At 36.1% G+C, this 144179-nt stretch overlaps 4 protein-coding genes and 1 pseudogene across 4 annotated transcripts; 3 read left to right on the top strand and 2 right to left on the bottom strand.

Annotated features, from left to right (window-relative positions):
* Nucleotides 1-52398: 52398 nt before the first annotated feature.
* On the bottom strand, nucleotides 52399-53573 carry LOC145036655 (uncharacterized). The gene is made up of 3 exons (XM_078985124.1): nucleotides 53441-53573; nucleotides 52696-53041; nucleotides 52399-52614 (listed from the first exon to the last, which is right to left on the bottom strand). The coding sequence occupies exons 1-3, from the start codon at nucleotides 53487-53489 to the stop codon at nucleotides 52527-52529; spliced, it is 483 nt and encodes a 160-aa protein (XP_078841250.1). The 5' UTR covers nucleotides 53490-53573; the 3' UTR covers nucleotides 52399-52526.
* A 2060-nt stretch (nucleotides 53574-55633) lies between these two features.
* LOC145036646 (cell division cycle protein 48 homolog) lies at nucleotides 55634-60225 on the bottom strand. The gene is made up of 9 exons (XM_078985112.1): nucleotides 60069-60225; nucleotides 59765-59939; nucleotides 59138-59366; nucleotides 58285-59051; nucleotides 57971-58192; nucleotides 57801-57872; nucleotides 57418-57699; nucleotides 56226-56585; nucleotides 55634-56076 (listed from the first exon to the last, which is right to left on the bottom strand). The coding sequence occupies exons 1-9, from the start codon at nucleotides 60101-60103 to the stop codon at nucleotides 55780-55782; spliced, it is 2439 nt and encodes an 812-aa protein (XP_078841238.1). The 5' UTR covers nucleotides 60104-60225; the 3' UTR covers nucleotides 55634-55779.
* A 26650-nt stretch (nucleotides 60226-86875) lies between these two features.
* LOC145006665 (uncharacterized) lies at nucleotides 86876-87748 on the top strand. The gene has a single exon (XM_078965741.1). The coding sequence runs from the start codon at nucleotides 86876-86878 to the stop codon at nucleotides 87746-87748; it is 873 nt and encodes a 290-aa protein (XP_078821867.1).
* A 12308-nt stretch (nucleotides 87749-100056) lies between these two features.
* On the top strand, nucleotides 100057-105661 carry ABCG3 (ABC-2 type transporter family protein). Its single transcript, XM_078985101.1, has 11 exons — nucleotides 100057-100125; nucleotides 100757-101257; nucleotides 101338-101417; nucleotides 101515-101801; nucleotides 102346-102631; nucleotides 102734-102862; nucleotides 102974-103165; nucleotides 103296-103382; nucleotides 103921-104193; nucleotides 104286-104393; nucleotides 105360-105661. The coding sequence occupies exons 2-11, from the start codon at nucleotides 100774-100776 to the stop codon at nucleotides 105615-105617; spliced, it is 2184 nt and encodes a 727-aa protein (XP_078841227.1). The 5' UTR covers nucleotides 100057-100125; nucleotides 100757-100773; the 3' UTR covers nucleotides 105618-105661.
* A 29395-nt stretch (nucleotides 105662-135056) lies between these two features.
* On the top strand, nucleotides 135057-136110 carry LOC144998368 (putative carboxylesterase 2 pseudogene; annotated as a pseudogene).
* Nucleotides 136111-144179: the final 8069 nt, after the last annotated feature.

The raw sequence follows: 144179 nt of genomic DNA, 5'->3' as shown, positions 1-144179 counted from the left end.
TTAAGACTCGTCATTATTTTGATGATACATTTTTGGTGTCATTTAAACCTTACTAAAGAACACACGTATATTTAACTATTCTATTAATGCAATGGATGTTGTTGCTTGTTTTACTATTATGCATTGTTATGATACTGTACATGACGTCCTCCACCCCTGAATGTTTACGCCAATTCGGTTTGGGGTGTGACACCATAGTTTTCTGAACTAGACATCTGCAAGGGAGAAATTCAAGTTAAGTTGATTTAAGTCCTTAATATAACACCCAAATGAAATATTAATGCTAGGACCCAACACAATAACTCATTATTCGGAAGAGGGATGTCGTAATCCAATTGCAAACTACTTGTTGGTAGGTAAATGACGATTACCAATTTTCAACATGAAAAACAAAATTGATTATTACGTTTTAAATGAATTAAAATTCCTAGATATTTTGAGATTCATTGAACTTTTCAATGGCATGTTTAAATCTCGATTGTTCCCTTCAAGTTTGTGACTGGGATGCCGAGGATCACAAACAAGGTGTGAATAACCATGCAAATTAGCATGGTACACTTAATGTTACAGATCACCTAATCAATGTGTCGGTTAACCACACACGCTCCATTGATCTATGATTAACATCAAGCTACCCTTTGCCACACATTTTCAGTCCCAGATTAGTGTGTCGGTTAACCACACACGTTCCACTAATGACTTAACAAGGTGCAAAGTGCAATTTAATGGGTTAGCACCAAATTCACATTTTTCCTAAGTAACTAAGATTGGGAATTTATAAATGTTTTGTTGCTTGGTATTTTCATTATACTTTTAATGAGATTTAATGTCCTATCATAACCATTCATCTAACATCTCTCCACCAGTCAAGGAAGTGGTGGGTGAGAGTGGACACCCATTAAATTGCTATTTTATAGGTTGTAACCTTACACCCCCCTTATAGACCGGCTTCGTGAATGAGGCCTACTAACGGTAAGACCGATTTTTTACTTATACATATAATATGTTAACCTTTTAATATTATAATAGTATAAGGGTGTATTTTAAAATTTAAAAATACTAAGTGGTTTAATCTATTAATTAAATTATACTCTTAATTTGATTAAACTTAAACCATGTCATTATGAAATTCTTAATTCTCTTTTAATTAAAAACTTTAATTAACGGTTAAGAAAGTCCATAAAGATGTAATATGAATTATTCAAAATATCAAGATGCTAAAACATATTAAAACTATTTAATTTATTATTAAGTTATGAACCTATGAGTTACACTTTTGAAAACTTTTCAAATAACTTTAGTTTTAGAATTCAATGTCTCATAAAAAAACTTTTCAAAATCCAAAACTTGAGGGCAAGTTTTGTAACTCTTGAAAACTTTTAGAATTACATAAAAGAGACTTTTCACATCCATAACTTATGGAAGTTTCAAAACTCTTAGAATCATAACTTTTAAAAAAGACTTTTGAGTTCCAAAATTTTATGAAAAAAGTTGTAACTCTTTAGAAACATTTAGATCAAACTTTAAAAAAAATTAAAATAATCATATCATTCTATCTTTTAATAAATTGACCTAATTCAACTCTTGTAGTAAAACGATTCAAATTCTACAAATAATTAGTTTTTCATAAAATCAAGTAATTATCTTAACATTTGACAAACATCGTGTTTTTTTTTTCAACTTGGAAAATCAAACATTTACATCAATATAAAAGAATACAACAAATGGCTCTGATACCATTGTTGGATTTTAGTATACTACAACATTCTATAGTGCACATACAACCCTAAATGCGTTGGATCTATGTTTTCTCTAATTATACATGCAATATTGTTTACAAAACATTAAGCCTACAACTAGCATACAATTAACATAAACAACATAAAATACTAGTTAAGAGTTTACCTCTTTATGTAGCTTGTAGAACGTGTTGAATTTGGGCTTTAAGAAGTTAGCACCCGAAGTGTGATGCCTCAAACGGTTCACATCACACCTAGGAAGAAGGCAAACTTGTGAGAGATGTTGCTAGCTCCAAAATCAGCTCTAATGAACTCCAAGAACTCTAGTCCCCAATTTTGGGTGCTAAGGGAATCCTTTTATAATGTGGCAAAGTCTAGGGTTACATCCATGCAAACCCTAATGCCCATGACCTTTCATATTACTTAGGCTCCATGTGTTAAACATCCATGGACTATCCATGGACTACCATATTGGTTTAGCCCATCCTAAATAACAATTGGACCACACTATAAGAATCATTGATTTACCAATTCAATCCCCATATATTTAATTAGTCTCTTTTGATCACATAATTAATTCCAAATTAATTCTTGATGATTACTGATTAAATAATATGATTTCATATTAATATATTAGAACTTATAATATATTAATAAATCATAAGTGACCTCTTACTCAAGCATCCATCCTATCAAGTTTTCCTGGTGATATGCAACCCGTAATGGACCATGCTACTCTAGGGTCACGTACATACCAATTATAGTTATGGGCTTAAACACCTAATCCAACACATACAACTGTTGCGCATTAGCTCTACCGGTTTATCTAAAACCAATTGGTGTTTGAAAGGGCACAACCTTATCTATATAGAGCATTCAACCCTCCAGGACTAGGCATTCGATTGCGGCACTCCAAGCCATCATGCGAGTACTTGGTCGATGCCATTTCTGACCCCCCAATAATCCCCCCTCGGAAATTGCTCCCTGATAGAATCGAACCCTCTCCACTGGCTCTGATACCACTTATTGAGCACTAGTGCTACCAATTGATCTAAAACCAATTGGTGTTAGAAAGGGCACAACATTACCCATATAGAGCATTCAACCCTCCAGGACCAACCATTATATTGCGGCACTCCAGGTTACCGTGCGAGTAATTTGTCGATGCCATTTCTGCCCCGAACAACAACCTGTCCTTTTTCACGGTGTCTGTACCACCATGTTTGTCGTACAATCCTCGAAGGATTATATGCATCAGTACACTCCAAAGGCTAGGAATAAAAGACTTCTTGAACTCATTTTCCTTGAATTCCCCATTAAACCTAATTCAATTAAGAAATGACTGAAACTCTTTAGTCGTGAGTTCTTGAAAATGAAAACCTTTGGGGTTTTCTGTAATGTCGATCTCCTTATTGAAGGTGTTCTTGTGGGGAGGAATGATTTAATCATCAGCAAACTTCACCTCCAGTACATCATCTTCAATCTTGATACGTTCAAAAGCCTTGTAAAGAATGCGAAGAGAAAGTTTAGGGTTGGGAATTTTGGTGAGAGGAACTGCTATAGGGTGGTAGAAGATGAACTCGATCATGATGTAGATGGATTCATCATAATCCATGGGATCAACTAAGAACGGTTGAGTAGATTCTGTGAGGATGATCTCAGTGGATGAAGATGAGGAAGAACCCTTTGAAGATTTCATCTTTGATGATGATTTGGAAACTTGAGGAGTAGTTTGAGAAGATTCCATTGATGAATGTTTGAGAGCTTGAAGTACAAAGTACATAGAGAAAGGGTCTAGGAAGCCGATAGCAAAAAGTGAAAAGTAGGAACAATGAGGATTCAAAATCCTTTTATAGGTTGGAAATTATGGTTCGGGTCGAAGAAAGGAATGATGACACCCGAACATGAAATGAGTTGCATTAAATGCATTTCCTAAAAAGGTTTCTTGAATGACTATAGCACACAAAAGATAGGATGTTTGTTTGTTCAAAAGAAAAAACTGTCGTTTTCTGATTTGACTCAATTGCTTTATTGGAACGTGTTCCAAAGCACGTTTAAATATAATTAAATGGATAATCATGAAGAAAAATTATCGTTAATATATTAATGAGAAAACATTTCGAAATAAAAACTTAAATGATAACCTTCAAATTCTTTTATTGCTGAGCATCTAAGAAAAATCAGATTCCAGGATGAGATGTCAAAAGATACTTTGGAAAGAATATAAACATATCATTTAGTATGTAATATAGAGTTCGAGATGGCACAGACTCAAAATGAATATCAGAGGTAAAAATGCATGAAGATCTTAGAGGACTAGTTTCAAAACATTTGAGATTTCGAGAAACGAAGGAACATAGCTTGGAAGAAGATAAGAGATGAAGTCACATTACCATTTCAGATTTAATTTTGATATGAGCTTCATAACATATGCTTGTAGTTTACACATACTCTAGAAATGGAATTTTTCAAGTAATCGGATGTAACAATATTGGTCAAAACTTCAATTGATTAGGAAGGCTGAAACAACTTAAAACTAAAAGAAGCGGTTAGATAAAAAAAATACATATAATGATCCTATATTTTTCGAAAGGAAACAATTCGGAAGAGAAAATAATTTGACTTAGGAATTGCTTTACATTCTAATGTTTCTATTAGAGAGTACAAGCCTCTTGGAAGAATTGTGGATCAGGCATCATCAATAACATTTTGTTTATAAATCCATTAAATTTAGTTTCGTCTAATGCCTTAGTAAAGACATCATCAATTTTATCCATAGATGTAACAAAAATGAGCTTAATATTACCTTTTAAAACATGCTCTTTAATAAAATGGTACTAAATGTCAATGTGCTTCGTCATGGAGTGCTAAATTGGATTGTGAGAGATCGTAATTTCACTTTGAGAGTCACAATACACTGGGATATTTTGAAATCGGTAACCATAGTCCATACGCTGAAATTTCATCTTGCGGAGTGCATCTTGCAGCAACAATGTATTCTACTTCGGCCGTTGAAAGAGTAGTACAGTTCTGTTTCTTGAATGACTAGCTAACCAATCTTCCACCCAAAATTTGACAACCTCCAGATGTGCTTTTTCTATCCAGTTGAAGTCCTCTATAGTTTGAGGCAGAAGAGGCTTAAAGAAGGAAACTTTTCTTTTCCGGATACCAAATTACGAGGTTCTTTGTTCCTTTGAGATATCAGAATATTTTCTTGACAGACAGAAGATGAGACATCTTCAAATTAACCTAAAATCTAGCACACATATATGTAGAGATCAAAATGTCCGGAAAACTTCCGGTGAGGTAGAGTAGCAATCCAATCATTCCTCTATACTTTTTTTGATCAACAGCAACACCTGATGGGTCCGAGAATATCTTGTGTCCAAAACCCATTGGAACCTTTGTAGAGGCACAGTTGTGTACTGAATACTTTTTCAGAAGTTCGGAAATATATTTCTCTTGATGAATAAAGACTCATATGTTGTTCTTCTTGACTTGAAGTCCGAGGAAGAAACTTAATTCACGATTCATGCACATTTGGAATCGACTAACCATTAACTTTGCAAAATCAACAACCATCGTTGAATCAGTATATCTAAAGATGATGTCGTCAACATATATTTGGACTAACATGAGATGGTTTCCATTCGATCTTCAGAATAGTGTAGGATCAATAATTCTTCTTTGAAAATTGGAACACTTTAGAAAATTAGTGAGAGTCTCATACCAGGCACGTGGATCTTGATTGAGGCCATAAACAGTTTTTTGAAGTTTGTAACACTAATTTGGATATAAAAGATTTACAAATCTAGGGGTTGTTACTGATACACTTCGGTATCAAGTTCACTGTTGAGGAAGGTGCTTTTGACGTCCATTTGGTAAACTTTGAAGCCTTTTGGGAGCAGCATAACCGAGAAAGATTCAGATGGCTTCAAGATGACCAACGAGAGCAAAGGTCTCATCGTAGTCGAGTCCTTCGATCTGAGTAAAGCCTTTGGCCACCAATCTCACTTTGTTTCTAATTATAAATTCGGTGTCGTCGAGTTTGTTTCAGAAGAACCACCTTTTACCAATAATAGGGTGATCTTGAGGAGGAGGGACAAGAGTCCACACTTGATTTTTGTCAAAATTTGCTAGCTCTTCTTGCAAGGCTATAATCCAATCAGCATGTTCTAACGCTTCCTTGATGGATTTTGGTTTAACCGTTGACATGGATGCTGAGAAGTGACACTCATTTTGAACATTGGTATCAGAGCGAGTTTGAACAACAGTATTGATATTTCCAATGACTTGATTTGGAAGATGATCATTTGTTTAGATATAGAATCTCAGAAGTTCTTATGTAGCGGATGATCCGTTATCAACAATGGGGTTGTGTTGCTCCCCATGAATAGTTTGAATTTGAGGATGATGCTCCCCTTGAAATTCTAAACTAGATATGTCGGCGTCGTCATTGTTCGAAAAGTCAAAGAAGTTGGCATCATCTTCATTGTTGTTCAAAATGGGATCAAATTCAGGAAATTGATCTAATGCATCTTGAAATCCATCAACATTTGATTCGAGGGTTGGATGACTATTCTCCCGCTCGACTTGAGAAGGTAGAAATAGATCGGAATTAAATTGAGGAAAGGTTAAGTTCGAACCAGAGACATTGTGAGAAATCGGAGCTTCAATCGATGAGGATGGTCTTAATCAAGATTTTGAATCCAGAGTAGTTTCAATTGGTATGAGCAAGCGATCAAAGTCTACTTCATGAATAATTTGAGGATCCGAAGAACCAGAAGGCGGGCAACAGACTCCATGATATGAATTGTAACATGAGCAGGGTCTAAATTCCAAATAAAATTATCATCAAATATTTCTTCAAGTACACAAGTTCTACGATTAGAACTTTGTAAGCTTTAGACTTGGTTGAGTGTCCTAGAAAGATGGCTTCATCGACTTTTTGTTGAAACTTGGTGAGTTGATACTTGATACCAAGCTCACGATGTAAGACTCCTATCTCATGATGTGAGTTGAGGAGGGAGTTTCTTGCACGATACAGATTAATATGCGGAAGCCAGAATCCTTGCATGATACAGATTAATACCAAGCTCACGACGTAAGACTCCTATCTCATGATGTGAGCCACAATTTTGTGAAAACTATATATATATATATATATATATATATATATATATATATATATATATATATATATATATATATATCCCTTTGCATTATCACTTGAAAAAGCTTTTAGAGAGAGGATATTATGAGATACTCGAATTTTAAGGTCAAAAACCTGCAAAAAAAACATACCTTAAAAGGAGAGATCAATTGAAGATTAAGAATTTGAAGATTTAACTCTACATTTGGTTTGTATTAATTTAGTCATGTCAATTTCTTATGAACATGTGTGTTTGATTTCAGTTATGAGTAGCTAAACTAGTTTACTTTCGTTTAGCTAGATGAAACCTTAGAACTATGGTTTAATTTATTATTTTATAGATTTTATAAAGTTGGATTTATGCTTGTGTTTGATTATCATTACTTAGCATGTTAAAGTTTGTAACTTTGTTGCTTAAATTCAAGTTTAGTGTAGCTTAGTGACCATTAAATTACATGAACTTGTTTACCTAGTAGTATAGTGACCATTAAATTTCTAGAGCTAGGATTCAGCACATCTTAGATAAGTGATATAAGTAACAAACTTAGTTGTGTTGGAGAACATAATTTTGATCATAATTGTGTTTGCTTAATTGCCTTAGATAAATCTTACATAGCTCAATTATAATTAATAACTAATTATGTGTTTGCTTATGTATGACCATACATAGTAGTACATGAATTGGTGAAAAATATTAGTATATTGGACCAACATTGCTAATTACATAATAATTGGTAACCAACTTTATTAATCCACTAGTTTATAACCCGTGAAAACCACGGTTATAAAATTAATTAAACTTTCATATAAAAAGTCAAAATTATTAATTAATTATTTAAATAAATTATTATTTAAGATATATTTTTTTAGTTATATAAAATTATAATCGTTGATTTTAAATAAATACATGAAGTTATATCATCTTATAATATGTATTTATTTTATTTTATTTTATTTTTCAATCTAATGTTATTAATTTAATATAATTAGAGTGGGAAAATTTAAATTTTAAAATTTAAATAAAAGAATCAATTATTAGTTTAATGTAATTAGAGTGAAAAAATTTAAAATTTGAAATTTAAATAAAAGAATCAATTATTAGTTTAATGTAATTAGAGTGAAAAAATTTGAAATTTGAAATTTGAAATGAATAATTAATAGGTTGACAAGTGGCATGATAAGAAATGTATAACATTAATGAGGTGTTCTAATTATATGACACTTGTCAATAGGAGATTAAACCTATTCTTTTATTAGAATATGAATATAAATAGTAACTAACCATAAGAAAATGTGGATTAGAAACTAAATGAAAGTGTTTTTAATATATTGAGTAAACCGTTTTAGTTGAGTGCTTAAGTTTTTCAGAACTTGAAAAATCAGATAAAAACAACTTTTTAGCGATGGATAGCATTGAATAGTTGAAGAAGATGATGATATTGTTCTTCATAGATGACAAGATCTAACTAAGTAGATGCATTTTGAAACGTTGATTTACGTTCATCCTTTTTTGTCTTTGTGAATTTGAAGTTGGATGGAAAGCCAATTAATCGATAATAATTTGATTTTGTGTGTCCAATTTTCTTGCAGTGATTGCAAACAAAATGCTTCTTGTTTGATTGATTTTCAGAAGAAACATTCATAACAATCGAATCGATATTGATCTGAGAGTTATTAGTTATACAACTTTGTTGTTCTTATCGAATGATCATAGAATATACAATGGAAACACTTGGAAGACGTTTCATCATCAAGATCTTTCCACGAAGGATCTTGTAGCTATCATTCAATCCCATTAACAACTGAATAAGATGTTGTTCTTGGATGAATTTGTGAATAACAGTTGCCGACTCACATGAACACGGAGGAAAATTGTGAATAATGCGAAGTTCATCCCAAGCTTTTGTTAACTTTGTGAAATAGGATAAAAAAATTCAGATCCTTGAGATAATGAATAGATTTGTTGTTGAATTTGATACAAAAGAGCTTCGTTTGATTGTTCATAACATTGGTTGAGTTCATTCCAAATCTCAAAAGCAGTTTAAAGAAAAAGGACACTTTCCGATATGTTTTTCGATAGTGAATTAAGAATCGAACTAATTACCATAGAATTACCAATCAGGGTAAGTAGAAGAAGTAGGAAGAGGTTTTGAGATTGATCATACGAACCCTAACTTGTTCTTCTCAGATAGTGAAATGATCATGAATCTCTTCCATGAATTGATGCCATTACCATCAAAAGGTGAATTGAAGAGCAAAGAACTTGGACTATTAGATAAACTTACAAAGTAAGGACTTGAATGATCAACGGCCGATGAAGACAAACCAGAAAATTTTGATTCAGCCATTGAAAGAAAAACGAAGAACATACCAAGTAATGAATCACATCCAACCTGATACTATGTTGGTTTGACTGAACAAAGCAAGAGAGAATGGAATTGAGAATCTTACTTAATTCAATTATTTAATACCAGCTAAACAATTACATATACATGAAGAAGAAACAAGCTCTAACTAACTACCGAACTGTTAGACTAATTAACTAACTACCTCAGATAGGATAAATTATAGAAATAACCTTAGTTAGTTCTATAATAATTTACGACTATAAGAGGTTACCATGATTATTTTGAACAAATATAACACTAACTTAACTTTTGCTAACATTTTTTCAATTCATTGATGTGTTTTGAACAATTTGAATAGTTTATTAATAATATTGACCCTTATATTATTGCTCCTTTTTATCAAATTGGAAAAAGACAATTTATCTCCACCTATTAGTGTAGTGTGTGTGTTTTTGTTTTTGTTTTTTAAAGGATGAAATTTATTGGGTTTTGAATCCAAGAAACTCATTTTATGACAATATTTATGGTTTCTGTTTACATACTAATTGTAAAACAATTGTCTAATTATAGAATCGTAAATTATCTCTATATTCCTATGTTGCTTGTCACTCCATAGACAACTGAATTTCTAAATCATCAAAAAAAAACTACCAAGTAGTCATAGCAATTGATTCCACGTATTAGTTTCTATGAAAAAGAGAATAGAGAAATTGAGAGTTTTTTTTTTTTTTTTTTTTTTGGAAAATGAAAGGAAGTTTAGGTGTGTTTGATTGTGGAAAAATTTTAAGTTTTCTAGTAAAATTTTCCAAAAAAAATGGAAATTTTGAAAACGTTTGGTTCGTTCAATTTTCCAAAATTTTCCAAAAAATGAAAATTTTCAGTTTTCCAAATTGTATGTAAATTAGAAATGTCATTTTTACAGTTTTCAAAGTTTTTCAAATTTCTAAGATAGAAAATGAAAACCCTCTCGGTTTCAACCAAACGCGTTTTCTAAAAATTTTATTGAAAATTGAAAGCGTAAACTCAATTCTATTTTCTGAAAACATTTTCTTGGAAAATAAAAACTGTTTTCTACCACCAAATACACCATTATTCGTCATCTTCGTGAAGAACCCATAGCCTAAAAACGTCATTGTTATATTTTCTTTATACAAATACACATATGGCTTGTTTTATATAGGCTGTCATAAATTGAATTTTGGTAAAAACGTTTTATAGAGATCTTTTAAATTTGGTTTATAGACTCGGATTAATAGACTTTTGAGTTCATAAACTTATATGTTTAGATTCTCCAAGAGTTTATACTTTATATTGATTTAAATTGGTGAGTTTAATTTTCAGAATAATATGTAACACAAGTTTCATAAAATCAAATGTATGATTTATTGATAACACAATACCAGAAATTAGACGATAAACACTTGTATTTAATCACAAAACCTAATATCATAAAATAATCTTTGCTATGTTTTGTTTTGGTATATCACCTTAAATATCATATTAGTAATTAGAATATGGGCGATCGTCATCGATCTAGATTGAGTTGTTTTTTTCAAAGTAAAATTAGTTTATAATAGGAAAAGAAACGTCATATCAAATCTAAGTTGACAATTTGATAATTTATGGAAAATTTTGAACGGACTAAATGTATAAATTTTAATATTGAGGGGTTGAAATAATATATTTTAAAAAGTATTGCGACATGTCATGTTATTTAAAGTTCCTCGAATAATCCAAAGCATCTTACGTAATCAAAGTCAAAAGTCTGTACTAGTTCCAACAACTACACCGTACAGGAAAACATGTAAATTTGCCCCTAAACTTAATGTTAAAGAATTTTGAATCCTCCATTTTTTTTCTTTTTCAATCTTGGAAGTATTAAAAAAAGAGAAATTAAATAATCCAACTATTTTTTGGTGTATTTATAAAAAAAAAAAAAAAATTAACCCTTATAAAAATTATTCTTCAAAATAATTTCGAATGGGCCATTCGAAGTCTATTTCGATTGCATGTCTAGGCCGACCCATCAAATACTTTCTGAAAGGGAATATGACTTATCAAGGTAATTAACTTTTCGGTATGTTCACATTTGGGTAACTATCTTTTTTTTGTACATATGTAGGTAACAAACTTTTTGGGAGTGTTCACATATGACCATTATGACCTGCTATAGCAGGTTAAATCCTAAATGTGAACGCTTTCAACAAGTTTGTTACCTAGATGTGTACAAAAAAAATAGTTACCCAAATATGAACAAAACGAAAAGTAAAAATTAAATTACATGAATGGTCCGTGTAGTTTGGGGGAAATTTGTGGTTTTGGTCTCTAAGTTATTTTTTTAAACTTAAATGGTTCCTATTGTTTATTTTTGCTGCGCGTTTGGTCCCCATCTTACTTAAAAATATTATTGTGCCCTTATTAATTTATTTTTGTTAATTAATTTTCTTATCTATGTTTATTTTTTACATATTTATAAAAATTAATATACCACACATATTTGTATCTCCTCGGATGATCCATACTATTTATTTTTTAATTAATTTAATTTTTTAACTCGGATGGTCCCTACTATTTAATTTTGTTACGAACTTGGTCTCTATCTTACCTAAAAAGACTATTGTGCCCTTATTAATTTTTTTAATTAATTTTCTTGTTTATGTACTTATGCTTTATATGTTTAAGAAAAATTAGTAGACCTCACATATCTGTATCTCCTCACCATCCCATCTTTCATCATTCTCAACTTCTATTTATTTTTCATCTTTAGTGATATCGACGTCTTCATCATCACTTCTTTTTTCGGTCCTTCAACTCCGTCGAAACAACACCACAACCCACTAAATATGAAGAGACAGTAGGTTATGGTGTTGGTTCTCCAGAGTTGAAGTACCAAAAAAAGAAGGACGGTGAAGACGTTGATGTTACTAAAGATGGAAAAGAAATAGAAGATGGGGAGGATCAGAGATGCGATGGTGAATGGTAAGACTCAAATTAAAATTTTCAAATGTGGTTTCAGGTTTATGGTGATAAGATACATATATGTGGGGTATATTAATTTTTTTATAAAAAATAAATACATAAATAAGAAAATTAATTTAAAAAATTAATAAGGGAAAAATAGTATTTTTAGATAAGACAGAGACCAAACGCTGAAACGCGTAACAAAAATAAACAGTAAAGATCATCCAAGTTAAAAAAAAATAATTAAAAATAAACAGTAGAGATCATTTGAGGAGATACAAATATGTGTGGTCTATTAATTTTTTTTAAATATGTATAAAATAAATACATAGATAAGAAAATTAATTAAAAAAATAAATTAATAAGGGCACAATAGTATTTTTAGGTAAGACGGGGACCAAACGCGCAACAAAAATAAATAGTAGGGACCATTTAAGTTAAAAAAATAAATTATGGACCAAAACCACAAATTCCCCCAAACCACAGGGACCATTCATGTAATTTAATTTTTAATGTTCATTTTGTATTTTTTTTTACACATCTAGGTAACAAACTTGTTGAAAAATTTCACATCTATGATTTAACCTGCTATAGCAGGTCATAATGGTCATATGTGAACACTTCCAAAAAGTTTGTTACCTACATATGTACAAAAAAAAAGATAATTACCCAGATGTGAACATACCGAAAAGTTAATTACCTTGATAAGTCATATTCCCTTTCTGAAATGCCTATTCCGAACTAATACAACTTATTCCGGATTTCGAATTACAAAACCATTTTTTGGATTTTATTCCGACACATTCCGGATTTTGATTTACAAACCCAATCCGATACATTCTGGGCACGACTACACATTTCAGAGTTAAGATATGGAAGACGATCATGATGACTTGGTTGTTTTACGGATAAGTCTTTTACTCTTATACTTTTAGTAGTCTAATTTTAAGATTTTTGTTATAACTAACATTTTCCGGAATACGAAGAACATGTTCGAAATGTGTAGAACATGTTTTGGACTTGCAATACACGTTAAGATTACATGCAGACCAATGCAAGCGGTTTCTAATATTTAATGACATATGATTACTTCTATAATTTTTAATTTTCATATATATATATATATATATATATATATATATATATATATATATATATATATGATTTTATAATTTTGTTAGCAGGATAATAGACTTATACAGAAGTTGGAGTCAACAACAGATGAGAGTCGTACTAAATGTTGGACTTTTATCTTGACATGGATTGAGTCTTGATTTAGTTACCACATATGTTCACATGGCACCTTCCGTAACACCATTACCCCAACACTCGCTTAACCAAAAGCCTCGACAAAAGAACTCATGAACAGATGTTGCGAAAGGCTCAAATGCATTTGACCCACCGACACAAGTGTGTAAACTAGAATATAGACGTATTTGGAATACAGGTGAAGATAAGATGGGCCCCATATTGATACGAATATATACATCATTACTTATATGTTATACAAGGACCAGCCATGTATAATTTGTTCATTACCTCATATATTTTTCATCTCTTCATCTTCGTTTCAATCTGTTTGTGTGAGAGGAATAAATTAGGTTTTGTAAGAGTTAGTTTATATACGTGCTCTATTTCTTTAATCTCTAGGATGAAATCAAGTTATGTTTCTGCTCATATTTTACCATAAACCTTTTACGAAGCATGTATGATACTTTCCAAATAGTTATTAGCCATAGAATTTGTTACATTTGTGATTTTAGAAATAATATATTCACTACTAGAAAATCAGGTATCAACGACGGAAAATATCCCTAGTTAATTAGTGACGAATTTGCTAGGGATCAACGACGGAAATTATGAAGCTCTCCATAAGCCCTAAATACTACCCAGTAAAGAGATAGGCTTGTCACTAATTTTCAATTCCCTCCTTTGTTTTGGCTAATTTAGTAATGAGATAGGCTCGTCGCTAATTTTCAATTCCCTCCTTTATTTTGGCTAATTTCCAAGTTCCCTCCCAATATTTTCGTTCCTCCATACCTCCCTCTCAAATTCTCCTACAGAAAACATATTACCCTAATTCCAAGCCACCGATCACTTACCCTAATTTCAACCTGACGGCTCCACCCATACTCCTAACATCACCGATTTTGGCCACCCCCATCTGTAACATCGACTACTTTCGCCGCCGTCACCCCCAAAATCGACGATTACAGCTGCCACCCCTGCAATTACAAATACAATTTGATGTGATTTCAGGAGAAAGTTCATTGCAAAACCCGCAGCCCAACTATGGAAGGGGGGAAACCTAATCCTTGAAATAGTGATGCCCTTGGTGAAGCGTTCAGTTCTATCATCTCGAAATTTGTCCCTGTGCAGACACCTCAATCCATCTACCCCCTCCGCCTTCCGCCTTCCACATGTCGATGTCACCTACCGACGACTTGATTACGTCTCAACAAGACAACTAACGTCGTCTTCACTGGTTGTTCCTTCTCCCATCGATGGATTAGGCATTGAGCCACATGCAACAAGAGCCCATTTGAACCGCTAAAACGTCGTCTTTAGCTAAGCCACATCCCACATACCTCCGACATTGAAGATTCATTCGACACTCTCATTAGACCATCTCCAACCCACTTCCATTTCCCCCCCAAAAAATGGAGTAAAAAATGGGGTAAATTGTGGTTCATCTCGAACCCAACTCCATTTTCTACCCTATTTTTACCCCCAAAAAGTATATTTCATTCTTATAACTTATATAAATTGTCAAACACACCCCTTCTATTAATTTGTTTTTAACAAATATATAATCTTCATTTTTTTTCATTATCATAATATTAAATAAATAAGATTATATTTATAATACGTAATTATAAGTTTTTGTAAAATACGTTGTGTTTTAAAATTTTAATATGTATTTAAATTTTAATATGAATTTGATAAACAAAAAACAAACTTTATATTTATAATTAATTAATATAATTTAATATACAACACAATATTATAAGTATTAAATATTATATTATATTTAAATAATAATTAGTAGATAAAAAACCAGAAATGTATATATATATATATATATATATATATATATATATATATATATATATATATATATATAACGAGGGACTAAAACCGACAACTCAAAGTTCATCCTCATTTGGGTGGAAATGAATAGTATAACACCGTATGATTCATTTCCCCCAAAATGGGGGAATAACTGGGGTAGGGTTGGAGAGGAATGTGGGAAGAAATTTGAGAAAAATTGGAGAATGAGAGTGGGTTGGAGATGCTCTTAGTAACAATCTCCATTTCGATACGGGTAATTTTGACATTCTTAATCCGTTATCTTTATCAATCACATATGTATTCTCTAAGAAGTTCATTTGAACTATTCTAAATGGTTTCTACTTACTCATTCATGTAAGTACTTACACTTTGTTGATTCATGGAATCTGTAACTTGATTCTGTAAATTGAAACGCCAACAGTTATTTCAACCTGTTTAGGAATTCACTTTTAGTCATTCAAAATCTATTTGTGAATTTTGTGTATCAAATTTTTCAAATTTTCAGTGGATTTCTCACTTATTAATGAACTTTCTTTTGTTGTTAAGAATAATGTTTTATGATTCTCACTTATTTTTCAAATTTTCAATGGATTTCTCACTTGTTAATAAATATAATATATTTATTAAATAAACATACTTCCTGTAAGTTTATTTAATAAATATATTATATTTATATACCTTCACTTATGTTCTCATATTTAATAGAAATAAACCATTGTAAAAGAGTCTAAATTTTATACTTTCTTTCAGCATTTTTGGGTTACTATCTCCATGGTTTTCTTCCTAGTTGCCATAATCTTCACCCTATTAAAGTTATTGGTAATATTTTGTTTGAATATATTAAGGTATTGATATATGAATTCTCCTACCATTTTTACAATACACATTCTACCTAATTGCATTACAAAAGAGAGAGCTTACATCCAATCATGATTGTTTATAAAGTTATTGGATCCAGTTGAAAGTCAATGCAAAGATGGAATTGCTAGAAAAAAAAGCAACAACAACCCTATCAACTTGTATTAAAGAAAATTGATACGCCGCTACTCTAATGTCCTTCGTCCTATAAAGGAGGTATAATATTGTCCTATTGATTGGAATTTACTATAGATGCCATGTTTGTTACACAAGAGTAATATTTTCTATGAGAAATGGATGAGAGTTTACTTCTTTTGCATAAAAAAGGGATTAAGAGTGGTGGGGAAAATTGCAATTCTTTGTCTTAATGACATTAGTTTTGATTGAGTGGTATGACAAAAATTGCAAGAGTGGTATGACAAAAATTGCAGGTGTGTATATATTTGTGTATAATCTTTTATTTTGCAGCCATTGTAGTATAACATCCTATGTAGCCACAAATAGATCATATTGCATTTGTCCACAATTACTATTTGAGTAAGTGACACCCAATTCTCTAAAGTTATTGAATATCAAATTTTATTTTGATGGCAAGTAAATGCTTCATGTTATATATGCTTATGAAGTTCCATTTTGAAAAACAACCAAGTCTGCATCTTTATGAATTAACGGCTGAGTTTTAATTTTAGTTTAATATATACATTGAATTTCATTTTGTAAGCTTTGGTTATAGATTTAGAACAATAAAACTAATTATATAAATGTCATCAGTGATGGGAATACAATTAAATCCACTGGTTTTCTAAGATTTAAGGACAAGTTATTTCGTACCTAAATAACTCATCAGTGACGGATTACCGACAGATATTAGCTACAGATTAGCGACGGAATCCAAAAGGCCCCTTAAGCAATTTGTGTCATCGCTAATCCGTCATACATTAAGATAACAAACTTACATTGTTTACATATTGTATTTGTTCTTCGAGTTACATAAAAGGTATATAAATGGAAAAGAATCCAAACTACAGCTAAATATTCCAGCATCCGCGTCCCTTGTTACCTGCTTACTAGATCCCTAAGAATACAAGTCGTTTTGAAAAGCGTCAACTAAAAAGTTGGTGAGTTTATAAGAATTTTTGTATAATATCGTTTACACTTGATTAGAATCGTTCTCATTGTACTTTCATAAAATCCGATATTTTCTATGAAATCGTTTGAAGTCTTCCCTTAAAAATCATGGATATATGTGTGTATGTTATTTGTTTTGTTCATCCTTATAAGGAGTGATCTTTGAAAAGTATTGTAGTGAAATCGAGTTGTGTCCGAGAATAATTCTTTTGAATAGTAATAATCAACCGCTTCACGAAAAACCCCTTATTTTCAAAAAGGAATTATGGATAAAAATCTTGTTCCTATATTTTCTGCTATAAACTATTCGTAAGTTCTAGTTTATCGTTATCCAAAATCGTTTACAAACGTTTCCCATAGAGTCCTATGCTTTTTAATTTGTAAAATAGTAGTATTTCAACTCTATACTTGTTAGGAGAAAGAGTCAACATGGCAATTGTGGACATTCTACGCAATGAAAAAGCACGATCAGCACAACAAATGCGGACCGTCACCTATATCATGTAGGACAATCAACACAACATGCCAAAAGTTATTTATGAGTTTTTCCTTGCATAAATTTCTAGTTAATAAAACATATTCTAGTGAGTCGTTATAACCATACTAATCATAGTTGTATCGAACAGCGAAGGTGTGGGATGTCAACCCCGTATAGATCTATACACAAATTCCCGCTCTCCCTCCAGGAGACTCTGGCTATAACTCCTTACAGGACTTAAACGTACACTAATATTTTCATATTTAGGTACTTTTGAGATTTGTCTGACTAGAATATAAACAACCTTTCGAGCAATTTTTAGAGATACATTATTTGTTAGATAAATAATGAAATTCGTACTCATTGAATAAAAATATCGTTCTTGTTCCATATCGTTGATTGTGCTCGTTAACTGGGTGCTCGTGCTTGTTCCTTTTCATTTATTGAAAAATGAGTCAATTTAGTCAAGAGAAAAGTGTCAAGTTATAATTTGTATAAATTTATAACAGTCGGTTATGACACGCATTTTATGTTTATGACATATAGAACATTACTTATGTTCTTGGAGGTTTTATGACAGCAGCTTATGACATGTAAATATTTTTGTCATAAAGGCTCTTTTTGTATATTTTCTTGACGCAAACTTTTATATTGAATATTTATAAAATACTCCGTGATAGTTTGCAAATAGTCACAAAGTTTCCATTTCGAAAGTTACTAAAAATGGTGTCCACTTATCAAGGTCCCTTTTTATAACTTATAACTCTAGACATGAAAACATAGATAAAGGGGTTAAGTTGGACACACCCAATAATTGGGAGGCTATTTTGTACACAAAGTATCCCCTGTTTTTGATGAAGTTGTGAAATCTTACGTTCATGAGTAAATTACTAAAATAATCATTTAACAATATTTCATATACACATACAAACATACGTATACATGCAATTATTCAAGTATTTAGGCATGATTTTGACTTGTACTCTCCCCCAAAACATTATAAACTTGGAAAAAGTGGGGTATGAAGCTCACCTTGAGTTAGTTGAGGAGTTGTCTGGAGTTATGGAGTGAAGATCTCAAGCTTAAACTCTTGGTTGAGATGAGGATCTTCCCTGGGAGGAAGGTTATCTTTAAGGTGTTCATCACATATTATTATGAATAAAATGATATGGATTCATCTTGGAATATTATAAAATATTAGATGAGTGGAGGATATTACCACTCCAGGGAGAAATTTAAAATTTTGTTTTCAGTAAGATCTTGTTCTTGTTCTTGCTCTTGAAATGAATCTTTGAGAGAAAATGAGAGGGAAATGTGAAAAGTCCAAATTTCCTTCTACTGTCGTACTTAAGAGTAAGAAAAGGGAGGGAATCTGTGGTGCATGGGGATCTGGTGGTCCATGCATGGATATTTGGTGGGTAAAATATAAGATACTGTGATTTGCATGGGAAATGAGAATTTCATCAAATCACAAAGTCAACCTCTTTGTCCTTATCTTAATTTAGGATAAGGTTTTCCTCAATCCAAAACATTTATTTTTATGAAAAAATATGCTTAGAATAATTAATTTTAGCATTAAATAGGGGTTTTAGGGGTCTTAGTTAAGAAAAAGACGAGTTTGGTGGGATTCCTAACGTCAAAATACCTTAAAATGATAAAAAGGTCCAAAAAATTACGAAATCCGGAGTTAAGAGGGTTCGGGAGCAAGAGGTTCAGTTGCAAGAGATTCAGGCGCAAGAGGTTCATGAGCAAGAGGTTCAGGAGCAAGAGGTTCCGGAGCAAGAGGGTTCCTTTTGGGATTTCCTCTTCCGGTTTTGAGTTGTTTTCGACTGAGGAAGGTACTTAGGGAGATTTGAGATATGTGGAGAGATTTGGGAGAGATTTCTCATATTTGGAGAGATTTGGGAGATATTTCACATACTTGGAGAGATTTGGGAGACATTCACTATACTTGGAGAGATTTAGGAGAGATTTCTCCTACTTGGAGAGATTTGGGAGAGATTCACTATACTTGGAGAGATTTCGCATACTAACACTTCATGGTTCATTAGGACCTCATATTGTACACTTACGTATGCTAGCACAAGTCTCACAATAGTCCTTGCTTACTTGAGGACAGAATTTTCCTAGTAAAAAAGGTTACGAATGCGGAAAGAGGTGAGGATACTTTTGAGTTATTTGGTCTTTGTGTTCCCCAGTGAATACCGGCTCACGCCTAGTGTTCCCTTGAACCTTCACCATCGGGATGCGGATTTGTTTTGTGTGCTTAACCTTTCTATCCTTAGTCTCGATAGACTGATCAACTACTAGGAGGTTCTAATTCGCTTAATCTTGTCCAATGAAACTGGGAGGGTTTTGTCTGACTGACACGTCCTAGGTTCGACACATACAACAACGGATGATCTACATTTACGGCCACGCGGGGCCTCGAAGGATACAATTCCCATGCTCGAGTGGCAGTTGCTGGTATAGGAGTACTTGATTAGGGATTTGTCTAGTGTTAACCGAAGCTTCGAGTGCGTGATTTAGGGATAGGTGGGTCTCCCAAGCCTTGCCAATGTCTATTACACATGTTTCTCTTTGGGGTGCGGATTCTTGTTTACTTCATTTTTGTCAAGTGGGATTTCTAGAGCTTCGATGGTCCGACATGGAATGTAAAATGTCTAAACTGAGCTCTTGGGTTAATCGGAGACTATGGGTTATCGGACCTTTCTCTACGAGGCCTTTGGAATGGTCTTCTAGGAATCGGAATCTTGGTGTCCTAGTAGTAGAGTTCTTTGGGCCTTAAGAGTTGGTACTATGGTCACCAAGGTTGCGTTTGCATGATGTATGTGTCAACAGATGACATTAGACTCCTTGTTATTACATCGATTTGAGGAGTATAGATTATTAGGAATGACTGGGTGTTTTATGTTCATGTTCTTGTCATTACTAGTTTTTTTTCATTGTTACCATTGGTTCTATCTCGTTTCTGCTTGTTAGGTTTTTCAATGTTCGTATCCTTATCGTTTCTAGTTTCGTTTTCGTTGTTACCATTGGGTCTATCTTATTTCTACCTGTTAGGTGTTCTTGGCTACACGAGGGTACTTGTTATAAGGCAAGGGGATTCGTAATCTGAATTTTGCCAGGTCCTTCCACTATAGATGGATGTGACCTAACCACACATACTTAGGATTGTAAAAGGTAGTTGACTGTGGGGTTCTGTCCCAATCAACATTCAGACCAGGGACATGAAAATGATGCGGGATCGTACGCACTTAGTTTATGGAATCCAAACTATATAAGATACTAACGTTCACATGAAACCATCATGGTCCATTAGTGAGGATCCCTAGCTTCTCGTAATCACAGTATTGACTCTAACGAGAAAATAGTTTTTGGATTATATTTTTAATTGACAAAAACTTTTGTGATAGTTCGATGCTTAAGTTTATCGTGGAACATACCAAAAGTTGCGGGAGGGTTTCTTGTTGCCTCTTCCTGTCTGGTTGTCGACTCTTCCGTTATTTGTCTCTCTTGGACAATCTCTCTTGAAATGTCCTGTTGCACCGCACTTGTGACAAAGTGGACTTACTTTTGGGTTAAGGGTTGGGGTGGTGTATAGGGCCAGAACCCTAGAGTAGCTGGAGGTGTGCCCCATCTTGTTGCATCTTCTGCAAAGAAATTTACGATAGGCTCCCCAATTATGGTATTTGCACTTGTTGTAAGGTGGATTGCTCCCAAGGTATAATTGTCTTGATGTGGGAGGAGTAGAGTTACTGTGGGTAGGGACCGATCCTACTTGTTGTCTTTTAGCCAGCCTCTGAGTCGAACTGCCTCCTTTTTCGTTCCCGATCTTTCGTTTCTTGTTTTTAGATTTAGTTTTTTTAGTGCATTTGTGAGTTGTTCTTCGTTGGTTTCCTTCGTTGTTGTTATGGGTGAAGTTACCAACACCACTTCCAACTTCGTTTGTGATGTTGGTATTGAAGTATGTCATGGAGGCTATCACAACTGTTGTTACAGTGGCTTGGAAAGTGGTGGAATCTATTCGTAGGACCGGTGCATAGTCGGGGTACTGGTTGTCTTTACGAGAAGACATTACTCTGTTGCACACGAAAGGTAAGCTCATAAGTACTCGCAGTTAGTTTCAAATAAGTTTACTCGTATAATCTTAACATACTGGTGTTAATTGTGTCAACCTACATCCCCATGATGCAGTTATGGTATTGAGTGAAAATGTACATTGCATGGCGTTAAGTCCGCCAAAATAGCACATAGTTAGTGGTATAGTTAATGGATTTGGTTGTATGGATTCTTTGAGGATGTACTCCTCTTGTTTTACTCCTACTGGTTGCGATTAAGGGCATTACGAACCTAAGGCGAGTAGTGGGGTGACTCTTTTGGCGTACAAAGTGCTTGGCCATTCCACTTATATTCAAGATACCCTTTTTGTGTTCCTTACGTTGCTAAGGCTGCCCTAGCCTTGATTGCTATGAGTTGTGGTCTCCAAATGACCATTTCCTCTTTTATAGAGTGTACATGGTCTACATAGTTTTCTGGTCCTACTGGTGGGTTTCATAAGGCATTTGGAATGGTGTTCTTGTTACTTGTGGGGGATACGGATTTACACTGTTGCACATTGGGCTTTACTTATAGTCTCCATTACCTCATGACGGAGGGTTGGAAACTGGGAGTCAATTTAGGTTACTTGTGGTCTAGACAGAGATGATACCTGATTTGTGAGTGTGTTGGCTATCGGAGTTCGGTGCATGTTGATTGTGGATCGGATTGTCTTTTGTGGAGATGCGCCCTGAACCGGGTAGGAGTCAATTCCTAAGCTCATCTTTGCATGGGTATTGTTTTTTTTCTAGGTATGTCTATTCCAAGAGTACCTATATGGGGTGTTCATGTATCTGGGAAGGGAAAGGTGAAAGGGTCTCTGATCTAATATCAATTGGGTGGAGCTTCGTCAAGGGTTTCCTTGGTGCTTTTATCCTTGTTGGGTTCTTAGTCGGAATTCTCCCTTTCACAATTCATCCTTAGGTATCCCTTAGGATCCACTTATGGATTTTTCCCCTTGGGCTTCTCTCGGTCTCTCCTTGCTCCATCCGTAAATCACGTGATAGGGTAGTAAAAGTCTTGGCGAGGAATTTCAACTACGTCGTTGGTGCAAGAGTCGCAGTATGAGATATCCGGGGATAGTTTAGGTGTGGGAGGGATTTATAGTATCGTAAAATACTCTTATAGTATTTTTAACTTGATGTTCGATTTCTAGTATTCTCTTGTGTGCATAGTTGGTAGGTTTTAGGTATGTTGCAACACCATCATCACTCCTAAGCACATGTTGGTCATATCTCAAATAAATATAGTTGACCAGGCTATATTTACCCCAGATATGATTACATAACTGCCCAGGTTTGAGTGTAGTGCTCAACCGTTAGTTACTTTTGGTTTCTTCTAGCTATGATATTGGGTTAGTAATTATGTATACTTTTATAAAATACTTATCTTCTTAAAGTATACTTTTAGGCAGAGTTCGTTTTAGTCCCATTGTATTTATAGTTGTATATCTTGTATGGCTAGATATACCAATTCACTATAAACAATGCTTTGATACCAATCTGTCACACCCCCGGACCAGACGGCGGAAACGTTCGGAGGCTGGTGACTTCATTGTGCAGTATCATAACAATTGAGTATAAATGAAATAGAGCAATCCAAACGTCATACATTGAGATAACAAACCTACGTGGTTTACATATTGTATTTGTTCTTCGAGTTACATAAAAGGTACATAAATGGAAAAGAATCCAAACTACAGCTAAATAGTCCAGCATCCGCATCCCTTGTAAACTCCTTACTAGATCCCTGAGAATACAAGTCGTTTTGAAAAGCATCAACTAAAAGGTTTGTGAGTTCATAAGCATTTTTGTATAAGATCGTTTACACTTGATTAGAATCGTTCTCATTGTATTTTCAGAAAATCCGACATTTTCTATGAAATCGTTTGAAGTCTTGACTTAAAAATCATGGATATATGTGTGTATGTCATTTCTTTTGTTCATCCTTATAAGGAGTGATCTTTGAAAAGTATTGTAATTTGTGAAAGTGAGTTGTGTCCGAGAATACTTATTTTTAATAGTAATAATCAACCGCTTCACGAAAACTCCCTTATTTTCAAAAAGGAATTATGGATAAAAATCTTGTTCTCCTTATCGAGTAAAATTGAGTGTGCGTTCAAGTTTATCGTTATCAAAATTGTGGAAAAATCGTTTTCTTCAAAAAATCCTATATATTCTGCTATAAAATATTCGTAAGTTCTAGTTTATCGTTATCCAAAATCGTTTACAAACGTTTCCCATAGAGTCCTATGCTTTTTAATTTGTAAAATAGCAGTATTTCAACTCTATACTTGTAAGGAGAAGTAGTCAACATGGCAATTGTGGACATTCTACGCGATGAAAAAGGACAGTCAACACAACAAATGCGGACCATCACCTATCTCATGTAGGACAGTCAACACAACGTGCCAAAAGTTATTTATGAGATTTTCCTTGCATAAATTTCTAGTTAATAAAACATATTCTAGTGAGTCGTTATAACCATACTAACCATGACGGAGGCCTGAGTTAGCGTTACTCAAGCGCCCTCGGTTTGATAAATACATTTGTCACCCTACACTGGCATGTCTAGCTATAGCGAACAGCGAAGGTGTGGGATGTCAACCCCGTATAGATCTATACACAAATTCCCGCTCTCCCTCCAGGAGAGTCTGGCTATAACTCCTTACAGGACTTAAACGTACACTAATATTTTCATATTTAGGTACTTTTGAGATTTTTCTGACTAGAATATAAACAACCTTTCGAGCAATTTTTAGAGATCCATTATTTGTTAGATAAATAATGAAATTTGTACTCATTGAATAGAAATATCGTTCTCGTTCCATATCGTTGACTGTGCTTGTTAACTGGGTGCTCGTGCTTGTTCCTTTTCGTTTATTGAAAAATGAATCAATTTAGTCAAGAGAAAAGTGTCAAGTTATAATTTGTATAAATTTATAACAGCCGGTTATGACACGTATTTTTGTTTATGACATATAGAACATTACTTATGTTCTTGGAGGTTTTACGACAACAACTTATGACATGCAAATATTTTTTTCATAAGGGCTCTTTTTGTATATTTTCTTGACGCAAACTTGTACATTGAATATTTTTAAAATACTCCCTAATAGTTTGCAAATAGTCACAAAGTTTCCATTTTCGAAAGTTACTAAAAATGGTGTCCACTTATCAAGGTCCCTTTTAATAACTTATAACTCTAGACATGAAAACATAGATAAAGGGGTTAAGTTGGACACACCCAATAATTGGGAGGCTATTTTGTACACAAAGTATCCCCTGTTTTTGATGAAGTTGTGAAATCTTACGTTCATGAGTATATTACTAAAATAATCATTTGACAATATTTCGTATACACCTACACACATACGTATACATGCAATTATTCAAGTATTTAGGCATGATTTTGACTTGTACTCTCCCCCAAAACATTAAAACTTGGAAAAAGTGGGGTATGAAGCTCACCATGAGTTAGTTGAGGAGTTGTCTGGAGTTATGGAGTGAAGATCTCAAGCTTAAACTCTTGGCTGAGATGAGGATCTTCCCTGGGAGGAAGGTTATCTTTAAGGTGTTCATCACATATTATTATGAATAAAATGATATGGATTCATCTTGGAATATTATAAAATATTAGATGAGTGGAGGATATTACCACTCCAGGGAGAAATTTAGAATTTTGTTTTCAGTAAGATCTTGTTCTTGTTCTTGCTCTTGAAATTAATCTTTGAGAGAAAATGAGAGGGAAATGTGAGAAGTCCAAATTTCCTTCTACTGTCGTGCTTAAGAGTAAGAAAAGGGAGGGAATCTGTGGTGCATGGGGATCTGGTGGTCCATGCATGTATATTTGGTGGGTAAAATATAAGATATTGTGATTTGCATGGGAAATGAGAATTTCATCAAATCACAAAGTCAACCTCTTTGTCCTTATCTTGATTTAGGATAAGGTTTTCCTAAATCCAAAACATTTATTTTTATGAAAAAATATGCTTAGAATAATTAATTTTAGCATTAAATAGGGGTTTTAGGGGTCTTAGTTAAGAAAAAGACGAGTTTGGTGGGATTCCTAACGTCAAAATACCTTAAAATGATAAAAAGGTCCAAAAAATTACGAAATCCGGAGTTAAGAGGGTTCAGGAGCAAGAGGTTCAGTTGCAAGAGGATCAGGCGCAAGAGGTTCATGAGCAAGAGGTTCAGGAGCAAGAGGTTCCGGAGCAAGAGGGTTCCTTTTGGGATTTCCTCTTCCGGTTTTGAGTTGTTTTCGACTGAGGAAGGTACTTAGGGAGATTTGAGAGAGATTTGAGATATGTGGAGAGATTTGGGAGAGATTTCTCATATTTGGAGAGATTTGGGAGAGATTTCACATACTTGGAGAGATTTGGGAGACATTCACTATACTTGGAGAGATTTAGGAGAGATTTCACCTACTTGGAGAGATTTGGGAGAGATTCACTATACTTGGAGAGATTTCGCATACTAACACTTCATGGTTCATTAGGAACTCATATTGTACAATTACGTATGCTAGCACAAGTCTCACAATAGTCCTTGCTTACTTGAGGACGGAATTTTCCTAGTCAAAAAGGCTAGTTGTGACAAAAAGAAAGTCAATAGAGAAAAGAAGAGAAATGAAATGAAAACAAAATTCTATTTTTTGTTCCCGAGTTGTAGATAAATGGAAGGAAAATTAATCATTTTGTTTTTTTTTTTCAAATCGGAAGGAAACTTAGGAGGGAAAGTGATCATTCCGTTTCCCTCCACTTCCTACCACTTTCTTACCTTAATGAAACTCAGAAACACCAATTTCTTTTATTTTCCTCTCATTTCCACTCATTTTCTTTCTTTTCTCTCATTAAATTGAACTTGGGAACGGGGTGTAAGTTTTACGCACAAGAACATAGAGCACGTTTATGACAACTATATTAGTTGTGAATTTTCATGAGAGTTCCAAAGTAGGTAATATATATATATATATATATATATATATATATATATATATATATATATATATATATCCTCTATCCGAAAATGAGATAAATAAAATGAAATTTATGGATTCTGCACTTGACAACATTTCTCCGACAACCATATAGATAATTGTCGCAGGTAGCTTGGGTTATTAGCGACTTCAGTTGTCACACAATATGAGTTTTCCCCAATCAAACCTAAAACTTGTTTAATTCTTCTAAGTTCCTTATTATGATAATGTCTTCTCAGTGCATTGCATATCCACCTCAAAGGGTACTTCCTCTTGGACCGTGCAAGGGTGTGGCCCTCTGACCTGTTTTTCGTTGTATGCGAGATAAAACTCTCATTTATAATGTGATTTTTTATCACTTAACTTGTATTATATATTAATCCTCATTTTAGTACTTGTGTTAATTCAAATTAAATGAAATGGCCATTAACATTAAAATCACCAACAACTCTATTAAGATTTATAATAGTTATTTGTTACAGCAAGTCCACTTCAAAGGGTACTTCCTCTTGGACCGTTGTAACACCGTAAATTTCAAAACAAAATTTTCAAATTTTATAAAACATAATTCACTTAATATTCATAAAACAACCATATTTGAACATTCAATCCAAGTAATACAAAAATCCCAAGATCTAAAAATCATAAATCCCGTGCGTGTGTACGGATCAAGTCGGCGCCTTCCCACGGTCGTCACTAGTACCTGAAACAAATAACACCAAACAGTGTAAGCACAAATCTTAGTGAGTTCCCCAAAATATCACATATAACACATATTAGCCACTCGAAGCAATAACTATGTGGGTCTGTGCACCCAAACTCTGTGAACCCTCAGGTTCTAACTCTGTAAACATGCACAGCATAAATCACAAAGAATAATGCAGCGCAACACATAACATATAAATATAGCATACAAGCATTGTATCACATAACTGTATTTACCCACTCAAGGTAAAGTATAGTGAGAAGACTCACCTCGCGTGTCTCGGTAATTCGTAAATCCCTAAAATCACTAGTGCTCGATCTCTCGAGCTATAGTCCTCCTATAACACAATACATCTCTAATTAACACTTTCCCAACTAAGGTTGACTATCCCTTAACAAGTCAACATAGGTCAACATTGGTCAATGGTCAACGGTCAACTTTGACCGGACTCGGCGAGTGCACTATAGCGACTCGGCGAGTCTAACGCATACACTGATTTCCCTGGGATCCTCACTTGACACGTCGAGTGTTCTCCTAACTCGACGAGTTCCACCTGGCATGAGTTGTGGGGCCTCCACGACTCAACTCGCCGAGTCTCAAGAACAACTCGGCGAGTCCCAGCTTGACTCAGTCCACCTGTCAACCCACTCTGACTCTCCCTGACTCACCGAGTCAATCCTTTAACTCAGCAAGACCACTCGCTGAGTGGTGCTGGGCAATCTTCATGCTACTCGCCGAGTCTGTTCTTGGACTCGGCGAGTCCATGCCATGCAACGACTCAAACTCACTCCTGAGGTCAGATCTATTCCACGAACTCATAGATCCAGTCCTTCCAAGCTTATTTATCACGTAAAGTTGCTATCTTGATGTACATACAACATCTATATGACCATATATGATGATTTAGCCCCAAATACCACAACTCAAGGTCATAACCTCCATTACTCTTCATAAAGCTTGATGAGTGAGGCTCTCTGGACCTCTATGGATCCAGATCCAAAGCCTCATCACTAGAAAGGGACTATTTGGGCATCAAATCAACCCAACAAAGGCCAAAAGAAACCCTAAATCCAAATATACTTCATAAAACAGAAGATGAGCTGAAATGATACCTCAAGTTCGATGATCTAAGCTTCAAATCCACAGTATAGCAACCTCCTTTGCTTCCTCTTGGCTAGGACCTCCTTCTTCTTGCTAATCAACACCACAAAGGTCAAGAATGGCTTCCTTTCTCTCTCAAAACGCTCAAGCACTCTAGGGTTTCTCTCTCTATGGATTGGTGAGCACAAATGACGGCCATAAAGCCCTTTAAATAGGTCTCAAACCCTGGGAATTAGGGTTTCATTACACAGCACGGACTCGCCGAGTCCACTCTTGGACTCGCCGAGTCCAGACGCGAACCCGTGTCCAAAATTGCGATCCTACTCGGCGAGTTCGAGCTACAACTCGCCGAGTCCACTCACAAATCTCAAAAAAAAAAAGCACCAATAATAAATACCTGGAAATTTCGGGCTGTTACAATTCTCCCCCACTAGAACTAGACTTCACCCTCGAAGTCTCGCTCTGCAAATAACTCCGGATGCTGCTCGCGCATCTCACGCTCCGGTTCCCAAGTCATGTCGGACCCCTTCCGATGCTGCCACTGAACCAAAACCAAAGGTACCTCCTTGTTCCTCAGAACTTTGATTTTCCGATCTCTGATTGCCACTGGTCTCTCAGCATAATTCAGGCTCGCATCCACCTGAATATCCTCTAATGGAACCACTGCCGACTCATCGGCTATACATTTCCGCAATTGCGACACATGGAAAGTGTCGTGAATCTGCCCCAACTCTGCTGGCAAATCCAAACGATAGGCTACCCTGCCTACCCTCGCGATTACCCGAAATGGTCCGATATATCAGGGCCCCAACTTGCCCCTGTTCCTGAATCGGATCACTCCTTTCCAAGGAGAGACCTTCAGGAGCACAAAGTCGCTGACCTGGAACTCAAGTTCGGATCGGCGTCTTTCCGCATAACTCTTCTGTCGACTCTGAGCAGTCAGTAACCTCTGTCTGACCTGTTGTATCTACTCTGTCGTCTGAAGTACAATCTCAGTGTTGCCCATAACGCGTTGTCCTACTTCTCCCCAGCAAATGGGGGTCCGACACCTCCTCCCATACAACAGCTCAAAGGGTGGCATACCGATGCTCGAATGATGGTTGTTGTTGTAAGAAAACTCGGTCAAGGGAAAATACATATCCCAACTTCCCCCGAAATCCAATACACATGCTCAGACCATGTCCTCGAGCGTCTGAATCGTCCGCTCACTCCGTCTGTCTGTCTGGGGGTGATATGCGGTACTAAAGTGCAGCCTAGTACCCAGCTCCTCATGAAACTTCTTCCAGAATCTGGAAGTGAAACGTACATCCCGGTCTGAGACAATCGAGATTGGCACCCCATGCCAAGATACCACTTCCCTCACATACATCTCTGCTAACTTCTTTGCGGAAGAACAATCGCTGATAGCAAGGAAATAAGCGATCTTTGTCAACCTGTCCACAATCACCCAAATTGCATCAACTCCCCGAGCAGTCCTTGGCAATTTGGTGATGAAATCCATGGTGATATGTTCCCACTTCCATTCAGAAACTTCCAACGGCTGCAACTTACCATGCGGTCTCTGGTGTTCGGCCTTAACCCTACGGCAGGTTAAGCACCTCTCAACGAACCACGCAACATCCCTCTTCATACAGGGCCACCAATACTCCCTCCTCAAATCCAAATACATCTTAGTGGCCCCAGGATGGATCGAGAATTTCGACCGATGAGCCTCTTCCATCAAAATGGTATGCGTTCCTCCCACAAATGGTACCCAAATACACCCTTGAAAAGTCATAAGCCCCCGACCATCAGTAATGAACTCCGATACCAACCCAACAACTCGCTCTCTCTTCTGGTTTTCCGACCTCACTGCCTCAGCCTGTGCTCCTCGAATGGTGTCCAACACCGGAGTAATCACGGTCAATCGCAAACATACATCTCGCAACGGGGCGCTCTCCGCCCTGCGACTCAGGGCGTCGGCTACCACATTAGCCTTGCCCGGATGGTACAGGATTTCACAATCGTAATCCTTAACCACATCCAACCACCTCCTATGCCGCATATTTAGGTTAGGCTGATCCATTAAATACTTCAGACTCTTATGGTCTGTGTATATCGTACACCGAACTCCATACAAATAGTGGCGCCAAATCTTAAGGGCGAACACCACTGCCCCCAACTCTAGGTCATGGGTGGGATACCTCGTCTCATGAGGCTTCAACTGCCTCGATGCATATGTTATCACATGCCCTCTCTGCATCAGCACCGCTCCTAACCCCAAGATCGATGCATCACAGTATACTATAAAGTCCTCCATTCCCTCCGGGAGGGCTAACACTGGGGCCTCGCATAACCTTTGGCGAAGCGTCTCGAAGGAGGCCTGCTGCTCGGGGGCCCATGAAAAAGCAACACCCTTCCGGGTCAACCTAGTGAGTGGCACTGCGATCTTAGAGAAATCCCTGATAAATCTCCGATAATAACCGGCCAGCCCTAGAAAACTCCTGATCTCGGAGGGTGACCTCGGCACCTCCCAACTCATCACCGCCTCAACTTTGGCCGGATCAACCAATATCCCTTCCTGGTTAACAAGATGTCCTAGGAACTGGACCTCTCGCAACCAGAAATCACACTTGGAGAATTTGGCATAAAGCCTCTCCGATCTCAGAACTCCGAGGATCTCCCTTAAATGCTCCTCATGCTGCTCTCTAGATCTCGAATATACCAAAATGTCATCAATGAATACAATCACCGACCGATCCAACATCGGCCTGCACACCCGGTTCATGAGATCCATGAACACTGCCGGGGCATTAGTGAGTCCGAAAGGCATCACCACAAACTCATAATGCCCATAACGCGTCCTAAATGTTGTCTTCTGAACGTCCTCATCTCGCACCCTTACCTGATGGTATCCAGACCTCAAATCGATCTTGGAGAACCAAGATGCTCCCTGCAACTGGTCGAACAAATCGTCGATCCTCGGTAACAGGTAACGGTTCTTGACCGTCAGCTTGTTCAACTCCCGGTAATCAATGCACATCCGGTGTGAACCATCCTTCTTCTTGACAAATAGAATAGGCGCTCCCCACGACGAGCTGCTCGGCCGAATAAACCCTTTCCCCAGCAGCTCCTGAAGCTGCGAGGATAACTCTTGCATCTCTGGAGGTACAAGACGATAAGGCAACTTAGCGATAGGTGCGGCCCCCGGGACCAAATCAATACCGAACTCTACTTGCCTCACGGGAGGCACACCGGCAACTCCTCTGGAAAGACATTCGGGAACTCACGCACTATAGGAACCTCCTCCACCGACCTCGGCCTCTTGGAATCAACCCGCGTATCCGACACGTACGCCACAAAACCCTTACAGCCCTGCTGTAGACACTGCCTCACCCTAGCGGCCGAACAAAATGCTGATCCAGAACGGGTACCCTCGTCGTACACTGGAAGAACTCCCCCACTAGGGTCTCGTATGGTCACTAGCTGTCGCTCGCAGTCAATAACCGCACCGAACCTGCTCAACCATTCCATGCCCACAATGACACAGACATCCCCCATGGCAATAGGAACCAAATCAATCGGGAACTCAACACTGAAAATCTCGAGTACGCACCCATGGATAACCTCCGTGGCATATATCACCTTCTCGTCAGCTGTGGAAACTCTCAGAGGCCGAATCAGCGCCTCGCGACTAACACTGATGTGCTGACTAAAAGCCAAAGATACAAAAGACCGACTCGCACCCGAGTCAAATAATACCAAGGCAGGCACAGAATTCACAAGAAAAGTACCTACGCATAACATAATATAAGCATAATATCTCAACATTACAATAAATACACGAAAGAATACATACCAGCCACGATATCGGGCGCTGCACGGACCTCCTCCGCGGTCAACTGAAACGCTCTCCCACGTGCCCTCGGCGCCTCGGCCTTCACTGGCCGACTCTCGGTAGCTCTGATGGCGGTAGGGGCAGATCCCTGAAGTGCTCCCTGAGCGGATCCTCGCAACTGCGGACACTCCGCCTTCCGGTGTCCGGTCTGGTTACAGTGGAAAAACACTGCAAACCCCTTGGGGCAGTCCTTGGCCATATGCCCCTCCTTGCCACATTTGTAGCAAGATCCAGCTCTACATACTCCATCATGACCCTTGCCACACTTTCCACAAGTGCGGCCCTTCTGGCTCCTTGATTTGGGATCAGCGGGCTTGGCCCGCTTGGCTACAGGCTGGAATTATGCCGGTCGTCGATCCCTACCCTGAGACTCAGCCTCCTCCCTAGCCTAAGTCTCCAGCTCGATCTCCCTCTTTCAGGCATTTGCCTGAAGCTCAGTAAATGTCCGGTATGAGGAGTTCGCCACGAACTCCCGAATGTCTCGCCTCAAGATACTCAAATACCGGCTCATACGTGCCTACTCAGTGGACACGTGCTCAGGGCAGAACATCGCCCTCTCGTGAAACATCATGGTAATCACCATAACAGACTCAGTACCCTGCTTGAGGGTCAGAAACTCCTGGGCCAAATGCTCCCTCTCCACCTGGGGAACGTACTCATCTCAGAACATGGCAGTGAACCTCTCCCAGGTCACTGCTGCAAGCTCAGCAGGCGAAAAGTGTGCTGTGACAAACTTCCACCAGTCCTTCGCTCCCAAGCGAAGCTGGTTCAGTGCGAACCGTACTCTCAAATGCTCAGGAGATGAGCAAGTGAAGAAACACCCCTCTATGTCAGAAATACATCTCATAGCCGCCACCGGGTCCTGGGTCCCATCAAACTCTGGTGATTTCGTGTTGCTGAACTCCCGGAATAGCAACGCATCACCACCCTACGGCCTCGCAGCAGCAACAGCTGCGGAGGCTGCCGCAACAGCAGCCTCAGAAAGAGCAGCATAACGCTTGTCGAAAGTCTCAATCAGCGCGATCTTAATAGACCCGAACATCTCTGGTATCCCTGCCCTGATGACCGCAGCCACCTCCTCATGAATGATCTGACGGATCTCCTCATCACTAGCCCCGACGCCCTCCGGTATATGACGTGTTCTCACCATGATCAACCTCTGAAATACAACATATGATAAATTAGAATCCACTCTAGCATACTCACACTTGACAACGCATCCCTCCTTGATCCTTGGCATACCGAAGATTCTTACTTGGACCGTATACCGCCCCGGTGCTTTCAATAGTACGGGCCCGATACTATTGTCCACACCATTTCAGTATACACCCCAAATCCTCCTCTTCGGATCCCAATTTCCAAGTACTCTATCACTCTCTAACAGATCTCTCATAAGCTCCTCGCTGCTACCTATTCACTCTCAAGCATCTCATAGCAGCTCACCTCTCCCTAGGCTAAGGCATCACAAATCAGGGCACCCTAGTCCTAATAGAAATACCTAGCCTACTCTAGCAAGAGAATACATCATATCAATTTTCATAAACATATAATATAAGGGTATTTTGGGAAATCACCGTTCGGGCGCTGACTGATTGTACACACGTTTCTCCTCTGAATTTCTCTAGAATTCTTTTACTTTTAGAAAATTTGGTTTTATTTTTTGAAAATATTTTCCAAATCCTCAGTTTGAGTTCAAATACTCCCGAAGGTGTACCCGAATCCCTCAAACCAAGGCTCTGATACCAACTTGTAACACCGTAAACTTCAAAACAAAATTTTCAAATTTTATAAAACATAATTCACTTAATATTCATAAAACAACCATATCTGAACATTCAATCCAAGTAATAAAAAAATCCCAAGATCTAAAAATCATAAATCCTGTGCGTGTGTACGGATCAAGTCGGCACCTTCCCACGGTCGTCACTAGTACCTGAAACAAATAACATCAAACACTGTAAGCACAAAGCTTAGTGAGTTCCCCAAAATACCACATATAACACATATTAGCCACTCGAGGCTATAACTCTGTGGGTCCGTGCACCCAAACTCTGTGAACCCTCAGGTTCTAACTCTATAAACATGCACAGCATAAATCACAAAGAATAATGCAGCGCAACACATAACATATAAATATAGCATACAAGCATTGTATCACATAACTCTATTTACCTACTCAAGGTAAAGTATAGTGAGAAGACTCACCTCGCGTGTCTCGGTAATTCGTAAATCCCTGAAATCACTAGTGCTCGATCTCTCGAGCTATAGTCCTCCTATAACACAATACATCTCTAATTAACACTTTCCCAACTAAGGTTGACTATCCCTTAACAATTCAACATAGGTCAGCACTGGTCAATGGTCAACGGTCAACTTTGACCGGACTCGGCGAGTCTAAGCGCATACACTGATTTCCCTGGGATCCTCACTTGACACGTCGAGTATTCTCCTAACTCGACGAGTTCCACCTGGCATGAGTTGTTGGGCCTCCACAACTCAACTCGCCGAGTCTCAAGAACAACTCGGCGAGTCCCAGCTTGACTCAGTCCACCTGTCAACCCACTCTGACTCTCCCTGACTCATTGAGTCAATCCCTCAACTCGGTAAGACCACTCGCTGAGTGGTGCTAGGCAATCTTCATGCTACTCGTCGAGTCTGTTTTTGGACTCTGCGAGTCCATGCCATGCAACGACTCAAACTCACTCCTGTGGTCAGATCTATTCCACTAACTCATAGATCCAGTCCTTCCAAGCTTATTTATCACGTAAAGTTGCTATCTTGATGTACATACAACATCTATATGACCATATATGATGATTTAGCCCCAAATACCACAACTCAAGGTCATAACCTCCATTTCTCTTCACAAAGCTTGATGAGTGAGGCTCTCTGGACCTCTATGGATCCAGATCCAAAGCCTCATCACTAGAAAGGGACTATTTGGGCATCAAATCAACCCAACAAAGGCCAAAAGAAACCCTAAATCCAAATATACTTCATAAAACAGAAGATGAGCTAAAATGATACCTCAAGTTCAATGATCTAAGCTTCAAATCCACAGTATAGCAACCTCCTTTGCTTCCTCTTGGCTAGGACCTCCTTCTTCTTGCTAAACAACACCACAAAGGTCAAGAATGGCTTCATTTCTCTCTCAAAACGCTCAAGCACTCTAGGGTTTCTCTCTCTATGGATTGGTGAGCACAAATGACGGCCATAAGGCCCATTAAATAGGTCTCAAACCCTGGGAATTAGGGTTTCATTACACAGCGTGGACTCGCCGAGTCCAGACGCGAACCCGTGTCCAAAATCGCGATCCTGCTCGGCGAGTTCGAGCTCCAACTCGCCGAGTCCTCTCACAAATCTCAAAAAAAAAACACCAATAATAAATACCTGGAAATTCCGGGTTGTTACAACCGTGCAAGGGTGTGGCCCCTGGCCTGTTTTCCGTTGTATGCTGGATAAAACTCTCATATATAATGTGATTTTGTATCACTTAACTTGTATTATATATTAATTCTCATTTGGTACTTGTGTTAATCTACCTTAATAAATGAAAATGTTATTATCACTTGTCATTCTCTCATTTATTTGGCCATATATCATTTTGTCAAAATTTTAAAATATATTTATTTTCCACTTGTCAATTACTTCATTATTCATTTACACTATATCATTAATTTAATCTCTATAAATTAAACCTACTATAATAGCTATTAATTTCAAATTTCAAATTTCAAATTTGAAATTTAAATTTTAGTTTCAAATAAATTTACACTTTAAACATTTGTATTTAACATTTTATTATAATAAATCGTTTAGTACACAGGTCTAACAATTAAACACATAATTTTAATTAATTTATTTTTTGCATGTTTCTTTTTCATAATTTTTTACTTATTTCATATTTCAAATTCAAATAAACTTTTCATTTAATCACTCCTGTTTAACATTATGTTTTAATTAACCCGTATAATATACGGGTTTCATAACTAGTTCAAATTAAATGAAATTATCATTAACAATAAAATCACAAACAACTCTATTAGGATTTATAATGTTACAGCAAATCCACCTCAAAGGGTACTTCCTCTTGGATTGTGGAAGGGTGTGGCCCTCTGACCTGTTTTTCGTTGTATGCGGGATAAAACTCTCATATATAATGTGATATTGTAGCACTTAACTTCTATAATTTATTAATCCTCATTTGGTACTTGTGTTAATTCAAATTAAATGAAACAGTTATTAACATTAAAATCACCAACAACTCTATTAGGATTTATAATGGTTATTTGTTACAGTATTTTTTTTTAATTAATTTGCTATGGTTATATATTATTTTTCTATAAATTTGTACTTTGTAATACAAAAAAAAATAAAAAGACCTTCAAATTTTTTAATAGCTCATCTTTGTTTCAGTGTCATCCTTAAATATCATATTAGTTATTAAATTTGGGCGATCGTAATATAGATCAAATTTTTGGTTGTTTTCAGAATAAAATTTAGTTTGTAATATGAAAACAATCATCATAGCAAATCTAACTTGATAAACTATCATCTATTAACAATTTTATGAACGGACCAAAATTGATGTATTTAATATTGTGGGGTTGAAAATAATATTTTTTTAAGGTCCGAAGCATCTTACGTAATTCACGCATTCACGTATCAAAGTCAATGTCTGTACTTCAACAACTGTAACCGTACGAGAAAACATTCGAATTTGCTCCTAAGCTTCATGTTAATGACTTTATGGTCCTCATGTTCTGGTTTTTAACATTTCAGTCCCTTATACAAAAACAAGTGTATGACTATAAATTTTGGACTTGTCTGATTTGTCTTTATCTTTTCAATATAAAATATATATTAAAGTATATGATGATATGATCTATTGATATTGAGATATTGTTCATTTCTATATAAATCGAACGTCTATTTGTAATATTTTTGTCACATTAAGACATAGTTTAGTTATTAAAGACATAATTTGTCTTAGTAATAAAAATAGGGATGGAATTTTATAATTAATTAATATACATTCAAAGTATTATTTATTCATATACTTTAAAGACTATATTTTCGTATAGTAATCTCATTAATTAATAAATAATAATGCAGAAAGGTTCATAGCATCTTTTTACTTGCGATAAAAAGAGTGCAAAGAAAATAATTACTTGTGTCATTTTCAGATTTTTTTTATTTTTATTTTCTATAATTTTATTATATTGTTTTGTGGATTATATATAGCCGTACAAAGTGGTTAAGGTGCGTGGTTGTTTTGAATTCACATGCATATCTATGTTAAACTATAATATGCATGCAGTACTACTTAGTCACAAAGTTAAAAGATATAGACCTCCGTACTAAAATAGTTTTAAAATAATATTATCGATATATAAAAATAGATATAGATGAAATCAAACAAACAACATGATCTTATCTTATGTAAGGTAAAATAAACAATGACGTTAATATTATAAAAGTTCTATCAATAATCTACAAAATCAATCAACGTTTTTTCGATTAAGAGTCGTTCACTTATAATATCAAACAAACAGGACATAGTAACAGATAATATTTTAGGACTGAGGCAAGGTCGTGGGAGCTTTCCTGTTCTGTTTAGCTTTATTGACATCTCTAATTCAATACCAATAATAGTAGACAAGAAAACCATGGTATACTTAAGATTCAGAAACAAAGACAATAAAGAGTGGTATTTTTAATTGATATAACTTTCAATTAGATTAATGTTATTTAGATATTAATCATTGTTTTCCAAAGTAATGTAATCTTTTATTTAATATTATTATTGTTAATTACTTAATTATGTTAAAAACAATTTAATTTGTTAATTTTTAATTATTTAAAAAAATGGGCGTATATTTTTTTACGGTTCTTTTTTAATAGAATAAATAAATATATTTTGATTCGTCTATAATGTTTAACAACACATGTAAAATAAAAATAAAAAATTATGTTATCTTGGAAGTCAAAAAAGTTGTACTGTAAAAATAATAAATAAAAATTCATTTAAAATAATAAAAATTATAGTTTAAAATCAAATTTTGTTTTAAACCATATTATATGGAGACATCATTATATTGATTCAATTATACAAAACCCAAAAATGATTAATACGGATTTACTTATTTATTTATTTTTAAAGTATAAATAGATCATAAGGGAGCTTTTTAAATCTCGTTAATAAAATATATATTTGTTTTATTATCAAGTTTATTTTTACTACCATCGATTAGCAACCACGAAACCAATTTAGTATCGATCAGATAAATACAAATTAAACCCTTCGACTCCGGGCTCCAGAGTCCAGCCCACCTCCAGGCCCATAATAGTAATGGTCCAAGTTGTGCCATATTTGGTTCAAAGGATATCAAAAGGTATCGTGGAATCCCAAACTCGTAGGGCCCGATCTCAGGGGATATTTGTTAAAATAATTGGGAACAAGGGTAGAGATAGGAGCAAGGTTAACATCTATTTTAATTTCGATGATAATGACGAGATAGGCATATTCATTCCGAACCCCCAATAGGGGACCAATTAATATATATATATATATATATATATATATATATATATATATATATATATATATATATATATATATATAATGATTTGAGTTTCCAAAAATCAAAAAAAAATCATGTTTTTAATTTGTTATTATAACATTTTTGAGATGTGATAACATTTTTGTTTTTAACATTTAAAATTATGTTATAAATAACTATTTTTAACCTAAAAATAATTTCTTTAAACTCAAAAAAACTTTTTTAGCCCAATAAAAAGATATTTCAAAATCAATCAGAAGCAGGAAAATTGGGGGATCAACAAGTTAACAAATGAGTTAAAATATATTCAGGGGGTGGAGGTGGGGATGCTGGAAATTTCCGGGATGGTGGATGGGGCGAGGAAATTGGGAACTTTCGAGGGTGGGGGCAGGAGATGCAATCTTTATTCCGTTTGTTTCTATTGACATCCATATTCATCATTCTTTTTGCATGCCATTACCATTAGAATACCAAAATTGGAGCATAAATGTATAAATATATTGGAGATGAGTTAGAAAATTATCCAAATTGAAGCGAAAATCTCAAAGTTCACAACAAACACTTCAACCTCTTCTTCTTTCAATGTACTTAGGTGGTGCGTACAGCGTAGTATGCACTAATGAAATACATAATTTAAATAACAAAGGGCATTCGCTCTATCAATATTAACAATATTAAGGTGTTCGAAAATGCATTTGGTCTAACAAATCTTGAAAAAATGGCATTTATTTTAATAGTATTAAGGTGTTCGAAAATGCATTTGATCTAACAAATCATGAAATTTAAATGCTATATAGCTTCTAGAAAAAAGAAGCACAAAAAATAGTCCCAAAAATGGCAACCATTTAATTAAAATGCTTCCCCATTATGGCTAAAAAATAATTAGAATGGAAAAATATATTTCAAAAAATGACATATCTTCCATCTCGTTGTAATTTTATTTAGCATGATTGTTCTGCATTTTGATTTTTTTTCTATAAACAAGTTCAATCATTGCTATTAGAAAAAAAAAAAAAAGTTAGGAGTATTATTTAAATGGTGTTTGTGTTAGCCATTTAAAAAAATACATAATTTAATTTAAGCGAATTATTATTAAAAATAAAATATAAAAAAAAAAAAAAAAAAAAAAAACACATGTTTATCTGATTTTCATTCCATTTGAGATTGTGTATATTTCATTCCATCATGAAATAATCTATTATAGTTAAAAACATGTTCTAAAAGGCTCGAAGGCATTCATGTAACACCGACAAATTTATACAAAATACACCCATTTTTTTCATTTTTATAATATACGACAATCATGTGTACTTTCAAATCAACTAGAACAAGAAACTATCAAAAGATCATGTACAATGCATATTACCCCAAAGATCAAGTTGATTATTACAATATTATTACAACAAATATAAAACTATACAAATATTTCAGGCTGCCTATCACTTCGCTACGATTTTACTCATTTCGGAGTTGGTAAGTCTCGAAGGCATGTCAATAAACAATAGGTAAACTATAAAAGCTTAGTGAGTAATCTTTAACTTACAAGCAATGATATCAATAACAAAATATGTGAAAATAATTTAATAACTACATATGTGTACTTCCATATGCCTTTTAATAATTATTTAAACTAGTGGCTTTTATCATTTACATTCTCCATAAACAATTCACTAATGGTGCTTGTCATTTAGACTCGCCATAAAAAATTCACTAACAGTTCTTATAATTTAGAATCACCATAAGCAATCACCAACGTGTAACACCATGTTTTCCCTCATTTTCTATTTCAAGATCGTGGGCTGGAAGTCGATTGTGTAAAGGCTTTGAGCCTTAAAGAGGTATTGTTTAGACCTTTTGGAAGGATGCAATGATGGTTATGAGATCTAAACCTTTGAATTATGTTTTGGGCCGAAGGGTGAAACGGAAAAAGTCGTAGGTTGGGTTCTTTTATGAAATATGGATTTTTGTTCGAGAAGTTTTTAGTCCAAGATATTTAGATAATATTATAGAGCTCTTCAATACCTTTTTATGAATATAAAGATCGGCGAAATCGGAGTTAAAACGAAGAAGTTATGATTGTTTGATGTTATGAAGGTTTTGGGCTTAGTCTAGTATGTTGGGCGTAAATTGAGTACGTTGGACATACGCGATCAGTGCCCAACCCTATTTTTGTGGTTTGAGCCTTGTTTAAGCTCCTTAACATCCCCACACCCATTTCATTCTCAACCTCCACCTCTCCAACACCCCCCCCCCCCCTGAAACCTTAACCCTAGTTTGAGCATTATGAGCAAAAAGAACGTGGTTTTAAGTGCTTTGAAGTGTTCTTGGTGCACCTTGGAGAAGAATGGACTCATTGAAGAAGTGTTGGTTGCACTGAAGTTTGTATATCTAGACCTTTTTCACCTTGATCTTTCTTTTGGAGGTATAAAGCTTGAATCTTGATGATGCATTTGTTAGGTCTAGCTAGTTTTAGATGTTATGAACTTTTGGTCACTTTAGTGCATAAAGTTTAGATCTTGAAAGTTTGTGTAACGTCCCAAAAATAAGATCCAAAATTTTCATTTTTAATTTAATAAAACGGAAATCCAAAATATTGTCATACAACCAAGATAGACCAAAGTATATTACTACATCACAAAATATCAGAGTAAGTCACAGAATGCAAAATAAAGTGGTGTATGCTCTGCAATCATCCTGGGCTCTTCCATTTCGAACCAGAAGTACCTGAAACATATACTGAAAACCGTAAGCACAAAGCTAAGTGAGTTCCACAAAATACCCCATACCATACATAATAAACACATATGGGTGCCCCCTCCCTACATCGGACCCCGCCTGGCATCGAGCCCCGCTCGGTTTACAGATCTATCAATCATCAGGCCCCGCCTGACATCAGGCTCCACCCGATACACATATAAGCATATAAACATATAATCATAACAACACATGTGATAATCACAAAGATAATAGCATACAATACAGTCATCGGGCCTCATCCGACATCGAACCCCACTCGGTGTACATACCAATGCATACACATGCAAGAGTCACGCAGACACCTAAAATCCTAACATAATAAACCATGGGCCAAGATTGGTGCCTTCAACCCACTAAACACAGTGAGGAAACTCACCTCATACTGCGGAATCTCACAAATAAATCTTTGGTTGCTGGTCCGACAATCCTCGCGCTATCATCATAAAATAACATCCAATTAATAACTGGATCCTAACTCGCACTAAGAGTCTAAACTAGGGTAAAAGACCATTTTACCCTTTACCTAACTTGGCCCAAGGACAAAGCCCAAACCAACTATTCAAAAATGCCCAATTCCAAAAATGGGGCCCAATCTTCCAAATTGGCTCAAACCCCTTCGTGGGCCTTCAACCAAAAGAATCCAACATAATATCATCAACCTAAAATAGAAATATGATGGCCCAATAAGGACCTAATCTCCTAACGTCCAAATATGGGCCCAAAACCAAGAAGCCCAAAATCCGAAGCCAACCTGCTAAGTACCGGGGAGGGGGGGGGGGTACTCAGCGCGTACGCTTATCATACTCCCTCTGGGCTAGTACGTGTAGCGTACCAGCTTGGTACGTGCAATGTACTCCCCAGTTGACCACCCCACTTCATTAAGCAATTAATTCATTAAGACTTGAAGCCAAACTCTTAGATCTGATTCCTTAGGGTGACTTTTCAAGTAAAGTTGGAAACTTTAAATACATTTATGTCTTGATGGGGCTTAAGAGCTCAAAAAAGACTTAAGCAAGGTCTTAACACATGCATGATCCACGATTGATAATAAAGTTTGCATTTTTATGAATAAGGGGACCAAAAGAAACCTAGATCTAACACCATAACTTCTAGAGCGAGTCAAGAAGCTAATCAACCACTCTGAGGACTCAAAAAACATAAAATAACAACATAACTAGATCTAGCATCATGGATCATCAAGATGTGAGTTTTTTACCTCAAAAAGCTTGCAAATGATGAGTTAACCTCGGATCTTCAAGCTCAAGACACTTCTCCAAATGGTACTCTTCTTCTTCTCCTTCACAAATCAGTAACAAGCACTCTCTAAGGCTCAAAACTCACAAACACACACTATGTTTTCGATTTATGGACAAATGAGGGTGGAGGCTGGCATTTGAGATTTATTGTTGTAAGTTCTAAAATTTGTTAAGACACACATGTGAGTTATCTAAGGAAAGGTGTATGATTTTGAGAAGCCTAGATAAAGTCTTATCGAAGCATCTCATATCAGAAATCGGAACTTTGGTAATGAAAGTCAATAAGTATTGATTTCTATAAGTCCAGCTTATTTCTAAATATATGTCAAAGCTAGTGGGGGCATAAGTGTTATGCTGGTAAGATATTAATTATTATGCTAGTGGGAGCATAATTATTATGGTAAGTGTTGCAAGTTAGCAATGTTAATTATAGAAAATAAAAGTTTCAAATCGCAAAGTTGTAGGGTTTGAAAAGTTGTTTTGTTATAATTAAGGGAAATGAACTCATGCTTCATTTCAAAATCTAAAAGGTTAGATTGAGTTTTTAATCAAATTTAGTCAAACATGTATATATATATATATATATATATATATATATATATATATATATATATATATATATATATATATATATGAATGTTATGTTGGAATGGTTCAACATAAGGAACTTCTATATATGGAAATGATAATTGCGTTCTCAAAATTTGATTATGATTATGGCATCCCTTTTCATAATTCGAATTATGAGAACATGGCAAATAGAAATATTATAGCAAAAGACTGATCAAGTATCACGTCTTTATGTTAAACGTTATGAATCGTGTCCCATATGCTTCATATATAGGATCGATTATGTATGCTATAATATTCTCGTGTTCTAATTTTCTAAATACCTAGGGCATTTAGAGGGAAAAGGGAATAGAACCAACCGGATATGACTAAAGTGGTTAAACAACTGTTAAGGACAATCTAAGGTTCGCCAAGGATGGTCGCTTAAGGACAGTTGGAAGTATAGTAATGATTGGACCATATTGATATTATTATAGACAAGGTTTTATTATTAATGAGTTATCGTATGGCAAGATATGGAATGTTTCCATATTGGGAGTTGGAGATTAATAATACATGCAATAAGGATGTTCAAAGGAATGTACTTTGAATTTAAGACTTTGCCTCCTTGGAATTGATTTTGTTATCAATTTCCAGTGGAAAGTTTTTGTAATATCGTTGGTCAAGTCTCTATGACTTTTAGTGCCATGACATTACAAAGGTTGTATTGCATAATAGTTTAGCAGTGACAAGAATTTGGAATTCTTACACTTGCAATAAAGATTTGGAATTGTGAAATGAGTGTCATTGAAATGCTTTCGATTGATCTATTTCACAAAGTCAGGACCATAGACAAACATAGTGTGCATTCTTGGAGCATGGCATAGCTATTGTTTTAATTCAAGTATTAAGTTGATAAATTGAAACAATATACAATGAATAATGAGTAATCGGTATGGCACTCAAAACTTTTGGGGCCATATAGGGTTAGTATTATTCTTGTGTTTCACTTTGCATGTTTTGACTTCCCGAATAAGTAGGTTATTGAAACCATGCACAGTCGATCATACTTTGGAAGTAGGTATTGAGGCAAGACTGTCATGAATGGGTCTGTAGAGGTGTTTTAGTCATAGCACAAGTTTGCTACAGTGTTCATGAGTACTCCTGAAATAAGATTCGAGTATTGGATTAAACTCACGCTCATCTTAATCACTTCATGGATTTTATCATGAGTGATTGTGAGACGATAATATCTTATATTCTTCAAACGGAGACATGTGAGTTGTAGTTGAAAGTCGGTTGCACATTGACATATGTAAACGCACACTGTTGTGTGTAATTTGATAAGCAAGTACAAGCAAGCATCTGGTCGAAGTTTATCCATTCCTTTTACCCCCATGTGGATAAAAGCGATATTTGTGGGCCCCTCGATGATTTTGTGATGACACCCCTAAGTGTTTGGCCAAGTCTGGACTGATTTGATATGTTAAATTAGTCGGTCGTCATAAATCGGAAATCGGGAAACAATAGATGGACAGAAAGAATGATTATAATCCATGTCTCAGTCCATATGATATCTAGAATGGAGGAATATATGATCCCTTATCTAATTGAAGCGTCATTGACTAGGTCAGAGTTTGACAGCGGTTTTTAAGAGCTACAATTGCTACTCGGGTTGTGGAGACATACTTGCAATAATAGTTATTAGACTTATCCAAGTGGGAAACTATTGGATTGGGTGTCTAAGCCCATAACTATAACTGGTATGTACTTGAACCGAGAGTAGCATGGTCCATTTGGGTTGCATGGCACTGGAATAATTTGTGAGGAAGGACTTTTGAGGAGAGGATATTCATTATTTATTATTATATTATAAGTTCTAATATATTAATATGAAATCATACTATTTGATTAGTATTGATCAAGAATTAATTTGGAATTAATTTTGTGATCAAAGAGACTAATTAAATATAAGGGGTTGATTTGGTAAAATCATTCATTCTTATGGTGTGTGTCAATGATCCATGATTCCTTAGGTTGGGCTAAAACCCATGTGACAACCTATGGATGATCCATGGAGGTTTAAACCCATTAAGCTTAAGTCATATGGAAGGTCATGCACATTAGGGTTTACATGGTGTAACCCTAGTTTGCCACACTATATAAGAAACCCATTAGCTACTAAAATTGGCACCCCTAGTGTTCTTGGAAGAGCTATATCCGATTTTAGAGTACAAGTACTCTCTCTCAAGTCCTCCATTGTTGGTGGTGTTGTGTGATTCCATTTGAGGTGCAAAACTTGGGGCACTAAGTTCGTAAAGGCCAAACTCAAGAAGTTCTACAAGCTATAACTAAGAGGTAATTCTATAACTCCTTTTTATGTTGATCATGTCATTTCCATGCCAGTTGTAGGCTTAATGCTTTGAAAACAATATTTGCATGTATAATTAGAGAAAACATAGATCCAAAGCATTTAGGGTTGTATGTGTGCCATAGGATGTTGTAGTATACAAAAACCCTTCAAATAACTTATCCATATGACTTAATTGATTAAGAAATAAACTTAATTTCACTTATATTCAAAATTCACTAGCCTAAGATTTTGATCGTCTTTTGTATTTCAAGAACTCATGGATTTAACCCATGACAATTTGTAAGAATGATTATTATGCACATGATAACATTACCATTAAGATTTCTCTTCAAACCACAACTAAGAACAATATCCCATCACTTTTTTAAATTACACCATGAAAGCTTCAAGCAAGCTTAGCAAGAAATGTAACACCCTGTTCCAAATCATTTCCTAATTCAGGGTTATGACCCAAATATCGAGTATCATAAGGCTTAGGGCCTTTGGGATAGAGAAATTTAGATCCATTTGGGTGTGGGTGATGTAATTTTGATGATTTGGGAGTTCGGTTGGTGTTTTGGAGCCAAAGGGTATATCGGTAAAGTATCAGTTTGGGCTTTTTATAAATATTGGATTTTAGTACGGGAAGTTTTAAGGAAAAGATAAGTTAATAGAAGTGTAGAGCTTCTCGTTACCTTTCTGTGGATATAAGGATCGTAGAAATCGTACTTCGAACGAAGAAGATATGGCATTCGGAAGTTTGAAGGATTAAGGGTCAGCCTAGTACACGGGGCGTACTTGGGAGGTACGATGGGTGTACTAGTCAAGGAAGTCGCGAATGCTCCTTGGAGTATGTCGGGTGTACCAAGGTTACGCATGGCGTACTCCAGTCAGACCCAAACCCTAATTTAGGGTCTTGGACCCTATGTAAGCTCCTTAACTCAACACCAAACCCTATTATCTTCATCTTCCATCCCTTTAAACCCTAGAAACGAAACCCTAGACTCCATTGGTGTGGTTCTTGATCTTTTGGTGGTATTTCATGCATTTTTGTGATCACTGAAGAAGAAGGAGCTTCTTGGAGGAGTGTGGGATTGCTTGGAGCTTTTAGATCCAACCTTCGTGCATCTTGATCTATCTTTTGGAGGTATAAAGCTTTTAACTTGATGACCCTAGGTGTTAGAACTAGTTTAATGAGTATTGTGGGTTCATTTTGGTCCTTATAGTCATCCTTGTATGTATGAGCTACTCCAAGAGCTTAGAATGTTGGATATTGGCATTTATGAGGTCCTTTGTTCATAAAAATGTCATCTTGATGAGTTATTTTGGACCATGCATGAGTTTGGGTGTTTATTATGGATTTTATTGAGGTTTTGGTCCCATTAAGTTATGAAAATGAGTAAAGTTGCCAACTTTACTTGTTAAGACATCATTTAGGCTCAAGACAAGTGTTTGGATGCTTTTGTCTTAACCCTTAAGAGCTTATTTTGGATTGTTTGGGCCTCTGATGAGTACATTGGGCTATTAGACTTCTGACTTTAGGCCATGGATACACTAAGGGTTTTCTTGGAATTAGGTTCATGATGATTTTTGCGCCCAACTAGGAAGATAGTCCATATTGGGCCTTGGAATGCCTTTTAGGAAATTGGACTTTTTGAGCAAAAGGGTTGGGCCTTGGTTTTGGGCCAAGTAAGGAGATGGTAAAATAGTATTTTTACCCTTTAGGAAGTTGGATTATGGAGTGGGCCTCGGATTTTGAGTTATCGGGTTAATTATTGATTAAGGTTGTATTTATTGTTAGTTGGTGCGAGGTTATCCGATTCAGTGACCCGATCAGTTAGTTGGTTATCAGCGGTTTGAGGTGAGTTTTCATTCGTAGTATATGTGGGTCGAAGGCACCAATGTCGGCCCACTAGTTTATGATGTAGTGTGATGATGGTCTTTGTGAGAAATATGGTTATGCCTATATTTGCTTGATGATTATGTGATTTTGTTATGATATTATGTGGTAGTAGTAGGGGTGAAATAGATTCAGTATCCGGTTGAAATAGACCGAAGGGGATTGCAAGAACCCATATATGTTTGATAGTATTCGGTTGATATAGACCGAAGGGGTAGGTAAGCACCCAGATATGCTTGATAGTATCTGGTTGAAATAGACCGAAGGGGTAGTATCCGATTGAAATATACCGGAGGGGTAGGAAAGCACCCAGATATGATTGGCAGTATGATTGATTAGTATGTGGTATTTTGGGGAACTCACTAAGTTTCGTGCTTACAATTTTCAGTTTATGTTTCAGGTTCTTCCAGTTTGAAATGAAAGGGTTCGGCTTGATCACAGCGCATCCACCCATGTGTCCGTATTGTGATGATTTTGGGATTGTACTCTGATGACTATTTTATTATGAAATACTTTTGGATGTTTGAATAAAAGATAATTAGTGTTTTGATAGAATTAAAAATAAAATTTTTACCTTATAATTTTTGGGACGTTACAAGAAGATAATGTTATCTTAATCCAATATATGAAGTTGGATTCTTGATTCCTTGAGGCTTCCTTGTATCAAGTTTCTTCTTTTCGATTTGATCCTCAAAAATCCTCCACCCCCCCCCCCCTCAAGAACTCTGAGATGTGTGTAGATGATAAATAGTAGTCATGACCGGCTCTCTCGTGTTTTATTAAATTTAGCATTGTCGGTCTTTTCCCATTCATTGTGTGTACGCAGCACATTCTTATTAATAATCTGCGTAATTTAGCTCTTACACAAGTCATGTTCACCTCTTCTAACCCTAGCATTGTTCTTACGAAAACGTTGTGTTGTCTCTACACTACATTTCGCATTAAGTAAAGTACATTACCATCTGCTAAAATAGCAACGTACGCAAACGTCTACATCAAATTTACACGTTGTGTATTTCTAATTACACATCGCGTAATTGTTGCACCTTAAACACTTAACCAATTTTCCAATTTTACCATTATAACCACCGAACACAATATCTAATACCTTAAGCTCAATTCTAGTCAATTTCAAAGATCACAACCACGTTCATCAGCATAATTCACAAAACAAATGTTGAAATCTCATACATTTATATAAATGACCAAAATGCCTTTCTAACAAGATTAATCAAGTTTACAAAAACTAGCATTACATGGGATGGTAGCAAGGCGTACGTATGCCATATCAAAAGTCTTCATGGCTTTGAGGTTAGGCATGACGTGTGCGAACAATGGCGAAGCTTGACCTTCTGATTAGGGGTGGGTAGGAGGGAAGTATACTATGTATAAAAATTGGAGAACATGGGGTGCCAAAGTCCAAATTTTATATTTTTAAGACTAATATGTATAAATTTAATATGTATTGACTACTTATAACAAAAAAAAAAAAAAAAAAAAAAAAAGGAGGGAGGGGGGCACACCCCCTTTCTGGCCCTAAAGAAGCTCCTCTCCTGTGTGCAAAGGCGATCAAGGCATGGTATGGCACAAGTTATCTTCAAAATGTTTTTTGTTAACTTTTTTGATATTAAGTAGTGATATAACTCTTCTAAAAACTTGTTATATTTGATATTACATCTATATCTATAACTTTGTGAGTATATATATATATATATATATATATATATATATATATATATATATATATATATATATATATATATACTACTGAACTTTAAAGGGTGTGCTGAGCACGGGTCACTAAAGGTAATTTTAGAATTTTAATGACGATGTGCTATATATGATTTTAAAAGGTTTCAAATAAATTTAAGTATTATATGTTTAGACGTGTGGAAATGGTTTTATTTCTTTTTTTAATAATGTGGTATTTCAAGGTTCAAAAACTCACTATGGCTTCACTATATTTTATTTTTTAATTGTGAATTAAAATGTCCTAATATACAATAAATAAAGTAAAATGTGAAAACGAAAAAATAGGTTTTAGTTGGTTAAAGGTATATATGCATGTTGTTTAATAAACAAGATCAAATAGAAAAGTAACATTTAAAACGCATATAAATCGAATATTTACATAAAGTATTTTGCATGGTAATTATTTATACACATATTTACATAAATACATGGTAATCATTTGTACATATAATAAGGTAAGTTATTCATTAGAAACTTGTATTTACATAAATACTATGCAAACTATGAGCAACTATAAGTTCTAAAAGGCTTCGTGTCCTCCGACATGGAAGTTAAAAGATCTTTCATAACAACTGGATGAATATTATTTGATAAAACAATACGACCACTTAAATAACAAAACTCAAAACTCAGATGTTTCTGTATAAAATTTAACAGCACCACAATGAAGACAATCACTAACAACACGCAAACATGTAGCAGCCGAAGGAATAAGCTGTAACAAATCTCTACCTGATGTATTAGAACAAATTTTCCTTTTGTGTCTATTATTTTTAGGTTCCAAAACAAAATCTGGATTGTATGGGCTTCTTAATTTTTTTTCTTTCCACCTTAGAATAGCACGCTTTCTGTACTCTTTCTTATTAAGAACATTACAAAAATCTGTAGTTTCCGCATGGAAAACTAAATTTCTTACGTCATAGATCGAGTTTATTTCAACCTCCATATAGTAACCTTTTACACCGTGTGTGTGTGTATATATATATATATATAGAAAAAAAAAAAAAAAAAAAAGAGAGAGAGAGAAAACAAACAATTTCCCACATAAAAATCTATTGCATTAAGTAATGCTATTATTATAGTGATATTAATTGGTATGAGTGATATATTTAAAAGGTGATCAATTATTTTTGGGAAAATGCATACACATATAATGGGCTTTTTCTGTCAATAATTTGACTTCCACCATGGTGATTGTGAAAGTAATGCTTTAATGTATTTCTTTTTTTTATCCTTCAACTCCAAGTGTGTTAAACATACCCTCCAAATGAAAAAAAAAAATGATGAATTATGTGTAATCATTGCAATGGTTATAATTATAATGGGTAAGCTTTTTAAACTGTAATGTTGTAATAAGTAAACCAAGGCTCAGTGAGGAAGGGTAAAGTTTATATTGGTTTTACTGCGATATAAATTAGTCAATTTCTTTTTCCTATAAAAAACAATAGTTGATAAGAATATCTTGTCACCTCAATTTCTTTTTCCTATAAAAAACTATAATTAGATGGTGCATCACAAGGGAGAAGAGGAAATAGAAATATCGAATGTTTAGTTTTTCAAACAAAAGAAAAGCAAGTAAAATAGGCAAATAAAACAGTATCAAAATATAAAAATGTCAATTTATTAAAATACAAGAGCTAAAATTATACTAGCATCAGAATGTAAGTGATGAAAATAACAGTTTTCCTCTTTCTTGACATTTTTAATAACCAAAACACCATGTGAATGGAAATGAAAAAAAAAAAAAAAAAAGGAAAACAACATTAACGGATTTCTTAATAACTTTGTGCTTTCATTTATTTTCATATTTTAAGTAAAAAAGAACAAAAACATGGGGAAAGACGGTAGGACCTTGATATGTGTCTATACTATCAACAGTTCCTTAAACCTAAACATGAACACAGAAGAGAACAAAAGTCACAGTTGACAATTCTACAAAATTGAGTATAATTTTGATTCTGATGATGAAACAACTCCTAAATAATCAAAAAATAAAGAAAATAAAATAAAACTTAAAAATGATATTACGAAATTAGGTTGTAACTTAAGAACGTGAGTTGATAAAATATAGTGTGTGCTTCTTACTATTATTTTTACATATCAGGAAGAAGAAGAGGAAAGAGATTACCTTCAACACAAGTCGCAATTAAAAATAGGAGCAAGTGAAATGCAAAGTATTAAACCTTATGAACCCTGTAAGAATAGAGGTTTCATGCCTAAATTAAAAACAAAAAATTAATAAAATTATTTAATTGCCAACTTCAAGCATCAAAACAACAGTTAACATGTGTAAACTAATAGAAGAATCTAATGAAAACTTCCAAAAATCCAGATCGAATATATATATATATATATATATATATATATATATATATATATATATATATATATATATATATATATATATATATATATATATTCGTATCTTCAAAAATGTCATGGTTTGTCCTAACTCTCATAAAACTTGAGGCTTGATTTTGTCGTCACGTAAACCTCATATATTTAGAACATTTGTTAAAAATAACTTCTATTTATATAATTTTCAATAATATTCCTAAAAAATCAATACTTTAATTAACTTTATTACTTTTTTATTTTCAATAATACTAAACATATTCTTTTATCATAATTTTCTTTTAAGATTTCATGGTATTTATATTATTCTATAAACAATTTTTTTTGAAGATATACAATTCTTGTAACCATCACAAAATATGGTCCAATTTACACTCATGTTGATCCTCACATGACCAAAATCAAATTTTCAAAATTTTGCAAACAGAATCCTCGATTCCCAGAATGACATTACAAATAGAAAACAACTATTTTTACATTAAATAACTTCAAACAAATTGCAGCAGGAGATCATCTTCAAGAATCCCTCCAAGTTTCTTCGAACTAAAAGCTTAACTTTCCACTCCCATCGCATGATTTACAAGATCGAGCAGACAAGCATTTCGTGCAGTAGCTCCATTTCTTCGGTAGCCTATCAATCATTTTATCAAACTTTATGATTTTATCTCTAAAAAAGATCCTGTTTTTGTGAGTAAAAAGAAAGATTCAATACCCGGCTGTGTATCTAGTAGCCATGTTCTTCGCATTCAACCTCGCTTTTTCAGCACTTGAATCCGACATTCTTTTCACCACAAATCCTTCGCCTTTGCATTCTGAACAAATCCCAGAACCACCACAATCTTCACAAGGTCGTGTTGGAGTAGCATTAGCTGACTCGACGGACTTACTTCTTCTGGCCAAAAGGGTGGCGGCTGCGCCCACAATCGTGGCGGCGACTGCCACAGAAGCGGCGGTTTCCGGCAACCCATTTGGTACCACGGTTTCTTTTGGTTTCGTGGGAAATAAAATGTATGAACTTCTATGGAACGTGTTATGGTCTTTAAACTTACATCCCCTTCCTGTTTCATAAAGTAAAATCAAATTTGTATTCTAATCATGATTTGAACAATATCAAAATCAAGAATTTAATAAAATCCCCAATTGTTAGCCATCGGAGGACTTCCGCCATGAATATTATAAGATAGTTATGATGAAGTATTTTCAAATAAAGAACCCACCCCATGGTTCTTGCAAATTTGCATAAACCCTAAATTCAATTTGAGAAGTAACAGATAATCAATACGTATATCGTTAACATCTATAAAGATGGAAGGAACTCTAATTGAAGAACAGAGGGCGTATAACAAAGCAATATATCTATTGTTAATCAACAGTAGCTGATTGAAAAAGTAGCAAAAAAAAAAAAAAAAAAAAAAAAAACACAATGTTGCGAAAGGAAAGAGGGTTTACGATCTTACGAGTAGATAATGAAGCAACAGGAATGATGGTCTGCAAAGAGAGCTCCATTTTCAGGTTGTGGTGTTCCTGTATAAATATCGTTTCTTTTACCTTATATAGATTTCGTTCTTCTTGTGTCACTTATTATCTATCTTCCATGATCTATAAGCTTTGATGTTAAATGACAAGTCTGCCCTTCATTGAGAATTGTCTTGTTTCTCACTTTTTTGATTTGGTTTTTCTGACTTGGTTGTGTTTTTATTTTTTTACTTTTGCTTTCACTTTTTTTTTTCGTAGAGGGTTTGGTTTACGATCTCATTATTTATTTTTTGCAAATTTGTTGGTTCAAGTGTTGGAGGTTGGTTTGTTTTTTATACCCATATACCACAAAATACAAATCATGTATTTTTTACTTACAATATTTAGAGGAATAAAATAGATAATTACATATATTCAAGAGATTTAAAAAAAATATGTTACAATCATCCTCTATTATTCTAGTAAACTTGTAGCAACAAAACTAAAACCTAAAGTATGGATCGAATCAATATATTTCTTGTGGATAAAGTAGAAACCGATTTGTTCTCTTGTCTTGAATGAATTGAAGGTCCAAACCAGTACATCTCTACTGTAGTCGCACGCAAAGATGGATGATTAACCACTTGACAACCTACGTTTTATAAATCGGTTTTTTAGTTGAACTGTGTGGTGATTGGTTCCAGTTCGACCATCGATTCAACCAAAAGTTTTACTACATCTAGTTGTGGTGTGTGCCGGCCTTTAAGTTGTGTACACTTCGAAAATGTTTAATTTTCTTTATAAATTTTTTTTGCTCAAAGTTTTTCATTTTGAAAAAAAAAAGTTCAGTGTTGTGGATTAGTTTTTTTTTTAAATAAGTAAGGCAAAGATTTTTTTAGTTATCATCATACAACGAATGAGAAGGCAAACGGGTAAAAAGTTGCGCCGCTAAACCCTTTTGTATGGTAAAGTCAATTCTTTTGAAGACTATATCCATAGATGTATGAGATATTAATTGTTTTTTTAACAGACTAAGTAAAATCATACTATACAAGTCTTCAAATGATTTTTTATCGATTCAATTACGCCAGTGCAAACCGGTTGTTGAAGAAACCATCTGGTTCGATTCGGTCTTGAAACTGACATAAAACTGGTGGTTATTGAACCGCTATTGTCCTCAGTTCCAGTCCAACCGGTGCGAACCAGTTTTTAAGACACTCTTGACAACACCTTCCTTTGATCCTTGCCAAAACTGTGAGCCTTAAGAGAGAGGGGATTGTCGAGAATGCTTAAGACCAAGAGGACGGATGTGTGTGTGTGTGTGAGAGAGAGAGAGAGAGAGACCTTTCCATGTGGGTCTCTCACATGGTAGGGTTTATCATTTATTTAATTTTTTCAAACGAATAGAAACCAATTTTAACAAAAGCACAACCTTGAGTTTTACTCATTAAAATTTGTGGGGCTCAACTACTTTTGAGCCCTATTTTGAAGCTCAAGTTCTGCTCCTAAATGACTAACAAGCTCAGGCTCAGCTGGTAAACAAGCCCAAGCACAGTTTTTTAAATTGTGAAAAATCAAGTTTGTTAATCTTTTTTAGCTTTGTTTGTTTAAATGAAAGTAATAAAACATGAGAAAGATAATCAACATGTATTTACACCTTTCATTTTTGATTTTTTGATTGGCGAAGTAACTTCTAAATACAGTTCATTGGGTCTTACATGGTAATATTATGACTAAGATATGTAGATGTGGTTTTTATAAAATAAAATTATGACCAAGATATGTAGATGTGGTTTTCAGAAAATAAATAGCTTTTGACATCTAGAAAAAAGTTAGCATCGTAATGCTCATTCTCCTTTTCATCTTGATGTAAGAACTTCGTAATCAAAGTCTAAATGGATTTTCGTTGCTAGTAAAATGACTATTACTTGAAACTGAAAAAAAAGGAAACCCTATTTCTATATAGTTAAGAATATTCTTTTTATATTATCATTTTATATATTTAATATATAAAATAATAAATCAAATTCTATTATCTATTACCTCGAGCTTGTTTAACAAACACAACCCAAATGACGCAAAGGCAATCTAACACAATTTCGAGTCAAGCTCACCAGTCCATGTGCGCTTAACAAAACATGCCAAGTCATACACATTAATAAATATAAAAAGAAACAAACAAACAAACAAACAAGTTGAATCCCAAGTTTGAAATGCAAATTGTAGACAAGAGTAATTGTCAAACATCCATAACAAAACATCCGAAATAGAACAGAGAATCAACAACTGAAACCCAAATAAAATGCGAGTCACATGACTTCAGCATAATTTATATAAAAACCTAACTGTATAAGTCATCATCATCTCCACCACCACCAGCTGCCGCCGCAAACGGGTCGGAACCACCAGCTGCCGCCGCACCAGCCGCTTCAGGGAACCGGAACTCCGACCCAAACCCTCTCGACTGTTGCAATGTCTGAGCAAACGCTTGATACTTTCTAATATCCGCATCACTCACACTTCTACGCGCATACTTCATAGACTCCTCAAAATGCGCTGCCTTAATCTCTGCCACCTCATCTTCATCCTCATCCATGGAGTCTGGATTCTCACTCCTCTTCCTTTCCCTCTCTATATCCTGCAAAACCAAATCAACAAACAATTTTTTTAATATTTGGTAGTTGAATCATGATTAATGAAAAAGGACCAAATTTGCAAGAGGGAAACCATTAGGGACCAAAACTGCAAAATCTTTGAACATACTCTGTTGACCAAATGGTAACTTACTTTCTCGATGTTCTCTCGGATTGCGTACTTGCAAGCACGCTGACATATTTCGGTGATGTCAGCACCACTGAAGCCTTGGGTGTATTTAGCGAGGGCTCTTAAATCGACATCTTTGGAAACAGGGGATTTGCGCATTGCGGCCTTGAAAATCTGGTGGCGGGAATCCTCGTCTGGTAGTGGGATGTAAATTAGTTGATCGAGCCGCCCTGGACGAAGCAGAGCAGGGTCGATTATGTCGGGTCTGTTGGTGGCTCCGATAATGAAAACCGTCTTTTTCGCTGACATTCCGTCCATTTCTGTCAGCAGTTGGTTCAGAACACGATCTGCAGCCCCTCCTGCGTCCCCGGAACTACTTCCCCTCTGTAAAAATATCCATGGAATGGAATCACAAATCAATGGAATGGAATCAAACAATCAGTAATTGTAACTGTAACTGTAACTCTCTTCTATTACCGAGTCGTTGTTGGTTTCTGGATTTAATCTTTAAAAGGTATAGAATAAGGGCAAAATGGTAATTTTAACATGACTTTAACAGTGTTAAATCCAGGGACCAAAATGGTATGTTGATAAGAGATTCATTTTTTGGAATGAACCCTAGCTAAAGTGGGATAACCACAGGCTTAATCTAATTTTTATGATACTGTTAATCTCATAAAAGACTTTGTATTTTGTGTTTTTTCAGGATTAAACCTCAACTTTATTTTTTCCAGAAAAAGACCTTTGCATTTATTTATTTTTTCGATCTGGCCTTTTTAGTCGTTTTTTTGAAAAAACTTGGAGGGTTTTTCCAGAAGAAAACTAAAAAAGTTGAGGCTTTGTCGGAAACAGTTTGAAGGTTGAGGGGTTTTTTGGGAAAAAAGACAAAGTTGAGGGTTTGTTCGGAAAAAAAAAATACAAGGTCTTTTTCAAGAAAAAAAATACTAAGTTGAGGTTTAATCCCCAAATAACACAAAATATAAGGTCTTCTATGAGATTAACCCTTAACTACAACTGGATTTAATCAAAATAACAAAGAATTTTAAAGAATATTTGTGTATTTGAAATTACATATAAATAAAAATGAGTTATGTTGCTATTATTAAATTCATATGTAGCAAAAGAAACATGTTCTTTTATATATGGAATGAACCATTCCATTTCTTTTTCAGATTCCGATTCCATAGTATGTATGAAAGAGTAAATTGGTTTTTACCTGAGTTGCAATGGAATCAAGTTCATCAAAGAAAAGGACACAGGGTGCAGATCCTCTAGCCTTATCAAAAATCTCACGAACATTGGCTTCACTTTCACCAAACCACATAGTAAGCAATTCAGGTCCTTTAATGCTGATAAAGTTAGCTTGACATTCATTAGCAATAGCCTTGGCTAAAAGCGTCTTTCCACATCCAGGTGGGCCATAGAAAAGAACTCCTTTCGAGGGTGACATCCCAAATTTCTCAAATTTCTCAGGGTGCTCCACTGGGTATTGAACTGTCTGTTTCATTTCAATAAATAAAAAAATCAAAATCATTTTCATTTCACTTCATGTTAACCTGAAATCAATGATTCAATATTTAGATTCCATATTTCGATTACCTCTTGAAGCTCACGCTTAACATTCTCAAGACCTCCAATATCATCCCAGCTGCAATTAGGAACTTCCACAACCTATATTTCCAATCAACAAAAAGATTTAAACATATATATATATATATATATATATATTCAAAATGGTTTTTATAAAGTTTATAAAAAGATTCACATACAGTTTCACGCAAAGCAGAGGGATTGCTTGTTCCAAGAGCAGTCTGGAAATGTTCATTTGAAACAGCCATGGAATTCAGAATCTCAGCATCAATGGAATCATCTTCCAAATCAATCACATCCATTTTTTCTCTAATGCATTGAAGTGCAGCTTCAGTACAAAGAGCTGCCAGGTCAGCACCAACATACCCGTGTGTTTCTTTAGCTATCTTTTCCAAATCAACCTGAAATTAATTTCAATCCATGTTTCTTTTAGCTATACATATCAATTCTATTATTTGTAAAAGAACAAAGTAATTAACTGATTATGACTTACATCATCAGAGAGTTTCATGTTCTTAGTGTGGATACGAATAACCTCAAGACGCCCAATTTCGTCAGGGACACCAATGTCAATTTCCCTATCGAATCTCCCAAACCTTCTCAAAGCAGGATCAATGCTATTAGGGCGATTTGTAGCTCCCATTACAATAACATGTGCACGTGATTTTAATCCATCCATAAGTGTCAACAACTGTGAAACAATCCTCCTTTCAACTTCACCATTAGTCTTCTCTCTTTTAGGGGCAATTGAGTCAATCTCATCAATGAAAATAATCGAAGGGGCGTTCTTTTCAGCCTCTTCAAACGCCTTTCTGAGGTTGCTCTCACTCTCTCCAGCCAGTTTTGACATGATTTCAGGTCCATTGATGCAGAAAAAGAAAGCTCCTGTTTCATTGGCTACTGCTCTTGCTATGAGTGTCTTTCCAGATCCAGGAGGGCCATATAGTAAAATACCCTTTGGAGGTTTTACTCCAATGGATTTGAAAAGCTGTGGGTGGCGTAATGGTAATTCAACAAGTTCACGAATTTGAGCCATTTGTTTTCTAACACCACCTACATCATCATAACCAATCTCATCTAGCCTATCTTCATCATCTCTCTTAATGGGTTCACCCTCACAGAATATTTCAGTGTCTGGAGCAACAACACAATACTCCCCTGGATCAGTTTCAATTACTTTGAATTCCACACTTCGCATACCTCCTCTCACAAGAAAATGATCACCCTTTCTTACAGGTCTATATGCCTCCAAGAAGTAGGCTGCATTGATGAGAATTAGGTTAAATTAGAATAGCAATTAGCTGATTATGTTAAGAGTAAGATGCTGATGTATGTAGGTCACTTACGTTTCAGGTAAGCATCGAATAAGTCTCCTGTAACACCTTCAATGGTGTCATCTAGAGGAAGGACATGAATACGTTTCCCATATTTCACATCTGGACATTGGTGAACAGATACAACATCTCCAAGTCGAACCCTTAGGTTTGTTCGAATGACTTTGTTCATTCTGATCTTTGGTTCATCACAGGTTTCATCAGCAAGGGCAATGCAGACTGTATCTCTCCTTTTCTTCCCCTGTAAAACATAAGAAAAAGATAAATTAAACATCACTACATACAATTCAGCTGAAGTTACTATTTGCAACAAAACTACAAATATCATCTATGCCAACTAAAAGAACAACCACTCCCTCAACACAGAAAAGAGAGCCACAAAAGAGTTTAAACTAGCATATAGGATTACTCTAAATTTCAATTGAATAATGGGGAAAAAGTTACAACACAACCTGTGTCAATGTTGCACATGAAGACAAGTCTATCATAACCCTAGATTCAAGAGAACATAAAGAGGAATCGTTGATCTGCGAACTAGATATTATAGGATTTCACCGTGAAGCACAATTCAATTGTTTCAAAAGCCAACGAAACCCTAAGACGTATAGTAAACAGTAAAGTCTGAGAAACGGGAAAAACCTTGATCAGTATGGTATCACCGCGGAAAAGCTGCAACTTCTCCATCGTATTAGGGTGCATAGCGACGACTGAGTTGTCGTCATTGACGGCTTCGTCAACAACAAGCCGGTTCGGAGACTTCTTGCGCTCCAAGATAGCGGTTGAAAAGTCTTTTTTCGCCGCAGGCGGGCCTTTCCTGTAATAAAAATCGGTCGACAAGGCGGTAACACGATTATCAGAGTCCGATTGAAGCAAATCACAAAGATAAAGCCATAAACTTGCATATAAGATTGATAATTGATTGATTTAGTCTACGACAACTTACGGCTCCGATGAAGAAGACTCCGGCTGATTGCTCATATCGAATGGCTGGAGATTGGTTGCTTCGATATGAAGAAGGAATCCGTCAGTGAGGAGGAACTCGGAGAAGAGAATGCGAGCAACGGAAAGGGTGAATCTGATAAATCGCCAGGGGATATTGCTCGATCTGAGCATTTATATTTGCTAGAAAGTGATTCTTGAGCTAGTTACAAGTTTTGTCCCTAAACTATGAATAAATTATAGTTTTGTCCATGAGGTTTGCACAAAATAACAATTTTGGTCCTACTATGAACAAAATTACATGAACGGTTCCTATTGAGGGTATTGATAACATCATTGTTCCTCCTCATTTTACTATGTCTCTTGTTCCATCCATTGGCTACCCTTAGAGAAATTAAAGGGGTGTTTTCTTAATCTCACTTGTTCACTAAATGTACATAAGTACATGTGAAGTGATAGACACAGGAGTTGGTAAGCTTTCTCGTTCTTCCTTTTCTTCCTTCATGGTGTTATTTATCTTCAAATATGTTGTAAAAGCATATTTAAATTAGACACATTCTCAAACATCAAAAATGAATTGAAGATGTTGTCATGGCTAGAAAGCATATCATAGAGCATATGTATCAAAGATACAAGTATATATATGAAGGAGATGTATAGTAAGTATCACATTTTAAACTACAACATGAATTTTAATATATTTCGCCTTATTTTAACCATTGATAAAACAAAAAATTGTGCAAAGGACTTTCCTAGAATCTTTACAATGAAAATCAATTATGGTGGGTTCTTCACTAACAAAACTGGAAGAAAGTATGCTGATAGAAGGGTCACTTAGGTTGATAATGTCGACATGGAAGAGTTATGTATAGATGAACTGAAGATCATGTTAGAAGGAGTAGGGTATGATCGACATGAACCCTTTTTCTTTTGTTTGTGCATGCTTGGTATTCCTTTAGACTTTGGACTTGTTTTGTTAAGAAATTCACAACATTTAGTAACTCTTTCAAACTATATAGTTGATTATAAGGAAATCATGGTGTAACATATAGTTTCAGATTTGCCTTGTTGTTTGGGGCTACGGCCCAATCATTAGTTGTCATGGGTTTTGGGGTTTTGGCAAATGAAGGATTTAGCTCGTTTCGAATGTAGTTATCATGGTTTAAGTGATCCATGTATTCGATTATGTCTTCAAAAGCTAATGGTATGACTGTAAATCAACATCTCAATCTTTTATGGGTTTTGGGTTTTGTTGGGAATGTTTTAAGGGTTGGGGGTATTGTTGGAAACGTAGGGCTTCTCGCCACCTTTTTGTGGATATAAGATTCGTTGGAAACGAACCTAGAAAGAGGAAGTTATGATACTTTGAAGGTTTGGTAAAATTAGTCCCTAATGGAAGTATGTGGCAGATCAGTCCCACGCATGCAAGGAATGCATGCGCGTGTTTGGCTGGGTACGCCCAACATAAGCTGGGGTACGCCCAACATACATGTCTAAGTGGTCGCGGGTGATTTGTGAGTACGTGGGCCGTACTCCCTGATGGGTTTTGAGCATTACATCAATCATACGGTGCACATGCAAACCCTAGAGCTTTGGATCTAGGTTTCTCTAATTGTACATGCAAATCATCCAAAGCTTATAAACCTTAATTCTAGCATACAAAAATCGAAAACAATAACTAAATCAAGTCTAGATGATTACCTTTCAATTATAAAAAGAATCTTCAACCTTTGAGAGCTTGAGTATCACAAGTGTAATACCTCTAATCGATCACAAACACCAAGGCAAGTTGGATGATCTTTGGAGAGAGTGGGAGGGGAACAAAATCGACTCTTAATCTCTAGGGTTCAAGGTGTAGCCGATTTATGAAGCCATAGGGTCCTTTAAATAGGTGAGCTGCTAGGGTTTCATCCAAAACCCTAATTTGATAGCTTGGGCCTTAAGCAGTCCAAAGAACCCTCCAAAATAAGGCCTTGGATGATTTCAAGGTGGGCTTCCTTATTGATTTCTTCCACCCTTTCTAATGGGTCCTCAACCCAAAATACGATTATCTTATAATTGCAATTCCAGTCCCCTAGGTTCAATTAATATATTTTGACCACAAAATTAATTTCCTAATTAATTCTTGACCAATATTTATTAACCAATATGATTTCTCATTTAATACATTCTTTATATAATATATTAATAAACCATAATAACCTCTTTCTCCATTATTCATCCAGTCAAGTTGCTTTGGTGAATGCAACACAAAAGGACCATGCTATAATCGGGTCAAGTACATGTAAATCATAGTTATGGAGTTAGACACTAATCCAACGGTCTCCCACTTGGATAAGTCTAATAATTATAAATGCAAGTACGACTTCAAAATCTGATTAGCAATCGTAGCTCTCAAAATCCGTTGTCGAACTCTGACACGTCCATTAGATAAGGGATCGTATAATCCTCCATTCTCAAGATATCATGTGGACAATTACATAAAACAAAGACATACTTATTGTCCAGCAGTTTGTTTCTCGATCTCTGATCTGTCTAACATAAAACTTAATTGAACACATCAATTCAGTCCTGACGGGGCCCAACACATAAGTCAAACCAAACCGTCGAGGGGCCCAAGATATCGCTTTTACCCTCGTATGATAAAAAGAACAGATAAACTTCGACTTATATGTTTTTATTATTTACTCATCAAATCATACACAACAATATGTTTTATAACATTAAGTAGCTGATGCGTTTACACATTATCAATGCACAACTAACTTGCAAACAATAAACCATATATCTAGGTTTAAAGACTATATGATATTATCGTCTCACAATCACTCGTGATTAATTCCATGAAATGATACAAGTGAGCACGGGTTTAATTCAATACTCAAATCTTATTTCAAGAGCACTCATGAACGTTGTAGCAAACTTTTGCCATGTCTAAACGCTTAGACAGTCTACAATCCAATTCATGACTATCTTCTTTCATACCTACTTCCAACATATGAACGACTGTGGACGGTTTAAATAATCTTATTATTTAAGAAGTCAAAACATGCATAATTGAAACAATAGTAAACAATCAACATAAGCCAACAACATTACTCGTAAATAATACTCCTTTATTTAATCATCAAATGTTAATTAGAAATTGTCTATTACAAGTTTCTAAAGTTATTTAATCACAAAAAATAATATCGTCCTTCAGCCCAATGCTCCTAGCGTGCTGTAAGTGATTAACCCTACTCAGTCCCTTCGTGAGGGGATCTGCTGGGTTATCCTCCGACGATACCATCTTCACTACAAGGAGTCCCTCTTCTACTCGAAGTCTAATAAAATGATATTTCTTGTCGATATGTCTAGATCTGTCATGATCCCTCGGTTCCTTGGTTAAGGCAGTCGCACCTTCGTTATCACAAAAAACATGTATAGGCTCCTTTATGGTTGGCACAACTCCAAGGTCTCCAATGAAATTCTTCAACCATATTGCCTCCTTTGACGCTTCGTTGGCTATTATGTACTCTGATTCGCACGTCGAATCAGCTACGGTCTCCTACTTGGAACTTTTCCATGTCACTGCTCCTCCATGCAGGTTAAAGACCCAACCCGACTGAGAGCAGAAGTTGTCTCGGTCGGTCTGAAAACTAGTGTCATTATACCCTTGCACCCTTAAGTCATCACTCCCACCTAGGATAAGAAATTATTCCTTAGTCCTCCGAAGGTACTTAAGAATATTCTTGAATGTGGTCCAATGTGCTCTACCAAGGTTCCCTTGACATCTATTGACCATGCTCAAAGCGAAGACCACATCAGGGCGAGTACAAGTCATAACATACATGATTGAGCCAACTGCGGAAGCATAAGGTACTCTGCTCATCTGTGCTATCTTGGTTATGAGTCTTACTCAACTTGGTATTGCTTTGGATCGGTAACTCCCCTTTCTTGGAATTTTCCATACTAAAACACTTTAGTACCTTATCCAAGTAAGTACTTTGACTAAGTCTTATTAGTCTTTTACTCATGTTTCTCACTATCCTTATCCCAAGAATATAAGCAACTTCTCTGAGGTCCTTCACAACGAAGCACTACCCAAGCCAGGACTTAACCTTCTACAAGGTTGGGACGTTGTTTCCTATGAGCAATATATCATCGATATACATAATGAGAAATCTAATTACACTCCCACCAGCTTTGACATATACACAGGACTCATCCTCGCTTCACAAGAAACCAAACTCTTTGACTTTCTCATCTAAACAAAGATTCCATCTGCGAGATGCTTGTTTCAATCCATAAATGGATTTCTCAAGCTTACCCACTCTATAAGGGTGTTTTGCACCGACAAAACCCTCTGGTTGAATCATGTAAACATCCTTAGCCAACTTCCCATTTAGGAAAGTGGGTTTGACATCTATCTGCCATATTTCATAATCATGAAACGCAACTGAGGCTAGCATAACCCTTATAAACTTTATATTCGCTACTGGTGAGAAGGTTTCATCATAGTCAACTCCGAGAGTTTGAGTAAAGTCCTTAGCAATCAATCACACCTTATAAATGTGTACTTTCCCATCCATGTCGGTCTTCTACTTGAAGATCCATTTGCACATGATCGTCTTACGACCCGATACATTGTCAACCAAGCTCCAAACTTGATTGTCATACATGGATTGAATCTTGTTATCCATAGCCTCTTTCCACTTTGCAGACTATGGGCCTGCCATGGCTTCCTTGTAGCTGTTAGGTTCATCCAAATTTACTAGTGTACTATCACTAATAAACGTATCACCCTCCGTGGTAACATGAAAACCATAAAACACGAGTGGAACACTAACTCTACTGGAACGTCTAAGAGGTAAGGACTCGTCAATCGGTTTAACAGGAGTTTCCTCCTCGGGTTGAACACTAACATTCGAGGTTCCTTCATCGCTTGACTCTTGAAGCTCTTCAAGATCAATTTGCCTCCCATTATCCTCTTGGCTTATGAGTTCTCGCTCTCAGGAAACTCCTCTCCTCGCAACAAAGACAACATTATCATTCGTACTATAGAAAAGATAGCCAAAGGACTTCTGCAGATAGCCGATGAAAATACACCACTCAGTATGAGGTTCGAGCTTGTTGTGAGTCTCTCGTCTTACGAAAGCCTCGCAACCCCAAACCTTAAAATGTGCCAATGAGGGAGCTTTCTCTGTCCACATCTTGTGAGGTATTTTGGCAACCTTCTTAGTAGGTACTAGATTAAGGATATGGGCGACAGTCTATGGTATACCCCCCGAATGAGATATGTAGCGAAGCACGACTCATCATGGAACAAACCATGGCTAATTAGGTTCGATTGCGCCTTTCAACCACACCATTCAACCGTGGTGTCCTAAGCGGCGTCAATTACGAAACAATTTTGCACTCCTTGAGGTAGTCATGGAATTCAAGACTAAGGTACTCATCACCTCGATCGGATCGAAGCATCTTCATTTTCCTACCCAGCTGATTCTCTACTTTTTGCTTAAACTCATTGAACTTTTCAAAGGTTTCCTGACTTGTGCTCGATTAAGTAGATATACACATATCTACTATAATTGTCGGTAAAAGTCACATAGAAGCGGTTGGCATCCCTTATGGTGGATCTAAAGGGCCCACACACATCGGTGTGTATGAGATCCACTAAACCCTCGCCCCTTTCACAAGTACCAGTGAAGGGTGACTTGGTTATATTTCCAAGCAAACAATACTCGCACACGTCATCATCCCTAAGGTTGAATGACTCCAACTCTCCATCCTTTTGGAGTTGGGTTATGCGTTTCTTGTTGACATGTCCAAGACGACAATGCCACAATCATGCTTTATCCAAACTATTGGAGGAATCGATATGTAATACATCATTTCCTAAGTTGTCTACAATCATCACAGTTTCATATATTCCATTACAAGGCAATGCTTCAAAATAGAAAGTGCCATTAAAGAAAGCATTAATAGAATGTTTTTCATTATCAAATGAGGATCTAAAACCTTTTTTATATAATCCATGAAAAGAAATAATGTTTCGTGTCATTTCTGACGAGTAACAACAATTATTCAAATCTAAACCTAACCCACTACTAAGCACGATAGAGTAAACTCCAATCTTGGTGACAGGCGACACTTTCATATTCCCCATGATCAAGTTTATCTTCCCACGATCCCCATCCCTACTTTTTCTTAGACCCTGCAAATCAGAACAAATGTGAAAACCATATCCTGTATCGAGGACCCAAGACATAACATGTGATGAGTTGTTAGAATGAATAGTATAAATACTTACGAAGGATGTCTTTATCTTCACATCCTTGATATCTTGCAAGTACTTCAGGCAGTTTCGTTTCCAATGCCCTTTCTCATGGCAGTAGTAGCCCTCTGCATTCTTTTGGGTTTAAGGAGGGTGCAACAGAACCAACCTTGGTTCCACTAGAAGAGGTACCATCGTGGGACTTTCCCTTGTGGCTCTTAGAAAGAGCCTTCCTCTTCTTTCAGACTACTCTCAGCAGTCCTTAGCAGACCTTAAAGCTTGCTTAGAGTGACCTCCTCATTGTTCATGTGGTAGGTCATTAGAAATTGGTTGTAACAAGAAGGTAAGGAGTATAGAATGATATCTATAGGCAGCTCCTCATTGAAGTTAACACTTAACTTCAACAAGCGGTCCACATATCTTTGCATCTTCTGCAGGTGGGTTGTGATGGACTCTCTATCCTTCATCTTGGTAGTGATCGTTGCAGCAATGATCTCATACTTTTCCTGCCTCACACTTTGATGGTACGTATCCACCAAATCTTGATGCATCTCATATGGGTAGTAGTCCTCGTAGGACTTTTGGAGTTTGGCAGTCATTGTTGCAAGCATGATGCAATGAACTTTCGTAGCATCTTGCTTGTGAGCTTCGAACACAACATTCTCTTCGGGAGTAGCAGTGTTGGTGTCAACCTCCTTCAACTCCTTGTCGAGAACATACTCATTGTCCTCATAGTGGGCGACCATGCAAATATTACAGATCTAATCATTGAAATTGGTCCCGTTAAAAATCGCCCTCCCACAAAAATTCATGAGTGAGAATAAGCCAACAGGGTTTGAGCCATAAGCGTTAGTTTTTGAAGTAGACATCTGAAAAAGAAAAGAGACAAAGTTTAAATTAGATAACAATCCCCAATTAAACACCCAAATTAGAAGGTAAGTGAATGACGATTCACTAATTTCTATCATGAAAAATGAAAAGAAATTAAGTTTTAAGTGTATTGAAATTCCAATATCCTTTGAGATTCATTGAACTTTTCAATTGCATGTTTAAATCTCGATAAGCCCTTCAAGTTTGTGACTGGGATACCGAGGATCACAAACAAGGTGTGAATAACCATGCAAATGTACTTGGTACTCTCAATGTTACAAATCACATAATCAATGTGTCAGTTAACCACACACAATCCATTGATTTACGATAAACATCAAGCTACCATTTGCTACCTTTTTTATTCCCAAATTAGTGTGACGATTAACCTCCACTAACGACTTGGCAAGGTGCAAAGTGTAATTTCATGGAATAGCATCATTTTATCATTTTTCCTAAAGTAACTAAGATTGGGAATTTTATAAAAACATTCAGTTACTTTATATAATCATTATACTTTTAATGAGGAATTAGTTGCCCTATCTTACCCGTTCGACTAACGACCCTCCACCAATCAAGGAAGCGGTGGGTGAGAGTGAACACCCATTAAACTGTCATTTCACAGGAAGCAACCTTATACCCCCCTTATATATCGGTTTCGTGAATGAGGTCTACTAATGGTATGATAATGCAATTAAATAATTATTAATATTGTAGTATTATAATAGTATAAGAGTTGAATTTTAAACTTGTAAAATTATAGGGTTTAGAATTTAAATGTTTCAAAATTAAACTTTGGTATGTGTGCCACGATCTTCAAAATTTAACTTTGGTATGTGTGCCACATATCTTTGCATCTTCTGCAGGTGGTCCTTCTCCCCGTGGAAATCTGGCACACCACTCCCTTTGAAGTCCTTAAAGGACAGTGTGCGTGAACCTGACTGGTTGGTCTCCATGTCACTCTGGAACGCCCTGAGGCGATCCTCCATCAGCTCAATGATCCCCTCCTTGATCGACCCAAAGATAACCAGTGTCGCATCAAGGATACCCCTCGTGATCTTAGACGCAATGAACTCACGTAACCCATCACCCACATGCTCGGATCCTACCCCCGAGCCCGATCTTGACCCGGATCCTGTACCTCCTACTCCATGTCGCGTGACCACCATTCTGAAATAATAATCATATGAATGTCAGGGTCACATATACTTTCCAAGTTTCCCGGTTCCATCTAGGCCCTCCTTGGTTCGAGTACGGATCCTCTGCTTTCAGTAGTACAAAATAGTACCTTCAACATCTATCCGTACTTTCCTCAAGAATTGTTTCGACTTCACCAAGCCCCTTTTACCGATACCCTTTCCACTGACCTTATCCTAGGCTTCCCTAGGGCACTCTCCGACCTACTCTCCGTCATCAGTTGCACTAGGAGTCCCCACCACCTCCCCCTAACTAGCTTGCGGATACTGTTACATATCTGCTCCTTAGTTAGTTGAAGTTGGTCAGAACCCCCATAGCACAAAGCAAGCAACATTCGTGCTTTGAGTAACCAAACCAGGCATAACCTACACATGTCATCCTACTGCTGACTAAACAGTCCTAGCATACAACTCATACAACAGGCACATAAGGCATCCTTCCTAGATCCTTAGCCCTAACTAGCATGCAATTCTCATAATCATATATCAGGCACACAAGGCATCCTCCTAGATCCTTAGTCCTATTATAGCATGCAGTTCTCTTAATCAAAACCATATAACATAACATAACAAGTATGGGTATCTTGGGGAAAACTTACTTGAGCCCGGCCGGTCGCACACATCACATACTTCGTCTTTCTTAAAATTTCCCAGTTTAGACTTTAGAAAACCATTTTTCCTTGAAAGATCTTTTAGTCCCTCGGTTTGAGTCCAGAAACCCCCGAGGGTGTGTCTGAATCCCTCAAACCAGGGCTCTGATACCAACTTGTAACAACCCAATTTTTCAAGGCCAAAATTTTCATTTTTGAATTAACGCATTTGGCAAACATTTTACCAAAACATTTTCAATAAAACATCCATTACAAAATCATAATGTTGTATTTCAAACCATAACATCATAAGTATTGAAAATCAGAGTACAGTCCCAAAAACTTCTTGCGGAAACATGTGTGTGTGTGTGAAGCGCTGCTACACTGTCAGCTATTTCCCCTTCGATGAAGAGGTACTTGAAACCAAAACCAAAATTGTAAGCACGAAGCTTAGTGAGTTCCCCTATCATACCACATACCATACAATATCGTCGGTATATTTCAACCGGTAACCTTCATCGGTATCTTTCTACCGGTAACCATCATCGGTATCTTTCAACCGGTAATCAACATCGGTATCTTTCAACCGGTAACTGGGGACTATTTCACCCCCTACTACTAGCATACAATCAACAAATATAAGCATACAGTCAGGCATATCCGGGTACTGACCTATCCTTGGGTCCTAAGGACCACGATCAGGGAAACTAATCCCTACCATACACATAACATACTACCCATGTAAACTTCATAACTAGACCAAGATAATTATCACAAATACCATTATCTTCTAAATACCCCGTTTTGGTGGGCCGGCATTGTGGCCTTAGACCCACCCCTACTGGAAGGTAACTCACCTCAAAATCGTGCAGTGTCTGAACTATCTTCGGCGCACAAGTCGACTCCCTACAACTCCTCGATCCCTACACGACAACCTTCAAGTAAAAATACATCACATACAACCCTAAACATGGTTAGTCCAAGTTCAGTCAAAGTCAACATTGGTCAAAGTCAACATTCAGTTGACCTGACTCACCGAGTTGGCCTACCAACTCGTCGAGTCCATGCTTCTCTAATCCCACACAAAACCTCGGCTCCACTCGACGGGTTCTCCGTCAATCATAACACCAGGACCATCTTCATCCGACTCGCCGAGTTCCTTCTTAAACTCGTCGAGTTCATCTCCAACTTAAGAACATATCCAGTCTATGAGTTGCCGAGTTGTATGAACAACTCGTCCAGTCCATCTTCAAATATTGGGAGATTGCTATGGACTGGGGGTTTAGACGCAAAAAGGGACCTGGAAGCTATGGACTGGCCGAGTCTTCTCATACCATTCGCCGAGTCCCATGGCTTCCAGGTCCCTTTTTGCGTCTAAACCCACAAGAGACTTCCTTCCTAACACTTACCCATTCACAGAAAGGGTTTGGCGCACAATGGTCACCGAATCATCGAGTGCCAAGAACAACTTGCCGAGTCCAACCTTGACCAATTCCATACAGTCGATTTAAATGAGGTCTAACACACCAAAACCATAGATTTGGCCTCTTAATGTCTATTTTATACGTAAAGTTCCAAACTTGATGCACATGCATGGGGTTTTTAGCTCAAAAATCCATATAAAGTGTCCTACAATGTGCATGGGGCTCTCATGGCCCTAAATTTGGCACCTTTATGCCATGAGACCCCTTTTAAGGCCCATATCTAAAGTCAAAACCCACTCAACACTTCCAAATCTGAAAAATGACTTAGAAATGCATAGAGATCCCAAGTTAAAGATGAATAAACACATAGATGAGTCAAGACAGGGGCATTATACCTTGAAGCTGCTGAAAATGAAGTAAGATCTCCGGATCTACAAGCCCCAACTCGATTTCCAAGCTCCTTTCTTCCTTCCAAGCTTTACAATCCACACAATAACACAAAAAATGGCCTTAACTCACACACAAATAGCTAGGGTTCGATATGAAGCTTTCAAGAGAGTGTTACGGATAAGGGAGGCTGAGTTAAGTTGTTTATATAGGGTGCAAACCCTCAGATTTAGGGTTTCACTTATCCAATACCTACTCGCCGAGTCAGTCTCCCGACTCGTCGAATCGGTCACTTAAAATGTCCGCAGCCACGTCCCTACTCGACGAGTTGATCATCCAACTCATCGAGTTCCAGAGAAAAATACATATACTGAAGCAAAACATACCAAGTGTTACAATATCTTCGAGTTTTAAGGTTGGAATTGGTCTAGAATCATTACCTTAAATTGTTTTGGACTTATAAAACCTGTTTTTAATGTGGTAATGATTATGGTAAACCAATTTCAAGGTTTTTATCAAAATTTCAAGTTTTATGTGTGTTTATGAAATTCTTGAAATTGTTGATATGATTGTTCATACACTTATGAGTTTTGGTAGATCATAGGAATTATGTGCAAATCATTTGTTAGTGTGATTTTTTTATCTCAATGACATTGGATGGACTCCATAACTTGTCCTCAAGTTACGGAACACCAAAAGGTTTTATGTTACCTTGTTTTATGAGTTAGTTTAGATTGATGAAAAAGTTATGTGTTAGTTGTTTTCAATCTAAATTGATCTAGAAGTGGTTCATAAAATGTGTTTTTGTAACTTGTCCTCAAGATTATATGAAAAGTAACATTTATGACTCTTAAAACTCATAAAATTGTCATAGGTTACAAAATGAAGAGTCTTTTTTGTCATAAATAGTTTTATGAACTCCATAACTTATCCTCAAGTTATGGATGTTCAATAGCCTGTTCATTAAAGATTTTCAAAACCTTAATTAAACTCATAAGTTATGAAAATCTAAGAGCTTTGAAAAGTTTCAAAATATTCCCTCAAGTTTTGGAATTTGCAAAGTTACCTCCCCATGTATACTTTAATTCCAAATTAAACCTTAAAATTTTAAAAGTTTAAAATCCAACCTTATACTATTATAATATTAAAAGTTAATGGTTATATATACGTATAAGATAAAGTCAATCTTACCATTAGTAGGCCTTATTCACGAAGCCGGTCTCTAGGGGGGTATAAGGTTACTACTTATAAAATGACAGTTTAATCGGTGTCCACTCTCACCCACCGCTTCCTTGACTGGTGGAGGGTCGTTAGCCGAACGGGTAGGATATGAATCTAATTCTCCTTTCATTAAAAGTATAATGATAAATACTAAGTAACTAAACTCTTATAAATTCCCAATCTTAGTTACTTAGGAGAATGTGAAATGGTGCTAACCCATGAAATTACACTTTGCACCCTTGTTAAGTCGTTAGCGGAGTGTGTGTGGTTAACCGGCACCCTAACATGGGACTGATAATGTGTGGCAAAGGGTGACTTAAGTTTTATCATAGATTGGTGGAGCGTGTGTGGTTAACCATCACATCGATTGGGTGAAAAAATTAAGGGTACCAAGTCAATTTGCATGGTTATTCCCACCTTGTTTGTGATCCTCGGCATCCCAGTTACAAACTTGAGAGGGCACAATCGAGATTTAAATATACCATTGAAAGTTCAATGAATCTCAAAAGATCTCGGAGTTTCAATCCAATTAAAACTTAATAATTTATTTTGTTTTTCATGGTGGAAATTGGTAAATCGTCATTTACCTACCTTCAAATATTTTGTAACTTGGATTACGACATCCCTCTTCCAAGTTATAAAATAGTTTGTTGGGTCCTAGCCTTAATATTTCATATTGGGTGTTATGTTAAGGACTTTAATCAACTGAAACTTGAATTTCTCCCTCATAGATGTCTAAGTTCAAACAACTATGGTCTTCTTCATCCTTTTAGATAGAGCTTTCCTAATGAAGATGATATCCCAAATGGCAATCAAGGTGAAAGATTAATCCCTTTGTTGTGTATTAATGGGACTGGAAATCATACTTCACTTCCTCCACCTCCTCCACTAATTCTCCCTGACCCACAAGTTCAAGGTCAATCAATCCCTATTTGGCAAGCAAGGTCTATATGTGCTTACATCTTGGAGATTAAGTCACATATTGGCAAGCCGGGAGAGTTAGGTGTCAAAGTCTTTAGGAAGTTGATTGTTGACTGGGTTCTTCAATCACTTACCAAGTCATATAGTGAGTTCTTTAAGGACTGCTATGTGACAGACCATGACATGTCCCTTAATGATTTTACATATTTGCTCGATGCTACTGAATCAACAATGATTTGGAGAAATGGGAAAGCAAATTTGATTGGAAGATCTACTTCGCATGCTTCCATGGACATTGGTAATGATAACATTGAAAGTCCAGAAAAGCTTTCTCTTCCCAATTGAAAGGGATCATCTATGGTCAAGTCACTTGAACTAATGGTAAAGAGAAAGGCTAATCTCGTGCACCATTTCCAAAGAGTCTATATATTTCAATTTCCAAGAGAAGGGACATTGGTTGTGAAGCTGCCCATTTTACCTGAAAGATCATAAGGATGGTAAAGTCAAGAAGGTTTGACTCTACTTCAGGTAAAGTCCACTATCTAACTCTATTAAGTTCTTATTTGGAGATTCTTAATACATGATGTAATGTAATTACATTTTGATGTTTTGTAAAATCAAAGAAAAGTAAGTAAGCTTAAAGAAGGAGTAAGCTGATTCTGATTGCAAATAGATGGATTTCAATCACATGGTTCGATGATCAGAATTTTGAGTTGCTGCTTAAGAGTTATGCTATATTGCTTAGGAATAGATAACAACATGTTGTTCATATGTATTTTGAGTGTAAGGATAAGTTTTTCCGCAAGTTTTAAAATAAAAGAAAATTTTTTATTTTATTTATTTTAAGTATCCATACAATGACATTTGTGAAAAATTGTCATTTATTTTATTTCATTGATAGCAATATTAAAAATGGATTTGATTCTTTCATTTGTGGTAGTGTCATAATTTACCAAATAAGAAAAGATTCTCATCACCCAAGTTTCAGTTGAATAAAAATTTGGAATCATGCAAGTTGTATTATGTGATGAATAAGAATTTTCATCTTTGGGAAATTAAGACTAAGTCCTTGTTCACATGTATGTGTGAGTCAAGGACTGGAGGATTGGGTACATTAGGTTGTGCGCTGGTCGGTTCCACCACAAAGGTTAATAAGATTATTCGTCATGATTTGCTAAAGTTTAGTAATATGGTTATGCTTACAAGTTTAAGTGTAATTCTGAAACATTGGAAAAGTTTCAATGTATGGCTGGACGGATAAGAAGAGTCAAATAAGGCAAAAAGATAAAAGTTTCTCCAATTTGAAGAGATGTGAGAGTACTTTAGTATCATTTTTTATGATTATCTTAGTGATAATAAAACCATATCACAATTGATCCTCTAAAGACACCTTAGTGCATTTGTTTGGCTAAGGAGAGGAATCATGAACTGTGGAAATGGTCATATCAAAAGATAAATCATACTTCGTTCCAAAACAAGTCTTAGAGTCATACTCTAAGATTGTAACTTAAGTGAAATAATTATAATAAAGGTTTATAACACTTATCAAATGTAGAGTAATATGGTTCTTACTCTTGTACATCTGAAATTGGTAAGTTGTGATGTTTTGTATAAAACAGAGACCAACTAAGACCAATTGTGAAAAGTGTTAATCTTGATAAGAATCTGCACTAACTCTTGAATATTTGTTTTTTCAAGGAATGGATCTTGAAAAAAGAATCTTATATGTCAAGAGGACAGTGGGAGTCTTAAAGATCTTGGAAAATAATCAAGAACTAATCAAGAATAAAACTCATTGCTTAATCGATAACACACAACTTGAGGTTTGTAACCCATTGTGTTGGCATATTTCTGTGCCCACTTTGATTTAAGTTGACTATGCTTGTGAGTTCTATAAGTTATCAATTGTTTGCATAACAACCTAGAAGCAATGGTAGGCCCTTGTGCTACTAAGTGACAATAAAATGAGATCAGGCAAGTTGAGTCCGTATGAGTTTAGATTTGTCACTAACCTTGTCTTATGATTATGGTTTTAACAAATTCGCATGTATAGGAAAACTTACACCATAAAAAATCTAAGTGCCATAAGGTTTCTCTACGATTCATGAAAATGATGGTGAGGAAACTCTTTCACTAAGTAGATTTTAAGTAGATAACAATTGTGATATTTACATTCTCATGTCGTTAGTGGAGCGTGTGTGGTTAACCGGCACATTAACTAGTGAGAATGGCAAAAGGTCTAAACACATGTGATCTATCTAAGGAAAGGTGTATGTTTTTGATAAAGTCTTATCAAAGCATCTCGTATCAGAAAATTGAACTTTGGTAAAAAAGTCAATAAAGTATTGGTTTCTAGAAGTCCAGTTGATTTCTGGGTACATGTCAAAGATAGTGGGAGCATAGAGTGTTATGCTAGTTAAATCATAATTATCATGCTAGTGGGATCATGATTATTATGTTTAGTGTTGCAAGTTAGCAATGTTAATTATAAAAAAAAAAGTTTCAATTCGCCTTGCAAAGTTATTTCGCTATAAATAAGGGAGAGGATTTTATACTTCATTCCAAGTCTACAAGCTTAGATTGAGATTTTAACCAACTTTAGTCAATGATATATATGAATGTCATGTTAGCATTTTTCAACATAAGGAAATTCTATATATGTGGCATTCTCAAAAATTGATTATGATTACGACATCCCTCTTTATAGTTCGAATTGCGAGAACATGGCATAACATGAATCATGTCTCATATGCTTCAGATATAGGATCGATTACATCCATTCTAAATTTTCCAAATGCTTAGGGCATTAAAAAGGAAAAAGGAATAGAATCGGATATGACTAAAATGATTAAGCAATTGTCGAGGACAATCGGAGGTTTACCAAAGATTGGTTGCTCGTGGACAATTGGAAGTATAATTTAAACTTTGGAAAGGACCATATTGACATATTTTGAAAAGAGGCAACTCTTGTTTAGAAGTGATGGTCAAAATGGAAATGTGGAATCGTTTCCTTAGGTGGAAGTTATTCTTTGAATCTATGTAAGATTAAATAGCTTGATGCAATAAGAGTGTTCAAAGGAATATACTTTGAATTTGAGACTTCGTTTCCATGAAATTGCTCTCCATTGGAATACTCTATAATGGTTATTGACAAGTCTTTGTGACTTGGGCATAGTCATTACAAGAGGATCATTGTATATAAGTTTAGAATATAACAAATTACAGCAAATGGTAAGAGATTGGTATTCTTACATTTACAATAAGGATTGGGATTGTGAAATGAGTATCAATGAAATATTGTCAATCGATTTGTTTCACAAAGTAAGGATCATAAGACAAACATAGTGTGCATACTTGGAGTATGGCATAGTTATTGTTTAAGACAAACATAGTGTGCATGCTTGGAGCATGGCATGACTATTGTTTTAATTCAAGTATTAAGTTGATAAATCGAAAAATTATACAATGAATAACGAGTAATAAATATCGTACTTAGATAAAAGGGTTTTTATTTACACTCAAAGAGTTTTGGGGCCATATAGGATTAGTATTATTTTTGTGTTTCACTTTGCATGTTTTGACTTCCCGAATAACTAGGTTATTCAAACCATCAACAGTCGATCATACTTTGGAAGTAGGTATTGAGGCAAGACTGCCATGAATGGGTTTGTAGTTTGTCTATGTGGCTAGCCTTAGCTGCAGTGTTCATGATTGCTCCTGGAATAAGATTTGAGTATTGGATTAAACCCACACTCATTTGAATTACTTCATGGATTTTATCATGAGTGAATCATGAGATGATAATATCTTATATTCTTCAAACCTAGAGATATGATTTGTTGACTATGAGTTGGTTATACATTGATTGTACAAAAACGCATGAGTAACTTGATGTCATAAAACGTGCCTTTGTGTATGATTCAACAAGTAGTTAATACAAGCATATGAGTCGAAGTTTATCCATTCCTTTTACCTCATAAGGATAAAAGCAATATATGTGGGCCCCTTTATGATTTAGTGATGACACCCCTAAGTGCTTGGCCAAGCCTGGAATGATTTGATTTGTTCAGTTAGTCAGTTGTCATAAATCAGAAATCAGGAAACAACAAATGGACAAAGAGAATGATTATAATCCATGTCTCAGTCCATATGATATCTAGAATGGAGGAATATAGGTTCCCTTATCTAATGGACGCGTCATTGATTTGTTCAGAGTTCAACAGCGGCTTTAAGAGCTATAATTGCTAGTCGGGTTATGAATTCATACTTGCAATAATAGTTTTAGACTTATCCAAGTGGGAGACTGTTAGATTAGATGTCTAAGCCCATAACTATTATTGGTATGTACTTGACCTGAGAGTGGCATGGTCCATTTGGGTTGCATATCACCAGGACAATTTGTTAGGATGGACTCTTGAGAGAAGGTTATATATGATTTATTAATATATTATAAGTACTAATATATTAATATGAAATCATATGGTTTTAATTATTATTGATCAAGAATTAATTTGGAATTGATTTAGTGATAAAAAAGAGACTAATTAAATATATGGGGATTAATTATGTTAATTAGTTATATTTATGTGTGTTGGGCTTATGATCCATGTTAGACCAAGTTTATGTATGGATACATAAAGAGTTGGGCCACACGAACCATGGATCATAAGACCCAAGAGTATGGATTTGGGCTATATCCATGACCCTTGAAATCCCACATATAAATACATACTTCATTGCCCAAAATCGACACTTGTGTATTCTTGGAGTTCATGGTGGTTTTGGGTGCATGGAGATTCTCTCTCAAAGTTCCTCCTTTGTCCATGATGTGTTGTGATTCCACTTGAGGCTTCCATACTATTGGGGCTATGATCTTAAGGCTAGATACATCAAGACTTCAATCACCACCATAAGATATGTTATCCTAACTAGATTCTTGTGTGATATATGACAATTGTATGCTAGTTATAGGTTTAATACCTTGGAAACTCCATTGCATGTATAAATAGTGAAAACATAGATCAAATGTATTTAGGGTTGCATGAACACCTTAGGAGTGTTAGAATACATAAAACCCAACAAGAGTCCATATAAAAATCGTGTAAGGGCCTTTTGCAAGGATCCATTGGGCTGCTTAAGGACAAAGTAACGGGATTAAGGTTTCCAAGTTGATAACCCTAGAAGCCTAACTATAAAAGGAACCCTTTAGGCCACAAAATTTATCCCTAACATTCTAAGAGAGCCCTTGGATGAATTTTGTGCCTCCTCCTCCTAAGTCATCTTGTTGCTAATGGTGTTTGTGACTCCATTAGTGGTGCAACACTTGGGGCACTAAGCTTTCAAGAGTCAAGATCAAGAAGGTTTGTGATTGTTATTGCTACATAACAATCAAGGTAAGATCTAAACCCTAATCATGTGTGATTTTCGGATTTGATATTTTCAGGGTTTATTGCTTTCGTATTCCATGTTATATGTTCATATTAGAAAACCTATATCAAAGCAAATAGGGTTGCATGAACACCACAAGAATTATGTTATGATCATAATCCATTAAATTTTGAGTTCAATCATGAATTAAGATCATCTATTAAGATCTTTTGAGCTTTAGAGTCCCATTAAGCCATGCATGTTAGTAAAATTGCCAACTTTACTTGAAAAGTCACCTTTAGGAGTCAGAATAAAGAGTTAGAGCAAGGGATAAAGTGATTAAGTACTTATTGGAAAAGTTTGGAGTTTAGAGGAGTATGATGGGCGTACCCAACTGATACACTGTGTGTACTTGCCCCAAGAGGTGTACGCTGGGCGTACTGGCTGAGTACGCGGGGGGTACTCGACCAGATTGGACTTTCTTGGATTGTTGAATTTTTGGGCTTTGGACCTTGGACCAGGAGTTGACTAGGGTTGACCATTCAACATTTTAGGACTTTTGGATATTGGGCCTTCTTGGGTTTGGTTCATGATGGATTTGGGCCTTATTGGGCCTCGTGGACCATTTCAGGTTCAGGCTTTCTTATGGGCTTGTAAGTGCATGGATTTTTTTGGACCAACTAAGGATGTATGTTTAGATTAGGAATAATTTATTAGGCTTTAGGCTAAGTCCCATGTAAGGGTTTGGGCACAATTTGGAAAATTGGGCTATTAATGGGCTTTCATGGATTTTGTGTTTCTAGATCTTGTTGGGCTTGGGCCTTAGTTATGAATCTTGTTGGGTTAGGGCTAAAATGGTCATTTTACCTAGGTATGGATTATGAATCATGGTTTGGGACCCAATTGCTAATTGGGTTATATTTTGGTGTTATTAGTTCGGGGAGTTGTCAGGGCGGCAGTTAAGGATTTCCTGCAGGGAGCTTCAGCAATGCAAGGTGAGTTACGCTCCCTGTATGAGTGGGTCAAAGGCACCAATGTCGGCCCACTAGTAGTTGTTTATAATAGATATGGTTGTCTTTGTGATAATTATCCGGTATGCCATTATCTGTAGATATTTATGTGCTTGTATGCTATGTTATTATGTGGTAGTGGTAGGGGTGAAATAGACCCTGTAACCGGTTGAAATAAACCGGAGGGTAGGTCGGCACCCATATATGCCTGAGAGTATGTTTATGCTATGTTATTATGTGGTAGTGGTATGGGTGAAATAGATCCCGTAATCGGTTGAAATAAAGTGGAGAGTAGGTCGGGCACCCATATATGCTTGATAGTGTAGGTCGGGCACCCAGATATGACTGACAGGGTAGGTCGAGCACCCAAATATGTATGACAGGGTAGGTCGAGCACCCAAGTATGCTTGACATGGTAGGTCGGGCACCCAGATATGCCTAAGGGTGGGTCGAGCACCCAGATTTGCTTGACATGATAGGTCGGGCACCCATATATGCCTGACAGGGTAGGCCATACACCTAGATATGTCTGACAATATGTGATAGTGTGGATAAAATACTCAAGTTCTACATCTAGGAAATCAGGGTGTTACACCAAAGAACAAACTAAACACCCGGATCACTTCAATTACATTGCTTGCACCCAATGGGTTTAGATCTCACATTTTCAAAGGCCTTAAGCCTTATGACGACCAATCTTCAGGATACAACCTCGAATTAGGAATCGATTCAGAATAGGGAGTTACATAAATTCTTATCAAATAATATTTCAAATTAATCTAAAATTAAAATATTTAGATTTAAACAACTAAAATAACATATTAAACAAGAGGTACTTACCCAAAAATCAAAAACAACAAAAAATTGAAAATCTAAAATACGTCCATTCGCGCAATGAACTGCGACTATCAAGGTTTTTAGATTCCGATTTTAAGTAGTGCACATAATTAAATCCAATTAGTTCTGATACAACTATTGGATTTTATACATCAATACACTCTATCAAGGTAGCGGAAACAATAACAATTTACCAAAGTGTATATGCACCAGAAAATCTAGGTTAAACTAATTATAACAACCTACTTTGAAATTGAAAATCTAATAAGAATTACTAACTTCTTGTGCAGCTCGATCTTCATCTTCTAGAACCCTTATCGATCTAACCATGTTGCTTGGATGATAGGACCCAAAGTAGAATCCATTTAATGGACTCGCGCCTAATGACTCCAAAAAGAGAACGGAAAGAAAACTAGGAGATGGTCAAATTTCTTGAAACCTAGGAAAGTGTTAAGAAATTTGTCCCATAGACAATGTTGTAACACTCGCCGAGTTGACCGATTACTCCTTCGAGTACTCGCTACTCGGCCCCTTACCGAGGTGGGTTATAGAATCCCGAGTACTCCCCGATCAGCCCCTTACTGAACTGAACAATGTTGAAAACTCGGTCAACTCGGTGATTAATATGTATAATATACTTAATGATTTGTTATTTAACACATACACATGTTATTATTACTACATATATATATCTTAAATTTTCAGTAATTACTCACGAAGTGAGACTATTATGTGTTTTTCAGTTTTTGTGTATTCACATTTATCTAATTTTGTTATATATATTTCAATCAACTTATGGTTTTAACTTATGATTTTGACATATATATATATATATATATATATATATATATATATATATATATATATATAATTTCCATGAAAATATTTATACATGAAATACCAAATCCGAGTATTCCCCGTGCACTCTCGAGTACTCGCTACTCGGTAGTCGGCCGAACAGGTACCAAGTAACGAGTTCTACAACCTTGCCCATAGAGAGAAAGGGAAGAAGTTGGCAAAAGTTTCAAGCCAATGTGCAAGATGCAATGAAACCCTTAGCATCCCATATATAGCCTTAAAGCCTTTTCCATGTTTTATCTCTCATCCCATATGGGATGGAGATTTTGAAATTCCCTTATTCCCTGACCAGAATATTTCAATCTGTCAATATTTTAACTAGTTAATAACCCATTGAGTTAATTAATTCATAACTAATCTAAACATATTAAATTAATAAACTTTCTCTCCTTATGTTTATTTCTTTTAATTCCACATTTGTGTATTGAAGGCAACCCAACATGACAATATTATTACTTAGAAATATTACTAATAGTTAATAACATCTGACATTATTTCCAACAACAATAACTAGGGACGTAAACAAGAAAAAACGGTGGTGGAAATAACTGCCCCCACCCATGAATTCATTGGTTTCCCTCGATCCCGATCCCGACCCCGAATTCCTCCGTTTTCTTACCCTGATTCCCCCCCCCCCCCTAATTTTAAGACCACCCTAATCCTGCCCTCGTTTCCCCACCCCCCCCCCCCCCCCCCCCCCGAATCCCCCGTTAACATTGTTTAACCTTATTTACCGTATTTTTAACTTCTTTATTTCGTTTAGGTTTACATCACACTGATTATTCAAATAATAAATATATTATATAATGACTAGTTTAAGTTTAATATTTACTTTTATAAATAAAATAGTTAAATATATAACAATTATTTCGGGGGCCCCACGAAGTATTTGGGACAAAACTTCCCTCCCCCACCCCACTCACAAAATTAAACGAGGGTAAAACCCTCCCCCGAACCCGAAAAATTATAACAATATTCCCGTACGAAAACAGGGTCTTGCAGGGTCGGGACCCCACAAGAATTTTTGACATTCCCAAACAATTACGTACTTAAATCCTATAAAACGAAAAATGAAATAACTAAAAAAACCATATTACAAAAGAAAAACAAAAACCAAAAGAAATAATAAAATTCTAAAAAAAGAACAATGATTTTTTAAAAATATTTCACGACGCCTCATGTCGAAAATCTTTCATGTTATGGTATTTGTGATACTTATTTTCTGTTGCGTCTAAAACTTCATCGAAAACTCTGGGCTCGTGGGCATTCATCTTGTGGGTGAAAATAACATTAAACTCCTTCACTTTTTATTGCATATCTTTCTATTTTGAAAAGAGTTGATGAGTTGAACGATTCGAACTCCGCAATTTGTTATTTAAAATGATCAAGAACTGATCATTTTAAACAACAAATTGGGGGGTTCTTGATCCACGTGGGACAACATGGATCGTCATATTTTTGGCGGTAAGTTCTTGATCATTTTAAACAGTAAATTGGGGGTTCAAATCGTTCAACTCATCAATTCTTTTCAAAATAGAAAGATATGCAATAAAAAGTGAAGAAGTTTAATGTTATTTTCACCCACGAGATGAATGCTCATGAGCCCAGAGTTTTCGATGAAGTTTTAAACGCAACAAAAAATAAGTATCACAAATATCATAACATGAAAGATTTTTCGACACGAGGCGGCGTGAAATATTTTAAAAAAATCATTGTTCTTTTTTTAGAATTTTAGTATTTCTTTTGGTTTTCGTTTGTCTTTTGTAATATGGTTTTTTTAGTTATTTCATTTGTCGTTTTATAGGATTTAAATACGTAATTGTTTGGGAATGTCAAAAATTCTTGTGGGGTCCCGAACCTGCAGGACCCCGTTTTCGTACGGGAATATTCTTATAATTTTTCGGGTTCGGTGGAGGGTTTTACCCTCGTTTAGTTTTGTGAGTGGGGGTGGGGGAGGGAAGTTTTGTCCCAAATACCTCGTGGGGGCCCCGAAATAATTGTTATATATTTAACTATTTTATTTATAAAAGTAAATATTAAACTTAGACTAGTCATTATATAATATATATTTATTATTTGAATAATCAGTGTGATATGTAAACCTAAACGAAATAAAGAAGTTAAAAATACGGTAAATAAGGTTAAACAGTGTTAACGGGGGATTCGAGGAAAATGGGGAAACCAGGGCAGGATTAGGGTGGTTTTAAAATTTGAGGGGGGGGGGGGGATCATGGTAAGAAAACGGAGGAATTCAGGGTCGGGATCGGGATCGAGGGAAACAAATGAATTCATGTGTGGGGGCAGTTATTTCCGCCACCGTTTTGTCTTGTTGACGTCCCTAGTTATTGTTGGAAATAATGTCTAATGTCTTTAACTATTAGTAATATTTCTAAGTAATAATATCGTGATGTTGGGTTGCCTTCAATACACAAATGTGGAATTAAAAGAAATAAACACAAGGAAAGAAAGTTTATTAATTTAATATGTTTAGATTAGTTATGAATTAATTAACTCAATGGGTTATTAACTAGTTAAAATATTGACAGATTGAAATATTCTGGTCAGGGAATAAGGGAATTTCAAAATCTCCATCCCATATGGGATGAGAGATAAAACATGGAAAAGGCTTTAAGGCTATATATGGGATGCTAAGGGTTTCATTGCATCTTGCACATTGGCTTGAAACTTTTGCCAACTTCTTCCCTTTCTCTCTATGGGCAAGGTTGTAGAACTCGTTACTTGGTACCTGTTCGGCCGACTACCGAGTAGCGAGTACTCGAGAGTGCACGGGGAATACTCGGATTTGGTATTTCATGTATAAATATTTTCATGGAAATTATATATATATATATATATATATATATATATATATATATATATATATATATATATGTCAAAATCATAAGTTAAAACCATAAGTTGATTGAAATATATAACAAAATTAGATAAATGTGAATACACAAAAACTGAAAAACACATAATAGTCTCATTTCATGTATAAATATTTTCATGGAAATTATATATATATATATATATATATATATATATATATATATATATATATATATATATGTCAAAATCATAAGTTAAAACCATAAGTTGATTGAAATATATAACAAAATTAGATAAATGTGAATACACAAAAACTGAAAAACACATAATAGTCTCACTTCGTGAGTAATTACTGAAAATTTAAGATATATATGTAGTAATAATAACATGTGTATGTGTTAAATAACAAATCATTAGTATATTATACATATTAATCACCGAGTTGACCAAGTTTTCAACATTGCTCAGTTCAGTAAGGGGCTGATCGGGGAGTACTCGGGATTCTGTAACCCGCCTCGGTAAGGGGCCGAGTAGCGAGTACTCGGAGGATTAATCGGCCAACTCGGCCTCGTAAGACTCGCCGCACCTCTAATTTGGTTTCTCCTCGATTACATCAGAATCTTGCACTTTATGACGATTGTGGTGATTACTCTCTTGAATGTGAATCTTGTAGTGTTTTTTTGGTTTTCAGAAAGGGTTGCTTCTGCTTCTACTGTTACTCATCCTTTCTATACTCATTGTTGCAAACGTGGTTTGTGGTTTTACCCTTTCCTTTAAGACCTCCTGGTGTATTGGCTGATTTATATGCTTCATCTGCGTTTAGAACAAATATTAGGGCTTACAATACCATGTTTGCAATGACGTCCTTTGGTGTCGAAGTTGATGATGACATTAACAATGTTGGTGGTCCCTATGCTTTTAAAATTTGTGGTCAGTTCTCACACCGGATTGGCTCTCTTTATCCTCAAGATGATAAACGTCCCAGGTTTCTACAATTATACATTGTTGATACGGATACTGAGATGACAAACAGGTTGTCTACTTTTTGTGACCTCTCAAAACCACCTTTAGATGAACATGTTGTAACTTTGTTAATGGACATGCTGACTTCTCATAATGAGTATGTTCGGACTTTTAAGACTTCTCGTGACGTTGCTGCTGTAAAGGATTTAGATTCATATGTGGTATGTCTTTTTAATAATGTCCCTGATTGACGTTACGGTCCTCCAACGCCCGATAGACTTGGCTGTATCATTTATGGTGATGAAACAACTATGAATAAGTATGATGTTCTTATATTTTCAAAGTCGGGAAGCCCACAACAAATTAGTAAACTTCACCCTTCTTACATGTCGTTGCAGTATCCTCTTTTATTCCCTTATGGTGAGGATGGGTGGCCACTGCGCTTAAAGTTGTTGAACGAAACAGGTGCTAATGCAAGGAATTTAACAACCAACATGTATTATATTTATCACCTTCATGCCCGTGATGGTATTTACTCTCTTATTCTTAATGGATGTCAGTTGTTCCAATAATATTTGGTGGATGCTTATACGTGTATTGAACAAGGGCGTTTAGATTACATTCAGAATAATCAGGAACAACTTAGATCATAATATATCAGTGGGATTTATAACGCACTCTCTAAGGGTGATGTAGATAGTCGTTCTGTTGGAAAGCGGGTTCTTCTGCCTCCGTCTTTTCTAGGTGGTCCACGCTACATGTATAGTCATTATCAAGATGCACTATCCATTGTAAGGAGTATGGAAATCCACAGTACTTTATCACCTTTACTTGTAATGTTAATTGGCCCGAAATTAGACGATACATGGTTAATCATAATCAAAATGATGTGCATAGTAGGGCTGATATTACTGCGCGTGTTTTCCACATAAAAGTCAAAGCATTCATCAAATTTCTAAAAGATGACAGGACATTTGGAGATGTTCCATGTGAGCAACATACATTTGGTTCTTCTTTTCACCATTATATCTCTTTTCCACTGTCATTTACCTTTGTTTCTATTGAAATTCCTTAAGACGGTCTTCTTTTCTTTTTCAGATTTGTATACAATTGAGTTCCAAAAGAGGGTCTTGCCTCATTATCACACTCTTCTATGGGTCGCCACCTCATACAAGCTACATGAACCTTATTTCGTTGATAATTTAATTTCTGCTGAGATTCCAGATCCAGTTTCTGAACCATTACTATATGAAACTGTCACAAGGTTTACTAAACGTGAAAGCTACGTGCATCAAAGATGGAACTGTGAGAAGTGGTATCCAAAACCATTTTTGGATAGCACCATCTTCGACAAACAAGGTTACACGTACTATAAGAGGAGTTCTTTCACACGTCGTAGAATAAAAAATGGTATAGAGATAGATAATGGGTATGTCGTACCATATAACAAGCGGTTGTGTAGTCGTTTAAACGTGCATATTAACATTGAATATTGTGGATGGAACATGATGATAAAATACTTATTTTAATATGTTTCAAAAGGTATATATGGAGCGGGTGAAGTTTGTTATTAAAAAAGATGATCATTCGAACGAGTGTACTACTTCTTCACATCCTATTGTTGTAGATGAAATCCAGAGTTTTTTCGATGGTCGATACATCTGCCCTCATGAGGCCGCTTGGCGTATCCCAAATTTTCATATTCATGAACGAGATCCACCAGTTATGATACTGCCAGTTCATCTTCCAAACATGCAAACTGTTTACTTAAAAGAAGATAGTCAAATTCATGATGTAGTTCGACATCCAAATTTTGGCAGTAGTTTGCTTCTTGGATGATTTGAGAGTAACAAGCGTGACAAAAATGGCTTACACCTAACTTATGCAAACTACCCTTCTAAGTATTTGTGGGACAAGCAAGTGAAAGGATGGAAGTTGAGGCATCATACATAATCGCGTGCACTCGATAGACTTGTATTCGTGCATCTATCAGCCGACGAGTTATTTTACCTTCGCATGTTGCTTTGTCATCATACCGGCTGTAAGTCTTATGAGGATCTACACACCGTTTCTAATCATATGTACCCAAATCACCGCAGTGCATGTGAAGCATTAGGTCTGATCGGCGAAGATAAGGAATGGTTAACATCATTCACACAGGCATCAGAATGGGCGACCTCTGTACAACTATGGTCTTTGTTTTGTCATCTATTGATGTTATGTGAAGTCAGTAACCCACTCGCATTATGGGAAGTTGCATGGTGTAAGATGAGTGATGATTTCATCTATAATGTCACTAAAAATAATTTTCGTATTGACCTCCATCTTACTGACGATCATCTACAACAATTAGTATTAATGGACTTAGAGAATTTTCTTCAATCTTCCACACCATATAGGTCTGTCTCTGATTTTCATTTACTTGTGCCATTAGAAGAAACTCTGCGTCTTTTTGAGAACCACTTGCTTTTAGAAGAAACCAACTACAACAAAGAGTTGTTGCATAATCAACACAAACTAATGGTCTCTCAGTTGAACCATAATCAGCTTCACATTTACAACATGGTTGTTTCAGCTAACAAGGACAAAAATCAATTACTTCTCTTTGTTTACGGGCACGGTGGTATGGGTAAGACATTCTTGTGGACTATGCTGCTATCCTACTTCCGTTCAATAAGCAAAATTGCACTAGTTGCCGCTGCTTCAGGTATAACATCATTACTTCTGCCATCGGGAAGGACTGCTCACTCAAGGTTCAATATTCCAATTGATTTTTCGGAAAATTCAACGTGTAACATTAAGAAAAAAACTTCATTAGCTGCCCTGTTGAAACAAACATCAATCATCATATGGGATGAAGCCGCGATGAGTAACAAACGTTGTTTTGAAAGTTTTGATCACTCTTTGAGAGATATTCTCGAAGCGACGCTAAAATGTTTGGCGGAATGTTAATTCTATTAGGTGGTGATTTCCGACAAACATTACCTGCTTCTCCGAAGAGTAGTAGATGGCAAATTATTTCCTTCACCTTACCAAACTCATACTTATGGCCATGTTTCACAGCCTACAAACTTCGCGATAATATGAGGTTAATGAACGATGCTTCTCACCCCAATTCATAATTTTCGGTTTATCATTTGCATCATGGTTACTTAATATTGGAGACAAAAATTTGGGGAATCCAGATTTGCTTGAACCAAGAGACACAAGATGGATTGACGTACCACTTTCACTCATGATTCCAACTGGAGAAAACACCATGAAAACTCTTGTACAATTTGTACATGGAGATGGTATTCTATCTCACCCATCCAGGCTCGGTTTTAAGGGGGGGGGGGGGGGGGCAAGAGATGCAGGCGCACAGGGCCCCGAAAAAAATAGGGCCCGAGTTTTAATTAAATTATATATTTAATAACTAAATATATATGAATTTATTTAGATTTTTGCATAAAGTATGTGTAGCTCAGCTGGTGAAAATGCATCTCTACTTTTCAATCAAACGTACGGGTTCGATTCATGTGCACAACATTTTGATATTGTAAATTCAATTTATAGTTTTGGCCCTTATTTTATACTATATATTTCATAATCAATTCTTACTTCCACTATCTTTAACAAATCAGTTTTTAAAAGTTACATAATTAACCCTTGAACTTTTTATAAATTTCCATAAGTTCCTTTTTAATTAATTTGTTTACTTTTAAGTTTTTTGTAACGATAATTCACCGTCTTAAGTTTGTTTACCTTATATATTAAAAATTTATATTTAGGGCCTCATTTTTCTTTTTAGCACAGGGCCCTTAAAATCTCCAAGCCGGCCCTGCACCCATCAGCCACTGCTTTGTCAGCGCGAGCAACTGTATGTCCAAAAAATAGTACAACACATGATATCAACGACTTCATCCTAAATCTTGTTCCTGGTGATGCAACAATTTACAAAAGTGTTATACGATAGAGTCAAATGGCAAACAAATAGCCGAATTTGAGAGTTTCTACCCTCCAAAATATCTAAATCAGCTTACATTTCCGAGCACACCTCTGCACACACTTTCACTAAAACCTAATACACCCATTATGTTAATTAGGAATCTAAACCAACAGGAGGGGTTGTGCAATGGAACACGCTTGATGGTTTCAAAACTACTACCAGTGGTGATAGAAGCAACTATTATTACATAAACTTCTATCGGAAAGTGAGTCTATCTGCCCCGAATCAAGTTTATCCAAAAAAGTCATGATTTACCCTTCATTTTCGTTAGAAAGCAATATCTGATTAGAGTTTGTTACGCCAGGACAATTAACAAGAGTCAGGGTCAATCTCTAAAAAAAAATAGGCATTTATTTACCCCAACCTGCGTTTACTCACGGTCAACTTTAAGTTGCGCTATCTCGTGCTACATCCCCTGATTCAATCAAAATTTTAATCGAACCACATCTTGACACATCACACAAAAAAACAAAGAACATGGTTTTTAAAAGATTTTTTACACACAGTTGACAGTATTGAGGTGTATTTCATTGCCACCTATGTCGTATTCAAACTAACTTATAATACCTACATATCACTCTCATATCTTTTAATCCTTTGACATATTGAAACACTTTACCATTCTAAAAACAAAAAGTATTATACACAATTCTTATTTTATGTAACAACACAAACATGTCTGAAACCTTCAAACCGATTTCAGAATTGCATTACGGATCTCCAGGAACAACACTTCAGGTACGTATTCTACACACATGGGCGCCACAACAACGCTATTATGAGACATGATACCTAGATGTGGATAAATACGTAAGTGCTTACGTACATTTACAAATAATTATAACATTTACAATTATGCATAACCAACCATCTACTCATATCAACCTTTTATAATTCAGGGTGGTGCAATTCAAATTTTAGGGCAAAGAAAAGATCAAGGCTATGTACAATCTATCCTACAAGTTTCCAAAGGTTATACTATTTCAAATTATGGATGTAGAGAGCCTAATTCCTATAAAAAGTGGATAGACAATCCAATATACATCGCTATCGGCATGGCTTCTTCCATAACATTACTTCCAGATACTAATACTATTCCTCGAAATTGGTTCAAGTTTATATCAAAAGGACAGATTCCAGACTTTGTTGACCAGTGCCCAGGTATGGTTCTACGTTAATGCATGCTACATACTATCAACATATTTAACCTTTTATAAGCGTACAAAATCCAACATCCTAAAACACATTACTCCCTGTTATTTATGCAGACTTTTTAGGAATATTCGTGAAGTTTAGAAGTCGCTTCAAGAAGAACAACGAACCCTTCTTCCTTCCAATTCTCAAAAATGATTCGTAAGTAACTTTTCTTTTTTAAATACACTTTTTCTCTTACTAACATGTACAATACACATTAAAACCAGAGGTCAGGAAATTGCCATTAGCCTTTGGAAGGAATGCACTGATGTTCTTGAAAAATTTAATCGAGTAGCTATTGAGAACGCACCCGAGCGTACAATCATTTTGTGACGAATGTTAAGATCACACCAGTTGATGGTACGTAAATGATAAAACAATTTTTAACACATATACTTTCACATAAAATCAACCATACAATTTAGATACAATACTAATGAAAATTTTAATTAACAGGTACACTTAGACTAGGAACAACAAGTGCAAGTCATATTTGCATTAACCCGACCATTCCCTAGTCAAATGTCCTACTTAACAGGTATGCACAGTGTATACTACTCATAAACTTTTCACATACATTCTTAATAAACAATTTACATGATATACAGTTACTAAACAAATACTGGTCTCTCAGCAACCATGGCAGGCCCACCAATATCACTACTTGATATAAGTGAAAAAACATGCTCTGATCTTTTGGTATACTCCTTCTCTATTATTATTTACGTATATTTAGACTCTCCAAAATAAATATCAAACACCACAATTATACAATCTAATTATACTTCCTAACACAAACACATGTTCCCAGGAAAGGACTTTCACTATAAAGGCTTCAGTATTGATTTCAAATTCACTAACACCTGGTACTAGGTCATCTGTCCCACTTGTAAAAAACCAACTTTCAAACAGGGGAATACTTGGTTCTTCCCTTCAGATGGAACACCCAACTCAACAACTTACATGTACATATGTATACTTTCACAAGTCTCCAATATCATTCCCTTGCTATATATATATATATATTAAAGCTGAATCAGAAAGTACAATGTTACTACATTAAATAATGTCACACACACAGGTTCAAACTCTCAGGAACTATTACTGACCCAACTAACTTCGTGGATGTAACTTTCACTGACAATGTTATGCAAAAACTAACGGGTACAACATCAGAAATGCTAATAGATGAAAAAGATCCGGATAACATAAAGAAATTACCATCCGCAGTCAACGAGATTAAAGGCTTAGTTAAGAAAATGGCATTGCAGATGATGAAAACATCCACCAATGATAACCTTTGTTTCATCATCACTGATGTCAAAGAAAATACAATTAAACAGAATCCAACCCCATTTACACCGACTCCAAAAACTCCACCGAATACCAAAACAACCAACATCCATTCTTCATCATCTTCTGGACCACATCAGCATTTAAGTAGAAGATCTCTCACTTATGAACGTGAAGGTAACACACATAACACACAATTTAACAAAATAAAAAAAAATCAGACAAATTTGTGTTAAACTATAGATAACGAAGAATCGTCGGCCCCACCAAAATGTTCATGCTATCTACAATAAGGATAATGTTTCAACGGTATTATCACTCAGTAGCACGTTTCTGAATCACTTTTTGCTTCTGTAACACCTGATTCCTAGTATGCCTTTAATTCATGTACTTCTTATGTTTTTTTAGGGACTCGACGAGTTGGAGGCCCAACTCGTTGAGTAGAGTCGTGATCCGCGGGAAGTTTAAGTAGTCTACTCGATGATTTGGGAGACCAACTCGGCGAGTAGACTTTTTTTAAGTGAAACCCTAAATTGAGGGTTTGCACCCTATTTAAACACGTTATAACCCCTCAACTCATCCCTCATCGTCCAAAGCAAACACAAACTCGAAACCCTAACCGTTTTTAGTGTGTTCTTGAGCCTTGTAGTGTTACTTTGTGTGATTGAAGCTTGAAGAAACGAAGGAGGCTTGTGAGATCAAGGGGGAAACAAGAAGATTCAGAGTTTTAAGCATATTTCCAGCTTATTAGAGGTATAAAGCTGAAACCTTGTCTATTCATTGTCTAGATCTTGATTTTGGACCTTTTTCTACATCTTTTTAAGCCCCGGTGAGGATGTATTCGGGATTGAGTATAAGAAGTGAGTTTGTGCTTCAGATCTAGGGCTATTGGGGGTCGTTATGGCATAAAGGTGCCCACTTTGTTGCCATAAACACCCCATGTATCTTGTAGACCACCTTTTATGGCTTTTTGAGCCAAAGATCTCATGCATGTGCATCAAGCTTGAGACTTTACGTGTAAAATGGACATTAGGAGGCCAGATCTATGGTTTTGTTGTGTTAAGACCCATTTAAATCGGTTGTATAGTAATGTTCAAGGACGGACTCGGCGAGTCTTTCTTAGGACTCGACGAGTCAAGGTGTAATGACCACTAAATCCCTTTTGTCGTTGGACCAGATGATAATGTGTAAGGCCCCTAAGTTATTAAGGCTCTTAAGGGACCTGGGAATCATGGGACTCGGCTAGTGCTAGAACAAACTCGACGAGTCCAAAGTAATCTCCCAATCTTTGAAGATGGACTCGACGAGTTGTTCTTACGACTTGGCGAGTCATAGACTGGACGCATTCTTATGAGGGATTGGATGAAGATGGTCCCGATGATATGATTGAAGGAGAACCCGTAGAGTTCTTGCTAGACTCGACGAGTAGAGTCGGGGTTGGGTCTGGATTAGTGGAGTATGGACTCGACGAATTGGTAGACCAACTCGGCGAGTCAGGTCAACTGGATGTTGACTTTGACTGAATTTAGTTGACCCTGGTTAGGGTTGCGTATTCAAATTGATAACTTAGAAGGGTTGTCGTGTAGGGATTGAGGAGTCGAGAAGAGTTGATTTGCACACTGAGGATACTTTAGACACTACACGACATCGAGGTGAGTTACCTTCCAGTAGGGGTGGGTCTAAGGCCAAAATGTCGGTCGACCAACAAGAGTAATTGATAAATTATTATCTTTGTGATAATTATCTTGGTATGCTTATGTGATATGCTTATGAGATATGCCTATATGGTATGCTTATGGGATATGCTTATGTGATATGCTATATGAGTTAGTGGTAGTAGCAGGGAACTTTTCCCTGACTCGGTCGTTAGGAGGGAAGGGTAGGTCAGTACCCCAGATATGCTTGACCGTATAGTTATATTTGTTATTGTATGACAGAGGTAGGGGTGAAATAGTCCTTGTTGCTAGTTGAGATAGACCGGAGGGTAGTTGGCACCCCATAACAGCTTGACATGGGTAGGTCAGCACCCCATAATGGCTTGACATGGGTAGGTCAGCACCCCAGAATGGCTTGACATGGGTAGGTCGGGCACCCCAAAATTGCTTGACAATATGTATGCTATGTGATTGTATGGTATGTGGTATGATGGGGGAACTCACTAAGCTTCGTGCTTACAGTTTCAGTTTTGGTTTCAGGTACCTCTTCGTCCAAGGGGAAGGAGGCGGCGGCGTAGCAGCGCATCACACACTCCCACTCTTATGGTTTCCGCATTGAGTTTCTGGGATTGTACTCTGATTTATATTATTTGTGTTGAGTTGGTTTCGAACACGTTGTTATGGTTTTGTTTATAAAATGACATGACTTTGGTAATGTTTTGGTAAACTATGTTGTAAAGTATTTATAAAAAAATAAATTTTTTGGTCTCGAAAATTGGGATGTTACAACTTCTATAAATATCTCCACATGGACAAATAACATTACAAACATTACTATGCAGTTTTAGATATGCAATGTGGATGTGTAAAATATAAAGCTTTATAACTACCTCTCATTCACCAATGACGTAAACAACTTTTAGTGATATATCTTTTATTTTAATGTTGTTCGTTCTACCTTTTGAATACCACTAACTATTGTATGAAATGCATATATATATATATATATATATATATATATATATATATATATATATATATATATATATATATATATATATATATATATAACAAACTTTCATGCACACTCAACACACATTACAATATAAAAAAATAACTTATATCACATTACTCCAAAAGCGGAGCTGCAACCTCTTTTCTAGTTAAAATAAAAAAGATGTGGTTTTAAATTGACAGATAAATATATTTATAATAAAGTAATCAAATAAAAAATTGAGCCGTTGGAATAACCCATGAGTTCCTCAACCCATTTTCAAAGTCAATGTCTCAACCCGCAGTACACACTGTGCAAAGGCCACACCGGATACCGCCAACCCATTTTAGCTCTTCCCAAGTCACCCCGACCACCCTAATATGATATATCATAAAACCATCTACAACCAAAGACCACATTTAGGTTCGTTAGTAGTAAGCATCATTATTTGATGGTCACCACTCATGAGAACATTATTGGAACAAAAAAATGGATTAAACTTGCGATATTGTGTAAACCACGTGACCGAATTTATATAGTATTAATTTCGTAGTTTTTTTTTAATTTATTTATTTATAAACTAGCTAATTAACTACTATATCTCCCTTTCTAATAAATAAATAGCTTTAATCTAAACATGCCATGTGTCGCATTCTTTACCTGCCACGTGTATGCTTAATAAACTTCCAAAACTCAACATCAATGCGATTTACATGCATTTTAATATAGATAATGCATATATGATATCCCTAAAAACCAGCTATTGATTTTAATGAATTCCACTAATTAAGGGATACATTCTGGTATTTACCTTAATTATCTGATCTTCAGTTTAATTCTTATACCTATATACGCCAACCCCTTCCTTTACCAAGAATACACCGCTAATTTTCTTTATCATCTTCATCACAGCGAGTTCAACAATTCTGTAATACAGAGTAAATAGAAGTCACGTTAGTTCATATTCAATCACCATTAACCATCTTACTTTTTTCTTGCAATTGCATACTTTTATAGATGATAAAGACCATCTTACTTTTTTCTTGCAATTGCATACTTTTATAGATGATAAAGAGAATTGTTCAAAAGGCAAATAAACATTCTACTTTGCTTTTGAAAACAATTATTATGCATGATAAATTATGATTTTTTTTCCTTTAACTTTTTTTTAAGCATGTCCTTATGTCCTTTTTTTTCATTTGTCATAATATGGCATCCTACTTTGTTTTGAAGTGATTTTTTATATGATATCATTATGCTACAAAAAAATATTACTTATATCATCTTACTTTGTTTTTATTGAATCAATTGGTTTTGTATCAACGTACTTACTACTCTAACGAAACCAATTCCTAGAAAGACACATCATTTTTAAATGTAGTATTGCTCCATCATCAATCCTAGGTTGGTAAAAACCTCCATTTCTCTACTTAACTCCCTGCAAGTTTTTAGTATTTTCACCTGAGAAATAAAGTCAATAAAAACCAATGGGTATAATGATTAAAGTTAACTTTTCATAATCAAACTATACATGATATTGGATATATATATATATATATATATATATATATATATATATATATATATATATCCTTTCGCGTTTGGATTGATTTTTTTTCTCTGTTTGTCACAACTCACAAGTAGTGAATGTTTTAGATTTGCATCCTCAATTTGCTTTCCTTTCTCAACAATTCCATCCTGTGATTCCATTCCCTTTTTACTTTTTGAAGGGATTGGAATTTGAGTTACAGAACAACTTAGAGAGATTGGTTATAGAAACTTGAAAAACTATAAACCTATAGAAAAAAAGAGCCCTCGCCAATGATAATTAAATTGTTTTTCTTGATTTCTTCCATTCTAGGGGAATCCCATTGAATTGGAATTTGAGTTTCCATTCAATGTAATGTTTGGTTGCAAAATCGATAGATTTCAAATTGCTATGGATTTCACTATAGCCTAAGGTATTGAAGAAAGGAATTCCATTCCATTCTTCTTTTGTTTTATTAATTATACTAAAATTCCCTCATTATATGTTGACTAAAATAATGTCTGATCTTTCACATTCTTAATGAACTCTGTCACAGAACTACACAAAAAGAACTTCAATATCACATGTTAGTAGCCGCTAAACTATTGAAAATACTGTTGAGCTTCATTATTTTTTATTTACCTATCTACATGATTATGCTTTGGCTTTATCTTTTTAAGCTGAAACAATCTTGCAACCTGTCCTTTCTGCATATATGGCTACCATCTTCACTTTGAATGTTAGATGTAGGAAATAGCAATGCACTTTGAGTTTGTTCATGATTTCCAAAATTAAACAAACACCCATTTATCATATGTAAACCCCGATTTTTACCTAAAGTATGTACCAAACCCCTTAAGTACATAAAAAATCCATTTTTTTCGAAATTACTCACAAGATCCTAATTAAAAATTGATTTATGTCAAAGCATAATCTTGAAGCTCTTGATTCCATAAGTTTTTCATCTTCTCCAGAGAAAACCCTATTTATTTACCTATTCTTAGTCGTCGTCGACACTTCATTCTTGAATATCCAACATTACCGCCAATAAGTTGCAAAATCAGATCACAAGGGAAGCCTATGCGCCATTTTTGCTTCGTAGCTCTCTCTCAGATAAACAATCATAAAATGGTAGATCGTTTCTATCCAAATAAAATGTCAGAGTTCATCAAAGAAGAAGACCCACCTGAAACCACCACAAATCCCCTAACAAAGACTCTATCTCTTCCCTACAACCTATTTTCCGATCAACTCAAACGAGCAACCTTTGACCTCAAACAAATTGTATTTTCTACTTCTTTATTCCCTTAATTTATGTTTTCTCCCTTTCTTCTTTGTTTTCAAAGTTTAGAAAGTTACACACAGAGAAGAACATGAAACCAAGAACCACAAAGAACATGAAAGACCTACCCCTTTTCGTCTCTTTACCTAAATCAAACTTTATTTCCCTTCTATCCTCTCTTCATTCACACAAACACAACCGATTTCAGTTTGATTCAAATTTAAGGCTCTGATTCAGAAGGGCCACCTTCTCATCACGTATTTTTTAGTCGATGTATAAATTGAAGAAAAATATTTGGGGTGAATCAAAAATGCTTTTGAAGATATCTCGTCTTGCAGGTCCAAATTGAGGTAAATGAACATCTCCTCCCTTAGTCCCCTCTATGCTACCTCTATTCCTGTGTTCGTGGAATCAGTGAACAGAAATGGGGGCTTGGGGCAAATTGAGGAACACAATCCAGTCTCAAGGTTTTCGATGAAATGGAGAAGAACAACAATTGGATGCAGATTGAATCATATTTCAATTAGGAATACACTAAAGAACTCGGTCTACAAAAATCCTTTCGTCTTCTTCAAATGGGATTTACAAACATAGAGCTTCAAACATGCAAAATCAAATCCGTTCTCTCCATCGAGCAACCCCCAGAACCAGTCGATTGTCTCTTGACCTCTCCCTCGCTCTCTCTTCGATGAATTCGTTGCCCACTGTGCCCTCGATTTTTAGATTTGTTGATTTAACTGAAGAAGAAAAAGAAGTCATCGTTGAAGATGATGTATCGGGGGAAGTTGAAGTTGCAGGTGTGTTCAACGGATTCCAACACAAATGTGTGTGTGTGTGTGATATATATATATATATATATATATATATTATATATTAAATAATTATATTTAGTTTTTTTCTTTTTAAAAAAAATAACTGAAAAGATCATAAATGGTCCCTGTTGTGTGAAATGACGAAAATGCCCCTCAATTAACGGACAAAAGTTAACGGAGTTAGCAATAAGGACCATTTGTAAAAAGTTTTGAAAGCACAGGGACCATTTATGAGATTTTTAAACCATGGGGACTAAACTTCAGAATCTAGAAAAACACATGGACCATTTATGATGTTTTTTCATATTTTAATTTTAATTTTTTTTATTAAATACTACTGTTTTGCAGATTCATAAAACTTTGCTGATGAGAAGAGAAAAATTCAAAAATTATATTTGGATAAAATAAAATTCCAAAAATATCCATTGATACCTCAAAATTCATATATTATACATGTTCAAAACATGTGTATTGAAACAGTAGTCCTAACGGCAAGAAATATCAAACATTGTTGTTTTATTTCAGGATTGTCTTTAACGCTTTCAGACGCAAAGTTTTCATTCAAATTCAAAAGAATATAATTTTTCTTAACTGTTTGTTTTGTTATGACTATAAATGAAAGTTAATCCCAATCATTGTCAAATATATGTTTGTTTTTGCAAGAACATTGATCACACACGGGCAATTATGTCATTGTTTTATCCAAAGTATAAAGTAGAAAAAGATTGAAGTTGTTAATTTTAGATAAATATTATAATTTGACTAAAAAAACTTCCAATGTAACATACAAAGAAATATTTCAAAATATATGTTCAACTATTATTTTACTTTTCACATTATTTAATGTTTTTTTACAATAAATATTATGCTATATTTTTTGTTGATATATTTTGTTTTTGTCTTTATAATAACTATAAAAATATCAACCGTGGTTTCCACGGGTTATAACCTAGTTTGATAATACACAAGTACGTAAATAAACAAAACATACTGACATCAATTAGTTATAATAATTGATTAATTTCTAATGGTTATTTTGCAATTAATATATAAAAACGGTAGTAAAAGTTATTAATTCTAATTTCAAAATAAAATTTATTTTAGTATATATAATAATTGGTGTATATGAAAACTATAATTACTAGTTTACCACGCCTCTTGCGAAAAATATATCTTGAAGACACACACACACAAAAAAAAAACTATAAATTTTTGTATGTTTCTCCTTGAAATGATATCCATCCCACCAAGACATGTGCATATTACCAGAACTCCTTTTGCAGTATCGAAAAAAGGTAACTTACCTATAAAGACATAAACTGAATCGACTCAAATCTTTATATCATAATTTTTAATTCGGTATTTAGAAATTTATATTTATATTCAAACAATTAGCAATAAGTCAAGTTTGGTTTGAGATAGCTAAAGCTATTATTTAATATAAAGTTATAAACTTATAACGTTTTATATTAAAGATTGATTATGAAAATCTATTATTTAATATAAACTTACGTGCACTTTGCATTATCAAAATATATGAAAATTGTTATTTAGATATTTGATTGTTTTTTTTTATCTGTTTATTTGGTGGTATTTTGGATTTTCTCATAAATAGTTCAGTAAAACTGAAACGTGTACCATATCTTTTATCGTACGCTATTAAAAAAGATATTATTCATCCATTTTAATTTATTAAAAAGAGAATATTTAGCATTTTTCTTTGTTTCAGAAAAGAATATTTGCTTACTTTAAACAAAGTAATTGGAAATATAAATATAAAAACCATTTAGCATAAGAATTTTCATTTCAATCCCGATCCATTTTTAATTGACGGGTTAGCCCATATAGATATAGCTACACAATAAAATCGACATATAAGATATCACCATTCACAACCACATGAAATAGCATAATATCTTTTATTATATATCACATATTCTTACTAGATATTTTTAATTAATTTATGCTATATTTGCAGCTAAAAAATTAAAATTTATATGAAACATGTAAATAAAAATATGCTTTGTATAAACTTAATAAATTGATTTAAATTAAATTATTAATGGTACATACGGGCTACTAGAAAAATTATGTGATATAAAATGCCCATACTTAAATAATAACTTCAAAAAATTATTTACTACTTCTTTAATTTTTTTTTTTTAAATTGTCATCTATAATTTAAACAGATAATTATCCAGATAAACATAATAACATATTTATATGGTTTAATAATAAATTATATTAACTCAGGTTAAACTGATTTGTAACTTATCATTTTTATTTTATTCTTATATATTAAATGATCCACAAATAATTAAATAAAAATCACTTAAATGCAACTTTAATTCGAAATAATCAAATAATGAGCAAGACGCGCCTCCAAATACCCTTTTATTGAATAAATAAAACTTCAAGGTTGTTCCTGTAATTATACAGAACATTAGGGGGTGTTTATGAAAATAATCCAAACTCAGTTGAAGTCAGCCTGGAGTAAATAATAATGATATGTCGACTCGACGCTGTCTTTTGTCTTCCATTTCTCACAACAATCGATTTCTCATTTCTCCCCCTCAGATCCAGGTTAGTTTGTCACTCTCTACAACCTCCTGTCTTTGTCTTTCAATCTTACTTTTGTGTTCATTCATTCTGCAAGTATATTGAGCGTCTATGGCTGCTGGTTTTACCTTCTTGTGGTTGTTTTTGCTCACCTCATTTGAACCACTGGTTCGCTGCTCAATACTCAAACGAAAATGGTCAACACCATCTTCACTGTGTTTCCTGAAGTTGCTAAGTTAATTTAATGTGGTAAAAAAATCAATCTTTAAGGGTTTTTAGTAGTCGTGTTTCATGGAGAGATCAGAATCTTACTTGGAGTGCGGTGTATTCATTTGGGTCAGACATTAGATTGGTTTTCTCGAATCTCGATGAAGCTTTCTTATATCACCTTTTGCTGCGTACGTGGGTTAATGGATTTAGGCGACTAGATTTTCTTCAATTTATTGTTTCCGACACATTAGGTTCAGTAGATTTTGAGATTCGAGCTTCGAACAAGAGGATGGAGTAATGACGATTGTGCTCACCACCTGTTTGTTGAAAGTCCTCTTAGTTTTTTGGTTGGAATTTAATGCTCTAAAGTGAATGTAGTTGATCTTATTCTCTTATATACGAAGTCTTTCTTAATGAAGCATTGATCTTATTCTCATTGTTACAGAGGGGTAGATAGATATAATGGAAGAAATACAGTCTCAATCAGATAACTACAGATCTTCATCATCTTCAGCAAGCAGTCCTGCTAGCAGAGTACCATCAAGCAACTTTTTCTACTTAAGAAAACCAGGTGCTTTAAGACAACCAATTTCATTTGAAGATTCACCTGATTGGGAAGAACCAGATGTTGAAGTTAGGGTGGAAGAGAGTGGTGGTGGTGGTGGTGACTCCATTAACACCGCCACCACCCCCATCTCACCATCTCTTTCAAAGCTCAACAGTGGCTCCATGCCATCTCCACCATTACCAGAAGGTGCAGTTGTAGCAAGAAAGATAGCAGGTGCTACAATGGTGTGGAAGGATTTAACAGTTACTATAAAAGGAAAACGAAAATACTCTGATCGAGTTATAAAAAGCTCAAATGGCTATGCTTTACCTGGAACAATGACAGTCATCATGGGACCCGGAAAGTCAGGAAAGTCAACATTGTTAAGAGCCCTTGCAGGTATTTAGTCAAACTTTAACAATTTTTTTTATTTCCAATTTTAGATTTGTGAAATTTAACAAGTTTTCGATCCTCTTTAGGAAGGTTGGATGATTCAGCTAAAACATATGGTGAAGTATTCATCAATGGAGCAAAATCAAAGTTGCAGTATGGATCCTATGTAAGTTTTCAAGATTTGTTTAGTAAGATGGAATGGAATCAACATTTTTATATTGTGGGACCCGGTTTTTCTAACAAACTTGTTGTGTTATTGAAAGGGATTTGTTGAGAGGAAAAACACACTAATCGGATCATTAACAGTTCGCGAGTTTCTTTACTACTCAGCACTCCTTCAACTTCCTGGTTTTTTTTATCAAAAGAAAAGTGTTGTAGAGGATGCAATTCTTGCCATGTCATTAGGTGACTATGCAAATAAACTCATAGGTGGACATTGTTACATGAAAGGCCTTCCAAGTGGCGAAAGAAGACGTGTCAGCATAGCAAGAGAGCTTGTAATGAGGCCACAAGTCTTATTCATAGACGAGCCTCTCTATCAACTTGACAGGTCAAAGATTTTACCTTTTTGCCCTTACTCTCAATACCCTTTTGTGGAGTAAATCAATAAACAACAAATCAACAATCTTTCCATTTTTTTTAAGTGTTTCTGCACTTTTGATGAACAATAAACAATCTTTTTGCCCTTACTCTCAATGCCCTTTTGTGGAATAAATCGATAAACAACAAATCAACAATCTTTCCATTTTTTTTCAGTGTTTCTGTACTTTTGATGAACAATAAACAATCTTTTTGCCCTTACTCTCAATACCCTTTTGTGGAATAAATCAATAAACAACAAATCAACGATCTTTCCATTTTTTTTTCAGTGTTTCTGCACTTTTGATGAACAATAAATAATGTTTTTGCCCTTACTCTCGATACCCTTTTGTGGAATAAGTCAATAAACAACAAATCAACAGTCTTTCCATTTTTTTTTCAGTGTTTCTGCACTTTTGATGAACAATAAACAATCTTTTTTCCCTTACTCTCAATACCCTTTTGTGGAATAAGTCAATAAACAACAAATCAACAATCTTTCCATTTTTTTTCAGTGTTTCTGCACTTTTGATGATGGTGACATTGAAGAAGCTAGCAAGCACTGGTTGCACGTTAATTTTCACCATTTATCAAAGTAGCACAGAAGTGTTTGGACTTTATGACAGAATTTGTCTTCTTTCAAATGGAAACACATTGTTTTTTGGAGAGACATTGGCTTGTTTGCAGCATTTTTCAAACGCAGGGTTTCCTTGCCCTATTATGCAAAGTCCTTCTGATCATTTTCTTCGTGCAATAAACACCGATTTTGACCGGATTATTGCAATGTGCAAAACTTGGCAGGTGATATATCATACATTCTTCATCACAAACTTCAAAGATTTGTTCAATATACATCACAAAGTTTAAAGCTTTATGAATTATAATTAATATTTCTTGAAATAGGATGACAATGGGGATTTTTCATCTGTTAATATGGACACTGCAATTGCAATCCGAACCCTTGAAGAAACATATCGATCTTCAGCTGATGCAGCTGCAGTTGAAACTATGATACTTAGGCTAACCGAAAGGGTAAAATCATTACAACTTTTGATTCTCTTAGTTTCAAGATTACATTTTAAGTTAATACTATTCTTTTCATAGTTTAATAAGATGTTTTTTTGTTTGAAATTATGGCAATAGGAAGGTCCATCTTTGAAAAGCAAAGGAAAGGCAAATAGTGCAACAAGAATTGCAGTGTTGACATGGAGATCATTATTGATTATGTCAAGAGAGTGGAAATATTATTGGCTTCGGTTAATTCTTTGCATGCTTCTTGCACTCTGTGTTGGCACTGCTTTTTCAGGATTAGGGCATTCGTTGTCTTCGGTTGCGGTAAGTTTGCGTAAAGTTTATGGAATGGAATTGACAAAAGAATGGAATGAGCAATTGATCGGAATCACATTCCATTCCTATGTTGTAAACAACGTTAATCTTTACAAGATTTTGTATATTGATTTCTCAGACACGAGTAGCTGCAATCTTTGTGTTTGTATCATTTGCTTCCCTACTAAGCATTGTTGGGGTCCCTGCACAATTGAAGGAAGTCAAGGTAATTGTGAATTGTGATCCCTATCAAAATGCAAGAAATAACAACATACTTTCGTTCATTTGTTTATTATCATTTACAACATGTAGTACATTTTTCAAAGTACAATGTCTAAATAAGAAAAAGAGTAAATTACACGAATGGTCCCTATGCTTTGGGGTAATTTGCACGTTTGGTCCTTAACTTATTTTTTTTAACTCGGAAGTTTCCTAATGTTTGTTTTTGTTATGCATTTGGTCTCTATTGTTTGCTTTTCTTACGCATTTGGTCCCTGTCTTATATAAAAAAAACTATTATTTAAATAGTAAAAAAAATATAGGGTAGGTAAGGTAAGGTGAAAGGGATGGGGTTGGGGGTGTGTTTATTTAAATAAATTAAAAAATCCATAGCAAAATAGTCTTTTTAGGTAAGATAGGGACCAAACATGTAACAAAAACAAAAAATAAGTTAGGGACCAAACACGTAAATTACCCTAAACCATAGGGACCATTCGTGTAATTTACTTACTCTAAGAAAAAACTACAAATTTTATTGAATGCAGGTGTATGGTTGTGAAGATTCAAATCAACATTCAGGGGGATTAGTTTTTTTAACAGGACAACTTTTCGCAAGTCTCCCGTTTTTATTTCTAATCTCAATTTCATCAAGTCTTGTTTTCTACTTTCTTGTGGGGTTAAGAAATGATTTCAGCTTTATGATGTATTTTGTGCTCAATTTCTTCATGTGCCTTTTGGTTAATGAAGGGATTGTGCTTGTTGTTGCCACTATTTTGCAAGATATGTTTTGGACTATTTCAACACTCATGTTTATACATGTGAGTTTTTTTTTAAGAATCATCCAAGAAGCTATTATTATGTTGATGTTGCTCAAATGTCTGAAATACCCCTGTGATATTTGATTTTATAGGTCATGATGATGCTTTCTGCTGGGTATTTTCGAATTAGAAGTGCTTTGCCGGGACCCGTGTGGATGTATCCCATATCCTATATTTCTTTCCACACTTACTCAATTCAGGTATGTTTTATCAGGAATTTTTTATTTGTATTTTGAAAAAATTGGGTTTTTTTTGTTATTCTTGTTGAGAAGTTGATATGAAGAATATGTGTTTATGTTGGTTGTGTAAGTATTTTGATTTTTTTTTGGGTTAATCTCATAAAAGACTTTATATTTTGTGTTTTTTCTGGATTAAACCTCAACTTTATATTTTTCATGAAAAAGGCCTTGTATTTATTCATTTTTCCTATCTGGACCTTTTAGTCATTTTTCTTTAAAAAAGGGGAAATTGTGAGAAAAGTTTCAATATTTTCGGAAAAGTTTCAATATTTTCGGAAAAGTTTCACTTTAGTACCATTTTTTTTTTGAATAGAAAAGTCCCGATTATTTGATTTTTACACGATAATGTCATTTCCTGTTAAAAGAAAAAAAAAGATTTTTTTGTTAACTTGAGCCAAAATGAAATAATCGAGACTTTTATGTTCAGAATATTTTTGGGACTAAAGTGAAACTTTTCCGAAAATATTGGGACTTTTCTGATAATTTCCCTTAAAAAAGTTGTAAAATATAACGGGTTTTTTTAGGAAAAACTAAAAAAGTTGAGGGTTTATTTGGAAACATTTATAAGGTTGAGGCGTTGAGGGTTTTTTTGCAAAAAATGAAAAATCTAACGTCTTTTTCATGAAAAAATAAAGATGAGGTTTAATCCAGAAAAAACACAAAATATAGGGTCTTTTAGTTTTATGAGATTACCCCCCCCCCCCCCCCCCCCCCCCCCCCACCCCCCCACCCCCCCCCCCCCCCTTTTTTTTTTTTTTTTTTTTCTCTTATCAAGATATTGTATGTTTAAACATTTGTATTTGGATGACATTGTTATAATTAAGTAGATTTTTAATGAAAGTAGGACACTATAAATAATAAATCATAATAAACAAATTAAACAAAAGTAGGTTGTTATTTTTTGCATTTAACTGATTATGTTTTTAGGGTTTGTTGGAGAATGAGTATGATGGGACATCATTTGCAGTGGGACAAGTTAGGACAATTTCAGGGTATCAAGCTCTTCATAATGTATACGATGTTTCTCCCGATGAAAATTCAAAATGGAAAAATCTAATGATCCTTTCACTTATGGCATTTGTGTATCGATTTCTTGTGTTTTTATTGCTACATTTTTGTGTGAAGAAGAACTCGTTTTTATTTAGATTTGTGTGTTGTAAAATTGGAATGAATGACAGAAGATGAATGAAAATAAATATATATGCACACTTTTGTGCGTTGTTTGACAAGTGTATATGGTTATTTATATGTTTTAATCTCTAGATTTTTGTTATTTATGGAAATGGAAGAAATAGCAATGTACTTTCGTTAATTTGTGTGTTATAGAATCCTACTTTTGTTTCATTCTATTACAATGGCGATTTGGATTTTCCTCAATTACCAAGATCATCCTCCTCCACCCGTGAACCTTTGGAACTCAACCCCCCACCATCGGAACCATCAGATCGCTAATGAAAACCACTGAAAACCTGTGGATCGTCGACGAAAACCACTCCACTGCTTCTCTCCACTCCTTTCTCTCGTCGGAAACCGTTGCTGTCACTATCTACCCCGTCTTCCTCTCTTCTTGGCCATATCTACGTGTTCATCACCTCCTTGAACTAGATCTGTTTGGAGATGGTTGATGGTAGTAGCGGTGGCTTTCGAGTGGCAGTGGTGGTAGCAGATCTGGATCTGGTGGTGGTGGATTCAGTGTATTGTGGTGGTGTTGTCTTCAAGGCGATAATGGTATCAGATTTGAATATAGTGGTGGTGGCTTCTAGTTTTGGTCTCGTCGGAGATGGTGGTGGTGGCATGTGGTGTTCGCCGACATTCTAGTCTCGTCGTAGTTAATTACATGAAGAAAAAGCATGGGTGGGATGTGGTGTTCACCGACATTCTATTCTTGTCGGCGTTCACAAACCGAGAGAAATTTGACTATTTAAGTACAATAAACCGATTCAAATGGTTTTTATTTTTTTTTACCGAATTAAGCTATTTTTTTTATCTGGCTAAGATAAATCCAGCTATCTAAGCCCAATAAACCGATTCAAATGGTTTTTTTACCGGTTCTATCACACCGGCTTAATCCGTTTTTTTGAATAAGCTGTCCGGTTCGATACAGTCTAGAAATTGACATAAAATCGGTCATTGTTGAGAGTGCCTAAGGGTGTTCTAAGATGAGAAGGTTTAGAATAGGAAAGGGGGAGAGGTTATGAAGTGGGCCATTTTAATTATAGTAACAAAATATAATCTAATAATAAAAGTAAATAAAAAAGAAATTGAAAAGGAAAAAAATGTCATTTCAAGTTGGCTAATAATGAAAAACACAATAAAAAATAAGTTAAGATGGATGGTAATGTATCGAAAAGAGATCTGTAACACCCTGTTCCAAATCGTTTCCTAATTCGGGGTTGAGACCCAAAAATCAGTTATCGCAAGGCTTAGGGCCTTTGGAAAAGAGAAATTTAGACCCATTTGGGTGTGGGTAATGTAATTTAGATGATGCCGAAGTTCGGTTTGTGTTTTGGAGCCAATGCGTATATCGGTAAAGTGTCAGTTCAGTCTCTTTATGAATTTTGGATTTTAGTTCGGGAAGTTTTAAGGCAAGAATGAGTTGATAGAAGTGTAGAGCTTCTTGTTACCTTTTCGTGGATGTAAGGATCATCGAAATTAGACTTAGAACGAATAAGTTATGGCCTCAAAAAGTTGGTGGTTTAAAAGGCTAAGCCTTGTACGCAGGCCGTACAAGGGAGTACGCTGGACGTACTAGACAGAAGGGATCGCGAGCACATCATGGAGTAAGCTGGGCGTACTCTAGCCAAATGAAAACACTAATTTTTAGGGTTTGCGCCCTATTTAAGCATCCTTATATCATCTCTTGGACATTTTAGATCAGCCTCCATCTCCCTTTACCATGGAATTGAAACCCTAGAGTAATTTGGTGAGTTTTAAGCTTGAAAGAGTGTTTGTTGGTGGTTTGTGAAGAAGAAGAAGAAGAGGAGCACTTGAAGGGATAGCTTGAGCTTGTAGATCCAGGATCTTTTACTCATTTGCAAGCATTTTGAGGTAAAAAGCTCTCACCTTGATGGTCTATAGTGTTAGATCTAATTTATGGTGTATTTTGTGCACTTTTGGAGACTTTTGAGTTAGAGGTGAGCTTTTGATATACTCTAGAAGTTATGGATGTTAGATATTGGCTCCATTTAGTCCCCATGTTCTTAAAAATGTCAACTTTATGGACGATTTTGGTCTATGCAAGCATTAAGACCTTATTAAGCTCTTTTTGAGCTTTTGAGTCCCTTTAAGCCATGCATGAGTGTAAAGTTGCCAACTTTACATGATAAGTTCCCCTTTAGGACCAGATCTGAGAGTTTGGCTTGATGTCTCAACCGATTAAGTGCTTAATGTATTAAGATGTTGAGTTAAGCACTTAATGGACATGCAAAGTCATAAAGTTGTAAACTTTATGACTCCTAGCAGTATTTTGGCCTTGGATCTAAAAGATAGACGTGAGAGGTTAAGTCATTAAGCTCTTAATGAGAGTTTGGGAAATTTGGGAGTATGCCCCGTGTATGTAGTACGCATCACATACGAGGTCAAACACCCCGATGGTGGTCAATGCTCGAGTACGCCCCGCGTACATTTGGAGTACGCCTCGTGCACGCACTCTATGTTGACTTGGCTGGGTTGACTCAGTTGACTTTGACCACTTTGACTTTGAATTTGACCAAGTTTGACCAATGGGTATTTGGGTATTTTGAATGGTGTTTGAGAATTGGTCATTTGGATGAATAAGTTATGGTTAGAGCTAAGATTTGGAGTCGGGAACTCATCAACTATTATTCAAACTGTGAGGTGAGTTTTCCTCACTGTACTTACGGGTCGAAGGTGATGGGTTTTGAGCATAGCAAACAAAAATCTATGTGTGCATGCAACCCTAATTTTCTCGATCTATGTTTTTTTCTAATTGAATATACAACATTTGAACATCAATTGGGAAACCCTAGGAATCCTATATTATTTTCGAAATTTATATCTAGGGTTATAAAACATACATTTAATTGTTATTGATGAATAACAAGAAACCCTTGTGTTAGTGAAGCTTAGAGAACAAGCACCACAAATGCCGTGCCTCTAATGGTTCACACCCAACACTAGCAATAGGATGAAAGAGGAGAAGTATAGAACAAATATCGACCTTTTTTTTTCTTATTATATGATCAACAAAAATATGAAAGGTCAATGCCCTTTATATAGGTGAGGTAGCTTAGAGCCAAAACTAGGGTTTTAGGAGGAAACCCTAATTCCTTAGCTTAAGGACCAAGTAACCCATAAACTCCCATCCAAGAGCCATTGGATGATAGTTCTAAGGCCTTCCTAGAAGTTTTCGTCCAACTGCTTCTAGGGAGGTTCAAGAGTCTCTTTCCTCAACTATCAACAAATTACCAAACAACCACTGCACTTTTAATTCAATTAAATTCAAAAATTAATTCCAATTAATTTATAATATGTAATATATAAAGGTATATTGCTATTTCTCACCTTCTACATTTTTTTATATTTTGATACTTCATGCTTCTTAATGCAACACAATTCTTGGAATATTTAAAAGGTGAATATTTTATTGTTACTTTTAGGGTTAATTTTACCAAAATATTATATTTTCATGTTTCTATTCAAAATGTCACTAATTTATTTATTTTTTAAGAAAATCCAGTTATGTTTAAAAAATTATCAGTTTGGACTGTTTTAACATTAATCAGCGAGAAATAACTTTAGGTGTTGAACCAAATGTATAAAAGGAAGAACAAATTATTAAAATCGTCCATATGGTCTGATTACACATTTGATCCTTAAGTTTTTTGGGAAAATGACTCTTTAGGGTAATTAACTTTTACGTTTGTACTCATTTGGTCCCTTTCCTTTTTTTTTTGTATTCAATATACCATCGAACTTGTTGTTTGCGTTCACCATAACCCTTTTGACTGGCTTTTGACCTGTGATAGCCGATCAAAGGGTTATGGTGAACGCAAACAACAAGTTCGATGGTATATTGAATACAAAAAAAAGAAAGGGACCAAATGAGAACGAACTCAACAGTTGGTTACCCTCCTGAGATATTTTCCCCGAAAAGTTAAATGAAATTAAAATTGCAAAATTATCAAAGACTGTAACCTTCTTTGGCTATAATGTATATGAAGAGCTTTTCAAAGGGGTAACCTTGTTAAAACATGGTCTATGTTATGCTTACTGTGGTTAACTGTCAACACCTCTCAGCAAAAGGATATGACTGTGTATGAAAGATATATTTATCAGCATAAACGTTTACCTCAAGGTATATTTTGATGATGTGTCTACAAAAGCAGCATAATATTGTACATATTGATGTTGTATCTTATCCCATGAATTCGATCTTAAAGCTAAGTAAACTAAAAAATCACAGCAGTTGTGATTCCACTCGTTTGTAGAGTTGTCTGTAATCCATGATACGATAAATCATTTAATTGGAAATGTAAATGTAGTCATGAAATGCGTCTGCTTAGTCAAAGATTCCCCTAATAAATATTCAAGTGCATTATAAAGTTGTACGTGTATGAATAATGTTCTTTCGTGAGTTATGTTTTGAAGAGAAGCAAGAATGAATCTCATAAAGTCATTAATATCAGTAGGAGATGACGTGGGATTTGATGTAAATGAATAAAAGGAAAATGAATCAGGAGGGTAACCAACTGTTGTATTTGTTCTCATTTGGTCCCTTTTTTTGTACTCAATATACCATCGAACTTGTTGTTTGTGTTCACCATAACCCTTTGACCGACTATCACAGGTCAAAAGGGTTATGGTGAACACAACCAACAAGTTCGATGGTATATTGAATACAAAAAAAGGAAAAGGACCAAATGAGTACAAACGTAAAAGTTAATTACCCTCAAGAGTCATTTTCCCTAAGTTTTTTTTGCACTTAACTCGTCCATAGGTTATGATTTTATTGCGGTCTTTCCCTCGTAGAAATAAAATACTATATTATACTTTTTTAATGTTTTTATTATTCGAATTATAAAAAATAATTTAAATAAAAATAAATATATTGGACCCGATCCCAACCCCACCTGCCCATCTTCATACCCTCACCCTAAAACCTAAGCCACACTCTCTTCCACGTCCTCCCCATCTCTTAGCTCCTGGAACACCTCCAACTCCGACAACACTAGAACTTTGATGACACGAGAATCATCGGAAACCACCATCGAAAAATTTAGATTTTCCTCCTCCATCACAAAGATCCTCCTCCGATATCACCCATGAAACCTTTAGAACTCAACCCCTTATTACCGGAACCATCAGATCGACGACGAAAGCCACTGAAAAACCCATGGATCTGTTGGAATAGTGTCTAAGGCTGCAACTATATTAGGCAAGTATTTGATCCGGTTGTGTATGGTCCTTTTGGGTTGCCTTCACCATAGCAACTTGATGGATGATTTGTTAAGAGAGAGTAAATATTATAAGGAATAATATATGGTTATTTGACTAATATAAGTCATAGATTAATTGAAATTAATTTGGTGACTTAAAGAGATTAATTAAATAAGAAGGTATAAACTGTCAATTGTTTGATAGTTACACTTTAGACTATAAATCCTTATCCTAGATAGGATGGACGATTTCTAGGGCTTGGATAAGCCAAAATCGTCCATAGGGTTATCAAGAAAAGGATATGGATCAACTTAAAGTCTAAGTTATCCAATTAGGGTTAAAGCTGTAATCCTTAAGGAGTCTACAAGTATAAATAGACCCTAGGGGTGAGGGAATTCGAGACACCATCTAAAGTAGAGATACTCTGGCCAAATTCCTCCCCTCTCCTCTCTCCTAAATCATCTTACTTGCTTTTGGTGTTTGTAAGCCATTAGAGGAGTGACATTTGTGACTCTAGAAGCTCCAAGACAACAAGATCATCAAGGAATCCAAAGGTATGATTCTAGATCTATTTCAATGTTGTTATTTAACCTAATTAGCCATTAGAAGTCTTGGATTGAAAGCATGTTTAATTAGAAAGCCTAGATCCGAGCATTAGGGTTTTGCATGCGCACATAGGAAAGTTCTTATGGCTAAAACCCATCAGTGGTATCAGAGCCTAGCTTGGTTTTCTTTAAATTGTTGCTTGATTAACTGAAACAAACCTGCAAAATTCGATTTTTGGTTTCTGAGTCATGGACTCGGCGAGTTCCAAAGTGGACTCGGCGAGTAGGCCTGACTCGGTGAGTCCCTTTGTGTACTCGGCAAGTTCGGGCGTCAGGATTAGGCAAAACCGGGATTTTTTCATGTTTATCTTATGGAAACTTACCTTAATCATATTAGATCAACACTAATCCGATTTTCTGATATATATGACTATAATCTTGATCTAATTAAAGATATTTATCATCTAATAAAATATTTAATTTACTTATATGATAATTGATTAATTATTTTGATAATTATCTTAAAAGAAATCTTGGATACATCAAATAAAGATAATTAGGATATTAATTGTTAATTGGAATTATTTGTTATTTGATCCTCCATGTTTTAAATGTTTAAAACTTGCCCTCAAGTGTTGAAATTTATATTTGTGATTAAAAGGTTTTAATTTAGACAACTTAAATTTCAAACCCTACGTTTTAAAAGTTTTAAAACACAACCTTATACTAATATGATATTACTAGAATAATATATATATATATATATATATATATATATATATATATATATATATGTATAACTAAATGCTAGTCTTACCGTTAGTAGGCCTCATTCACGAAGCCGATCTATAAGGTGGGTATAAGGTTGCGGCCTATAAAATAGCGCTTAATGGGTGTACACTCACACCCACCGCTTGCTTGATTGGTGGAGGGTCGTTAGTCGAACGGGTAGGATAGGGCAACCTCATCCTCTCATTAAAAGTATAATAAGAAATACAAAGTAACTACACGTTTTAAAATTTTCCCAATCTTAGTTACTTTAGGAAAAGTGAATTGATGCAATCCCATGAAATTACACTTTGCACCCTTGCTAAGAAGTTAGTGGAGCGTGTGTGGTTTACCGGCACACTAATTGGTTCTAAGCAAAGGTGGCAAAGGGTGATTCATTGTTTATCATAGTTCGATGGAGCGTGTGTGGTTTACCGGCACATCGAATAGGTGATCGTTACAATGAAGGCACCATGTGAATTTGCATGGTAATTCACACCCGCTTTGTGATCCTTGGCATCCTAGTCACAAACAAAAGGGGCATATCGAGATTTAAACATGCCATTGAATAGTTCAATGAATCTCATCCGAACCTAGGAATTCTCAATACACTTAGGACTAATAGTCTAGGTTTTGTAATGGAGAATTAGTGAATCGTCATTCACTTACCTTCAATTTATTTTCATGTTAGATTACGGCATCCCTTTTCTAATATGTAAATGTTATTGTTGGATCCTAACCCTAATTTTTCTTATTGGGTGATAATTAGGGATTCTTATTCTAATCTATCTTTGTCCTTTCTATAGATGTCGAACACAAACAACGCTGCTGCTAGTTCTTTCACGTTGATGAGCCTGTGCCAAAAGGTCACCTTCGATGGAACGAACTTTAGCGAATGGATAAGATACATTCGCACCATTGCTCGCTACGAGGATAAGGAGTATGTCCTCGACAAAAAGCTTGAGAAGATCAACCCCGAAATCGCTACTCCGGCTGAAATCACCGCTTTTGAGACTCATGAGCGAGATGCAACGAAGGTACATTGCATCATGATTGCCACCATGAACTCCGAATTCCAAAAGTCCTACGAGGACATGTATCCATACGAGATGCATCAAGACTTGTTGGAGAGATACCACCAAAACGCAAGACAAGAGCGTTATGAGATTTTCACTAACATGATCTCCGCTAAGATGGGTCATGGAGAATCTCTTACCGTGCACCTGCAAAAGATGCAAAGGTATGTCGATCGCCTTCACAAGTTAAATGTTGACTTTGGGGAAGACTTGGCGATCGACATGGTGCTTCACTCTTTGCCTCCGATGTACAACCAATTTAGGATGACCTACCACATGAACAAAGAGGAGGTCACCCTAAGCAAACTCCAAGGCCTTTTGAGGGTCGCTGAGAGCAACTTCAAAGACAAGTCTGTTGCACCTACTCCCAATCCGTCTGCTGCTCCTGTCTTGGCAATTGGTCAAGGAAAGGGAAAGAAGAGGAAGGCTTCATCAAAGAACTATTTCAAGGTTAAAGACCGAGATGGTGCCTCTTCTAGTGGGACCAAAGTTGATCCCTCTAAGCCCTATCCTAACCCGAAGGAGGCAGAGTGCCACCACTGCCACAAGATAGGACATTGGAAGAGAAGCTGCCCAGAATACCTGCAAGCAATCAAAGAAGGAAATATTAAGCCATCTTTCGCATGTATATACGCAATTAAATCTAACGATTCTAATCAAGCTATTTCTTGGGTTCTTGACACCGGTTGTGGTTATCACATTTGTTCAAATGTGCTGGGACTAAGAAGAAGTAGGGATGTGGATCAAGGAAGGATCAATCTAATCATGGGGAACAGAAGATCGTCGCCTGTTACCAAGATTGGAGTGTATTCTTTAGTGCTTAGGAATAATTTGTGTTTAGATTTGAACAATTGTTGCTATTCGCCAGAAATGGCTAGAAACATCATTTCATTTCATGGTTTATATAGACAAGGATTTAGATTTTCTTTTAATAATGAGAATGGTTCTATTTTGGCTTATCTAAATAGTGTCTTTTACTTTGAAGCTATACCATGTAATGGAATATATGAAACTGTTATGATTGTTGATAACTTAGGAAATGATGTTTTGAATATTGATTCTTCCACTAGTTTGGATAAAGCATCCTTGTGGCATTGCCGTCTTGGACATGTCAACAAGAAACGCATAGCCCAACTCCAAAAGGATGGAGTGTTGGAGTCATTCGACTTTAGGGAAGATGACACATGCGAGTCTTGTTTACTTGGAAAGATGACTAAGTCACCCTTCACGAATACTTGCGAAAGGGGTGAGGGGCTATTGGACCTAATACATACCGATGTATGTGGAATCTTTAGATCAACCAAAAAGGATGGGAACCGCTTCTATGTGACTTTTACCGATGATTATAGTAGATATGGGTATATCTATTTAATCAAGCAAAAGTCAGAAACCTTTGAAAAGTTCAAAGAGTTCAAGGATGAAGTGGAGAATCAATTGGGCAGGAAAATCAAGATACTTCGATCCGATCGAGGAGGAGAATACCTAAGTCTTGAATTCCACGATTATCTCAAGGAGTGTGGAATAGTTTCGCAATTGACGCCTCCTAGGACACCGCAGTTGAATGGTGTGGCAGAAAGGCGTAATCGAACCTTATTGGATATGGTTCGCTCTATGATGAGTCGTGCTTCACTACCTATCTTCTTTTGGGGGTATGCTTTAGAGACTGCTGCCCATATCCTTAACCGAGTCCCTACTAAGAAGGTTGCCAAAACACCTCACGAGATGTGGACGGGGAAAGCTCCCTCGTTGGCACATATCAAGGTTTGGGGTTGCGAGGCTTTCGTAAGACGAGATACTCACGACAAGCTTGAACCTCGAAGTGAGCGATGTATTTTCATCGGCTACCCGCAGACATCCTTTGGATATCTCTTCTATAGACCGAAAGACAATGTTGTCTTTGTTGCGAGGAGAGGAGTTTTCCGAGAGCGAGAACTCATAAGCCAAGGAGACAGTGGGAGGCAAATCGAACTTGAAGAGATTCAAGAGTCGATAGATGAAGGAACCTCTACCGCTGGCATTCAACCCGAGGAGGAAACTCTGGTTGAACCGATTGACGAATCCTTACCTCTTAGACGTTCCGATAGAGTTAGAGTTCATCCCCAGTTTTATGGTTTTCATATTACTACCGAAGGGGACACGTATATTAGTGATGGTGCACTAGTAAATCTTGATGAACCTAATAGCTATAAGGAAGCCATGGCAGGCCCGGAGTCTGCGAAATGGAAAGAGGCAATGGATAGCGAGATCCAATCCATGTACGATAACCAAGTTTGGAATTTGGTTGATTATGTGCCCGGACGTAAGACCGTTAGGTGCAAGTGGATCTTCAAGAAGAAGACCGACGTGGATGGGAACGTACACAAGTATAAAGCGCGATTGGTTGCGAAGGGCTTTACTCAAACTCCAGGAGTTGACTATGATGAGACCTTCTCACCAGTTGCGAAGATTAAATCTATTAGAGTGATGCTAGCAATTGCCGCATTTCATGATTATGAGATTTGGCAAATGGATGTCAAGACCGCCTTCCTTAACGGAAAGTTGGCTGAGGATGTTTACATGGCTCAGCCAGAGGGGTTTGTGAATCCAAAGCATCCAAATAGAGTGTGTAAGCTTGAGAAGTCCATTTATGGACTTAAGCAAGCGTCTCGCAGATGGAATCTTTGCTTCGATGAGAAAGTCAAAGAGTTTGGATTTGTACGAAGCGAAGACGAATCTTGTGTATATGTCAAAGCCAGTGGGAGTGTAGTAAGCTTTCTCGTTCTATATGTCGATGACATATTACTCATAGGAAACAACATCCCGACTCTGCAGGAAGTCAAGTCCTGGCTCGGGAAGTGTTTCGCTATGAAGGACCTCGGAGAGGCTTCTTACATTTTGGGAATAAGGATAGTAAGAGAAAGAAGTAAGAGACTAATTGGACTTAGTCAGAATACTTACTTAGAGAAGGTACTAAAACGTTTTAGTATGAAAAACTCAAAGAAGGGAGAACTACCGATACAAGGAAATGCCAGTTGAGTAAGACTCAAAGTCCGAGTACTGAAGCTGAAATAGCATAAATGAGCCGAATACCATATGCTTCCGCAGTTGGCTCAATCATGTACGCTATGACTTGTACTCGCCCTGATGTAGCCTTCGCTTTGAGCATGGTTAGCAGATATCAAGGGAACCCTGGCAAAGCACATTGGATTGCGGTGAAGAACATCCTTAAGTACCTTCGGAGGACGAAAGAATGGTTCTTAGTCCTTGGAGGGAGTGATGACTTGAAGGTGCGAGGGTATAGTGATGCCAGTTTTCAGACCGATATGGACAACTACCGTTCGCAGTCGGGCTGGGTCTTTACCCTAAACGGAGGAGCAGTAACTTGGAAGAGTTCCAAGCAAGAAACCGTAGCTGATTCAACGTGCGAATCAGAGTACATCGCAGCGAGCGAAGCGTCGAAGGGGGCGATATGGCTAAAGAACTTCATTGGTGATCTTGGAGTTATGCCTGCCATAAAGGAGCCCATGGAGATTTTCTGTGACAACGAAGGTGCGGTTGCCTTGACCAAGGAACCGAGGGATCATGGTAGATCTCGACATATCGACAGAAAATATCACTTCATTAGACATCGTGTAGAAGAAGGACAACTCATAGTTAAGAGGATATCATCAGAAGATAACCCAGCAGATCCGCTTACGAAGGGACTGAGTAGGGTTAAGCACTTGCAGCATGCTAGGAGTATTGGGCTGAAGGATGATATTAGTATAGATTAGATAGTATTAGAAACGTATAATAGATAAATGTAATTGACATTTGATGATTAAATAAAGGAGTTTTATTTATAAGTAAAGTTACTGTCATATGTTAATTGTTTAACTATTGTTTCACTTGACATGTTTTGACTTCCAGAATAGTTGAGTTTATTAGGAATAATCGAATTATTCAAATTGTCCACAATCGTTCATATGTTGGAAGTAGATATGAATGAAGATTGTCATGAATTGGTGTGTAGATTGTCTAAATGGTGTTATACATAGCAAGGGTTGCTGCAACGTTCATGAGTGCTTATGAACTGGTTTTGAGCATTGGAATAAACCCGCGCTTGCTGGAATCACTTTATGGAATATGATATAAAAGGTGATCGCAAGACGATAATATCATATAGTCTTAAAACCTAGATATATGGTTTATTATTTGTTAATTGATTGTACATTGATAATGCGAAAACGCATCAGTAACTTGGTGTTATAAAACACATTGTTGTGTATAGTTGGTTAATGAATAAGTAAATGCATATAAGTCGAAGTTTATCTGTAAATTTTATCCTAAGAGGGTAGAAGAGATATCTTGGCCACTCGATGATTTGATTTGACTTATGTGCCGGGCCCGGTCAGAACTGAATTGATGTGTTTGATTAAGTTCTATGTCGAATAAATCGGAGATCAAGAAATCAAATGCTAGACTAACCATTCCATAGGATTGTCAGCATGATATCTAACAGAGGACTGTACGATCCCTTATCTAAAGGACAAGATTGATTAGATCAGAGTTTGATAGTGTCTTTGAGAGCTACGATTGCAAACCGAATTGTATTTATATAGTTACTAGACTTATCCAAGTGGGAGACTGTTGGAATAGTGTCTAAGGCTGCTACTATATTAGGCAAGTATTTGATCCGGTTGTGTATGGTCCTTTTGGGTTGCCTTCACCATAGCAACTTGATGGATGATTTGTTAAGAGAGAGTACATATTATAAGGAATAATATATGGTTATTTGACTAATATAAGTCATAGATTAATTGGAATTAATTTGGTGACTTAAAGAGATTAATTAAATAAGAAGGTATAAACTGTCAATTGTTTGATAGTTACACTTTAGACTATAAATCCTTATCCTAGATAGGATGGACGATTTCTAGGGCTTGGATAAGCCAAAATCGTCCATAGGGTTATCAAGGAAAGGGTATGGATCAACTTAAAGTCTAAGTTATCCAATTAGGGTTAAAGCTGTAATCCTTAAGGAGTCTACAAGTATAAATAGACCCTAGGGGTGAGGGAATTCGAGACACCATCTAAAGTAGAGATACTCTGGCCGAATTCCTCCCCTCTTCTCTCTCCTAAATCATCTTACTTGCTTTTGATGTTTGTAAGCCATTAGAGGAGTGACATTTGTGACTCTAGAAGCTCCAAGACAACAAGATCATCAAGGAATCCAAAGGTATGATTCTAGATCTATTTCAATGTTGTTATTTAACCTAATTAGCCATTAGAAGTCTTGGATTCAAAGCATGTTTAATTAGAAAGCCTAGATCCGAGCATTAGGGTTTTGCATGCGCACATAGGAAAGTTCTTATGGCTAAAACCCATCAGGATCGTCAACGAAAGCCACTCCACCACTTCTCTCCAATTGTAACAACCGAAAAATCCAACTTTCTTAAATTTTTCAAAAGCAACCCGATTTCATTAAATTATTTACAAAAAGGTTTCCAATACAAATCATTTAGAGTATTCCCAGAATCACATTGCTACAAAATCATGAGGAGCGGTACGATCACGCCTTCGCCTTGCCACAGTCTCCTGAAGAACCTGAAAAACATTAAACCACAACTGTAAGCCCGAAAGCTTAGTGAGATACCCCTAAAATACCAACCACGAATACCATACACATATCACTCCATCTCATAACGAATCACATAACAACATGCATATCGGGTCTACTGTGGGACTGGTCCGCCTTGCAGGGCCTTCAGTCCACCTAGTCCACCCTCCGTGTCCAATCATGTCCCTCGAGTCTGCAGTGTGGTTGGTCCGCCCGCACTGGGCCTTCAACTCACCTGGTCCACTCTCTGAGTCTACAGTATGACTGGTCCGCCTGCATCGGGCCTTCAGTCGGCTTGGTCCACTCTCCGAGCCTCAGCACGTCTGGTCCGCCCTCGTGGGGCCTACAGCCTATCCGGTCCGCTCGCTGGGCCTTCGGAATAACCGGTCCGCCCTGGGTATCTTGGCCTCCAGCACAAAGCAGGATCCGCCTCAACCCAACTCCAGTCCAAACAACCATGTGCACATAAACATACAATCACATAACAATTCATATTCAGGCAAACCGATCAAGCAAATCACATAACACAACATACTCTAACAGGATACCGACCTAACCGGTCACTAGCATAGCATCATCCTATCTACCAGGATATTGACCTTAACCAGGTCTCTAACGAATACCATCCTAACTACCAGGATGCAAACATATCAAAACAATAACATAACAATAGATACCCGGATCTCAATCCGATAAAAGGGCCGACTTTGGTGCCTTAGACCCTGTTGATATAGTGAGGATAACTCACCTCGAAACTGCTGGCTGAAAGGATAAGATCCCGCTGCTCCAAACTCCGACACGAACTCCTCCACTGAACACCAAAACACTTAACTCAATATATACCCTTATTTACCAAAATACCCCTGGAAGACAACTGGTCAACCCTTGGACAAGGTCAAAGTCAACCCCTGACTGACTCTACTCGTCGAGTCAACCCGATGACTCGCCGAGTCCCCAAGCTCAGAACTTCCCTCAATCCGCTACCTGACTCGCCGAGTCACCCCGAGACTCATCGAGTCCAACCACTCTGAGTCCATTCGCACCCAACTCACCGAGTCATCCCTTGACTCACCGATTCTCGACTCATCCAGAAAATATTGGGACTCTTCGACAAGACTCGCCGAGTCCACGAACAGACTCGCCGAGTCTAAGGCTATCTTCAACCTACTCGCCGAGTTGTTCATCCAACTCATCGAGTTCTAGCTCATCTTCAAGTAACTCATCGAGTCCACCCTTGTGACTTGCCAAGTACCACCGGTCTGAATCCATGCAGAAGCATTCCAGGCCATGCAATTGATCCAAAACATAGATCTAGCCTCCTACAACCCATCCATCACGTAAAGTGGCAAACTTTACGTGAATCCATGAAGATCTAGGCATTATACACATTAGGGCTAAAGTTTGGGACAAGATAGCTTCTCTACATACTCAATCACAGGGACTTTCAGGCATTCCAACCCCCCTCTATTCCAGATCTGAGGTAGCAACCTCAGATCTAACCTCTAGACTCCAAAACACCAAAAGATGTGATCTTAACACCCCCAAAAATGAAGAATCTAGACAATAGCAGCTCAAGAACGAGATATTACCTTCAAAGAATGCCCCAACAGCAATGAAACTCGAATCCAAGCAAAACCCTTTGATCCAAGACTTTTCTCCTTCAAGATTTCTTCAACTAGCACTTCTCCAAGCTCCAATTTGCCCAACAATGGTGTTCCTCCACGAAATTAGGGTTTCTGGGGCTCAAGGGGAATCAAAGAGGCTAGGGAGGAAACATAATGTTCTTTATATAGAGCTCAACCCCAAGAATTAGGGTTTTATCCACTCAGCCCCTACTCGCCGAGTCCATCTTTGGACTCGCCGAGTAGGCCACTTGACACGCGACCAAAGTCGCGACCCTACTCGCCGAGTCCATCCATGGACTCGCCGAGTTTCCCTCCAAAACTTACACTTTTAGTCCTTCAACTCTACTCTTGCTATTCCGGGATGTCACATTTCTCCTCCACTTAAATTAGGCTTCGTCCTCGAAGCCTATGGCAACTCAACTTCAAAATACTTCCGACGACGCGCCACCTGACCTTAACCGGACCAGGTCCCTCAAGGCATACCCAACGAATCTCAAACTCACTTTCTCTTTCCATACGGTATCGTGACCACCATCTTAAACCGGGCATCGGCTGTACCCTCCGATAACCGCACTCAACAACCAAGAATTACCCATAATCCATTACTGCTCCCAATCACAACCATTACCCGACCCATATGGGCTATAATTAACTTTTCACCACCCGATTCCCGATCCGAGTCCAACTCTACCCATTCCAGGCTGACAGAAAGACACACTCTTCAGAGCAACTCCCATGAGTTCTCTTCTTGCAATCGCATGCACATGCTGAACTAGCTCTAGCACCCTCGGGTCAGAGAATCCATCGCTCTGACGATCCTCAAAACATCCCTCAGGATGAACCACTGTTACACAAATCCTTTCCCGAAATCAAACTGGGAACCCAAAACTCAATATCTGCATCCCTTACGAGCCTCTTGACTTTACAGCCTAGGAAATCCCTTTTGCAACCCCGGAAGGCATCCCCTCATGATGTCATCCCAAACCGCCGCCGCACACGCTGCTTAATGACCACCGTCGGACCACTCCGATCATAACTCTACACTGCCGCTTTCATTTCCGTGAATTTGCACTCCCTTTCGGAATTTCATTCGTCCCTCTTTCCTTACCAAGGAAACCACTCGACCGACTTGTCACCACGACAAGTACTATGGTGCTCACCCCACGCTACACCACCTCTTTAAAGCGCACCTGATATCCATTCAACACAACTACTCTGACTCTCATCGCAGGGACTCTCAAGTCCATGCACTATCTTTACTGATAAAATCACTACCCGGGGCCAGACCTTCCAATGCAATCACACTGCAACATACGCAATACATAACCTTGAACCGATCCAACAATACTCGCAGAGTCTTCAGCATGACTGGACCGCCTCACCAGGCCTTCAGCCAATCTGGACCACTCTCAGAACCTTCAGCCAATCTGGACCGCTCTCAGTGCCTTTAGTCTGGCTGGACCGTCCTCCGAGCCTTCGACCTGACTGGTACGCCTACCGGCCTTCAGTCTATCCGGACCGCTCAATTAACATTCACCATTCCGAGCTATCTCTTCGGGAAATCCTCCCGTGCATACCGTTCTAGCCCTCTAGGGGTTCCGAACTTTATCTCCATCATACATACTCGATCCCGGCCTGCTCCTAGGCCTTCAACAATCAAATGCCCTAGGTCTGTATTCCGCCCCGCACGCCTGTTACTCACCCATACGAGCCTGCTCTCGGCTGATAGAAATACCGCTGAATTCCCCAAGCAGCTAAACAACCTCTCAAGCCTAACGACCATACGGAGAATTTCCAATTCTCCCCCACTTAAGACACTAATAATTAACCACCGGTCGCCATCACCGATCTCCCAAAACAACCTTGCAGAAAACCAACACTTACACGCAAATTGTTTCTCACCAGCGCTAACAACTTTCATAAAAATCATATTTCCACACTGAACAACCCGCTCAAAAGGAACCCAATCTTCAAATATCCATTCCTCAGACTGCAGAGGCTACCCGACATTCAAACCAACGCCGTATCCGCCACTAATCCTCACAAAGATAATCCACGATAGCTCGAAGCACTAACCCATAACCATATCGATCCTTCAGGGAACAAAGGATACCAACACGAAATCCCGAACACAACTCGCCAAACCCTTAAGGAACAACGGATACCACACAAAAACCCGAAACGCAATTCCATAACCATCCAATGAGACTAGCAGATAAACGATACTCCACAATAATCATAAATAATCAAGACAACAGCAAAGAAACATACCGGCAGCAGCAAGCTGAAAAGCACGACCCTAAGCCCTTGGGGGCTCCGCTCCACCTCGACCTCCACCTGTGATTCTCAACGTGGCCGGTGCTGGAGCCTGCACCGGTCCTGCAGCAAGCTGTGGATAGTTGACCCTCAAGTGTCCAACCTGATGACAATGATAACATATCCTCAAATCCCGAACCAGCACTGACTGCCGACAATTCCTCGCATAGTGTCCCTCCTTTCCGCACTTGCGGAATATTCCACCGGACCGACAAACTCCGGCGTGACCCCTCCCACACTTTCCACAAACGTGGCTGCCCTGATCTCCCATGATGGAATCAACGGTCTTAGACCGTTTCGTCGCCGGCTCCGACTGAACCGGAGCTTGCCTCAGCTCACGCAACTGCAAATCAATCTCTAACTCACGCCGCCTGGCGGCCTCCTGCAACTCCAACAATGTCCCGCACCTCTGCGCGGACACAAACTGTCTGATGTCTTTCTTTAGCATACTCAGATATCGGGACATCTGAGCCTGCTCCGAAGCGAACTTAGGGCAAAACATCGCCCTCTCAATAAACATCCTGGTGATTTCCGTCACCAACTCCGAATCTTGCTTCAGCTCGAGGAACTCCTGAGCCAACCTCTCCCTCTCGACTTGCGGAACATAACGAGTACTGAACATCTCTCTGAACTGATCCCATGAAATCGCAGCCCTCTGCACATCCGAGTAGGACCCCGTGGTCAATCTCCAACAATCCTTTGCCCCGAGCCTTAACAGGTTCAGAGCGCACGTCACCCTCTGATCAGCAGGGCATGAACACGTGAAGAAACATCCCTCCACATCTGATAACCATCTCATAGCAACGATCGGATCCTGAACTCCATAAAAGGTGGGAGGCTTCGTATTATCGAAGTCCCGATACTGAAAACCTCTACTAGCTCCTCCCCCTGCCGCTGCTACAGCCGCTGTAGCCGCTGCAGCAGCCGTCTCCGTGAGAGCCGCATAGCGCTCATCAAAATACTCCACCATGGCGGTCTTGATCGACCCAAACAACTCCGGCAGCTCAGCCCGAAACAATGCAGCAACCTCATCATGCAGGATCTCACGAATCCTCGCATCCAACTCGCGCGTACTCATCTGACTGACAACCGCAGGCTGTACGGACCCACCCGGAACTCCCTCTCCTGCTCCCTCTCCTGACCCGGATCCACTCCTAGCATGCCCTGAAATCTCCATACTGAAAATAAACCACCAAAAATATCAGACACTTCCCACTATCCCGGGAACCAACTCTCAATCCAACCCTAGAGGTCATGGTTTCCCTGATACGCGTATGGGTCCTGTGCTTTCAGTAGTACGGGCCCATACTACCTTCCACACCTACCCATATTTGTATGAAGTACTACCACAACACCCTAGAGAAACATACATAACAACGCTCTATCCTCACAACTAGAGGAACACTAGAAATCTCTCACAAGAAAACTCTAGGCTAGCAGGCATCATAAATCAGGCAACGCATCAAGAAATGCTGAAGATCCCTAGCCTAACTCTAGCATGCTGTTCTATCAAAGCTCAATAAAAGAAATATCATGTATGATACTTGGGGGTTACTTTCTGGCTCCGGCTGATCGTACCTCCGCGTCCTCCTTTACTTATTTTGAAAACCATTTTAAATTCTCTTTTGAAAACCCTCCTCGATTTGAGACTGGAGTCACACAAGTGTTCCTCCAATTCGCTCAAACCAAGGCTCTGATACCAACTTTTAACAACCGAAAAATCCAACCAATTTAAATTTTTCAAAAACAATCCGATTTCATTAAATTATTTACAAAAAGGTTTTCAATACAAATCATTTAGAGTATTCCTACAATCACATTGCTACAAAATCATGAGGAGCGGTACGATCACGCCTTCTCCTTGCCACAGTCTCCTGAAGAACCTGAAAAACATTAAACCACAACTGTAAGCCCGAAATCTTAGTGAGATACCCCCAAGATACCAACCACGGATACCATATACATATCACTCCATCTCATAACGAATCACATAACAACCATGCATATCGGGTCTACTGTGGGACTGGTCCGCCTTGCAGGGCCTTCAGTCCACCTAGTCCACCCTCCGTGTCCAATCATGTCCCTCGAGTCTGCAGTGTGGTTGGTCCGCCCGCACTGGGCCTTCAACTCACCTGGTCCACTCTCTGAGTCTACAGTATGACTGGTCCGCCTGCATCGGGCCTTCAGTCGGCCTGGTCCACTCTCCGAGCCTCAGCACGTCTGGTCCGCCCTCGTGGGGCCTACAGCCTATCCGGTCCGCTCGCTGGGCCTTCGGAATAACCGGTCCGCCCTGGGTATCTTGGCCTACAGCACAAAGCAGGATCCGCCTCAACCCAACTCCAGTCCAAACAACCATGTGCACATAAACATACAATCACATAACAATTCATATTCAGGCAAACCGATCAAGCAAATCACATAACACAGCATACTCTAACAGGATACCGACCTAACCGGTCACTAGCATAGCATCATCCTATCTACCAGGATATTGACCTTAACCAGGTCTCTAACGAATACCATCCTAACTACCAGGATGCAAACATATCAAAACAATAACATAACAATAGATACCCGGATCTCAATCCGATAAAAGGGCCGACCTTGGTGCCTTAGACCCTGTTGATATAGTGAGGATAACTCACCTCGAAACTGCCGGATGAAAGGATAAGATCCCGCTGCTTCGAACTCCGACACGAACTCCTCCACTGAACACCAAAACACTTAACTCAATATATACCCTTATTTACCAAAATACCCCTGGAAGACAACTGGTCAACCCTTGGACAAGGTCAAAGTCAACCCCTGACTGACTCTACTCGTCGAGTCAACCCGATGACTCGCCGAGTCCCCAAGCTCAGAACTTCCCTCAATCCGCTACCTGACTCGCCAAGTCACCCCGAGACTCGCCGAGTCCAACCACTCTGAGTCCACTCGCACCCAACTCACCGAGTCATCCCTTGACTCACCGATTCTCGACTCATCCAGAAAATATTAGGACTCTTCGACAAGACTTGCCGAGTCTAAGAATAGACTCGCCGAGTCTAAGGCTATCTTCATCCTACTCGCCGAGTTGTTCATCCAACTCGTCGAGTTCTAGCTCATCTTCAAGCAACTCATCGAGTCCACCCTTGTGACTCGCCGAGTACCACCTGTCTGAATCCATACAGAAGCATTCCAGGCCATGCAATTGATCCAAAACATAGATCTAGCCTCCTACAACCCATCCATCACGTAAAGTGGCAAACTTTACGTGAATCCATGAAGATCTAGGCATTATACACATTAGGGCTAAAGTTTGGGACAAGATAGCTTCTCTACATACTCAATCACAGGGACTTTCAAGCATTCCAACCACCCTCTATTCCAGATCTGAGGTAGCAACCTCAGATCTAACCTCTAGACTCCAAAACACCAAAGGATGTGATCTCAACACCCCAAAAAATGAAGAATCTAGACAATAGCAGCTCAAGAATGAGATATTACCTTCAAAGAATGCCCCAACAGCAATGACACTCGAATCCAAGCAAAACCCTTTGATCCAAGACTTTTCTCCTTCAAAATTTCTTCAACTAGCACTTCTCCAAGCTCCAATTTGCCTAACAATGGTGTTCCTCCACGAAATTAGGGTTTCTGGGGCTCAAGGGGAATCAAAGAGGCTGGGGAGGAAACATAATGTTCTTTATATAGAGCTCAACCCCGAGAATTAAGGTTTTCTCCACTCAGCACCTACTCGCCGAGTCCATCTTTGGACTCGCCGAGTAGGCCACTTGACACGCAACCAAAGTCGCGACCCTACTCGTCGAGTCCATCCATGGACTCGCCGAGGTGCCCTCCAAAACTTACACTTTTAGTCCTTCAACTCTACTCTTGCTATTCCGGGATGTTACACCAATCAACTATCTCGTCAGAAACCGCTTTCATCACTATCTACCTCACCTTCCTCCCTTCTTGGCCATATATACGTGTCCACTACCTTCCTGAATCAGATCTATTTAGCGATGGCTGATGGCAGCGGTGGTGGCTTTCGAGTTGTGGTGGTGGTGGCATATCTAGATTCGGTGGTGGTGGATTCAGGGTATTGTGGTGGTATTGTCTTTAGGGAGACGATGACACCAAATCTGGATCTGGTGGTGGTGGCTTAAGGGTTTTGGTCTCGTCGTAGATGATGGTGGTGACGTGTGGTGTTCGCCGACGTTCCAGTCTCATTGAACTTTTGGTCTTGCCATAAGAAGGTGATTTTCTGACGACAGTCCAACGAATGGGGCTAAGGTGGTGGTTGAGAGTGTTTATAATAAGAGAAGGGGAGAGGTTATGAAGTGGGTCAATTTTAATTTGTTTTGTTAACAAAATATAAATTAATAATAAAAATAAATTAGAACGGGAAATAATAAGTTTATTTTATTTACTTCTTTTTATAGTTTATTTTAGCATATTTCATTCCAATTTTCGGTAATCATCATACATATTTTCATTTTTGTTATTTTCTATCTATATTGGGTACTTTTTAGTCTTTGGTCTTAATTTTAGATTTTTAGAAGACTAGTGTGGTGCAGAGATGTTCAGGAATTGTGGGGAGCAAATAGACTTGGAGGATGAGGAATTATGGGCTTTGTGACCTGTGGGGATGATGCCAAAGTGAGCTAGTTAACGAGTGGATGGTTGAAGAAAATTGAGCCGAAGATGGGAGAAATATTTGAGCTTGCGAAATTGATTGATCGAGTGAGTATTCGAGCTTTGGATGATTAAGAGGAGGTGATTTGCGCCAAACTTGAAGAAATCTTGAAGAATCGTGGGCTACAATCAGTTGGGAAGCGAATTAGACCAGTAGGCTAAGTTAATTCAGGCCCAAGAAGCAAAATGACCCAATACCTAGTGTCTCACAGGGGCAATTCCGAAATTTCACTTTTAAGTGCTATAAGAGGAAGTTTAGTAGCTCACTTTACACAACTTTTAGAGATCCGAGTTTTTACAATTTTCTCTGCATATTAGATTTGGAAGGGGAAGAACACTTGAAGAACATCATTTTTCAAATCTTTTCATCTTGCATTTATGTTTAGTATTTCTAAACACTTTTCATTTTTCTTAAACTTAGCAATGCTAAGCTAAGTTAATATTGTGTGATTTTGGAAGTAATTCTTGAATGTTTGGTTGATTTTGAAGAACATCAAGTACTTGTTCTTGAATCTTTATGAAAGTATTTTCTATTTTAACATCTTGTCTATGCATATGTCTTTATTCATGAGTTTATATATGTTTAGTGATTAGTTGACTAATCTCTTAATTAAGTAATCTTCCAATTAGTAAGCAACAACTGATTTTTCTGTTTGTATTCACTTCACACAATCATTAAAACACTTTCTCCAACATGGTAGTGAAAACATTTTGACTTATCTTGGATTTGGTGGCTTTTAAACCTTAATGCTATAACTTTCATTAATTACATGTTTCATGGAAATTATGACATTAACTAAGAAAATATATTATGAGCTTCTCTATCCATTGTATTAACTAAGAAAAGTCTAGGTAACCCCAAGCTTCTTGGATTGCTATATCCAAATTAGAGCTTCTTTACAAGTATTACACATTGAGTTCTAATGATTAATTTAAGAAACGTTCAAGTGATGAAATTCCAATGTCAACCATCTTTCTCTCATTTTGCTTGCAGTTTCTAAATTTAAGTGTAACTTTAGTTTTTTAAACACCAAAACACTAAAACCCCCATTTTTAATTTTATTGATATTTTGCAAGTATTTTACAAAGATATTTACATTGAGTAACAAATTTAACCAATCCCCTTGGATTCGAGCCCTTGCCATTATACAATTTTTGTGTGTGCAATTTCTAGGGTTATTTATTTTGTTAGTCTCGACAACCACCAGAAAAAAAATGTTATTTTAATTTCGCTAGGGGCGAAAATGCACAAAAAAAAAGTTAGGAACGGTTTGAGTGCAAAAATAAGACAGGGACAAAACCCATAATTTAAGCAAACCATAAAGACGATTTCAATAATTTGTTTTAAAGTTAAATATATTTATCTTCTCGACATCGGTTTTGGAATAATTTGGTATGATTATCAACTATACATGACTCTTTATATTACGAGAAATCAAATATCCTTTTAATTTTGTACTTCCTATATACATTCCTACCTATTTAAATTAGAACACACCACTCACAATTTTAAATGAATAAGAAGAAAAAAAATATACATGTTAAAATAATATTTTTTGTTTGTTATCAACATTAACTTCCATAAATAAATATACACTCAAAGTAGATAAAATGCAAAAAAAAAAGTTAAGCGTCAATAGGTAAACTGCAAAAATATCAAAATCTCAAAGACTTTTCTTATAGGGAAATTAAGTAATCTAACTATTTTTTTTTTTTTTTGGGTATTTTTAAAAAATATAACCAAGTGACCATTTGGTTTGGAATGGATAATTACAGACTCGAAAACCAGCCTAAGCTTAATACTATTGCCCAATGGTATATATATGGATCCCACACGCAAAAAATCCGGAATACACATTCCAAAATTAATAGATCTGAAGCATGATCTACCTGTATTTCAGACCAAATTTTCAGCATGGATTCGTCAAACCAAGTAAGTTATACACTTTAAGTTACTTTGCATTTGATTTTCTAAAACGATTTACGTATTCCAAAATTGTCCAGAATGACTCGAAATAACTCCAAAACTACTCCTTAATATCCAGATAAAATCTTTTTTTTTTTTTTTTTTTTTAATCATTGTATGTATTTGAATCTCATGTAAGTACTTTGTAATGTGTTTCAGATTGGTTTTTTTAGTCCAAAATTAGGTATTGTAAGGGTCCCAAAATGGTAATGTAGGTCCGGAACATAATGAACGTGGTCCGGAACCCGATGATCTATTCCAAAATGATGATCCGAAATAACTATGCTTATATTTTTTTTTCTAAGTATTGATTAATAAGCCATGTTAGTGCAAAGACGAGTTAGCGTGAATGTTGTTAAAAAAATTAGGTTTTACGGACAACGAAGTTGTATTCCATTTACAGGGGCTTTTGAATTGCGCTTGATACAGGTAAAATCGAAAAACAATAATTTTATAATTATAATTTATTTTTACGGTAATGTATTAAAATGTTCTTGAAATTTTGTTTTTGCAGATAAAAAACAAAGATGATGAGTTTCAAAATAAGATAAAAAAATAAACCATCAAAGGCATCCATAAAATTAAGAAAGAAATCAGAAATGGTGTTAAAACTTAAATTGAAAGCATATATGACTCCGAAAAGATGACACCAAGGTAAGTATAGACAAACATGTTATGATAGAATAGTTGCAATTATTATTATTATTATTATTATTATTATTATTATTATTATTATTATTTTGGGTTAAGGATATATGTCAGGAAGTGTTTTTTTATTATTAAATACTTTTATGCATATTGGTTTTAAATAGTATATTAATATAATTTAGGTATATTCTATTTTTAGTCTCCAACATACATTGACTTGAACGATGACGATGAGTTGCCTATAGAGTATGCTATACCACGTCTTGAAGACGAGCAACGCCGTCTTGTTGATACGACTACATTAGAAATGCTTTGTCATGATTATTAATGTGCTTAACAACAAATGGTAATACTGGAAATTCCATTACCACCTTCACTGGACGAGGACCGGAGAAAAGTAACATTGTATAACATGAAAATACTCCTCATTACCATATCTGAAGATATATGATAATTTGTGAACACAATGAACATCATGGAAGAAACATGTAGGATAAATCCAACAATAGAAGATCAAGTCGAATTGATTGATAATAGTTTCAAACTAACTGAGACCTACATGGAATTGTTTGAAAATCATGCATACATGGCTAGTTTGCATCGGATGCAAGTTCCCAGTTATCGGCCATAAATGTAATCTATTTTTATATATGTATATTTTAATGTCTTTTTAAATTGAATTTTGTAAAAGAAACAGTATGATTATCTAAAATGACAATTATCATTTTTTTCATTAACATTATTGCAAAGAACGTTATAAATCCTAACACATACTTAGATTAGTTTCCACAAATTAGGAAATTGTAAGGGATACATATTTTGTTCCCGATCAATAAAATCTCCTATAATTCTAACAACATCTGTTAGACGTTTTCGTTCTGCACACAACTTATTAATCTTTGCATTTGCATTTTCAATCCACTTCTTAGCTTGTTTCACTTCTTTCATAACTTCAACAACCCATTTTTCTTTTTCATTTACTTGTTCTACTAGATCGTGCGCACATTGATTTAGTGTGCGACTTCTTTCAGAGTCCCTTTCGTTTTCTTCTTCAACCGTCTTCATATCTTGGAAAACGTCATCAAGCATTTTATCCGGGAGAGGGAAATTTGGGCCTTTTGGAACTAGGTTATTATCTGAACAAACATAACAATCTTCTTCTTCACAATGCCAAACACCATTGTGATATGAACTCATTCCAATTTTATTTCAATGTTGAGGATGCATGCTAGGTGCATTTTAAGGTCCAAAAGCAATGTTCGGAACAAGTGTCCGAAATAGCCATTCCAGATAGTGGCTCCAGAATGGGGTTCCGGAATGAGGGTCTAAAATATTTTTAGAAATCTATGACATTTACTTTTTGGAATGACTACACATAACATCATGAATCTATGACATTTACGTACAAAAGTAATGTCCGGAACGAAACAATGGTCCGAAATAGCCGGTTTGGAACGTGGCTTCGGAATGAGGTTCTGAAATACTATTAAGAATCTATGACATTTACTATTCGGAATGACTACACATATGTCAGGAATCTATGACATTTACTGTTCAGAATGACTACACATATGTCAGAAAACTATAATAATTACTGTTCCGAATTTAGGGTCCAAAATATCAATTTCAGAATGTGGCTCCGGAATGTGTTTCTGGAATATTGTCAAGAATCATAACCATAGTAAATGCCATCATATAAAGGAATTCAAGCATCCAAACTCTTTACCTTATTAAATTTACTACTAAACATTCATTTATCATAATCCAAAGAAATAACATACTGCTATTATGGCTCTGAATGTATTATAAGGACATCAACGACTAGAAATAACCATGGATAACTTTTTTACGATTGTCCTAAAGAGGTATGTGGGTTATCCTTTTATTAATTTTCTTTGAATTAATATTAATTTATACAATATACATCATGTGTATAATCTTAAATTTTCAGGGACCACAGTCTGGGTTTATCTTTTGGGTTGACAAAGCAAAAGACAAAATTCGCTGATAATCAATAACTTATTTCGATCGAAGAAGAAACTTGAAACCCAAAATATGCACATGAAGACAACGTTAATTTGTAGTTGGATTTTCTTTTTTGGAATTGTTGTGTACAAGTTGTAAGCTTTATGTTCATCAACTAAGTTTCCCTTATGTAACGCTTATGAATCTTTTTAATATGTAATGTTTGCTTGTTTGTTAGTATTACTATGGTACTTGTAAATTATATTTTTTTTAATCTTTGTAATATATAATAAATATTACAGAAATAATAATATTTTTCATTACACACTGCAAATCAATTACAAACATAATTAACCGCAATTACATTGGCAATAAAATTGCAATCAAAGAGTCTGGTATTTCCCATTCTGATGGAGAGGGAAGAGCGTGTACAATTTGTGTCTGGTAGGCAGTCTGAAACACATCAGGCCGGTAATATATCTGAACCATATAAGGTAATTCATGGATGTTCGAATGACGTGATGCCGCAATAGCATAACTGCATGCTATACCCAGACTGCTCTATTTTCCACATGAACATGTATGCCGGTTAGGATCAACAACACAAGTTCTTTTAAAATCAATCTATATAAATGTCCGACGGGAGTAGAGAAGGGATCTCTGGCGGGATCTTTGTTGCTTGCCACCGAACATACTTTTGCATCATTTTATGAATCATCATTTCAGCATACAAGGTGAGTATGGTAGTCAAACTCGTTGAAAAGTAAATATGATCAAATAAGGTTCTTGTACAAGTAATTAAATAAATTTAATATTTCACTCTGTATTTTACCTAGGGGCGGGAATCGGTTTAGTTTTTTGGTTTTTCGGTTTCCTCGAATCGGTTCCTCAGTTTGAATTTTTTTTATCCAATTCGAAAATCGAACCAAATCGAATTCAAATTCTCTAAACCAAACCAAAAACCGAATTCTAATTCGGTTTGAAAACCGAGGAAACCAAATATTAACTTAAAAAGTTTTCATACATAAATCAAAATGTTTTTAACATAGAAACATAAAGTTGCTAAGAGAAAGATCTAAATTTTCATATAAAAGGATCCAAAGAGTAAATGGGTTAAAATGATTTTTACTTTATAATTAATACTTTTATTTAAAATAAAATATAAAATATACTTTTTAAATAATTGATTTATGAAATACGGCTTTTCGGTTCGGTTTGGTTTAAACTTCATGAGACTCCAACTCGAACCAAAAACCAAATTTACAATTCGGTTTGTTCTTAAATCAAACCAAAAACCGAATTTGAATATGGTTTTGTCTGAAATCGATTTTGGCTCGATTTTTTTTTTTTTGGGTTTTTCAGTTTCGAACCAAAAAATTCTCACCCCTAATTTTACTTGCCATTAAACTACATTCAACGAAAGCCCGTTGAATGTAGTCACAAATTGCCTTGGTAAACATTATTATCGGTACATTGCTTTGATTTACCGATAATACATTTTTTTTGGGAATATCATTGTTTTTTTGAAAGAGCCAATGAAAATCATTGTTGACTACATTTCAACAGATGTTAGAGAAATTTAAATAGACTCTTGCCCATTTTGCATGATCGATGTTGGCAAACACTTCACCAACATCAGGGGTCAGCCGATAAAAGTTTTCTTCAAAACTAGGCACAATATATAAGTTGGATGTCATCCAGAACACATGTTGTAATGCTCTGCCAGAGACACTTCTTGTGCGCATATACTTGAACACAATTTTAGAAGTATACCCATGATAAAAATAAGGGAATACATGCTCTATGCAAGAACTAACAATATCGTCCATATTTGTTATGAACGATACATCCCTATCCTGTCTCAGAGCTTCTCTTAACCTCATAAGGAACCAGGTATAACAATATAGATTATTTTCCACGGCCAGACCAAATGCTGTAGGGAGGGTTTGGTTGTTTTCATCGATAGCAACCACCACAAACATTGTTTTTAGGTAGTCCCTCTAAGAGAGACACTACCTATGAAGATCACAGGCAAGAAGCAACCTATGAATGCATGTACCTTTATTTTTTGGAAACAAAAACGAATTAATTTAGATGTAGAAAAATCATCAAATTTAAAGACACAATAGAAAAGTACAAAAAACAAATATAACGATCATCCAATAGCTACAAAATAAGCTTCAAAGCGATCCATCAAATCAGTTCTGATGTGAGTGTAAGTATGAAAGTTAGTTTGCCTAAGGTTGTGAAGGTAAACAAACATGTTGTTAAAGCTTTCTTCGTGGTGACTCTCTAAAAAACTCATTTTAAAGCAGTTTTATAAGAGATAATTACGAATTAATTACTTGGTTGATTCTAAGCACATATGGACACACACACACACATACACACACACACACGAGACAAAAAAAAAAAAACTGAGGTTATAATCCGGAATATGAACTTAAGAACGAGGACTACAACTCTGGAATGCTATGTTCCGGAGCATGTGGTCATTTTACCAAAAAATGTTGTTTATTTTTATTAAAATGACCATTTATAAGGGTTAAATTAGTCAATTTCCTTTTCTTTTATATATATATATATATATATATATATATATATATATATATATATATATATATATATATATATATATATATATATATATATATATATATATATATCCTAGTAAAAAAATTATTCACTATAAAAGCATGAACATTAAAAAATTTAACCTACAAAACTCGATATAGAATAAAATCTTATTGGAAATATGCAACAATTAATTAGAAATAATTTATCTTAAAATTTCTTAACTATGATTCATACGAATAAGAAGCAACTTAAAAAAAAATGTATATTATTATGCTAGAGTTTAAATATGATTTTGATAGAAGGCTAAGACAAAAGAAATCCTGAGTTTGCATAAGCTACACAGCTTCCATGAAGAGACCGCCTACATTCATTAAATGATCCTTGCAAATTTCAACATCGCCACACATTAATTCTTCTCCTCTCACGAGTTCAACATCAGCACACAGGAGTCCTGATTGAGCCTCACCATTGATAATATTGCTTCTATACATAATCATATATCACCACCCACCATCATCATTCATCAGAAATTAAAGTAAATTAAAAGCTTCTGCTTTACCCTCAACGTTCATGTCAAACTCCCTTGTATTTCCTCTAAATTTCAATGGTTTGCTCGTACATAGTGATGGACGAATTGTAAGATCTATCCCAAACGATAACATCGCAGCTGGAACTGATACCTTAACAGGTGTCCAATCAAAAGACGTCGTTATCTCACACGAATCCAACGTCTTTGTAAGGCTTTACATTCCCAAAACCCTAATCCCTACTCGGAAACTTCCAACTCTGATTTACTATCACGGTGGAGCTTTTGTGACTGATTCCGCTGCTTCACCCACTTACCACCAGACACTTAACTTGATAACCACTGAATCCAACGTCATTGTTGTATCTGTAAACTACAGGTTGGCACCGGAATATCCATTACCAATTGCATACGAGGACTCGTGGGAGGCAATTACATGGGTGGCTAGTCATGTCGGAGGAAATGGTCCAGAATCATGGTTAAACGACCATGCAGATCTTCAGAATGTGTTCTTAGGTGGAGATAGTGCTGGGGCTAACATCGCCCACAATATGGCCATCCGGGTCGGGTTGAACCATGAGAAAGTTATTAACATAGAGGGTGTTGTTTTGCTCCACCCGTATTTTGGAGGAATGGATCCAATTGGAGCTGAGTCCAAGATATATAAACGGCAGAAAGAGTTGATAGATATGGGATGGCTGGTCGCAAACCCATCGGGGAATGGATTAGATGACCCGCTGTTTAATCCGGGTATGGACCCGAATAGTTCTGCTTTTGGAAGCTCTAAGATACTTGTGTGTGTTGCTGAGAAGGATCCGCTAAGGGAAAGGGGTCTGAGTTATAAGAAGGTGATGGAGACGAGTGGGTGGAAAGGCAAAGTAGAGTTGATGGAGAGCAAAGGGGAGCGCCATGTCTTCTTTTTGATTAATCCTTCATGTGAAAATTCTCGTTCCTTACGCAATAGAATTTGTAACTTTATAAATCCGATCAGAAGCAAAGCTTGATGTTTGATATATATTTATTGTTGGCAATAAAGAAACTACACATATCAATATTATCTTGGAGCTGTTTTGCTCGAATAACTATCAATAAAGAAACTACACATATCAAATATTATATCGTCTAATTAATCATCGATAATAGACTTATGTATTATATGAGTTAATTAAAAAAAATTAAATTATATGGGTTAATTTAATAAAAAGTTAAATATAAAGGTCAAAATATTTGAGAACTTTGAATTTATAAAAAAACAAGAAAAATAATGAATTATTATAATTTAAATGTTTTTTATCCTTTAAATTTAAACAAATAATTTAAATAAATAAACAAAAAAAAACTAATCAGCTTTAATTTGGAAAATTTAAAAATAAAAGCTAAATTCATTAATGAAATTGATATCTATATATTATTACATTTATTACACTTATTACATTAAAATATTATATGGAATTCAATAAAAAAACCTCATAAAATAACACGTAAAAAAAATTAATTCAAAATAACCACAAAACGACAATTGACAAATTGAATGAGAATGTGACATGTGCGAAAAAACCTTCATTTATTAGAATAGATTACAGATGTTGACCAAATGGAATTCAACTCACACTAATGGATATATGGATATAAAAAAGGGATATATACAGTAAAGTCCCGATATTTTCATCCAATTGACACAAAAATCCCAAACTAATTTTTTTTTGACACAAAAGCCCGAATTACCGGCATTTATTGACCCGATTGACCTTTTTTGCCGGTAACTCATTTAATAGCCGGTAATTGAGTTGATGTGGCTACTAACGCTTACTTGGAAGATGACGAGGACATCATTAAATGAAGAAGGGTTAATCAAGCTGGAAAAACCTCTCTTTTTACTGTGACAATTCTAGGGTTTTTACTGTGAGGGAGATATGAATTCGAGTCCAAGGGAGATACGAGTTGGGGCCTTGAAGATGGAAGGTGTGTTGGACTTTGACACGATCGACATGGAACTAGATGAAGACCTTCTAAAGAAACAGAGTAGGAGATGTAGAGATGAGTTCTTGAACTCACCGTCTCTTGACGATGAAGATGAAGACTTCATAATCCCATTATTCGAGAATGTTGAAGATGATGAAGCACCCGTGGAAGAAGAACCTTTGGATGACGAACAGGAGGAGGAAGAAAATGTAGATGAAGTTGTGGATGAAGAGGAAAATGATAGTGAAGCTCAATTTAAATATTCCACACATGATCCAAATGTGAAATGGAATAGAATGAAACCTCAAGAAGAAGAAAGGTATGAATCTCCACAGTAACTTAAACTCTGTTTAACAAATCATGCCATATCTAAAGGTTATCAGATTAGGTTTAATAAATGTGATAGTGTTAGACTACATTGTGTGTGTGCTAGTGATCATGAGAAATTCGGTTGTCCTTATTATGTTAAAGCCTCTTGGATGAGCACTGAAAAGTCATTCCAAATAAAGAAAATGTATCCACATCATATATGTGTCAAGAATTTTAAGAATGGAAAACTTATGGGACCAACATGGTTAGCTAGACAATTCCTTAAAGAACTTATTAGGACACCTAATTTGAAAGCTAAGGAAAACCAAGAAAAAGTTCAACAAAAATTTCACACTAAGATTTCATGGGTAAGGAGTTATAAGGCTAGATGTAGGGCAATGTCCATGATTGAGGGAAAATTAAGTGATCACTATGCAAGGGTGTGGGATTATGGTGGTGAATTGCTAAGATCCAATCCAGACAACACCATTAAAATTTTTGTTGAAGACAACAATGATGGTACAACTATTTTCAAAAGGATGTACATATGTTTCAAATCAATCAAAGAAGGGTGGAAGATGGGTTGTAGAAGGGTAGTAGGGATTGATGGATCTTTTTTGAAAGGGCAGTATAAGGGACAATTATTAACAACCATAGGTAGGGACCCAAACAATCATGTTTTTCCCATAGCTTGGGCTGTAGTTGACATTGAGAATAAGTTTAACTGGAAGTGGTTCCTTCAGTTGTTAGAGGTTGACCTTGGAATGGATGCAGGAAGGGGCATGTGTGTAATTTCAGACCTACATAAGGGTCTTCTTGAGGCAACAAAGGAGGTGTTACCATATGTTGAGCATAAATAGTGTGCACGACATATCTATGCCAACTTCAAAAAAGTATATAGTGGAATTCAATTAAGGAACCTATTCTGGAAGGCTACCAAATCAACTATAGAGGGTGAATTCAAGAATCACATGGATGAGATTAGACAGATTAACCCAGGTGCTTATGAACATCTAATGGCAAAGGAGCCAAATACATGGTGCATGGCTTTCTTTTCCACTAGATTAGCCTGTGAGGCTGTAGAAAATGGTATGGTAGAATGCTTCAATGTAGTTATACTTGATTCTAGGAAGAAGCCACTACTGACCATACTTGAAGAGATAAGGCTATATAGGATGGATAGGTTTTACAACCTCATGGATTTAGCTGAAAATGGAAGAATTTGGTGAGGACTTGAAGTAAGTTCTCCTTGTTTTGTATACATTTATGCTAAGTTATTAATAACTTTTATACTAATTTAGTAATAACTTTTATGCTAATTTAGTAATAACTTTTATTTACAGGTTTTGGAGGGTACACCGTAGTGGACAAAATGAATATGAAGATAGAAATGGTCTTGAATCATATGGAGTCAACATAGAGAAACAGAGTTGTGCATGTAGAATTTAGGATGTATCAGGGATACCATGTGTCCATGCCCAAGCATCTATCATGTTAACTCATCAGGTTCCAAAGACATTTATCAACAAGTGTTTTGGTAAGGCAATGTACAATTCAAGTTGTAGTTCTAACATTCTACCTGTTAATGGTGGCAATTTATGGAGAGAAGCTCCTTATATTAAGTCCTTACCCCCCCTTAGTGAGGAGGATGCCAGGAAGGCCTACTATGAAAAGGAAAAGGAATGTCTCAGAGAGGGATGACAAGTTCTCTCAAGTGTCCTCAAATGGCGGAACTATCCAATGTCAAAACTGTCAACAAAAGGGGCACAACAAGAAAACCTGTAAAAATCCACATGTTGAACCAGATCCTAAACCCAATAAGAAAATAGGCAGGCCAAGATTGGACCCTAGTCTAACCCAATGGACAAGACGTGGTAGATGGGGTAGAAGGGGAAATAGAGGAGGTGGTAGGGTACCCAGAGGTGGGGGTGGCTTTCATAGCTGGTTTGAAAGAAGTGAAACCTTAAATACAGTACCATCCCAAAAAAGGGTCAATGAAGAATACAATTCTGAAGAAATGGTGGATGTAGATGTGATGAGTGATGCAGATGGGCTGGATATGGCAGATATGGACTACATTACACAACAAATTAAAGAGTTGAGGAAATCAGGTTACACTGATGTAGACATTATTAGATGCCTTGGAATTACAAAAGCTCATTTAGAAGATTTTGGATATGTGGTAAGGTTTCATTTAGTGTTTATGTATATGATTAAGTGTTTTTTACTATATTTTTTTTTTCTGTTTTAGGCTGCCAATGTTGAAGGTGGACTGGAAGGAGGTGGACAGGGTAATGAAGAAGAAGAAGGACATGGACAAGGAGATGAAGTGGAAGGAGGTGGATATGGACAAGGAAATGAAGAAGAAGAAGAAGGATATGGGCAAGGAGATAAAGTGGAAGGACGTGGAGATGGACAAGAATGAGAAGGAGATGGAGAAGGAGATGAAGGAGACGGAGAAGAAGAAGATGGTGGAGATGGACAAGAAGAAGATGAAGGAGATGGAGAAGGGGATGAAGTGGAAGGAGTTGAAGCAGAAGATGTTCAAGGACATGATGAAGGTGGAGAAGGAGTTGAAGTGGAAGCTGAAGATGTTCAAGGAAATGAAGAAGGTGTTCCAGTACAACAAGGGCATTTTGGGAATAATATGCAACAAAGAACAAGGAGACCCTCAGAGAGGATCATTCTTTAGAAGCTGAAAAAGAAGTTGGTTGACCCTCTTGGTATAGGAATGTGTGAAGATAAGGCATTAGTTATAGATTAAGGATAGGGGTTATCATCTTTTGGTTCATATTTTGTAAACCATCTTTTGGTTCATATTTTGCATACCATCTTTTGGTTCGTATTTTGTAAATGGTGGTACATATCCACTTATATTGGTTCATATTTTGTAAACAATAACTGGTAATTAAGCAAGGGCATTAAGCAATGGTCATAATTGGTTAATGTCATATTCTATTTCAAGTTTGGTTGTGCAGGTTAGCCTTGGTTATTGACAGTTTTATTATTCATATGTGGTTCATAGCTGTTGTACTTTGATTTCACCATAATTTAATACAACATAAGTAAAATGTTCATTACATTGCAAAAGAAACAACATCGTACATAGTTACTACATATCCCACTATATTATCTTAAAATACAAACCAAAACATAAACCCAAAATAAACCACAACATTGACCACCTTGGAACAACACCACCTGCACCTTGCACTTGAGCTGGAACAACCTCTACTATTGCTTCTTCCATTTGTTCTACAACATCTCCATTCCACCCATTGTGCAATTGTAAGAGCAAGTCCTTGTACCACTGATTAGAGAGTGGAGGATCCACCCAATCAAAGAATTTACAATCTTTACTCGAATCCTGGATAATCCAAGATTAAAGAAAGAAAAAAAAAACTAAAAGATGAAGAATTTCAACATTAACAACTAACCCTATAATTTGGGCATCCAATGAATCTTCTTCCAGGATTTCCTATCTTCCATGAAGTCCACCTTTCAACTAAGTCACCACTTTCGCACAACCTTGCTTCCAACAGATGAAGAAGACGACATTCTCGTCTTTTCCTTTGAAAAATACGAAGCTAGGGTTCATGGGGATTGACGGTATGATGCTTAAGTAAGGTCGACAACTCCACATAAGCCTCTCATTTAATAAATCAGTGGTCCACGTAAGCATTTGGTGCCACTTCACCAAGTAAACCGGCTGCACCGGGAGAAAAGGTCAATCGGGTCAATAAATGTCGGTAATTCGGGCTTTTGTGTAAAAAAAATTAGTTTGGGACTTTCGTGTCAATTGGATGAAAATATCGGGACTTTCCTGTATATATCCCGATCAATTAATTATGTTATTTGACTTATTTCCTACATGATCAAGTTATATTTAGAGCAAGAAGCAAAGTTAACTTTAATGGAATATATTTATATACTTGTCAAGTTATTATGGCCGTGATAATCACGACATTAAAGAATTGATCGGTAGCTAGTTTTAAGTGATTCCAAGTACTGATTTCAGAGCTAAGTTTATAAAAGGTGATTTGAAAAATATAATTTAAAAAAATAATACTAATATATACACGTATTTAATCTTTGCATAAGTTTAGCTTGGTGTATAAGCAATGTCCATTCAATAAGAAGTGGCTCATTAACATAAGTCATTATCCTTTTGATAAAATCTGCCATGCATAAGAAAAAGTTCAATAAAGATATAAAACCCTGAACTTTGTAAATAAAAATGTCTATTTATTATAAGTAGACATTTATGATAATTTCATGATGTTTTAATGGTCGAAGAAGTAAAGTTTCCATCATCTTCTTCGGTATTATCTCCATGTTCCTTAACCAATAAGGGATTGCAACATGTAATTTTGATCAAGTAAATGGTTAATTGGACCTGAAGTTGACCTATATTAAGAAATTGTACATTACCACATCATACTTTCACTTCTTTATGTTACATATATGCCATTTCCATTGTTTTCATATCAATATATACAACCTTTGAAAGTTTTACCAAATTATAACATTGTATTTGTCTTATATTATTAATAGGACACTGTACTTTCCATTAACAAGCATTATTACCCAAAAAAGTTTTGCTATATAATTTAATACGACAAAAATACATTGAAAATAAAAACGTGGTTGTGATTCATGTAGTGAAAATAAAAATGTTACTATTGTACCTACAATAATATATACCATCTTTAAAACATGTGTATAAAAATACATAAGATAGTGCTGCCTTAGGGGTCTCATAAATAAACTTCTATTATCTAACAAACATTTACCAAATCACATCTTGATTAATATTGTTACCACTTTTGAAAATGTAATAAGTTGGTTATAAATAGATAAATAAATAAGTATGAAACCTACCAATGAGGGTTTTTTTAAACTTAAAAACCGAAGGAAAAAATATGCCACTTGAGACCTGCCTATCCTGCACAAATTACACCTAACAATTACTATTGGTCCGTATATAACATGCTTGTAATGATGATATTAAAAAAGTTAAAAAAGTATTACATAAAATTTGACCTTAAAACAATCTATGTTTGTGCCAATTGTAGTATGAAAATTTAGCATTTTGACCAATAATAGCATTATAATACCTAAGCAACCGATAATCAATTAATTTTGTTGTATGTGAAAAAATGATAAAGCGGATGCTAGTCATCATATGATGTCAATTTTGTAGTGAATTTTTTTTATACTTATTTTAGTAATTTAGTTACATAAACTAATCAATACTAACACATGAAAATCAAACTCAAAAACCCATATGACGTCAATTTTGTAGTGAAACTTTTTGTTTTTTTTGTTTTTTTTTTTTTTTTTTACTTATTTTAGTAATTTAGTTACATAAACTAATCAACACTAACACTACTATAGTTAAAATCAAACTCAAAAACCAATATGATGTTAATTTTGTAGTGAAACTTTTTGTTTTTTGTACTTATTTTAGTAATTTAGTTACATAAACTAATCACACTAACACTATTTCAATTAAAATCAAACTCAAACCCATTAGTAATAAAGTGATAGTTGGTTGTTATAGTTTTCAATTAAGGGTACAACCAATTAACTTGTAAAACCTGTTTTCCCAATTTGGCCATTTAAAGACTTAAGAATTTCAAATATAAGGTTTTGGGAAAAAACTTGACACCACAATGTGGCAGGATGATGACCACAATGTGACCATGACACTTAATAAAGAAGCATATCTGGTTAGCTGCCATAACGTGACAAGATGATTTCCACGATGTGGTAGCTGTTGCAACCCAAGCCCAAGATTTTAAGGTTTCTCCCATATTTAAAGAACTTAATTTTGGTTTAGGGCATTTTCTTCAGCCTCCATCCCCCTTTTTCAAAACCATAGGATCCCTTCCATGGTTGTGAGCTTGGTAGCTCTATTTTGAGCTTTCTTTCATGGTTTTGTGAAGCTTGAGGAAGAAGAAACTCCATCTTGGTGCAAGGAATCAGAGAGCTAGCTTAGATCCATCATATTCTTCAAATTTCTAAGTCATTTAAGGTATAAAGATTGTATCTTGAACTTTGTTCACTTTGATTCAAATATTATGCTATTTAAGGATGGTTTTGTTCCCTTTCATGAATGCTCTTGGAGTTTGAGGAGCTCCGAAACATGTTATGGCACTCTTAAAGCTATTGGAATTCTGTGGAGTAAGAAAAAGGTTCAAGTTTGGGTTATCTTAAGTCCATGCATAAGGACTTGGCCTTTGGAGGACTTAATGGACTTAGGGTTATAGATCTGACTTTGTGGTGATGTCTTAATGGACAAAGTTGGAAACTTTATCCATTAAGTCAATGAAAAGAACTAGATCTGAACTTATGGACTTTGATCTAGAAGGATTAAGCTCTTAATAAAGAAAATAACATTCTGCCAGAAATCACGACGTGACCAAGAAAGGGACACGACATGGCTAAGAAAGGGCCATGACGCGGTGGTGCTCGACATCTTGACCGTTTTGTCCTGACTTGGCCACGACGTGGCCAAGAGATCACCACGATAAGATGACCTTTGAATTGGTTGACCATTGACTTTTGTTGGCTGTTGACTAATTGACCATGGGTCAAACTTGAAGGGTTTTGGTTTTTGATTAAGAATTGATATTTATTTGGTGATAGTCGCTTCGCTGGATTGATTAATGCAGGAGTAAGAGTGTTGTTGTGCTTTTCCGCTTCTTCAATTCAATCTCTTACCAATGCTACCCCTGCCCTTGTTACTGTCTCAAACATGGAATGGTCGATCCTTGAGCGAGACCTGGTCAAGATGTCGGTTTATGCGAT

The sequence above is a fragment of the Lactuca saligna genome, chromosome 1, assembly GCF_052625555.1.
Source record: "Lactuca saligna cultivar CGN05327 chromosome 1, ASM5262555v1, whole genome shotgun sequence".
Lineage (NCBI taxonomy): Eukaryota > Viridiplantae > Streptophyta > Magnoliopsida > Asterales > Asteraceae > Lactuca > Lactuca saligna.
The sequence above is the reverse complement of the archived record's forward strand: the minus strand, read 5'-3'. Positions and strand labels throughout refer to the sequence as shown.

What these genes read in the sequence shown, in the direction of transcription:
- LOC145036655 (XM_078985124.1), bottom strand. Translation starts at nt 53,489, where the DNA reads ATGGAGCTCTCTTTGCAGACCATCATTCCTGTTGCTTCATTATCTACT. An exon ending in TGTTGCTTCATTATCTACTC is followed by an intron (nt 53,042 to 53,440) that starts GTAAGATCGTAA and finishes TTTATGAAACAG; the next exon opens with GAAGGGGATGTAAGTTTAAA. An exon ending in GCTACTAGATACACAGCCGG is followed by an intron (nt 52,615 to 52,695) that starts GTATTGAATCTT and finishes AATGATTGATAG; the next exon opens with GCTACCGAAGAAATGGAGCT.
- LOC145036646 (XM_078985112.1), bottom strand. Translation starts at nt 60,103, where the DNA reads ATGAGCAATCAGCCGGAGTCTTCTTCATCGGAGCC. An exon ending in GAGTCTTCTTCATCGGAGCC is followed by an intron (nt 59,940 to 60,068) that starts GTAAGTTGTCGT and finishes TTTTTATTACAG; the next exon opens with GAAAGGCCCGCCTGCGGCGA. An exon ending in TTGATTCCATTGCAACTCAG is followed by an intron (nt 56,586 to 57,417) that starts GTAAAAACCAAT and finishes ATATTTTTACAG; the next exon opens with AGGGGAAGTAGTTCCGGGGA.
- LOC145006665 (XM_078965741.1), top strand. Translation starts at nt 86,876, where the DNA reads ATGTACCCAAATCACCGCAGTGCATGTGAAGCATTAGGTCTGATCGGC.
- ABCG3 (XM_078985101.1), top strand. Translation starts at nt 100,774, where the DNA reads ATGGAAGAAATACAGTCTCAATCAGATAACTACAGATCTTCATCATCT. An exon ending in TACTTAGGCTAACCGAAAGG is followed by an intron (nt 102,863 to 102,973) that starts GTAAAATCATTA and finishes TTATGGCAATAG; the next exon opens with GAAGGTCCATCTTTGAAAAG. An exon ending in TCCACACTTACTCAATTCAG is followed by an intron (nt 104,394 to 105,359) that starts GTATGTTTTATC and finishes TTATGTTTTTAG; the next exon opens with GGTTTGTTGGAGAATGAGTA.